The sequence below is a fragment of the Thalia democratica genome, chromosome 9 (genome assembly GCF_965202585.1).
Source record: "Thalia democratica chromosome 9, ktThaDemo2.hap1.1, whole genome shotgun sequence".
NCBI classification, from domain to species: domain Eukaryota; kingdom Metazoa; phylum Chordata; class Thaliacea; order Salpida; family Salpidae; genus Thalia; species Thalia democratica.
The window spans coordinates 10,710,332-10,813,645 of NC_139173.1; the positions used below are offsets into that span (position 1 = coordinate 10,710,332).

The window sequence follows — 103,314 nt, forward strand, 5'->3', positions numbered from 1 at the left end:
AAAAATTTTAACCACATACTTATACTTATTGACACTTTGATGTAAAAACAATCAACATGAAATGATTAAATGCATTGACTAACAACAAAAATAAAACCTAAAGCCCTAAACACATTAACAATAGACTGGCCAGATAAATAACCATTTAACATATTGAAAAAGTACTCATCATTAATAGAGGAAAGGCGCTCCTTTAAAAAAATTAAGTATGGACTAAGCTAATTTTTAAAATTAAATCAACAGTTGATATTATTATTATTGTAAGTTTATTGTCATGCGATGGACCCAGGCGTCAAAACCTAGGCCACTTATACAGAAAGACATACAACAAAAAGACAAAAATAAACCAAAATTGTACATTAAAAATGAAAAAAAAAAAAACTGAGTTTAACTGATTAAAGTTTAAAAATTAACATAAAAACACCAAAAATTATAACACAAAATTTATAATTCCGGTGCTTCCGAAAAAAGAACAACAATATCCTACTTCAACTTCACCCGAACAGATGGTTTCACTCCAAAACTGGTTTCACTTTCATTCGAACGACTGGCTTCACATTATTTGAACAACTGGTTCAGCTTTCATTTGAGTAACCGGCTTAACTTTTATCCATACAACTTGTTTCACTTTTATTCGTATAACTAGAACCGCTTTTATATGAACAACGTTTTTCTTTTTTCTTAGGAGAGCCTGCTTCATATTTACTTTCAAATCTTTAATACTCAGATAACTCAGCGTTTGTTGGACTTTCGTAGTAGCTGATGAATATTGAGAACACTGACTATAAACAAAACTTAAGAACCCAAGGCCTCTAGCACTTTAATAGCCCAATAAACTATGTATTAAGGAACAGGTTTTGTTATACACAGAGGAAAGGCGCCGCCAATAAAATAAAATAAAGCTATAGGTTAAACCAAATTAGACAAATACAATCAGTGGTAAAATTAATATTGATATAATTTGCTTATTTATTTTACTAACAAACATTTTATTTAAATACTTTTTCTTAAACTTCATTCGAAATTCTTTAATTTTTTTGCAAGAAAACAATTCATTTGGAACTTTTTCCATGTATCATCTGACCAATAAAAAAAGAATTATGCCAAGCTTCATTACTGAAGTGATGTTTGCATGTAAATTTTTTGCTACTTCCTCTCAGTAAGTAATTAGTTTTGTAAGATTCAAAAATTGATTGCAGATTAATTGTAGTTTCACCGTTTTAGCTTTTACATTATTTAACTTTTAATATTAAATTATAACTGTGTGGTTCTTCCAACACCGGTAAACAACATATATATAGCTTGTGTTTATCAGTTAAGATGTTCTATACTAACAAATAATTACAAAAATAATTAAAATAATGGACTTTAAAAAGAGTATCTAAAAATTTAGTGAGAAATAATCAACGAAAAATAAATACAAATGAGTTATGCTTACCTGTTAAAAAAAAAACTTATTAACACTGTTTTTACAATGTTTTAATTATCAGTTTAAGTAAATAAACTGTAATTCTTATTAAGTAAGAAAACTAGCTTTATATGATTGAAATTTATAAACTTACTGATACCAAAACTTTTAAACAGCTTAAGTGGTCAGAGCTTTAGGGCGTTGGAAACAAAAACATTTCGAATTCATCAACATTTTAACAGTATTTTTTCATTATACCTTTATAAGTTTTCTTAGTAAGGTTAATTGTATAGAAATTAAAAACAAAACTGACGTTTAAATAATTTATTAGACAAATCTATATCTTAAATCAAATACAACTCCAAAGAACTCTTTTTTATTAATTATTTAAAATTAATTTTACTTTATATCGGAGTATAAAATGTTAAACACACCTGACTGTCATAGTAGACTAGCATGTTAACTTTTTATATATGTCATGTTGTTTAAAATAAATATTCATAAATGCGTACTAATTTAACAAAAACACAACTTGTTATAAAATATATGTTATATTGTACATACTAAAAAACGTTAAACCAATGAAATTTTTATTGTAGTATACTTTTTAATATTAAAATATCTCTACCTTTCACATCAATGCTAGTAAAATAAAAATTATTTGATGTATCTTATTCCTGAAACTCAATAAAAACAAAAATTATTAAAAAAAAAGGAACTTAACAATTTCTCAGAGTAAAATTGCAACTATCCAAATCAACTATTATTACTTTTCCAACATAGTTTAAAGTAATTCTCACTATAATAACTTAGCTAAGCAAAAAAGTTAATTAGTTATCGGATAATGAAAAGTTTGAAAAGAATGACTCTAAAATATGTTATAAAAAACCGGATTCGCCCGGATCCGGTCTTTTTTTAAATTAGGATCCGGCTGCTCCGGATCCTAAAAGTTGAAATTCTTATTTAGTGTTAATAACGAAGAACTTTAAAAAAGTAAATTATTATTACTTCTACGATTGAACTTGGATTTTGTACCTTGTATGATATAAAAGAAAAATATGTTTAAACGCTTATAAACTTACAACTATTAGTTATTTTTTATAAAACTTAAATTAACATTTTATATAGAATAATTCAATAAAAATATCAAGATTAAATTCTTTAGCAACTATTTAGATATATGAAAGTAAGCAATTTAGTAAAAACTTTTTACCAGATCAACGCTACTAGGCATTCAAACAAACCTATTCTAGCTTTTAAAAGATGTGATGAAAAAATAACAGTTTTTTGACGATCATTGTAAGAAAACATTTTGATTTTGCTCGTACAAGTTATAAATTTCAGAAAATAACCTTTCAGAATAAACAGAAGATGGAGGTGCAGAAAGATACTTCCTTGCAAACCTTGATGTTTGTATCTTTTCTTGTTTGGCTTCCATCAAGATAAAACTTCATCTTCTTTAAAATATTAAAGTAAATTCTTTTCAGCAAAAAAAAAACGTAATTTCCTTCTCAATCTCTTCTTAAACCTAATCTTGTTGCTCGCTTTCGTTAGTGGTTGTACTTGTTTCGGTTTCAAATGTGGAGTAGAACGACAAAACGTAATTGAAAAAATCTTTTATAGATAGTTGAGCTTTAAGATTATTAGGCGGTACTAGAGGAAAGTTCAAACTTTAAACAGTCTCACGGAAAGATATGATTTTTTGCTACGAACTTCAACATATTATAATAGTTTAGAACTGTTTTATTTTCTTATCTAATTCTAAACATGTAGCTTTTTTGTTTTGATTAAACTGATTATTAAGTACATTAAATGCTTATCTTTGGTCCGCTACTAATTTATTGTATATATTCAAAAACTAATCGTGCAAAAAATATTGTATAAAATTTTACAAGTGTGCTATTAATTTGAAATTTTTTACTTTTTAAAAACTAATTTATTACAAAATCAGGCGGTTACTCAGTTTTTAAGTAATAAAAAATATTGACAAACTATGTAAAAATGCAGTTGAAATTCAGAAAAACATATTGTATAGATTTTCAAAACTATATAATGGTTAATTAAGTTATAAAATTTGTTTTCTAAAATTGAAATTTTTGCATAGTTTGTCATTTTATTTTTTCTTATTGCAGAATCACAGTTTAAAAGTCCGTTTAGCGGTGAAACTTATTAATTGTTTGAATTAGTAAATAACGCATTTTTCAGTTTATCAATCTTCAACTTGAATTGATTCCTGTGTTAAACCTTTTTTAACCAATGTAACTCTTTTAAACAACTTTTTCATGAAAATTAGCTTATATATAACTTTGATACAATTTTTCTAATCTACTGCAGCCTGCACAGGACTTTTCCTTGTAAGTTTAAACTGAAGTAAAACTGATGTAAGTAAATGAATATATATCTCTGCTCGTGACATTTTTTTACGACACTAACTATCAAAGTTTCCGCTTTAATTTAGATTGTACTTACATAGTATGTACCAAGCAGTTAAACTTTTGTGACATAGTTTTAGTCTTCCATGTAATTGATGATAAAAGATCTTCATTTTTGTAATACCTTTTACAGCGGGGTTGCCACAGATCAAGTCGAGAAAAATTTATAACTTTTTACTAAATTTTTTTTTGACTCTTATAAATCAAACTCAAATTTAAACTTATTCTATAATGCATAATCAAATACTTGAAACTATCTAAAGCATTCAATCTTGTTTATACAGGTTATAACAACAGTTTATTTTTGCTGAATTTAATCATCTAACTTTCATTACATAACTTGAACCATCTGTTTTATTGATAAACAGCTCTATCAGAAAAATATAGTCAGACTTGTATAAAAGTTGTAAAACAACCTATAAGTTAATGAATTATAATAAATTACCTAAACCATTTAATATAAAATCTTTAAATTAAAAATAAATTAGAATATACTTAAGTAACTGTAAAAAATACATAAAAAAGTCAACTATATATCTGTTATATAAAATATTTCTTCTTATCATTTAGTAAAAATTTGTAACAAATAAATCTACTCTTATATACTTAAAAAACTTAAGTTGTTTTACAAAAAAATACAAATAAGTAAACTTAACCATGGCATATACTTCTCTTATAACTTATTTTTAAAATTTAAACAACTTATAAAAATTATAAAGAGGTAAAGTATAAACTTGTTACATAAATACTAAATTTAGTTCTTATTTATAAAGAACTTAATTTTATACTTAAACAAAAAACACTTTGATTCTAAAATTCTGCAAGATAAAATTTTGTGTATATATCAGTTTCACTATGGAAATGTCCTTGCCACAGATCAACAATACTTAAAGGCATACAAAAACTGCTTGTTCAAGTAGAGTAGTTGTTCAATAGGTTAATAGAAAAAATTTGCAGTTTTATAAAAGATATTTTGTATCAATTTATACCAGATAAAGGCATGGAAATTAAGTAATTTTTACATATATATAATAATTTTGCAACTTTGGTCTGACAAAGGTTTTTTATATTTTTTTCCATTTAAAGGCTTTTGAAAATAAGGAATTTTATAAATTTGAACTGACAATGTCTAAAGTTTTTTTTACAAATTTCCTGACTTTTGTCATTTTTGAGTTTTTCCTGAACTTGCAGCCCTGCACACAACAGATATGACTTTTGCAATGTAACCACTGGTTTTTTAATAAATTTTTTAAAGTACGACTTTGCTTGTCCATTTTTGAAAAAAATTCAAATCAAGGAAAAAAAAAAACTGCAAAATTATTACCAAAAATATATTTTCATGCTACTTTCAATGTGTTTGTAATAAATAAAATTTGAAAAAATACAAAGTTTTCTATCTTTGTAACAACTATTGCTAATCAAACCTAAATTTTGTTTATAAAAGTTTTAGTATTATTTCCGTGAATTTAATACATTCTAGATAAAATAACTAACCTGCTTTGAGAGATTAATCTTAAATAAACTCATAATTAAAAAAAAAAATGCAACTACATGTAAAATGTGAGAGAACAAAACTTATAGGAAAAAAACCTAAAAAAAATTATAGTTTGTATTTTAAAAGCATGTTCAAATAATGAATTTTATTCAATAGTAATTGTTTTAAATTACAGACTGGAAGGCAGCCAAGCATACATGAATACTATGAGCTTATTGTTTAAGTAACAAATCTCATTTAGATGCTGATTTAACTTTCATACTGGAATTATCATCTCAAGTTGTATTTGTCTATATTTTACAATTTCCTGTATCGTTTTTTATATACAAGATTCTCTTACCGTAGGAATTTAATTAACCTTTAATAAACATAACTTTAATGAGACAATGTTAGTCCAACTCATAAACAAGTATAACAGGATAATAAAAAAATGCATTAAGATTATATTTAGCTTTGACAATTTTTTGTATTAAAAATAAGCTTGCAAATGAGCATTTTATACATTAAGAATATTTTTTTATGACTATAAATAAATATTTATTTAAACGAAATTTTTATATTTGAACAATATACCAAACATGACTAGTTTTCTCTTCATTTATTATGATGCAGATTTTGATAGTAGACACTCTAAAACAAACGGCTTCCGCTTAAAAGTGGCAAAAAGGAATTCATTAAATATAAAAATGTGTATATAACCAATAATAACCGAAGGTGTTTAAAACTAAATGATTCAAAAAAGATAGAAGCTCTGAAATATTAAAATAAATGAGATAATAAAATAAATATACTAAGTCATGTCGCGATCTCGACATTAATAATAAAAGCTACAATCTAAAAATCGGACATCATTCGCGCTTCTGACATTGATGACGTCACACGCAGTTATGACGTAACTGATCACGTGAAAGTGAAGCCAGCTTCGGAGTACACCTGGAAGACCTTCTCGATGGCAGTGACATAAGCTGCCGTTCTGATGTCCAAACCCAAGTTGTACGCGTCAGCAGTATTCATTATTCTCTGTAATGATATGTACATTGGTAGGGTTATAATCAAATTGTTATAAAAATCTCTTGGGGCCACATCTCAAAAAGTTACTTGACTTTCAAATGAACTCAAGTTAACCTGAACTGTTAGAAGATTATGATGATAAAAAAAAATTTAAATATTTATCGAAGAAAATAATTAATTTTACTAAAAATAGCTATACTTTAGTTATAACACTTTTTTAGCCATATCTCAAATAACAACACAAAAACAAAAATATTGATATTAAAATTACATCAAATATACTTAATAACTAGTATTGTATAATAGTTTAAAAGAAAAAATAAGTTTTTTTTTTAACTTACTTTAGCAGATCTCTCCATGGTGTAAGCGAGTCCAGAGTGAACGATATCTCTCTCTGAGGCACCCTGTTAAATTATAAATTACAATAACTTTTCACAATAAAACTTTGAAACATCAGTTACATATTCAGTAAAACAAAAATGCAATGTCAGAGCCTAAATGAACTAAAAAATAATTGTCTAAAATATTTTAGTTTACAAATTTTTTTGAATAAATAAAACATTACTACTCGATACTTGAAACATTTTTTTGAAAATTTAAACTTGTATTGTTATAGTTTATAGCAGTTGTGAATTAATTTGAACTTTTATGAATATCTTGTCACAACAAAATTACATACTTGATATTGACTGTATGCCAGGGTTTCCCAAACTCATTTACTAAATCGCCCCCTTTTCAGAAGTTTAAAAAAAATCGCCCCCCATGATTTTATAAAGTTTTTTTTTCTTCTTGAGTACGCACTTTTGAGCCAAAAAAGTTGTATTCGAAATGTCATTTAGTCTTAAATTTATTGTTCACGCTCTTTTAGGCAATGTTTAAAGTAATTTAAAGGGCTTGAAAAAATAATTTACCGTTATTTTCTTATAAGCCCAGGAAAGTGTATAAAAGTACTAAAATTTTAAAAAGCCTTTTGTAATCTGTAATCAATTCTGTTTAAATATGAATTGTTTTAAAACTAATGAAACCTTTAGGTTAGTTGTGGACAACTTTTGTAGTCAACAAGTCATTTTTACTAAAAAAATCCTTTCTAGTGTCGACTTGTTAAAAAAATGTACTTGCGGGTTACATAATTTAAAAAACTAAGATATAAGAAAATTAAAAATCTCGAGCAAAATCTAACAAATTGATTTACTATTATTGCGATCTAGGAAGTACTATTGTGAACTGAAAACCAAACTGAAAGCGTATTTCAAAGTAATAAGTATCAAGAAGCTAAAGTTTATTGTTTTGCACAAAAGTAGTTTTTAAGTTTCTTAGCGGGCTGAAATTTGACTGGATCTAGGCCGTATGTTACCCATCTAAAATCTTAACTGAAACCTGTTCTAAAACTATTTTACCAAAGATTAAAAAACTAAAAAAGAATGAACAGCTTATTTTACACAGAATGAAATAAATATTAAAACATCATTGCTGATCTAGTTTTAGGAAGTTTGACCAACTGGTTGATTATCTCACATGAAAATTGGTTCAATCAATAGCTTCTGTTAATGCAGAAAAATTATTAATTTCAATGCTCAAAGGTATTATAAGCAAGTTAGTTGAAAAGATAAAAACTTAACTTTTTAAACTATATGTTTTGTAGTAGAATACCATGATTCAGTATTTGACTTGGAATAACCTTTAAAAAACTAAACCTTAATCCTAACAATTCTTTTTTAAGTATAAATAAATATAAAATTAAAGGTTTTACAATTAATTTTGTGAACAGAAAGTAATCTATTAAAAATATTTTTATTGGATTAAAATTTTGGTTTGTAACTGTAGCAGTCTTTTCGGTGGCTTATTTAATTCTGTTCAAAAATTAATTTGTTTTCTAACTATCAACCTATAATGATTTATCAGAGGAAAATAGTGAAAAATTAAAAGCTAGGGTTAAAATATTAAAGTTAACAACACATTTTAATTGCCAATATATTTTGAATTAAGATAAAACAAAAAAAAATTGTACTAATAGTTTAAAATCCTTAATATACAGTTTTTAACAATAATATATCAAGTTAGAAAATATAACTGACTTTAAGAATGTTTTTAGTGAAATAGTTAAAGCCATTTAAAATAGAGACCTCAAATCTATACTCTTTTAAAGTCCAAAAATCTTTATTGAAATAAAAACTGTATTGGTTTACAAGAATTTTTTACTTATACAGACTAAACAAGTAATAATAAAAATATGTCAAATAAATATCTTTTAAACAAATTTTATATTCACTATGCTATAAAAACTTTTAGTGTAATGTAAAACAACAAATATAAACTACCAAATTAACCAAATTAAAACAAAACCACTTAATAAATACAGTAGACTTGAATTTGCACTTTGAACAAAATTAAAAAGTGCTAACTCAAAAATGCATTATCATTTTTTTACAAAAGGCAAATTTCAACGTAACATAATGCAATACTGTTATGAATAAACGTGAAATCCACTGAAACATAAAAAAATATTTATTAAAAAAGATTGATCTATATAAGCTATTAAGTATAATAAAGTTTTTTGTTTTATTAATACTTAGTTAGTTATATTCTTTATTTAAGTTAAGTTAAGAAATTTTAAATTTGCACTTTTTTTTTGAGTAAAAGTGCGAACGCAAGAGGAAGTCTACAGTAATTAAAATTCATTAGGAATTAAGCAACCTGTTGTAGAATAAATAAGTTAATAAAATTGTTATCATAAAAAGACTACTTAAGTACAATACAAACGAGCTCAATTAAGAAATCTTTTATAAAATCAACTAAAATTGAAGACCTAACAGAAAGTAATGTCTGCAACTGAAGTCTAATCTAATGTGAAGGATGAGCTTCATGACTGATTGCAAGTTTTTCTATATCTGGCTCTAAATCAGTCAAACAAAGCCTCAAGTCACCTCCTTAACAAATATCTAGATTATATATTTTGCTCAAGGTGTTGATAACTGAACTAAAAGCTTTCTCAACAACATAGCTAGAACGAAAAACTATATACAACAATCTAACTTCCTTCTAAATGATAAGATACTAATGCCTTAGTTTTTGTTGAGTACAAAAGCTTTTATATCGTTCTTTGAAAAGTTTTACTTTAAGTTCAAGGTCAGTTTGTAAGTCTGAGAAAGTTTCCTGTCAGTCAACTTTTACTTCAAAAAGATCTGCTTTGAAAGGATCCAAAATCCACTACGGGACGTTTTATTGACCTCGGGGTCAAATACTTACTGGCAAGCTAAAATTAGTATAATAAAAAGATAAAAAGTAAAAATTTTATGAATAACCAAAATTATAAAATCGCCCCCCATTCGCCCCCTTACTAGTTATCGCCCCTTTACTAAAATTCGCCCCCCGACTTACTAAAATCGCCCCCAGGGGGGCGATATCGCCCACTTTGGGAAACCCTGCTGTATGCTGTTATATATTGCGTTATGACGAAATAATGACTTATCAATTATTAAGTGGTGGTTATATATATAAATACGCTGTACTTAAATAACTTATAAATGTATTAATATGCGTTAGTCAATAATGCGCAGGATGAATAACTTAAACTTGCAATGAGTCACTCACTTATACAACGTTAAAATATTATGCAATAAAAATATCTAAAAATATTGCTAAAAATGTAATATGTTTTGTAGATAAAACAAAACAAACTTCAATAAAACTATTAGACTGAAGACATTCTTGGTAGAATTAACATATTTTTTTTAAGCTAAAATATAATTATAACTTAGTAAAAGTAAACTCACAGAAATTTGTTTGGCAAAGACTTCTGATGGTTCGATGGGAATTTTATCAGCAAATTTCTTTTCTAAACTGGATTGTACGCTGCCTGCAAATTAACATTGTCTTAAAAAATATATCCTAGCTTTTTACTTTCACGTAAACGTAAAATTTAGTTAACTTCATATTCAGCATAAACAATGATAATTTATAAGTTTATTATCAATTTATAAGCAATTTTTTAAGGTTTTTATATCAAGTTAATAAATACCGAGAAGTTCCATGTTGGCATCGTGTTCATATTTGAACGTGAGTCTTCCGTAGCTGACGTGGTTGAGATTCTTCAGCCATTCGAAGTAGGAGACTGTCACACCTCCAGCGTTCAAATACAAGTCCTGTGTTAATTTAAGTTATATATATATATATTCAGACTGTTTGAACAAAGTTGTAGAGAAATGCTGACTTTTACAACCTTTACAGTACAATTAAAAAATTGAAATAAAAACAAACTTTACAACAAGTGCACTTTAATTTTCTTAATAAAGATAAATAATAATTGGCTATTTAAAAAATATAAAGTAATTTCATAAATTAACAACAACTGAATAAAACTGACGGGAACAACAAGAACTCCGTTTTCCTGAAGAATTTTGTCAGCAGCGGGAGTTGTGGGTCCGTTTGCACCTTCTCCAATTATCTATTTATATATATAGTTTGTAAAAAAAATATATGACTTTAATAAATTTAATAAATACCGTTATTGTAAAAATGTATGCAGTTCTCTAACATCTTTGGATTCAAAAACTTAAATTTTTGCAAGCAATTTGTCACAACTAAACGTATAACAATCAAAGTAAAAATTAATATCACTTGTAACCGCTAGATTTACAATAAAAATATTTATAGCAAAAAACCTTGGCCTTAATGTCTCCCGCATTCGCCATGGTGATGGACTTTTCCTTGGCGCATGGCAACAAAATGTCGCACTGTTGGGTCAGAAGGTCCCCGTCGAAAGCTTCGGCGCCAGGGAATCCCACAATCGACCCGCCGTTGTCCTGGATACAAAAAAATATCAAAAGTTAAGTTTTAATGTTTATTTATTTTAAAATTTTATGATTTTTTGTATGCTAAGTTTTCGCTTATTTTTTAAAAGCAATACAAAGGCACTTTGAATGAAATTTTATCTTTTGAATTTAAATATTTTAAAAATCTATATTTACGAACTCTAAAAATAGGTGCTACTGATAGTAAACATTTGTCTTAATTTTAGTTGTGTCTTCTGTTTAAGTGGTTTAGATTTTGATGCCCTAGTACAACATTAAAAAATATATAATAATAACTACAGTGTTTATAGAAACGATTTAACATAATTACTAACAATTTTGTAATCTTCAAGATCGGCAGGGTCGATTCCGTCTTCGTTGTAAATGCTTCCATTGTATTCAATCACTCCAATGCATTTCGCTCCGTGACTAGAAATATATAGATGAATTTATGATAATGTGAAAATTATAATAAAAACTTCTGATGTTAAATTCATCCTATTGTGATAAGAAGGTAAATCAACCAAAAATTTAAAATTATATAGTTGAGTTTCTAATAATGCTAGAAACATAATAAAGGACGATTAGGTTAAATAATTCTATTGTTCAGTACTAAGAAGTATACTCAACTGAAACTGCTTTAATTCTAAAATAAAAAACTTTGCTTTTTTATAAAGAAAACATTTTGGAAGTTTATTTACTAATATGAACAAAATAAACATTACAACAATACATACACAATCAACTCTTTACAATATCACATATGCCGTTAAAAATAGGTTAAGTAAAAGAAGAATTTCGGTAAGCATGTATTAATTACGTTTTATTTCACAAATATAGGACTGGCAATATGTGCTCAAACATTATAAATGTTTCCTCACACTACATTTAAAAAATTTAGTTTTATGTAGAGACAAAAAAAACTATAATCCGAGATTTTAAATACTTTCAGGTGGCCAAAGTACGAACGTTTATCAGAATTTTTTAGAACTGCAATCTGTTTGATCATAAAACTTTTTTAACTTAATTCTTTTTTGTCTTTCATCATTTTGGTGAAACCATATAACTTATTTAAAATTAAAAATAGATTTAAAAAACTAATTTCTCAATAAGTAATGCTAGCTGCAAGGGAAGTAATTTAAGAAAAAATAAGCTATATTAATAAAAATTAAGTGGTAATTTTTAAAACGAAAACTAAAACCAAGTCAAATAAATAAAAAACAGCCAGGTTTTCCAAGTCTAGTCATATGGAGTAACCACGGTAAAATAGTTTTTAAGTTTTATAAGTTATAAACCGATACGACTAAATCTATACTAAATCATTTAATTAAAAAAAACTTATCTCACATCAAAAACAAACAAATTATTAAAATTCTTACCGATGGAAGTAACGCATGGAATGGAGACCGACGTTACCGAAACCTTGAAGGATGAAAGTTTTTCCTTTCATTCCAGTGGTCAGTCCGATCTTGTCCATCCATTCCTCTGTTATATTATTGCTACGTTTAAACGTATTTATACTTCTAAAACGAAGAGTGAAAATTTATTTTATGAAGAATTATTAACTTATTCCAAGCTTCAGATTTTTTATAAATAAAATGGTTATTAGTCACGTACTTATTTTTTATTAAAAAATACTTACTTTCGTTGATGAAGTTGTCAATTCCGTGGAAGACTCCCTGAAATTTTATTTTCAACTTTATCTATTACCAATCCTTAGTTCTAAAGTTCGTTATGATACCCTACATAAAGTTAAATTCTTTTTTAATTAACATTTTTTTCCATTATTTAAAAAATAGGTAAACAAAACAACAAATATAAAAATTTCACCCTGCCGGTAGCCGAAACTCTTCCGTGGATGCCACCCTGGGTGATGGGTTTGCCGGTGACGCAGGCGTGGGCGTTGATGTCCCCGTGGCCGGTTGTCATGGCGTAAGTGTCGGCCATCCACGACATTTCCCGCGGTCCGGTGTTCATGTCGGGTGCCGGCACGTCGATACCGGGTCCTGTTGGAAGCAAATAAAAAAAGTTAAATTGTTAGTAGTGGGTGGTGTTAGAAAGTGTTGAGAGATTAAGATAAGCGGTCGTGGTGTTTTTTTAGATCTGTGAATAAATAATATAAATTTTATTAAAATGTGATAATCACTGAAAGTCTGTTGATTTAAATACATTCAAAATAAAATTAATTCCAGAGTTATTGTTTAAAAAAAAAAACTTTTTTAATAAATTCTGTGTTTTTATATTTAAGTTGTATAAATGAGCGTTTAAAAAGTTAAATTTTTTTAAACAGGGCTGCCACTCTTTGAGCCAAAAAATCTTCCCTGAGTGACAAGAAACTTCCCTGAGTAACCTTAAACTTCCCTGAGTTTTTTCAAATCCTTAAAATTTTTATTATTTATTGAAAACTACAATATTAATTCTAAGAATATTGAAGAACTAGCCGCAAAGCAAAAAAATTTCTAAACAACCATCTAAAAATAAATAAATTAACTTTTTTGAACACAATATTGAAACTAGATTAACTAAATCTCATTTTAGATCTAAAAAAAATTCCCTGAGATTTTTCAAAAAATCATAAAATTTCCCTGAAATTATTAGAAAAAACCAAAACTGCCCTGAGTTAAAAAAAAAATCAAAATTCCCTGAGTTTTCCTGAATTCCCTGAGTGAATGGCAACCCTGTTTAAATATAAACTCTTTTTTTATTTTTTTTCACAAATTTTTCACTTTTTGTTAAAAATAATGGCTTACTTTTAACTTCTTACTATCATTTTGCATTATAAGTATTTCGGTATCATAAAATCTTTTTATAGTTTGTAAAAATATTTAGTAGCATACGAAGAATGTATTATAAAGATAGAAAAAAATTTAAACGCAAACTCTGAGCTGTAGTAAAACTATTAAATTTTTTTTTTTTAACATTCAGCGTTTTATTTTTACAAGCGTGGCAGTGGAAAACCGAATGTAGCGTACTTTAAACGTAATTATATCTAGTCATATTTGAAATTTAGTAACTTAATACTTTATGTAGACTTTTAGTATCTAAAATAATTAAGTACATATATTCTAAATAAATCAAAAAAAAAAATTTAACGTTGCTGAAACTTTTTCGTGAATTTTTAAACAATTTAATATCAAGATGTAAGTTATTCGTTCAACTCATAACCATAATGCACGATGTTAAAATGCTTCGGAATATTTATAAAACAAATTTCTAATACAAATTACACTTGTCTTCACTAGCACCTTCTTTTGTCTATCGTTACGAAATGTACAAAAATATGAATTATATCATTTGCTTTAGAAAGTATTAAATATTTAAAATAAAACAGCTTAACTTAAGTGACTGACCCGAAAAAACTAATTTGAAAACTTATAATAAACTTGCTATAAAACGAACCAATAAATCCCTTCTTAGCGAGCTCAACAGTGAAACGCCTGGTGATTTTCTCTAATTCGCGTTCTGAGTAGTTCTTCGGGTCGATACAGATTCCGGCCTTCGCACCTCCGAATGGAACGTCTAAAAGAAAAATATTAATTAAAACAAATACGAACTTTAGTTTATCGGTGTGTAAACAAACAAAAAAAATTACAAAACCTAGTCGTCATAACCTTCAACAGCTAAAACGTTTGAAATTGTTAACACTAAATAACAAAAAACATACCAACAACGGCGCACTTCCAGGTCATCAGAGAAGCAAGAGCTTTGACTTCGTCGATGTTAACATCTGGTGCGTATCTCATACCTGTGCATTGTATTATAATATAGCATAAAAAAATATTTAAATTTATTATGTTATAAAATTTCTATAAATTTAAATATAAATTTATAAAAATTTTATAACATGTTTGGTGTAGAAAAATTAAAAAATGCCATAAACTAAACCTTGACCTTTATAATTAAGTATACTACCAATTAATTAATTGAATTTATTTAGAACGCATTGTATAAAAATATACTACAGAAATTAAAATATTTAAACTTATTACTTAAAATTAGCTTTTTTATAAAATTTATTACATTTATAAAGTCAAAAATTTTAATGTTAATAATGACCTATATAATTAAATATTATAACTTTTTGGCAAACAAAATGTTTTTTTTTTATAAAATATATGTTAAAAAATTATTTATTTAGAATTAAAAAGTTAAAAAAAACCTTTTAATCATACACGTATCAAACATATTGAAATTTACAATAAAAATTAACAACTATTTGCGCGAGCAAATTTTTAAGGCTCTGCAAACAATAATAAAACAGCAAGCGAAACCGGTTGAGCCAGATTGCGTAAGTTTGCTGTGGGCGGGTGAGAGAAAAGAAAAATATCAGCCCACGCAAAGAGCCAATCAGCATTGAGCTTGAACGTTTAAACCAATGACAAACCTCCTTTGGACGGGGTACGGTGCTGGCTGTGTTGGGCGCGATAACCGGTGATGATCTCGTATTCGCCGTTGTCTCGCTTCAGAGGGAAAGTCACCTGTTTGTTTGAACTTGAAATAACTGCATTGGAATGTTTATGATTATTTATGACAAAATTGTACAATAACAACTTTTTTATCAGAAAAAGTGAGAAAACTCTTAAAAAAGTTTTACTTAAAGGTAAACGTGGGCTAAATAAGGAAATTTTTATTTTGTAATTTTTTACATTTGTTGCGTTTAAACTTTACACTGAAAATATTTCAAAGTGGCTTTATAAGTTTTATTGTGGTTTTAGCACAACTTTTGGTTTGCAGTAAACTTAAAAGTGCAACAAACTTGCAGAACGTGGTTGCAAGGCCTCATTATTTTAAATATTCCCTGCACCTTCATGCGCTGCTGCTCGATGTTCTTCTTCAAGGCCTTTCGGCTTTTTGTGTCGATGCTGCAATGACAATACTACTTGAAAAATCATGCTGAGTATGAAAGCGATTAACACATGCAATGAGGTTTATATGTTTACAAATACTACGAAGTTACCAAGTTTTGTGTAGACACATTAATCTTTTAAATATATACAATATTTACAGGAACAAATTATTAAAAAAAATATTTAAGTTTGTAGTTTTCCTTGAACAGAAACAAAACTGTAAGACTTGTAACTAAGGTAAAGTTTAGATTTAAATAAACCGCATGCTAAAAAATCAAACAAGTTTTTAATTGTAGCTTTAAAAGATTATAATTTCATGTAAGAGTTTATAAATTGATCATATTAAAAGTATAAAAAAACCATGTGTTAAGTAAAATTAAAATAAAAACTAAATAGAACACTGTATTAATCAGAAAATTTAAATATAGTTGATAACTTTCGCAAAAAATTGTTATCAGTATAATAAAAAAAAACGTAAGATATCACATATGAAATTTAAAGTAAAATTCTAAAACAAATCTGCATTAAAAATTGTATTCGTCTCCACTTACTGCTTCTCTAATCTGTGATACCAATAGTACAAAAAATACAGGTTAATAGAATTGTCAATAATTAATTTTTTTATAATCTTAATTTCTAATTATAGTTTTAAATAGACTATGTTTTTACATTTAGGCAAACAAACATGTATGTAGTCAATAGTTTAAAAAAATGAAAAAACTTGTTTCTATATTTTTTTTTCTTAGGTTTGTATATGAAAACTTAAGACTAACTATATCTCAACAGTTAATCAAATTGCTATAACCAGGGTTGCCACTGGTTTTTTCAAATTATTTTCCAGGTTTTCCAAATTTCTTCCAGGTTTTTAAAAGTACACATATTTAAGTCTATTTTTAGTTTAAATTAAGTTTAAGGTAAGAAACTGTGTTAAATAGTATAAAAACATTGAAAAGATACTGTAAAGCTACTTTAAATATGTTTTTTAATAAAACAACTTTTTGATGATGACAAACACATTATTTTTATGATAGATTTTTTGAATCAAATTAAAAATTTTACTACTGAACATGTGAAAACTGTTAAAATTTCAGGTTTTTCCAGGTTGTTTTTTGTCTAAATTGTCAAATCCAGGTAAATTGAACCCTGTATAACATATAAAACACTTTAAAGTTAATATTAGAAGCATTCAAATAACAGTCAATGTTATATTTTGTAAAAAAAACTTTGGACTGATTCATGCCCTTAAGATGTTTTAAAATTTAAGCTTTTATAATTTTTTCACTTAGAAAAATATAAGACTTTCAAATTATTTTATATTTTGTGTAGTTCATGAAAAATACTAAGAGTTAACTTTAAAATAAATTAATCAGAACAATAATTATAATTTTAAAAATCATATAATTTAAGTCTGCTTTTATAACTGTCTATATATATTTTAAATATGATTTAGTCGTTACTTTTAACACATAATTTATGTTTAAAAATTAACAAAATGTACAAGAATTAATATTTACAATTATCATATTTACAAATTGTAAACTGAATGACTTGTTTTTAAAGCAAAAATATTTTTTTTAATAAAAAAAAAAAAAAAAACTAACGGTTTGTTTACACTCTGAACCAATTTATCTTCTACTAATTTTGCTCCTTTGTCAAAAAACATTCCTACCATTTCAAAATAGTTGGGATTGTCTTTAGTGGCCTCAGTAGAAGCAAAACATGCTGTCAACCTATAAATAATATATTAATAGAAAAAAAAAAAAGTATTATATAGTAAAAACATTTTCACATAAAAATAAAAAAATTATGATTTTTACAAAACTAAGTTGCTTTATAAACATGTTGTTGGTGATTATGTTGATGAGAATAAATTATGACCAAGTACTTTTAAACTTATGTCTTAACAAAAAAAAAACAACTGTTTAAACAATTATCTAATACTTAAAAAGGTTATTACAAAGAAAATTTAATATTTATTCAACTACTTGCAAAGCTCACCTATTAACATTACGAGCACCAAGCGTTTTTGAGCCCAAAGAAGAGATGGTAGATCTTATGATTCCACTCATTGTGTTTAAGACTAGTTGAGTTTTATAAAGTCTAAATGAAAGCAAAGGTTTTAAAATTACATGTTTGTACACAAAATAAGCTTAAAACTAAACAAGCTTGTTTGGATTACTTAATAAAAATTTAATTTTTTGATGTTGATGTGTGACAATTAATTGCTAATTTACGCATCATATTTAAATTAAAAAATTAAAAAATTTAAATACTTATTAGAGTTTTCAATAATACTTTGTGAAACTGTCAAACTAATTAAAAAAAACATCTTTTTAACTTTAATAATCAACTGTGTTTTCCTAGTAATTAGATTTTAACATTTTAAAAGTCTGTCTATGACATACCTTGGTTAGATGAACAAGTGTAAATAATATTTGTATTGTGCCTTAGTTTTTTTTTGCTATTAGGATTGCAGCTCTTTGAAACAAAAAATCAGCTCAAGCTTCTAAGAAAAAACTGAGCGCCATAAAAACTAGCCAACGATTTATTCAACATATCAGAAATAGCCGGATTTTTGCAAGATACTTCAAATAAGCCTAAGTCAGATAGAGTTTTTTAAATAACCTTTAAAACTAGAATAATATTCTAAATTTTTAAACTAGGTTAAGGTGGCAACCCTGAATTATAACATCAACCATACTAAGCCTTTATTCAATGATGTACCACAGATACTTAAAAGATTTGCTTGACCTGTAAATGCACATAATAAAACTAAGCCTTAGTTTGTTTAATTTATATTTATTTGTATAATTTATATTAATTAATTTGAGAGAGGGATAACTTAAAGTCACTAACAAAACTAGTATGAGTTATTTTAGTCAAAACTGGCTAGAATTATTGGTAACGTTTTATAGAATAGATTATTATATGAATGTATAAGTATTTACCTAGTTTAATTATGATTTGTGGTTAAGTTTATTCACAAACTAACTACAAGAATGATAAAGTCTGTAAAACAAATCATAATTAAAATATCTATTTAATAACATAATTTACAAAACACACACAATTAACTTACATTCCACTAACAAACTAAAAAAAGTTTATTTTTTAAAGTCTTAAAATTACCAAGACAAAAAATTTAACAAACAACTATAAAAAACATAACTTATGGTGTCAATGAACTTTTTGAATCCTTACCTCTGACTTGTTTTTATTTATTTTGAAACAGGTTGGGAAGGGTATAAAAAGTTATCTAGGAAGCAAATCAATATCGTTAAAGTAAAATATTGATAATAATATCAACCAAAAATACTATTAAAGTTCATTAAACTCATCTTGAGGGTATAGGGGGGGTTTAAATCACTTTTTTTTACAATTTGATCTTATTTTGTTGATTTTTTACTCAGCTACAAGTTCTTGCTAAAATCTTTAAATTCAAAACAATTTTTGAGATAGAGTTGGACTACAACACATTCCTTATAGAAGGCGCAACTAAAAAGGCAAAAAAAGACTATTTCTCTAAAAAAACCTCAAACCATCAGGAAGTGTTCCTTGCAATATTTAGAAAATTCTGTAGAAACAAAATTAAAAAATAAAAATGTAACAATATTTTTTTTTGTCATAACATTTTTATTTTATAAAAATTTGTTACGACAGAATTTTCTTAATTTTGCAAGGAACACTTCCTGAAGGTTCAAGGAAAATATTATAAAATGAAAGCAATTAAATATTAAAGTTTTATTAGTTTATGATAATTAAGTTTAATTCAATTTTAGGCTAAACAATTATATTTTATAAATGCATAAGTATTTGTTTATTTAATTTGCAACTTAAGTGCCGTTCTAAGATAACTTATAAGAACATAATTGCAAAGAATTAAAACAAAATAACATAAAATAAAGGTTTGGCGTCGAAGATAAAGAAGACAGATATACATCGTATATATAACAATATGTATTTATAATATAAAAAAACAACTAGTTTTCAAATTGTTTACTTAGTTTTGATGCTTTATGCATCTCCTCAGGATGATAATAAAAGAACAAAGTAAAAATTTTTAAAGAATAAAACAAAAAAACACATTGTGACGTTTCAACTAAAATTGAATAATTTTAGTTAGCCTATTTTAAAAACAACTTATGTACAAGTTAACTTATCTTTGCTTTGTTTGTTCTTGTTTTTAGATTTATTTTGTGGACATTGTTCTTTTGAAATACATATTTTGATTATGTAGGCAAAACACTTTTTATGTAGGTAACAATATGTATATATATAAACAAGTACAACAAAACAAAACCAAAAACAAGAACAAACAAAGCAAAAATAAGTTGACTTGTACATAATTTGTTTTTAAAATAGCCTAACTAAAATTATTCAATTTTATTTAAAACGTCACAATGTGTTTTTTTGTGTGATTCTTAAAAAATTTTGCTTTATTCTTTATTTTTTCTGAGGATATGCACAAAGCATTGAAACTAAGTGAACGATTTGAAAATTAGTTGTTTTTTATATTATAAATAAATATATATATATACCACAGATGTTCTTGGGTTAAAACTTTAATTCAACTAACAGCGTTTCACTGCTCTTAAATAAATTTAAGAACAGATCTACGGAGTCTAGACTTTTAGTCCGTTAGTTGAAATAAAGTTTTAACACAAGAACATCTGTGGTATATATTTGGATAAGCTTAGGTTATCAGGATCTCCAGGATTTAACGTTACATCTTATATATATATACATATTTTGTTCAAACTTCAGCTTAGTCTAAAATTATAGTTAAAATAGACAACAAACATAATTTCAGCTTGATATTGGTGCAAAATCATCCTAGGTAGTTACCTAATTTTATTTATAACAATAAATTTACTTGATACAATGTTTATTTCAAGTACCTTTGCTCTAAAACACTTTTATATTGTTAGTATAATGAAGGGCCAACTTTAATACCAAGGAAGCATTGATTTTCCAATTTCAACACTTATGGTTTAATATTTTATATTATATGTTATTAGTTTAATATGTGTGGCCTGATTGTAGAAGGTACTTATGATTTCTTGCAAAACTCTTTGAGTTGATCATTGTCCCACACATTAAAAAACGTTCATGCTAAATATAAATAACTAAAAGTACTTTGAGTATAAAACATAAATCAAAAGTACTATTCTAAGGAAATTAAAGGGCTGCAGTTTTGTATTAAAATACACACCTTGTATAGTGTATAAATTTGTATAAGTTTTTTTTGACTTATAAGCTCTTTGCTTCCTAAACCTTAAATGCTAATACTAATGTAAAAATTAACTCTCTACTTCTCTTTGAACATTGCAAGATCAAAACCTATGGCCTACACATATACAAAAATAAACCTTAAACTACAAAGGCACACAAAAATTTCTCTTGATCCTTAATTTCAAGTAAACAAGACTTTAACTAAAAGTTTGTGTTAGTTTTCAGTCTTAGGTATATAAGATTGACTTAGCATAGATTAACCTTCAAATAAGGAGAAATTTGTTGTGCTGCTTTGCATATAACTTTAATCTCATTGGATACAGCATATGGCATGTCTTTGCAACACTTGTAAACACTGTTTGAAATTTCTAATATGGCTTAAAAAACCTAGTCATAGCAGTATAACACTTTATTCAAAGAAATATAACACTTCCTTCAAACAAATATAATATGAAAGCATTCACTTATTTCTTTTCTTAATTTACTACAAGTAAAACCGCTATCAAGTCATAATTTTATGCTTTTGGATATAAATCAAACAAATTTCAATTAAAGGAGAGTTCGTAATTTTTTAATTCATGATCCCTGCTCGAGTTGCTTCTGCTTGTCTTATTGTTCTCGCGTTGTAGTGAATTTTAAACAACGCATGATCAATGTTTTACTTCACATTCTTTAACATTTAACAAATCTTTAGCTTTTAAAAAGATCTTTTTACAATCCATTGCTTTATGATAAAGAGAATCTAAGCTAAGCTAAATAAATATAGTTAAATGTATTTAAATTGCTTAAATTTTTAGACACGACAAGTGCTAAAGAGTGTTTATATTTTAAAACTATTTTTCAGGAGGACAAAACTAAATATAAAAGTAAAATTAAAAGCTAAAAAAGTAAGGTCTTTATAAGTTAAAGAATTGAAACAAAAGCGCCTTTTTTTTTCCAAAAGTGTATACCTTTTTGCAGATTTAACTTTTAGAAATGTACCAAGCTACGTGCTTGCTCAATTTATAGTTTCAATATTTCATATTTTTTACCTTAGTTTGCGTTATCAAAGTTTTTGGGAAACTTTTCCTTCTTTCACTCTTTTATGCAATTGTAGCTCAATGACCGTGTCATATTCTTTGTTAATACCAAGTCCATCGAAAATGATTGTGAGCTTTCAAAACTTGTTTTTCTTTAATTAAACCATTACTAAAAATAATTTTTAATAGTTAGATAATTTTAAATTGTGATTATTTTGGTGCTTTGACTCTAGTATAAAGATTTTATTCGGTTGATCAATACCAGCTTTGTGGCAAAACATCATAAACCGTTTGTTGATTGTCAAATGCAGGTTTTTTGGTTGCTGCAAACTGACGAGTTTCAAAAACGAACCCCGGTCTCATTCTACTGAAAATTTGTTGTCTGATGATCGAAGTGGTATGATCAAACCTTATGGTGGCTTTGAAATTGTTTCACGGCATAAAAAAGTTCAGGTTTGAGCTCTGTGAACTTTTGCCAATATCTTATTTACAAAAAATAGTAATTCTCTATCATAGTTTCATTTAGTAATCATTCTTTAGCTTATTTATAATTATTGAAATTTTACCTTAAGAATTTTTATAAATAATTGAAAAAATATTATTGCGGAATATAAAAATATAAAGTTTTATTTATTTAGTTCATCTTTAGTTAGTTACTTCATATGAACTAACTAATTAAAATGAATTAAAAATTTTCGTGGCAAAATAAGTTAAAATACATTTACACAAATAGAAAACTCTAATTATCAGTTTTATGAACAATTTCAAATTTTTTCTCATAAGATAGTGTGTTTATCAAATATCCAAAGAACAAATTTATATATTTTATGACAACTTTCAGTCAAGAAAAGCGAAAATTTAAATTTTATATATCAGGTTTATATGGTTTCATTCATAAGTACTTAGTTCTACAATTTAACTTTGCTAAAAAAAAAAGCTAAAAATTCAAACGTTCAATATTCAAACGTTTCTATCGTTCAATTCAAACGGATAAATTTAAAGCTCATCTACTTTATAACAAGAAAATAAACACTTTTTTTCCTAAAATGTTACGTAGACATTTACTAGTTAAAGTTTTAACCATTATTTATTTAGGCCATCATCAACAAAATTGAGATGCTTATAAACAACAACAGCATCCGAGACAACTTCCGACCGGTTTCGTTCTAATTAGGACCCATTAGGCAGGCATAGATTATAATTAGGACTCATTAGACAGCATCTCAACTTTGTTGATGATGGCCGTAATAAATGCTGTTTAAAACTGTTCAAACGAGCTCCGACTATAATCTGACAATAAGCTGACAATGTCTGAGACGTTGGGCTATGAATGATTTAACTGTCTCAATTTTTTCAATTTTACCCACAAAATGTCGATTTAGTACTTAATCCCGCTTGGTTAGATCTCAGCATGCCTGCCTGATGAGTCCTAATTAGGACGAAACCGGTCGTCGGTTGTCTCAGATGCTGTTGTTGTTGATCGTGCGGTAAAGTTCATTATTTATTACTAGTTAAAGTTTATAAGTTGATCTAATGATTTAGTTTTGTAGTTTAACAATATTATAAAAATAATTTTCTTTACCGTCTTTTATGTAATGTCATTATCTTATTTTATGTTCTTCAGTTAATATTTTTATGTATTTTAACTTAACATTCAGCTCATTACTGCTTCAACTATATTTATCTAAAAATAAGTTTAAAAAACATAAAAGACTAAATAGATACCGTAAAATAATCAAAATCATATAGACATTGTAGAGACAGAAAAATTATGAAACATAACGGTAGTAAAACACAAGATGATTTTTTTTGAAAATATAAATATAGTTATTTTTATAAGATATAAAACATAAAAATATTTTTTAAGTACATTTTTATACAAAAAAATTCAGTTAATTTTCGTCTACTTTTAATTTTCATTTTGTTTAACTGATTGTTTTAATACTAAGGATTTTAATGATAAAAATTTAAATCTAATAGCTCGTAAGAAACTTTATAAGCTTGTGGTGTACGACTCGATAACCGAAAGGTTCCTTTGTACACCAAGTCCTTAGACCAAATTTTTTGAGCGCTTTTTTATCGTTTAGTAAACAATAATATATATTTGTCCTAACTCAAAAAAGATTGCTCAGTTACTGAAATTTGAAGAGCTTATTTAAATAGAGATGCGCAAATTAAATATTTTATTAACAACTAGGTTTCGGTGACAAAATGGTTGCGACCTCTTCAAGTAAAATAAAATAGTAAACTGCACATAACAATGTTGCTTATCTATAACATTATAACAGTCTTATTATAAATAGACAAACCTACCGAACCTAATTTTGAATGCTAAAAATTTATGTTTAACATTTTACTGAAAACTGTATTTTTTTTTTACGTATATTAGGGTAGTTTTGAAAATTACAGGAAATTGATACTACAGGAAAATCTTTAAAAGTTATATTAGATACTAAAGAAATTTTTTAGAAAGTTACACTAAAAATTACGGGAAAATCTTAAACTTACATTAGATATTCTGGAGCTAATGATAAAGAGCAAAAAAAGTTTTAGGGGTTTATTAGAGTAATTTGGAAACTTACACTAGATATTATGGAAAATTTGAGATATTTATAGGATGTAGTATTTTTAAGTTACTTTGCAACATTAAATTTTTATTTTTTTTATTAAATACCAACTAAAATGTCTCTTATCGAAAGTAATAGACTTCTTTAAATGGTAATGATATTTATGTTAATGTGGTTTGTTAATCCATACGAAACACACTGATTAACAATTTAGGTGGTAAAGAGAAAATATGTATAAATTTTTTTATACATATTTTTAAATAAAGATCTAACAGTGATTTTGAAGACTTTTTCAAATAAAAAGTTTGGTTTTATATTAGAAAATTGTTAGCAAGTAGTTTTTTTATCAAATATAAGTTTTTACGTAAAAAGTTAGGTGCTAGTGTTTAAAATTAATTTTTTAAGTTTTATATAATAACGATAAACTATAAGATATTTACATTAAGGTATACATAAAACTCCAATGTTGCAAATAGTTAAAAAAAAGCTCATATTTTGTTGCTCAAATATACTTAACTGAACATGTTTTTTAAACATTTAACTTGAGCATGAATTTTAAGTTAAAGGAAACGTATCTTCAAAACTTAGATCTCTTTACTTCTGGTAGGCTTTTGAGTTGGTCAGCAGGAAAGGTCCAGATTTAATAAAAAAAATTGCCAAACTAAAAGATCTTTCACGAATAGGACTATTTTTGAAAAATTTTGTTAAAACTTATTTTTTGTTACTACAGTTGTCTTAAAATGCAATAGTAACTAATTTAATTCTAAAAAAAAATCGTATAAAATGCTTAAAAAATTATTTTTAGAGTTATTTTTTCACCAAACTATACCATCTTGTTTTAGTTTTTCAAGCACTAAGTTAACAGACTAAATAAATGTGCTTCTAAAAGTTGTTTATTCAACATTATCTAATAAATTTTCAATTATTTCTTACAAATTTTAAAATCGTGTGTTAGATGTTTTTTAAGTTCTAAACCGTTTATAAGTTAAAGAAATCTATTTGCTTATGATATTTTTAAATTAATATATTTTACAACTATAAATAAAATCAGATCTATAGTATATAAGAAAACTCTTTCCTCTATCGTAAATAAAAAATGTTAAAGTTTTTACATTAAAAATTATAGATATTTTCTATAATGAAAAACCTTCAGCAAAATTAAGTAAATTAGCTTGTCTGCTATCTATTTTACTTTTTAAATGTATTAAACAATACAAAAACACAAAAATAAATAACTTTTATTATCACCAGCGTAAAATTAAAATTCACCAATTAATGAAACTAAAATCTAGACACGACTAGTGTCTGGCTTGATTATCATAAAATAAAAAAAAAACAAAGTAAAAAAGTACTATATGCGTTGCGAATCGACGACGATGATTAAACTAAGCGGAAATTGTACTATGTGTATATTGCATCGTTAAAAATGTACAGTGCATCTGAGCGCCAGTATGTGGATGAATAGCATGTATGCCACCGCAAGGTTCTTGAGCGATAACAAATTTCCTCTCCTGATCATCAGTGAGCTGCCCAGCCTCTTCATGCGCGACTTCATTGATGGTAGCGGAATGTTGTGGTAAGTGTTCTGTTTGAAAGAACAATTTTAATAGTTGCTTACAAGAGCTGGATATGGAAGATTTATGTAAATTCATGTTTTAAAATTTTAAATTTTTACGTTTGTACAAAACACTTTAAAAATGTTTATAGCTAAGCAAATAAAGCTTTTTAAGTAAAAGTGAGCTTAGTGTAATATTAGAAATTGATGAAAAAAATTTGAACAGCTTGATATTTGTGTTAAATAAATATAAGTTAATAACTCACCGTTTTATTTGATTTATTTAATAATTCACTTTCTTCAGGAATTTCGATTGTCCAATCTTCTAAGCTTTCTTTTTCTTTCTATTAATAGTTTTGAGAAATTTTTATTTATTCATAAAACTAGTTTTTGTATAGAAAGCCATTAAACTGTGAAATTCAAGAGTTTTTATAATAAGTTATAGTTTCAAAGTTCTTGAAAATATGTTTGTTTTATACAGTTTTAAGAATTTGAAAATAATTTGTATAAATGTGTGATATTTTAAACCTAATTTATAATTTGTTTACCTTTGATTAAATTTAAATCGAGATTTATCAATTAAATACTTCTTAAAAAAACATAGATAGTCTGCTGTTGATTCTCTGTTTTCTTCTTTGCTTGCTTGTCTATTCTGTATATTGTTAGGTTCTGCTTTGAATGTTTCCTGATTTGTAGTTGCAGTTTGAGCAGTATTAGATATTGATGTTGGAACGTGAGAATCTGCTAACAGCTCGGAGTTACTTTGTTGGTCTCGCCTCTTGAAGCTTGACGCTTTATCGGCCGAGTGTGCACGCTTTGTGTGCTTCTTGACCATGTCAGTGATGTGGGTTGTTGACATGGCCTTAGGATTCTTATTTTTGGAACTCATTCTTCCAGGAAATAACTAACCGGATAGTTTCCGTGAAGAAATCAATTGCAATTAGCCGAGATAGAACTCAGAAATGCAAACAGATAAGAATTCTCCGCAATTAACCGAGTCAACGCTCAGTGATGCGAATTGGTACGAATTCTTACGCAATTAACCAAGTTGGGTCTCAGTAATGCGATCTGTTGATTTTTCACCGCACTTAACCGAGAATGAGCTCAGTAATGCGAACTGGAAACGAGGTATAGTTAGTCGAGGCTCGACTTAGTATAATAATGACCACTTACCGTAGTCAATTAAAAATTAGAAAATACTTAACAAATGCTACTTTCGTAATCAACCGTTAACTTACTATATTCTAACTTAGATAATTATAAACTTAGTTAGTTAAATTAAACTGTTAGATAGAGAATTGTTAACACAAAGTTTATTTTACACCTAAAAACTATTATTACGATACAAAAAAGAGACACTCACACTCGTGCAGGGCAAAAGCTCAGGAACTAAGTTACCACAACAAATCACTGGGCTGACTACTACAAGACGTCTCGAGCTGGTTTCTAACACCGGTATTCGTTTCGGGTTGAAACTCAATCTCTCGATCAAACGTTTTTGCGGACTGGCTACGAAAAATAAGCCTCTACGCTGAATGTGTAATCAAAAAGCCTTCTCTAAGTGATAACAAATGCCTAATACGAAAAACCTTCGTTGGCTGTAAACGTAAAATGCCTACGCTTATTTGTGTAAGTAAAATGTCTCTTCGCTGAGTGTATTATCAAAAGCCTACGCCCTTCTTGCGACGTCTATTTTTATGCAGTCTGCTTTTCGAAGAAAAAAGATTTCTCTTCTCTTCACAAAAGCAGTGCGAAACAGGCGCAATGCTTACAATAGTAGTATTGTTTAAGTTATGTAATCATTAAAGGTTTTGTAAATAAACATCGGTCATATACGAGAAAAATTTAATTTAAAAATAATTAATAAAAAATACCTTTTTAGTTTTTAATATAATTTCATCGCGCTCTTCAACACTTCTTTTAAGAATTTCATTTTCAACTTCTAATCTCTTCAACTCGAAAATTTCCTGCCTCAACCCGCTGACTACTTCACTCTGATCATTTTCTATTTGCAGGAAATTTCCCTTCAAAACCTCGTGCTCCCTTGCAAGCCGCTCGTGTTTCCCTATAAGCTCAGAAGAATTCAGTTTTTCGCATTTCAACCGCAAGGCGTCGCACTCGGTCACGTGACTCGCGATTTGGCGGTCCTTCTCGCTCAGCTGCGACTTTAAGTGGTTCTCGTTCGACTCGTACTGGATCCTAACCGCCACCAGCGAGTTGATCTGCGCGAACTGATCCTCAATTCTCCTCACCATCTTCTCCTCTCGCGACCTGCAGTCGTCCAGCTGCCGCTTCAATTCGTTGCAGTCCGTGATCAGCCGCGATATTAGCGCCTCCCTGTTGGTCAGCTCGTTTTTCAGCACCCAATCGGAACCTTCGTCCGCCGGCTTTCTCGCATCCGATTGGTTTGGATCTAGTTCCACTTCGTTGCTTCCATGCAGCTTTTCGAGGTCGATTTTCAGCTGCTCGTCACGCTCCATTAGTTTCACTTCTTCCTGCTTCGATTGGAGCTGCTGCTTGAGAACTTCCGCGTCTCGCCGCTGCTGCTCGAATTTCATCGAGTTTTCTGCTTCTTTCTTTTCAATTTGTCGCTCGAGGTGGTCAATTCGATCGCTTTTGGTGGAAATTTCGAGCTGTGATTGTTAAAAAAAGTTTGAAAAACTTGTAAAGGTTTTACTATTTATGTTAAAAAAAAAAATTCAATTTATGTTTTTTATTATCAAGTATAGAACTAACCTTAAGAGTTTCAATGTTTTCTACAAGTTTTGACCAATCTTCTGTTTTCTTCAGTAATCCTGCTTCTATGAGCTGAAGTTTTTCCTTTAAACTTTTATTGTCGCTGAACAATTTCGAGTTGTTGCTCTCATAAATTTTTCTTTCAGACAATACTTCAGTGTTGAGATTTTCTAGGGACGCTTTTAGTTGTGCACTTTCTTTTTCTGATAGTTCTAACTTTTGTGTGACTAAATCACAGCTTTTTGTAGAGCTCTCTACTTTTGTTTGAAGTGATTTAATTTCTATTAGAAATTTTTCACAATTTTCTTCCTTTGATTTAGCTTCTGCTTTTAACACATCATTTTCTTTTTTCAAGCCATCAGTTTGTTTCTTTTCAAAATTTACTTCTGTTTCAAGTTTTGTGCAATTTTGTCTTAAATTCTCAACATCTTTGTTTAATTTTTCATTTAGAACTCTCAAGTTATTGACATCTTCAGTAAGATTAAATTTAATTTTATCTGAACTTTTAAGATTTTGAACGATTTCTTTTTCAGAAGATGTCAATAAGTCAATTTGCTCCTTAAAATTAGAATTCATTGACTTGACTGATTGGTAATCTTTTTCAAGAATGTTATACTTTTCAACGGTTTCCTTTATATCATTATTTTCTTTTTCTAAAATTTTAATTTTTTCTATCTGTACCCTCTTTTCGTCTTCTAAACTATTTAGCGAAACTGACAACTTCTTTAAGGAGTTTTCTAGTTCTTTATTTTGGGAGCATTTTAGATCCATTTCTTCTTGATGACTTTGCTTTTGCTCTAAACTAGCCGTTTTAGCAGCATTCAGCTCCTCTTTTAAAGAACTAGTTTCTGACAAAGAGGTGCTGTGAGAAGCTTGGAGCTTTTCAAATTTTTCTTCCAAATCAATTTTTTCTTTTGTAATTTCTTCTATTTGATCGGATTCTTTATTTCCTGCTGACAGTTGGACTTTTTCCAGTTTTTTGACAACTTTTTTCTCGTTTCTCAAAGCCTCTGTTTTCTCAGCAAGGACTTTCTGCATTTTTGAGCTGCTCAACTCCAATGCGGAGGCTGTCTCACTCAGGTCGTTGTTGCAAGTTTCCAGCGTCGACACTTCTTCCTTCAAGCTTCGGTTTGATATTTCAAGAGAGTTCATTTTTTCTTTAAGATCTTTTATCGTTTTATTTTGACTTGAAAATTTGTCATTCATACTTTGTTTAAACCGTTCAAGTGCTTCAATTTTATTGATGAGTTCGCTTTTAATTTCATTCGCGTCATTTTCTACCCCAGTTTTTTCAACTTCAACTTTCAAAGACTTTTTAACAACTTCATCGAGTTCAAGTTTAGCTTTTTCAAAGTTCTTTTGAGCCGAGTTTTTTTCCACCTCTGCCGTTTTAAGCTTATTAGTTAACACATCCGAATTTTTAACGGCTTCATCCCGTTCTTTTTTGACTTTCTCGATTGAAACTTCGAACCCCTTCTGCCTGATCTCGGACGAGGACAGGTCTTTTTGAGCGATGGAGAGCTGCGACTTGACCTGATCTATTTCCTGGCTGAGCTGCTCCTTCGCTTTCAAAAGATCTTTTCTCGATACGAGCGCCGCTTTCAGCTTCCTCTGCAGCAAAGCGACGGTCTGATCGCGCTTCGCTGCGTTCTGCAGTGAGCTTTCCGTTTCTTTCGAGCTGAGCGACGCAATTTGGCTTTCGAGCTGCTCAATTTTTTTCTCCATTGCAACATTGTTTTCTTTATTATCACTATTTTCCTTTTCTAGTTCTTTAACAGTTTTTTCAAGCTGATTGTTTTTTTCTAATTCAACTTCAACATTTTCGTTAGATTTGACCACTTGACTGCTTAACCTTTTTATTTCTTCATGTTTCTGTTCAATTTTTTGTATATGCTCATTCTTTTGAGACTCAATTTTTTCATTTATAGTTTCAAGTTGTTGTTCCAAACCAGTTATTTTGTTTTGTAATATTTGACTTTCGTTTTTACTTTCGTCAAAACTACTTTGCAACAAAATGTTTGATTCTTCAGAAATTTTAAAACTATTGTTGATTTCGTTGTATCTTGCTTCAAGATCTTTGTAGGTTTTTTCAACTTCATTCTTTTTGTTTAGTTCAGCTTTCAAATCTTCATGAGCTTTTACCAGTTGTTTTTCAAAACTTTTTGACTGTTCCTCCAACTGAGATATTCTTTCTAAATAACTTGCGTCATGATCTTGTTTTAATGTTTTACTCTGTTCATTCAAATTATCTATCTCTAAACTAAGAGCTTGAATTTCACTGTTTTTGGCATCTAAACTTTCTTTTTTGAATTCGTTTTCTGCGACTAATTTTTGTGACTCATTTTGTAAAGACAAGATCTGTTCATTAAGTGCTTCTATTTTCGCCTTGTGTGTCGCAACTAGATCTTGAAAATTTCTAAACTTCTTTTCAAATTCTTCAATATTTTCATCTTTTTCAGACAAAACAGAGTTTAAAGCTGAAACTTCTTCGACATGCGTTTGTTTTAGTGACTCTAACTGATCACTTAATGCTTTTTCGTCTCGTGACTTACACTCTTTCAAGTCAAATATTTCCTTCTTATAGTCCTCTACCACACTGGAATTGTTTGAACTTTCAAACTTTAATTTTTCTTCCAGCTTCTTCAAGGAAGAATTGAGCGACTCTTTGCTTTCAAGCTCTTGTTCGTACATTGAACTTACTACCTTCAACTTCACTTGCAATTCTTCCGATTCAGAAGCCGATTTTTTATTACTAGTTTCAAGCTCTTTATTCTTCGCTAGCAGAGTCTTTCTCGAAACCAAAGCTGCCTTGAGCTTGCGCTGAATCTCGACCAATGACTTTTTATTCGAAGCTTCGTTTTCGTCTACCGCCTTTTGCAGCGTCGCTTCTTCGACTTTGCGTTTTTCCAGATCAACTCGCAACTCGGCAACTTCGGATTGCTTTCGAGCGAGCAAGTTTTCAACTTCAGTGAATTCTCGCTTCCTTTTCTCCAACTCCATCTCGCAACGCTCGAGTGATTTTCTCAAATCGTCGTTTTGCGACTTGTTCTCTTGTTCGTTGTTTTTCAACAACTGTTTTCGGTCTTCGTCCAAACATTTAAGGGAGATCACCTCGTTTTCGAGATTGTTAATACTGACATCCCTCTTTTTAACTTGATCTTCAAGAGATTCGATGAGCACAAGTCGATCTTTGCTCAAGTTTAAACTTTCCATAGAAACTTTCTCAGCTTCGCAAAGACTTTCTTCCAGCACCTTGTTTTGCACCGTTGCTTTTTGCAGCTCGGCTTTGAAGCTATCCAAAGAACTCGTGAGCTCTGAACATTCAGAATTTCTCGCGTTGAGATCCGAGTCGAGCAACCTGATCCGGTCGTCTCGCTGAAGAACTTTATTGTTCAAATCGTCAATGTTAATTCGACATTTGCTCAGACTGCTTTCATTTTCCTTATTTTTCAAATCAGCAGCAGAAATTTTCTTTACTAGCTGGTCGACTTTTTGATCACGTTCAATTATGTCTTGACTCAGTTGATCGCACTCTGATTTATTTTTGCTCAGTGTATCTAAATTTTGTGCGTCCAAATTAACTTTATTTGTCAACTCACCAACTTTCAAATCACGCGATAACACTTCCTCGTTTAAACTGTTTATTTTCAAATCGCGCAGGGAGATTTCATCGCTAAGTTGTAGTATTTCTGTTTTTGACGTTTCAATCTGAGAAGAAAGATCCGCTAACTTTTTGTTGTGATCTTCAGTTTCTTGTGAATGTGACGTGATAATGGAATCTAATTGTTCTTTTAATGATGTGACGATGACTTCTGATTCTTTGTTTTTTGTTTTCTCGGCAGATAACTCCGCCTCCTGTTTTTAAAAAGATATTATAATTATATATATATTTTTAAATTGTTAATTTTTATGAATACTTATTTTTTTCTTGTATTTAACTTCTATGTTCATGGTTGCCACTCGTTTTTTTCAAGTTTCTTCCGGGTTTTCCAAATTTCTTCCAGGTTTTAAAAAGTACACACTTTTGAGTCTATTTTTAGTTTAAATTAAGTTTAAGGTAAGAAACTGTGTTAAATAGTATAAAAAAATTGTAAAGATACCGTGAAGCTACCTTAAATATGTTTTTTATTAAAACAAATTTTTGATGATGACAATTTTTTTTTAATATGATATATTTTTTAAATCGAATCGAAATTTTACTACTGAACATGTGAAAATTGTTAAAATTCCATGTTTTTTCAGGTAAAGTGACAACCCTGTATGTATAATACTTACACGAAATAGGTTATCTTAAAACTTATTTTCAGAAAAAAACATTTAAAATATTGATTGTAATAGCATTTACTTATTATATGCTAATTTAAATTTTGTTTAAAAACAAAATCAAACTTAAGTTAACAATAAACAATGCGTGACTAATTTGTACTCCAAAAACGTATCAGTTACAATTTTGGCAACTTACAATGTTGATGTGATTGTTTTTTTCTTCCTCCAAACTTCTCACTCTCATCAGTGCACCTTCTTTTTCTTGTTTTAATTTTTTCACTTGAAGCTGCAGCGCTTTGACCACCTTCTTCACCTTGTCTTTTTGCGCTGCGTGGTTTTCTGCCTGCGAGTCATACATATAGAAGTTAGTTCATATTGTAAAAACTGAAGATAAAAAAATATCAGTATTTTACTAAGTACATGTATGGATGAACTTCAATCATTTCAATATTCAAGATTTATCTGTCATGTTTTAACCACTTAAGGATTAAAGCTAATCTAGTTTCTAGCTTTATAGATTTAAGTAAAATAACTTATTTAGATAAGTTTTAAAACAAGCACACATAAACAGAAGTTTTTATTCAAGCACTCGAAGATTTAAATCAAAATAAAATCTTCAAAACTAATATATAATTTTCAAATTGAGATTATTATAAAAAAGTTTTTAAGTGGTAACACAAGAATCTAAAAGAAGAATTTCTCTTATTGATCTTTTTTTAAGTTAGTTACATGGAGTACTAGCATTCATGTCATTACTTATTTTTTGTTCGAACAAGCTGAGTAGTATGAAAATGAGTTTTATATGAAAAATAGAAATGATAAGTCAGTAAATTTAGTTTAGCATCTTTAATAAACTTAAATATTTTACCTAACATTTTGTTTAAGAAAGAATTTTAACATTGACATAGCTTTTTTGAAATAAATATGGAAAAAAAGAAGTTGTTTTATGTTTTCATAAGTAATAATAAAATGATTAATACAGGATTGCCAATAGTTTTTTGAAAATTTTTACAAGTTTTCTAATTTCTTCCAAGTTTTTGGAAGTACAAGTATTTTAGTCTAAACATAAACAAGGTAAAAAATGTCTTAAAGTATAAAAATATTATAAAATATGGTAATGCTACTATAACGTGTTTTTAAATATAAATAAATCTAAGTGATACCAATTTTTTTTTGTACTTGTTAGATTTTTTGTATCTAATCTAAACTTCATAACTTGATGTGTAAAAATTATTTAAAATTCCAGAATTTTTTTTCCTTAAACTCCTGGTATTTCTAGGTTTAAAAGTTTTTTGGCAACCCTGTCAATAAATATTCAATTACCTTTTTGCTAAGTTTCAATACAAACATCTAATGTCAATGCTAAATTAAACTAATATTATGCAATTTAACATTATAATTTAAAACAGTTATGTGATTATTTATAAACAATCATGCAACGCGATGAAACCTGACTTTTCAGGAGATTCTCACCATGTTCTAATTGGTTGGAAACCTTCTTCAAATCTTCCTCAAGCTTCGAGTTGTTTATTGAACTCTCACTTGCTCTCTTCTCCAATTCATTTATCTTTAAAAAATATTTTAATTCAAAAGGTTGATTTTAAAAGTATTTTGTACAAAAAATGTAGTTAATTGATAACATTTGGTAAAAAAAAGCAGGCAGAGCAACTTCATGAATATGCACGAAAGACTTGCATAGTCGCCTGAAAATAAAACCTTATGCAAAATAATCATAACAAACAACAACAACAATTTACCATTGCCAAATGCTTGGTGATTTCATCTTTCATGTTTTGCTCATTCGATTTACTTTCACTCTTCAAAATATCAAACTCGTTATGCAAGTGCTCATTGGCTGCTTTAAAGCTTTCCAATTCTCTCGACTTCGCTTCAAACTCTTCTAATAATTAATATTTTTCAATAATTTATAAAAATATTATTTAATTATCAAAAAAAAAGAGTTGAATTACAGTTACAAATATAATTTTAACTAACTATTTAGAGCATTCAGTCGTACTACATAAAAAAGTACTCTTTCTGATTTTAAAAAGAAACAAATGTTATTAGTTTTTTCAAATAACTAATAAAGTAAATAGTTTATATTAACAAAAAATAAACATTTATGTCTTTAAAATCAAACCACTGCAATGAATTAGCTGTATACGTAAATATGAACAATTAATATATATGTATATTTACAACACAAGTCTTTACAAAAAATTAAATTAAAAAAAAATTCTCTTAAATAATAGAAAAAATGTGTAAAAAAGTACCTTGTAACTCGTTGCATGTATTTTTTTCTGCCACCTTCAACTTGGAGATTTCAATATCTTTTTTATTTATAACTTCGCAAAGCTGCTTGACCTTTTCTGCAGTAGAAGAAATTTGCTGGTCTCTTTCGGCCAGTCTTTCTTCGACCATGCTATTTAGCTCATTCAACTGCGTAAATTTATTGAATAAAAAAAAAAAAAACTTAAATTTGATTATAAAAAAATCAGCAAATGAAAAATTGTTAAGATACCAATTAAAAAATTAAAAAACATAATTTTGTCTTCATTAGACAATGTAATTTCAAAACAATAAATTGACTTTTTAAAATAAAAATCTCAATCTCTATCTTAAAAAAAAACATCTCATCACCTGTCGTTCGCTCTCCTCTCGAAGGGCCTCCTTCAATTTCCGCACTTCAGTTTGGTTTGATCTCAAATCTTCGCCCAGCTTCGACAATCTGGTCTGCTTGTCATCCAGCTTGCATTTCGTCTCTTCGTATCGTGACGTCATACTTGCCAGTTGTTGCTCCAAACTGCGGGTGCTTTTTAAGCTGGATTCCAGTCTCTCCTCTAGCAGGCTATAAAATATCAAGTAAATATTACAAACTACCAAGTATAATTTTTACCATAAATAGTGTTTTATCAACTAAAACAAAATAATATACAATATTCTGGACATACTTTTTATGTTTTAAATTAATAGAGTTATTAAAAATTAAAAACTAAGAAAAAATTTTGAAAATATAATTGCAATTTTTTACGTAATATTTTATACAAGTAAATTTCATTTGTTTCTTACTTGCAAGATGACTGTAAGTCACTGCACAACTTTTCTTTTTCAAGACATTCAGTGTCCCACTTTTCTAGTTGTTCAACCTAAAGTTAAAAAGTATTCTAAATATATAAAACTTAATTTTAGTTTCATTTGTATACACAACATTCGAAAGTTATTAAAAAAAATAATATATTATAGTAACATTAAAAATCTTTTGGTCAAATATATTATACGCTTACAGTTATTTAAAACAAAAAAAGTTTAAGTTTAATGGCAATGACTAAATAGTTAAGCTCAAGCGTATTTTATGTATTACAACACGCCTGTATTTACATAATTATTCTATCTAGTAGTTTCACGACTGTTAGTTGGTCACTAATCGTTTGTAAACAGACAATTTTTTTTAAAAATTTTGACAAAAAAAAAACACACTTGCAAACGTGTATTTGTTCATACATATTTATAATGTTTTCAAACAATTTTGATTACAAACTTTAAACGTAAAGCTGAACGTGGCATCTTACATACCGATTTTTATATTTTTTTACAGACTAACAAAGTAATTGCAAATATTAACGATTTATCATTTTTTCTATGTATGTTAGCTGTAAAGCGATGCATTTTTTATAAAATTCTTAATTTTCATGAACTAAAATCTAATTATAAATTACTTGAAACAAATTTTACAGCTTTTATTAAAAAAAAAGCAAATATACTAAAAAACCTTGCAAATAAAAAAAAAAGAAAAATTAAAAACTAAATGCAATAAGAGTTTATAACATAAAACAGCAAACTACTAACCAAGTTCTTACAATCTAAAGCAAAAAACTAATTTTTCATTAAATTGTTAAAATTATATTCCATTAATACTGCTTTATGGTTAAAATTCTATAGCTTATAAAATTTAAACTGAGAGAACCGACAAAAAAAGAAGTTTTAATCTTATAAAAGAAAATACTAAGCATTTTTTAATCTGTTTATAAACTTATACAAATATGTTGTGTTCACTTTAAGTAAGTTGGCATTTTTAATAGTTTTAAAGTTCCGTCTTAAATTACGTTCGAGTAAAATATCAGTTTTCATGAATTATTTTATGAGTACATGTTTATATATTTACTCTACACATAATCTATTTTGTAAAATAAAATAAGCTTTTATCTAAAAAGTTATACAAGTTTTAACTATTTTACACAACTTTACAAAAATACATTATTCATTTAAAGATCGTAAACAAACTGTGTTAAACTGATTAAAGCGTTAGTGTAACTCCAGCTGGTAGCGAAATAAAACCGCATTAGCCTGTTAACTATAATTCATAAAAAATCTTAGCAACTGTAGCACTAGATTTATTTTTTAATTAAAATAAAGAATATCCAGCAAACATATAAAATAAAAGTTTAAAATTAAGTGTGTTTTGAATCAACAAACCTTAGTTGTTAGCTGCTCGTTTTTGTGCGTAACGTTTTCTAGTTTTTCGCTGGTCGACTGATATTTTTGCTGCAACGCGCTGTTTTCATCTTTGTAGCTGGTTATTTGCGTCTTGTAATCTTTCAGTTGATCTTCAAGACACGATCTTTCATTTCTGTGATGCTTGTTGCTCTCGTATATCTGATCTTCCAGGTGACTTGTCAGCTTGCTAACTTCTACAGCCTTCAAAGTTTTAGTTTAATTAGTAGTTTGAATAACATTTATTAAAAGATTTTTTTATCAATAATATATCTAGACAAGCCATACTATAATTATTAAGTTATACCAACATGCTAACTAAAAAGATAATATTTCAATTAAAATTTTCTTGAGATATACGTAAATGTGTGTAAATGAAAAAAAAAATTGAACTTGTATATTAATTTCATATCTTCAAAACGTTAGTTAGAAATTAACCACATCTAAAAAAAAAAATCCCAATATAATTATAAAGATAATTTTTATCCAAAAAAATTACCACTTAAAATTAAATAATTGGTATATAACAAATATATAATTTTAAAACTTAAAATACCTGGCAGTCGAGTTTTAATTGAAGTTCTTGAATTGTTACTTTTTCCTTTTCAATATTTTCAAAGTTTTTATTCTTTAAAATTTTAATTTCTTCCTGCAAAATAATTATAATCAAAACAATATAAATTTGTTAGTTACTTTATGTTTTTTAGATTAGTAATTAAACAACATTCTTTGTTGATTCACTTTTAGAATTATTATTTTTGAAAACTTAAAAATACCATTTTATTTTCGACAAGGCATTCTTTATTGAAAATTTCCTTCCGCAATTCAGACTCTTTTTCTTCAAAATTTTTGCGCAAGTCAGAAAAATTTTGATCATTAGTTGCAAGCTTCTCACACAAACTTTCTACCTGTTGGAAAACAACAGCTCTATAGTACAGTTGAAAAGTTGTTCTTTTTTATTAAAAAAATCATATTAAAGCATCATAATAAAATGGACATCAATACTATTTTAGAGAAATCGATTAAATTTAACACAAGTCTAAACTTTTTTGTTGGCCGAAGTACAAGAAACTATAAAAATAATAAGTTAAATAAAATTTTAAAACAGTAAAAATCAAACTTGTTTTTCAATTTCAATATTCTTCGTTTGCGCTGTTGAAGCCTGTTCCTCTAACTTCTTCACATACATCGCAAGATCGTGTGCTCTGAAGCTCTGGCCTTCTTGTTGTTGTGATACGAGTTGCAGCAACTCGCTGTCGTACTCTCGCAGTTTAGATTCCAGTTCGAGCACCTGAATAAATATATATTCAAATTGTATTGCTGTGTTTTATTTTAGTATTTAAAGATTTTATCGAACGTTATTTGTCCTTATAGCTGGGTAGGCGTTGGATTTTTATTGATGGTATAGCCCTTAATTTAATTCCCTAATCCTAAATAATGATTCTAACCTAAATCTTACCAGTAATCAATAAGATATAATCATTAAAAACCATTTAAACATAAGAAGAATTTTATTTCGTTTAAAATCTATCGTGCTATTTTACAAGTACAAAAATACATATTACGTACTTTCAAAAAATTAAAAACTACTCAACTTAGTTTTACAACGAATGTTCATACAAACTAATTTAAATTAAAAAGTTTAAAAGTAGCATTACTATTTCAACAGTAACTTTATTCGTGTCTATGAAAACGGTTAGTATACTAGTAAATATTAAAATTTTGATTGTATTTACCGCTGGAGAAAATAGCTTTTGCAAACTACTAGACTCAAACAATTACATACTACTATAAGAATAAACTTTTTTGCTATCATTTCAAAAATAAATCTACTTTTTGTACTTATTTCCTAAAAAAAATCTGTGCTAAGTATGAACAATATGGAAACTTTACGAGCTACCAAACAAGTAAATCAAAAAAATTAGTTCTTAAAAAATAGAAAATTAGGTTGGAAAATGTACGAACTGTGTTCAGTATTTCTATAATTTAAAAAGCATATGGTTTAAATTAAATTTACAAAAAAATATAATCAGCATTTTTAGAAGCATTTTACAATATTATGAAATAACTCAGTTAAGTGATTTATAGCTTTAAAAACTTTCAAACAATATATCTCATTTCTGTATTAAAAAATCTATTATATATTCAATTTGTAATACTGCAACTAAGATCAGTAATTTGATGACTAAAAAATGATGAAAAGTCTTAGGGTAGGTGTAAAGATAACTTTATACACCATATTGAAAAACTAACGAAGTACAATAACTTAGTAATTTAAAGCTCAATATAGTTACTAAAATATTTTTTTTGTTTTCTGTAGATAACTTTATACACCATATATCATTGAAGTTGTCAGAAATTTGAAAAATTAAACTAATCAAAACATTTTGAAACTTGATCAAAAAAACTGTACTTTCTGTTACAGTTAAATATTTCTCAGCAATAACTTATAGTTTTTAAAAAAAGTTGTAGACACCACTAAAAAAAGTTAAGTAATTTTCTAAGTTCAAACTGTATGTCAGTGTTTAACAAATTGTTGATACATGCTTCGATAGAAGAGGTTAACAATAACAAAAATAATGTAGTTTTAATGTAGTATATATTTAACCTTTAATTCGTTACAAACTATTTCAAACAAACTAATAACTTTCTATTTGTAAATCTCAAAGTATTCAAAACTAAAACTGTAACTGTTCTAAACATTCAATCAAAACTTATAAAAACTATGAAGATTTTATATGTAAAAATGTAAGTAATATATATATACATAAAGAATATTAATATTTCTTGTCAATATTTAAACTCTAATGTACTAAAGTATAATTAGGCATTGCTATAAAGATCAAAGAAAGTATCAGATAGTTACTAGTAACTTAAGTATTAGTTTTAAAATTCTAAAAATGCTATGCACAACGTTTTGTACATACTTAAAAAAAATAAATAGCTAAACAAACTTAATTCTGTGTAAATGTAGTTTATTGTTAAAACACAATGTAAGTTATATTTTCAACTACCGTTTTATACAATGACCTAACAAGATAGTTTTAAATTTTTGAAATGTTGAAATTTAATAGATTTTTGATTCTTAAAAATATGATTTAGACTTCAAATCTTTTATAAAACAAATTTATGCAAAAACACAAAAATATACTTAAACTTATAAAGCTGTTTCTGATTCTCATTTTTAATTCCACATTGAGTTAAAAACATTATGAACTAAATTATTTTGTCAGTAACATCTTTTAGTTGCTTTAACATGCACTACTTTACAATAACATGCATTTAATATATTGCACTAAACTTAATACAAACGTTTTTAAACGAATACAAAAAACTTTCAAAATAGTTGTTCATATTTGATGCAAATAATATCTTATTTTTTGTTCTGAGTACTTATTTTTCTTCTATCTTTTTGCTGTCTACACTTCTCTAATTTTTCCATTTGCTCAACTACTTTAGACTTTATTCTAAACTGCCTCACTCTAAACGTTTCTTGGCCGTTGTTCTAAATTTAAAAAAAAATTCTTAAAGAAAAAAAAAAATGAACGTTGAAATCATGTATCAGTTTATTGGTTTATTTTATCAAAAGAAAAACGATTAAAAAAGCATGTGTAAAAAATTGGAATATTTGTACTGCATAAATTTTTATAATTAAAAAATAAATGCTTGCGTAAATAATAGAAGACAGGGAAATTGAACATATTATAAAGAGAAATTTTACCTAACATCAGAAAAAAATAAATTACAGAAATTTATGTAATTTTTAATAAAAAAATTTACTAATTTGTTAGTACAAAAATATTTTAAATTACATCGCTAATTAATAAACCTAAAAATGCTTATAATTTAATATATTTATATTATAAGTTTGATCTAACTACAACTATCAGATCTAATCATCTGGTGATTAATACTTAAAACTAATTTAGCCATATTTGAATAAAAATTACGAGGTACTGTTTTTTATACATGCAAAAAATTCTGATTACACAAAAATAGCTTTCAAAATTTATTAAAAAAGTATATTATTATTCAAAAATGAGGTATGTAAGTAGCTATAAATGAAACTTGTTAGAAAGTTATTTTCACATTTTTATCAATAAAAGCAAAAAAGTGCATGCACACTTTAGTTATTACAAGTGTACTTACTCTATAAAGAAGCTTGTTAGAATAACAACTACATTAGACATACAAGATTGATAAAAACCTATTAGTTGCATTAAAAATCAACATTTACTACATGCAATGAATTTGATACATGTTAGTAGTCATTTAAACGAACTGAAAACAAAAGCTGGGGTTAAATATTTCAAGCAATAAAAAAAGAACGGATTCTAAAGTGAATTGTGACGTCATACCTTGTTATTTCTTTCATTCAAAGTTGATTGGTAGTTTTGCAGGGCTTGTTCCCTTTCTTCATAGTTGCTCGACAGTGAGTTCAATACGGTCTCCTTGTCTCTCAAATCGTCGCGAAGTGTCGTTATATCCTGTTTAAGTTTAGTTTTTTTATGCATTTGAATTTCATACATAAAATTCGAACAATGAAGCTTTACTACAACGAATAAACCTAATTAAAAATCTATTTATTTTATTAAGTTTTTATTGAAAACTTTTAGCTTTTAAAAATTTCTAGCAAGTTTAATAGCCATTTATAAACATAACTGGCTTTGAACAACTTTGTTTATGAAGCGCTTTTGAAAAGTATTTATATCTTTATTTGAAAAATATTTCACAAAAAAAAAGATATTAAAGAAACAAACATTATCTCTTTCTCTCAGTATCTTTTTCAGTTGTTTGGTTTCTTGCAAATGTTGCCTGCTTAACATTTCGTTGTTTTGTTCCACTGCATCCAATTCACTCTGAAGTTTCAATACCAATTCTCTACATCTATTCAGCTGTTTGTTTTTTAATTTATTATTGAGAATGCTAAGTACAAAAAATTATTTGAATAACAAACTATATCAGGGTTGCCACTCGTTTTTTCCAAATTTTTTCCAGTTTTTCAAAAGTAAACATTTTTGGGTCTATTTTTAGTTTTAAGTTAATTTTTATAAAAGAAACTGTGTCAAATAGTACAAAAATATTTAAAAGATGCTATAAAGTTACTTTAAATGTGTTTTTTAATAAAAAAAATTTTGATGATGACAAAAAATCTTATTTATATGATAGAATTTTTGTGTCTAATTGAAATTTTAGTACTAAAAATGTTAAAATTCTTAAAAATTCCAGATTTTTTGATCATAATTCCAGGTTTTTACAGGTTATTTTTGCCTAAATTGTCGAATTCCAGGTTTTTCAAGGTTTGCGGGTAAAGTGGCAACCCTTGAAGTTTGATATGTAAAAAAAAAGCACATAAGTTGTTTAAAATAGGTGAAAGCATATTAAGATAATTATTTTATTTGCTTATTAGTATTTCTTAAAATGCTAAAATTTCTACTTTACATCTGGTGTAGTTGATATATTTCAACTTAAAGATATTAATAAAAAACATTACTTATTTGTATCATACTCAAAAAAAAAGTTTTTAATACTAATTTATTTCGCAGTACTACTTAAAAATGCAACAAATATTTTAAAAGTTATAAAAAGTTGTCTGTAAAGGATAAAAGTTTACTTAAGGTCTATATATAACTCTATACTGTTCATGGTTGCCACTGATCAAGCTGAGAAAAATTTCCTGACTTTTCCTGACTTTATCCTGACTTTTTACCAAAATTTTCCTGACTTTTTAAAATCAAACTCTAAATTAAATTTATTCTAAAACACATAATCTAACTTTTGAAACTATACAAAGCTTTCAATCTAATTTTAATACAGGTTAAAAACAACAGTTTTTTGCTGAATTGTATCATCAAACTTCCAGTACATCACTTAAACCATCTTTGTATGGTTGATGTTTGTAATAAACAGCTCTATTAGCAAAACACTTGTATTATTACCTTATAAACACAGCTTGTCTAAAAAAAGACACAATTTTTTAGCATTTCCTAGCATAAATGTATCTAGATTAACAAACGACATATAAGGAACTTTTACAATCAAAACCTTGAATTAATAACGAACTTTCACAACTAAAATCTTAAAACAATAACAAATTTTTACAGTTGAAATCTTAAAACAATAAAGAACACATTTTTTTAGAATTTCCTAGCATAAATGTATCTAAATAAACGAAACGACATATAAGGAACTTTTACAATTAAAACCTTTAATCAATAAGGAACTTTCAAAACTCAAACCTTAAAACAATAATGAACTTTTACAGTTAAAACATTAAAATAAAAAAGAATTTAATCAAATACTGTTTTTTTAAATGTATGTACTAAAATTTATTTTCTCCGTTTATTTATTAACTCTTCAACTAATGAAGATATGGTTTCCTTCATCTGAACTGCATTCTGCTTCATTTTCTTGGCAGTTAAAATCATTTGCCTCATTTTATTTAAATCGCTCTCATCTGCTTCCCCTACACTTGTTGAAGAGAATCTTTTCTTTAAATCAAGCCACAACTTGTGGGCTTCATTTCTTTTCTTTTGGCACTCATTTATTTTTACTTTCATTTATAAAATATTTCCTCTTATCATTTAGTATAAAATTTGTAACAAATAAATATACTCTTATTTACTTTAAAAACTTAAGTTACTCTACAAAAAATACAAATAATAAGTAAACTTAATCTTGGCATATAGCTCTCTTATAAATTATTTTATAAATTTAAACAACTTTGAAAAAATTATAAAGAAGTAAAGTATACACATTAACTTGTTACATAAAATACTAAACTAACAACTTAGTTATAAAAACTCAATTATTTACTTAAACAAAAAACACTTTGATTCTAAAATAATGCTAGATAAATTTTTGTGTATATATCACAGTTTCACTATGGAAGTAACAATCAGATTTCCTTGCTACAGATCATTAATACTAAAAAGCTTACAAAATATGCTTGTTCAAGTAGGGTACTTGTTCAAATGTTAATAGAAATTTTTGCAGTTTAGTAAAGTATATTTTACTAATTTATACCAGGTGAAGGCATTGGAAATAAAATTAAATATATTTGTAAATTTATAGGAAAATTTTGAAATTTTTTTCTGACTTTAAAGGACTTTTAATTAATTTTTACCATTTGAAAGCTTTGGAAAACAAGGAGTTTTGTAAATTTTAACTGACAAAATCTGACCTTTTTTTTTAATTTTATCAAATTTCCTGACTTTTCCTGACTTTTTTTCAAAACCCCCCGTTTTTTCCTGACTTTTCCTGACTTTTGTCATTTTTTTTTAATTTTTCCTGACTTTTCCTGATTTCCTGACTTTTCCTGACCGAGTGCTACCCTGACTGTTATAAGTTTGTCTAACTAATTCTATCAAAAAAGTAGACTGAATTAATCTAAATTTTATAAGATTTAACTAAGTCTTCTTCAAGAATTATCAATAAATAAGAAGTTTTAAATATTTCTAAATTTTCTAACCTCATCAGACAAATGACTGTTTTCATTTTTTGCTTTTTCAATTTTTTTGTTAAGATGAGGTATCTTCTGCTGATACTTAACTTTTTCGTCGTTTGCAAAAGCCAACTCATCCATGCTTTCCTGTAATTTTATAATTCAAAAAAAATTATAAAAACAATTAGCTAAAAAAAGTACATTACCAGAAAATTTGTTATTAAAAATTTAAAATAAGTTTTATAACTTTTTAAATAAAACCACACTTCAACAAAACTTTAATAGAACTTCATTTAAACAATAAAATACTTCATCAAACCTGTAATTTCGTTTCGAACGAGATAATTTTCTCTTCTGCGGAGCGCAGTCTGTTGGTAAATTCTTCCGATATCTGGTGATCGTGTTTGTGGGATTCGCGAGCCTGCGACAATCTCCGCTGAAGTTCAGATACTTGGTGGCTCAAGCGAGCACAGTCCTCCTGCTTCTCTTCCAACCTGAAAAATAAATATTGATACAAAGGGACAAGTGTTTAGAAAGAAGTCTACTTTTTTTATAGGAATAGCAATTTTATTTAACTTGCGTGATTTTGCTTAATTGAGTAAACTAAATACATAGCCAAGTACTTAAATTTTACAAAGATTTAAATAGAGATAATATACTATAAAAAAAGATGACTTAAGAATTTTTTTTTAGAAAAATATGTATGTAATACATATGTAAAATATTACATTGCTGCAAGCAAAACCTTAAATTAGATTTGATTTTACCAAAAATAACTTATTATCTACAAAAAAAAGTAATTATAATAAACTTATATCAAATTATTTTAAATTAATATGTATTAACAACCCAAAAAAAAAAATTGATAACATATGTAAAAAAATTAAGAAGAATTTATTTAAAATAATAAAGGTTTTATTTTTAATTTAATTACTTTAAACTTTTTAAATAGTTTTTGCTTCTTTATATTGATCAAAAAAATATTCCTATGCTGCTCTTTGTTTGTATTATTAGAATTTAAAGTTAAGAAAATGACTTTTAGTTTTATTTAGTAAATTTATACTCCAGCTTTGAAAATCTCTAGTTTAAAAAACAATTTTAAAATAAAGTTTATTAACATTAAAAGCAATAATACTTTTTTAGTGAAATCTTTTAGTCCCAAGAACTATACAAAACAATAATTTTTGTAAAAAAAGTTAGTATAAGTTGTTTCTATACTGAAACTGTTTACAGAATATTTAAAATTAGCCAACCATGAGGACTAATGAATAGCGATTACTTTGTATGTTAAGACAAAATATTTTGAATAAAGCAAAGGACACATAAATTTTTGGATAATGAAAAGTTAAGATTGCAAACAGTTTCTTAATATAACATATTTTTTAGCTTTTTTGTTACTTAAAGTTGCTAAGCAGTTTTTGTCAAAAGACTTAAACAACAAATCGTCAAATATTTAAAGACTTTAAAAAATTAAAATCTTAGTGCTTTATGGACTAACTAACATTTAATTCAAATAAAATATAACGTGTTAAATTATTCTAAAATGTACTAAGTCTGATATTGTTTGCAATCATAAACAAGCTAAATACTAAAAAAAAATATTAGCTACTACACGCAAGAAACTGTATACCTTTTAGAAACGCTGTTTAGACTAGAAGATTGTTTTTCAAACGACTCACATAAATCAGACTTCTCTTCATTTAATCTAAAAAAATTAAAATATTTCAAAAAATGTACTTAAATTTTTATCTAATAATATAATTATATTATTCCGACTTAAAAAAACAATACTTATTCAAACAAGTAATTTTGTACCAGTAGTAACGAATATTATAACATGGTTGCTAAGGTTTTTTTGTAAATTTCTTCCAGGTTTATAAAAAACATGTTTTTTAATTCATACGAACATTTTTTTCTTTATGATAAATTTTTCGTATCTAATCGAATTTTTGTAACTTTACATAAATATTAGAGAATAAATTAAAGTTCCAGGTTTTTTAGTGATTATCGTTTGAAATTCCAGTTTTTTTTTTAATTTCCTAAATTACAAGTTTATCCAGGTTTTATTTTCCTAAACTATCAAATTGCTTATTTCCAGGACTCCAGGTTTTTTTGGCAAACCTGTAATAAAAAAAGCATTGAAGTTAGTTTAGTAAAAAAGTACTTATTACTTAAAAATCTTGGTAAAACAAATAACTAAGAAATTAATTACAGTATAGTAACTTTAATTAAATTATAATAGTATTTTAAATAAACAATTAAACTTTTTTTTTTTTCTTAAAAAAAATTAAAAGCATTCAAAGATTTAATAAGATAACAAAATTTAAAACACTCTAACTACCTTATGTATTAGTTAAAAAATCAAACCTTTGTATATCAGTGTTAAGCCTTCCTACCAGCATCATGTTTTCAGCCAACTGATTTTCTTGTTCGTGGGCCAACTCTTCAAGTTGAGTTTGCAAATACTCTATTGTTTGCTGCAAAAATACTTTAAAGTTAAATAAATTTAAATTTAAAAATAAGTAGGTACTTTGATTATTTGTGATAAGTAAGCTACTGGGAAGCATTGAATCTACTAGTAAAAAAAAGAAGATAAAATAAAGTTTTAGCTGTGCATAAAAATGTTAACTTAATAAAGGTTGTTCTAATTAGATAAAACCATACCTGTTTTGCATCACCGTCTAGGAAAGAACTTTCAGAAAACATTTCCAACTCGCTATCTAAAATAAAAAATATATACAAAAAAAAAAGCAAAAACATTTGAATTCAACAAACCAAAAGTACTAAAAAGCCCTTTAAATATTTAATTTTTTTTACTAAAAGTATAAAATATAAAAAACAAACTGCTATTATTAGCGTTGATGTTGTCTTGAATTTTTTCCATCGACTTTTTCAACTTGTTTTCGGTTTCTACTAGCTTGCTTTCAACTTCGACGTTATGCTACAAAATTGTTTAATGATTACTAAAAAGCATATAAACAAACATTGCCGCTGATTTAATAAAATTCTAATGCTTAAACAAAGTTTATTTTATGTAATGTTGTTAGTTGGTTGTAAGTAAAGGCATTGTAGAATTAATTTACTTTAGGTAAAAATAAATAAATACGCATATCTTCATGCTAAAAAATACAAGTCTGCGGGCTTCTTTAAAAACAAACTAAAAGTTAATTAAAATAACTAGGTATTACTAGTATTTTTCATGCAAAATATTTTACTTGGAAAACAAATATTTTGTTTACTTAAAAATAAAGAGCAAAATCTCGACGATAACTTAGATGCATACAATAGAACACATTTCCAATAAATTAAAAGAAAACATATATACAAAAACACATCTTATTTTTATCACCTGTCAATTGTACATTTATAACAAACTGTAACTAAAACGAACTTTAAAACTAAAAAAGTTTTTATTAAAGAAATTTTGCAGCAGATATCGCTTAATTAACTAAATAGCTTAAATTTTGTTAAGCGTATCTACAATTTCAATTAAAGTATAAACTTTTAAATAAAGATAAGTTACACCAGTTTAATTAAGCAGAATAGACGAAGAGTAAACATATTTTTTATTTAATACTATGAATTATCACATGAAGCATCTTTAATTAAGTTTTTTTTCAGGTCATAACTTTTGTTATATAACCTTAAACTAACATCATTATAAATTTATATTTTGTGGAAACTTTTTTTTTGTATATCTAGTGTTTTTACAATAAGTTTTTTTGGTACTGAGTACTATAAAGCTTCTTGAATAAAATCTGGAACTGTGTCACTTTTTTAACATATAGTAACGTCAGTTTCAATAAAGTAAGTATTTTGAAAAATTGTAGCTTTAACAACAAAATGTAGAAATAGCTATAGTAAGTTCGAAAAAAAATATTTATGAAAATTTATAATTAAATTGCTTCTTATAAGATGTCTGACAGAAAAATTTTACAATCTATAAGTCAATAATCTGTAATATATAGTTCTATGTAAAACTATTTAATAAATACCTTTAAAACTTTTTTATAAAAAAAAAACGGTTTTGAAATAATTTTAACGAAACGTGTTCTACGTTTTATATATCTTCAAAAAAAATTTCATTAAAATATTTTTTTTTAATTAATTCATATACAATAAAAAAAAAAAGAAAAAAAAAGAGTATTTTAAAAGTTCAAAAACAGCCAAAAAGTTGAAACTGCATATATTTTCGGCTTTTTTATTATTTTTGTTTGAAGTACTTTCGATGTTTCTTCAGCAAACATAAATTAACTGCTTGGACAAAATATTTTCATGGAAAAAAAGTTTTAAATACAAAATATGGTAGCAATAAAAATAAATTTTAAGCAGGTTAAAAGTTTAAATTCTAATAAAAATCTTAATTATACTTTAGAATGAAAAAAAAAACAACTATTGTTGGTGTGTGTTTTAATAACTACTTTTTAAGTATAAAACAAAACAAATTACCTTTAGTTGTAGAATTTTTGCTTTAACGTAAAAAATATTTTGCAGTGTATAGCTAAAAAGTTTTGGAAATTATTGAAGATCTTTTACAAAACTTCATTAAAAAATTACATGTTAATTAGTAATATCATTTTGTTTATATTTATTGTTGACTGCAATTTATTTGTCAATTTATAAACAAAAACAACATCTCTATGACTTTTAGTGATGTTTATAGATGTTATAAAAACTATCAAAATAATTAATTTAAAAGTTTTTAATAAAGTTTTTACTAGGAAAATTTTCACAAACTAGCTAAATATTGAGGATGAGCAAAGACGAAAATTTGTAAATTTTTTGACATGTATTTAGTTATCTACAAATGCAAAATCAGGACAAAAAACAGTTGACATTCTACGGTGATTTGAGGAACTAAAATATTATAGTATTATTACTGTAAACTGCATATAAAAACACTAAGGGAGTAATTTCATTCAATTGTTCTACAAAAACTTTGCTCAACTTGATCATAAAAAAAAACTTTAAAACAAATAAGTTAAAAACATAATGGTGTGAACTAAAAAACTATCATCAAAATTAATAGAAATAAAGTAGAACATTAAACAGAAATTTTTGCTTAAAAATATTTCTAAACTTATAAAAAAACTTTCTATGTTATTTAGCTTCAAAGCAATTATTTTTTAAAGCAAGCTAACAAAAAAAAATAAACACAAATTTCAATTATTAAAATAGACTACTAGTTATATACTCTTACAATAAAACCAAGTTTAATTTAAAAATTTGCTTTTTTAATAGTCATACTTTAATTGTTAGAACAAACCTAAAATTTAGAGGCTAAAAAAGTAATTGAAAATATAGATAATACAGTAAAACTTCTACGAAATTTTAGAAAAATAAATTAGTTGCACATAATATCTTAAACTTAAGTTTGAGAAGTTTATTTTAAAACAATCAAACTATTGTGATTTAAATGTTCAACTTCTTTTTTGGTATAAAAGTTATTTTTATAGGAAAAGTTAAACAAAAGCTTATGATTGATATACATACAAATTGTTCTGTATAAATGATATGATAAACGTTGACGTTTAATTAAAAATAAGCATTTTAGTAAACAATAGTATTATAAACGATGAATAACCAGTGTTTTGAAAAGCGTGCAAGAGCAAGCTACTATAAACGAGAAATTAAGTGAGTGGTGAGTAAACAAGACAAAAAAGCATACATTTAGTTTAACTTTACTAATATAGTATAATTTTCGGTTTTTTAAAATAATAATTGAATTTAAATTGACTTAAATATAAGGTGTTAGAAGCTTATATAGTAGTGTGAGATGTCTAGCCTGATCATTTTTTGTTAGCAGGTCACCGTATTTGGTTGAATTGTTTTACGTGTTTTTTGTTTCAAAACTTTTCGGCTTATTCTTATTATACTTTTAAACTTTTAACTTAGTTAGATACAAGCTTAAAATAATTGAACTAAGCTAAATGTTAAATCAATTTGTTTATCATAGACTCCTGTAATAATAATAACACCTTTAACCCTGATCCTAGACAAGGCGTTAAAAGGTATCCGTGGTGTGCGACTCGATAACCGAAAGGTTTTTCGTGCACCAGGTCTTAGTACCAAATACTTTAAGCGCTTTTTTTGTCGTTCAATAAACTATATGTTTAAAAACTCAATTTTACCTTAAACTGATATATACACGAAAAATGGCTTTCAACAGATTTGCAATACATACTTACATTAGTCGTAAATAAAAGACATTAATCATGCATACACAAGTTAAACAGTTTTCATCAAGACCAGTTTATAAACATGCCGTCTGAGAAACAAAAATATTATTACAGTTCATCAGTCTTGTTAATTTTACATTCAGGTAGCATTCCTACACACCTTTATCAACTCCATAATGGTTTGAACAAAATTTCCGTTCTGATTATTAAGAAAGACATCACCACTATTGAATAAAAACAACCCGTTTTCATTTATTACATCTTCCAACTAAATATGAAAAATGTGTGACTATAAAAAAAGTTTCCACACAAACTAATTTTGTAATAAGAATTTAAAACTCTTGGAGTCCTTTTAGACTAGTTTCAAGTTTTTCATCTAGATGAATACTGAAACTTAAGCTTGAAAACTTACAAATTAAAAAACAAACAATGTTGATTTCACCTTACCGTAAGTTTAAATTATGATATATGTTTATTTGTTATATAGCTTATAACTTATTCGAGTAAATTTTTAATTAAAAAAAGTAAAAACTAACATAAAAAATCAGACTTCGAAAACAACGTGAATGGCTTCAAAAAAAAAAAAACTAACTAGCGGACCCTCAACATATTTAAAACTAATACTTTTTAAGCAAGTTTTATCTATATTTGTTTTGTTTACAGTCTTTTAAAAAGCTAATAAATTAAAAATTTATTTTTAAAAAGGTACCTATCGAATAAGTTTTATAACAAACGCAGTATTTTAGTTAGTTTCCTAATGTTGTTTCTTTTACTCTTTTTTATTTTAAATATAATCTATAGTGCAATAAAAACTTTATACAAGCTTGCTGACAATAAAGTCGTATATTATATCAGTTTAAATATAAAAAAAATATTATGATGGTTAATCAAAGTGTTCTGTTGAAGTATTAAACAATTACTGACAAATTTTTATTAAACCTAATAAGTTACCATTTACTTTTAAGTTGATGATTTTTGATAGCGTTGAAGTTTACACAATATTTAAGATATTTTTAATGAAAATAGGAAGTTTTTCTAAAAACTTTAATCTTATATCTAAACATAAATCAATTTTATCACTTTTTGTTACTTTTAATTTTCGTCAGTACTAATTGGTCTTGCCTTAGAACATTTACTAATTGAACAAAATTAACTATTTCGAGATTTTTGATTACAAAAAATTTCAACTAATCTAGTAAGACTATTTTACAGGGTACCAGAAAAAAGAAAAAACCATCTTTTCACGACAAAAAGTTCTTACCTAAAACTTTATGAGTTAGGTATATAAAAAAAAAACTACATAAAATTATTTTATTAAGTAATATAGGCAACTTTATGTAGTTCTGCAAAAACTAAACGGTGAAATGAATTACTTTTAACACTGCATTGAAACTTAAGTATCATTTTATTAATTATAAATATACTTTGAAACTAACTACAAGCTCTAAACTGATATCAATTAATATTTATATATCAGAGATATTTTTAATCTAACAAAATAAGTTGTTATTTAATTAAAAAAAAAAAGCTTTTTAAGTTTGTTAAAATTAAAGAACTTGCATTAACCTGTTCAAACTGGTTCTGAATCTCATCAGCTCTTTTTAATTTTTCCTTCACATTTTCCTGACAATCGCTGAAGAAACCGCCTTCTTTCGAAAAACTCGCTAGCTTATCCCGCAATCTTACGTTTTCATTCTCAATCTTTGCAAACAAAAATCAGCTTTTATTCTCAGTTAGTATATAAAAAAGTTAAATAAAATATGTACTTGTAAACTAAAATTTTTACAAGACAAAGTCTTCATAAAATTTTCAATCAAACGGACACCATTACACACTGACGAGTCAACTTTTGTGATAAACTTATGACAAACAAGAACCTACATTTTTTAACAAAATAAATAGAGTATTGTGTGTAAATAAATATATCGAGTAGAAAAACAAAATACCATTGAGTGAGCTTGCACTTTTTGCTGGACTTTGCTCTGGAGGCTGGCAATCTCAGCAGTGCTCACCGCCAGATGAGACTTTAGCTCGTTGACGATCTTATCGCTTTTCCCGCGCTTTTTACGAGCTTCTCGCAATTTTTCATCGGCTGCCCGCAAATTTTCAGCGAGCTTTTCAATTTCCAATTTGTCCTTCTTGTTCAAATCTTGCAGTTTTTTGTTTTCTTCAGACGCTTCTTTCAGTTCGCTTTCCGCTTTCATACTAAGTTCTTTGTATTTTTCCATCTGATGCTTGATATCTTCCTTTTCGCTTTGTATCTTGGCACGGACGCATTCGAGCTCATCGCACGCTCCGTTGATTTTCACCTCGGCCTCCTTCCTGCAAATTTCCAGCTCTTCCTCGTGCTTGGCCACCGCTTCGTTCAACTTCCACGCTGATTCGTCGCAGCTGGCTTCGGAAGCCGCCAACTTCGCCTTTGCGTCGTCGCAATCCCGCACCGCTTTCTCCACCTTTTCTTTAAGCTCCTCGTGCTTCGCCGTTCGCTCTCTGACCTCCGCGCTTTTCTCTTCCATCTTTCGATTGAGTGACGTCACTAAATCTTGTTTTTGCTCGACGAATGACGTCATCAGTTCCGAGCTGACGTCGAGCTGGTGACGCAAAGTTTCGACGAGCTCGAGCGCGCTCTCGTCGCGGTCGGGAGAAAATATAGGGAACTTGTGATGCGGCGCTTTCGATTGGTTGTCGCCCACTTCGTTTCCCTCTTCTGGTTGGCTGAAGTTCTTGTTGAAGACCTGCTGGGAGGCGAGTAGGGCGCGAACGACGTTTTTTACTTGCGCCGTTTCCCGCCGGCTGCCATCCAAATCAATCTGCGTTGCTTTGTAGGAAGTTTGCAGTTTTTCGTTGGCTTCCTCGCTTTTCCTCAGCTCTTCGGTCTGGCATTCGAGCACCTAATCATTTAAACTCTATTTTAATCAAAGTTATTTTTTAAAAATCAAAACTTATTTACTTTCTTTTGGTATTAAAGTAAGAAAAATATCCATTTGAGTAAACTGATATTGAATATAAAATTAATACTTTACAGCAGGGTTTCCCAAAGTCACTTTCATAATCACCTCTTTAGGTAAAAAAGTCGCTCCTTAACTAGTTAATTACATTTTTACTTTTCAGTACTACTCGTAGTACCCTGATAGCCAAAATATCCCCCAGGGATTGATATTAAATAAATACGTCTTTGAGAAACCCTGCTATCCAGCTTTAAACTATTTTTTTGTGAAAATTACAAACTTTGGTTTGATGATTTAGTTGATCGAGGATGGTTTGTAGCCTCACTTTAAATTTTTGTTCATCCGACACGAATAAGGAGGTTGTTTGTGAAGACACATCTGAAACCGGTGGACTGTTTGGGACTTCAATCGAATCTTTTATAAATTATAAACTTATAAAGCTGTTATCAGGATTATTTAAAGTTAACATTAGTCTATTTATTTTAAGTTGAACAGTATGATAAAACCTTACAACTAAGATAGACTTATAAACAGTGTTTAAGTTTCTTATAAAATATAGTATGCTAAATTATCAATGTGATTTGATACTAAGCTTAATTTAAGCTGTACAAAACATATATTATCTGTATTTTTTACTTTCAAACATAAATAAGACTAAGTTTATTCAATACTATACTGTTCAAGTTAAAAATATAAAAAGATAAATATATGTTTATCAAATAACAAAAAAAATAAAATTTATATTTTATTTAAATCTGTTATAGTTTTTTTTCTATTACAGTTCTTTAGTTTTAATTAAACTCTTATTGAGTATCATTATACAAATTGTTTAAGAGTTTATTTACAACTGAAGAACTCTAATAGAGCGAAACATTGCTTTGAAAGAGATTCTTTGAAACAAATTGTTTGTATTTATTTCCTTGAATCCAAGTTGAAATCTCTAACTGTTACACTTAAATACAAAAGTACACAGTGCATATTTTAATAAGAAATTGAAATTACTATTATGTTTATTTTCATCAAGTTTCAGCCGAGCACTCTCAACTTCCAGCTTCAAACTTTCTACTTGACTCCATGCATATTGGTTCTTGGTTGATAGAATTTCTATTTCTTCCTTTAAATTGTATTACTTATTTTTAAAACTTTAATCGAACTATATTTGTGTAAATAAACTTGTATATATTTGTACTTCTATTTCGATGGGCTTGAAGTAGAAAAACAAGACTTAAGCTTATGTCAAATATTAGCTAGAAGCCAATTTATAAATGTTTCACAAATAAGTTTAATAAAATATATTAAAATAATATTTAACTAACACATAATTTTAAGACAATATAAAATATACTTAATAAGAGTCTCAAAATATAAAAAATACATTAAACTATGAATTACACAACCTTTTCACCACTTCTAAAAATATTCTGAGACAAAAAACTTAATAATTAAACTAACCGTAAGCGCTGCATTTTCTGCAACTTGAAGATCTTTCTCAACTTGAAGCTGGTCGATCTCTCTCTTCGATCTCACTAAATAGCTCGTATCTTCACTGTTGTCCTGATTAAACATTTTTTATAAACATTTTCTTTTTATAACAAAAAAAGCACTAGACTGCACCGTACGTCCACCAAAAAAATTCTGCGATCTGGCCCTTATTAAGACCTGTCAGACAGACAAAGTCCCGAACTTTGCGTGATTTGTTTTTGATGGTCGTACAGTAAAGTCCAGTGCTCATTGTATGAAGGACAAAACATTTTAGCTTTGCTAAACATAGCTGGAGATTGCTACCAATCCAACAAAAAAAAATTATTTCAGTTTCTACACATAAGAAAACAAGCCTAACTAACTTATTCTATTGTCAGAAGGGTTTTTGCTGAATTCAAATACCATTTGCTGCATAAAATAACTATGTTTTTGTGTTTTAAACAATTTCTATAATTTAAGCTTTTCGAACTGTATCTTTAATGAATAACAACTTGGTAATCAACTATTCTTCAAAAGTGTTATATACAATATAACTTTTGATAAAAACTTGAAGATAGATTTCTAGAAACTTTAAGTATATAAATTTAACAAAGTGAAAAATATAGTTATTTTAAGTTGCAAATGGTCTTTGATTAACTTATAGTTTATTAAAAAGTTTATTGAAAAAGTCAAAAAATTATTAAAAAGACTTCTTATTTGTAAAAAAAATTATTGTATATGTCAAGCGTAATATAATTATGTTTAATAAAACTCGCGCTTGTTATAATATCTAATAGGTTATATTGTGAAAACTTTTACATATAACACAAACATGCATACTTCAGGGTTGTCAAAAGTTATTATTCTTAATTTCTCAAAATTTTATAAATTTCTTTTAGGTTTTTTAAATTCAACTTTTTTTAGTTATTTTTAGTATGAAATAAAGTTAAAGGTTTCAATCTATCCTAAATAGTATAACAATATTGAAAAGATACTGTAATGCTACATTAAATGTGTTTTATAAAAAATAAAATTCTAAATGATACAAAAAAACTTGTTACAATAGATTTTTTGTACCTACTCGAAATTTCATCATTTTACATACAAAAATTGTGTCCAGGTTTTTTGGCAAATCTAAAGCTAAAGAGTAGTTCTATTTAAGTTTTTCTTGACTTCTTATTTTAAAGTTCATCAAATTATAAATAAATTATAGTCGCAATAAAATTTAGATGCTGATCAAATTAATTTTTGTTTTCCTAACATAAGTTTTTAAACAAGCTACTATGAAAAAGCAAACAAACTAGCTTAAACTACTTGGAAACAAACAAAAATTAACAATTATAGTTGAAACAAACAAAATTATGAATGATAAGGAGTTTTTTAAAATTTATAGAAATTAAATATTTTTTAATTCATTTTTAAAGTATTTATTTATTTATGTTTTAAACTAAAAAAAATTATATATACTTATATTTAGGTTTCTAAAGTGTTAATTTTTAGTTTCAGTGCTTAAAATATTTACACACTAAATTTTAAAATAGTTAAACTGTTTGTAAACTTTCTTCTCAATATTTCAGTTTTTCTGGTATAATTTGCAGCTTTAAATTTTCAATTAACAAACAATTTTTATATTTGAGATATTTTCAAAGTATTGTCGTGAAGTATTGGTATATAAAAATGAATAACTTTTAATTCAAACTAATGCAAAAAAAAATTATGATAAAAATAGCCTATTATACTGTTGGGCTCAACAAGGAACGTGTTGTTCTATAGAAAAAGTAAAAAGGAGAATGCAAAGAAAACTTGATCGAAGAAAACCAGTTTATCAAGAAAAAATATTTTAAACATTATTCTATTTAAGCTTTGTAACCTTTAGCTGCATAAAACCGAAGTATATAAGGTTATTGTTGTTTATTTAAATTTATCAGTATTTTAAAACAAATTATAATTTATTTCCATTTCATATGGAAAGTTAAAGTTTATCGTTCTGAAATTAAAAGAATCGTATAATTTTTTACAAAACTTTTGGTAATGCAATGCATGCAATTTTTACAAAGATTTTATTTTTTTTAGAAGTACAAGTTTGTGTAGCTGTTTAATACTATAATAATTATGATAATAAATAGTAGTAAAAATTCCGTTCAAAAATCTTTAAAAAAATAATATTTAGTTATTGAAACTAAATTGCAAACTGTTGTTTAAAAAGAAATGTTATTATTTTTTACTAAACATAAATTACCATTTTTTAAGAGAAACGTCATTTGATAATTTGCGTTTAAATTTATGTACTCATAAACTAATTTGTAAAACTATAAGATAAAATATTAAAAAATAGTTTGAAAAATTGTTAGTTTCAACCATATTTAAATAAAAGAGAGTTAGTAAAATACAAAAAGATAGATAGAAACTAAAATGATTGAATTAAATAACTTTTTATAAAAACATATTGAATTAATTAAAATATTTTAACAATTAATACTTCATAACAAGTAAATTAAAAAATATATTGTTTGTATAAAAAAGCTAAAGCTGTGAAAGTACAATGAGTATGTTTCTTTATCTGTTAAACTTCGGTGGTTCCTAACTATTTATTATTATTTATTAATCTTAAAACTTAAGGAATTATAAGCAAAAGTAAAAAAAAAAGTTTTTGCTGTTAAAGAGATTACGACAATTAAAAAGAAAAAAAATTAAACATTTAAAAAAGGAGAACAATAATATTACAACAGTTAAAAATTTAGTTTTGAAGTAACCATCAAAACTAATTTTTTGAAATAGATAAATTCAATTTAATAACGATTGACTTGTGCACAGCAATCGATAGACGACAAGCATCAATTATTCAAACGGAAAACTTTATACCTTTCCGTTTGAGCTGACGTTGGAAAGCAAAATAAACAATTAAACTCGTATCTTTCGACCATAAGATAAATTTGTGAACTTTTATTTGTGATTGTCGGAAAATTGGTATGTTTCGATAAATTTTGAGTTATCAATAAAAATGAATTATTTAAGCTTTTGCAAAATATATAACGTAACAGTTTTATGATAACTACATAATATGAAAATGAGTTCACTAACATTGTCATCTTTCTTCAGAGTCTCACTGTGAGTGGGAAGAGTTAAATTTTCCCTCAAACTTTCCTGAAGTATTCTTATGGTGCTTTGCATTCCCTGCAAATTGTTATATAAGTTGTAGAAGTGTAAAATTATTTGTTTCTAACTTCAAAGTATTTATTAGTAACAAGACGTAAATATGCATATGTGCATTTTGCGTTGTAACTAAGTAAAAAATGCTTAATTACAATTTAAGAGAAACATTTATTCTAACTAAGAATTATCAAGTACATGAGATCAACAAGAGTAAATTACTTTAAAAATAGAATAATTTTTTCCAACTAAGTGTAAATTTACATATGACCTTAAAAACATAACTTTTTAAAGTTTTTAGATTTTCTTAAAAATCTTTAAGCTTAATAAAATAAATTATAAAAGCTAACAAATTGGTAAGTATGTAATCTTAATCTTATGTTTTAAAAGACCAATATTACATGTTCAACTATTTTATATGTTTATATACACAAATTCTTGTTGTGAAACACTAAATTAATAATATTTTCAAGTGTTACAAAAGTGTAGGAATTTTTTTATTAAGTAGTTCGTAAATGGACACTTAAATATCTTTAGAAAAATAGTTTAGACTAATTTCTAAGTACCTAAAAATAATGCATTTTTGCCAAAAATTTCCATAAAAAACTAAATAAAAAACTGATAAAATGGTCAGAAAATAAAGAATTTTTCCTAGATCCTTTGGAATACTTAAAGAGTTCAAAAATGATTTATTTTGGTTCTAGCAATATATTTATCGTTTCTAGCTAAATTTATTAAATTAGGGTTGCCACAGATCGAGCTGAAAAAAATTTCCTCAACCAAATTCTTAATAAAAACCAATTAAAAAATACATGACCAAAGACTTGAAAGATTTCAATTTATTCCAAAAATTCAACTAGACCCTTAAAAATTATTAATTGCAAAAGAAAATTTTTTAAGAAAATAACTTTAGTAAATACAGTTTTTAGTGATGATAAACTTTATTATTACGATATGTTCATATCAAATTTTCTGATTATTCCTGCCTTTTTTTCCAAAACCCCTTATTTTTTACTGACTTTTGTCTTTTTTTGTTTTTCCTGACTTTTACTGATTTTCCTGGCTGGCAAACACAATTAAAATTTACTTAACTAGTTGAGAAACAACAATGCATTATAACCTTAAACTGATTAATTTCATATATTTCTAAAAACAATTTTGTTTAAAAAGTTGAAAATAACACATGGAAAAAACACTAAGATACAACTAAGTATGGCAACACAAAGACTACAAGTCATATAAACTTTGTGTAAATAGATTTTATAGACGATTTTAAACACTATATTTCAATACTAAAGTTAGAAAACAAAGATTTTTCCCAAGAAGTAAGAGTAGTTTTTATCAAACAATTTTTTAATTAAAAATATTTTAAATAAAGGCAATCTAACCCGTTTAAAAGAATAACAGTTAATTAATAAAACCACAAGTGCAACTCAAACCTGAACTTCGTCATTTCTATCTGTTAGTTCTGATTGCAAGAGCAAAACAACTTTCTCCTTTCCGCTCAAAACTTCGTCCTGTTCATGCAGTTTTCTCTTCAGCGACTTTATCAGCTGTTGAATATTAAAAAATGAATCTTATGGGTCTAATTTAACTTTCAAGAAAGCAATTTTTCACAAATTAAAAAGTAAATAAATTTTGCTACCCTTAAAACAAGAAAGTACATACAAGTTGACTTTTCAAAAAATGTCAAGGTCATAAGAAGGTCCAAATTTATTTTTAAAATTATCACTGACTAATATTTGGTATAAACTAAATATATACTATTAAAAATTTTCAAAACTATTATTAGTTTTTGATACATAGTCAGTTTTGTAAAAAAAAAAACTGGAACAGTAATATGAATAAAAAATTTCATAAAGTGGTTCATTAGGCTTCTGAGGGCCATTTTAGCAAGTCAGGGAGCAATAAGGTGCAAATGGGGCTGTGATAAGTAAAAGGCCATAAGGCGGTAGTTAGGTACAATTCACGATAAATACAAAACTCACACTAGATTTTCCAGGGTTTGTTATCAGTGAGGGTGTCAACTTACTATTCTAAATATTCTAAAAAAAGGGAGTTTATCAAAATAAGTTTAAGAAACTCTGTAATAGACTAAAACTAAACCTAAGTGAATCTTTAAGAAATATTCGCATGGTTACAAAAATCTCAATGCATTAGTTTTTAAATAAAAACATTTATGTCAAAATTTTAAAAAACAATATCTATTTTTCTTTAAAAAGGGAAAACTTTACTTAGAATTAACTATTTTTTAACATATAAATAACTTATGTTATTTTATAAAGGGTGGACCGGAAAGTTTTAAAAATTAGGTTTAAAGGCGAAAAAAAAAGACATACAAAACGTATGTCTGCAAAATAATACATGTTTTAAAACACGGCCTTTAAAAAAAATTAACAACTAAATAAACTTTGCTGAAAAAAAATATTGTAAAACACAAAATTCTTCAATTATCAAACAAACAAAAACCTGTTCATTTAGAACTGCACTGTCTTGCAAGTCTTCCCAATTCGTATCTTTCTCTCTTTTGATTTGTAAAATTTGCTCTTCCTTCAAAGCAACAGTTTCTTCTTTGTCTCGTAATTTGCTTTCAAGTCTTTCAACCTAAAAATAATTATTTTTAATTTATATAAAATTCAGGCAAAGCGTTTCAGAATTCAGCTAAAAACTTGAGTAAAAGCAAAGTATATTGTGAAATTAATTTATATTTTTCCTAAAACAAATATAATATTTAAAAAATCTACAGAATCAGCTACAACTATAAATTAAACTTATAAGACAAAAAATATAATATTAAAAAAAATACAACATTTAATTATAACATTTTTATTGTACTTTTTTAACTAGAAACTTTATCATTCAAATTCATTGTTCAGAAAAACTATCAAATTTGTTTTAGTTTCATTTGATCGTCATAAAAATTTTAAGAAAAAACACGTGCCTCCAGAGTTAAGAAGTTAGTTTTTGCGAAACTTGTAAAAGCCGTAAAACCAATAAAAACCGAACTCACTTGCTTGTTGAGGTCTTCTACCAGCGAGCTGGTTGCCGACTCTCCTTCGAAATCCTCCATCATGCACCTGATCCTTTCCTCCTGATCAGTCAGCCTCTTTTCCAGGTGCCCAATCAGGTTCTGCTGGTTCTGTTCAGCCTCGATCAGGTGCTCCCGTTCTTCCTTGTATTTCTGAAAAATTGTTTTTTTAAAATTACAGTATAATTCAATAAAATAAATATTACTTTAAGATGTTTAGCTCACAAAAAATATTTGCTGAAGAAATTTTCTAACAATGATAAAAAGCAGCAAGTTACTTGTAACTCTTTAGAGACATTTTGAAAGCTGCTGTTTGAGTCGTCAACGGCCGACATCAAGTCTGCAATTTGCTGATCTTTTGACATGATTGCCGAGTACAAGTCTTTTACCACAGAGGAGTTTTCCTGAAAAAATTTTAATAGTTCTTATTTTAGCACGCACTGTTTGAACAGCATTATAATTTCAACTATTTTTTGTTTTGAACAATAAGGCCAAAAACATTTTCTTAAATAACTCAGTTTCAAAAAAAAAAAACTACATGCAGAATAAGTTCCACAGTTATAAAAATTAGAGTCATATGTGATTTTATTTAATTTTTGCTAGTTATATAATGGCTTTCTTTAAAGCAATTATCTAAAGAAAGTTCTTTTATAATTGGTAGATGTTAAGTTTAACAATAGGTTTAGAAAGATTACAAACTTACTCAGAAAATGTTTTCCTGTCTATAATAATTTAGAAAAACAAAAAATTAGTAAGTAACATGCTAAGTTTGGAAAATAAAATATATTTAGAATTCATAAAGTAAAAATAAGTTTACATCTAACTTTATACCAATTTGCACAAATAGGTTAATCTAAATGGTTTACTTACAGTAAAGAACTTAAAATTTACATATTTCAAAAGTAGGATAGTACTAAAAAACTATATCGAAAAAAAAATTGTCACCAAAGGTAAATTAACAACAAACTAACTGCCAGAGATGCAATGTCAATTCCTTGATTATTAGATACTTGATGGACATGCTGGTTTAAATCATTATAGCGCTGACTAAATTCTTCTTTGAGAAGCTCAAACTTTCTTTCCTGTATGTAGAATATTTTTTTTTAGTTAAATTTTTTTAAATAATGAAATCAAAGTGTTTAAAAACACATATAATTTTTTTCCCACAATATATTATATGATTACCCATAGAGTTTTATTTTACTTTTTGATATCTAGTATAAAAATAATGATTTTTTTTTGCTTTGCTTACATTTTAAGACCAATTTAATGGTCTTAAAACTTTTGTTGCTTTCACCTGTTTTACATCTTCACAAATCTCACTTTACTAATCTTAATGATCTTTTAGTGTCCTTTGTTATTTAGAGTAACAAGTTAAACTAAACAAAATAATGAAAAGAATAATGCTACACTTTCATAAATAATAAAATTATATACAACTTTGAAAAATTCATCATATTGCTTGTAACACTAGCTTTTAATCAAATTAGCTTTAATAAAACATAAAAAACTAGTGATCCACAAATCGAAAAACTAGGATCCATATTTATTTTTTCAAATAAAATCAAAAAAAAGTTTGTGGATCTAGTCAGGGTTGCCAAAAACTTTTGAATTTTTTTTCAGGTATTCTGAACACCTTTAAAGTTTTTCAAAAATCATGTTTTTTGGTTAACTTTTAGTAAAAAATAACATTTAAGGCAAAAAAAAAACGGTCTCAATTAGTATAAAAACATTTAAAAGATAATGTAAAGCTATTTCAAATATTTTCTAAAAAAAAGAACAACAAATTTTTTTGTTATCTTTTGATAGATTTTGCGTATCTTATAGAAATTTCATTACTTAACATGAAAAAATAGTTTAAAATTCCAGGTTTTTAGTGATTTTTGTTTGAATTTTATCAAATTCCAGGTTTTTCCAGTTTTTTTGCTTAAATTGACAAGTTCTACAATTTTCCCTCCAAACTCCAGGTTTTATGGCAACCCTTGTCTAGTGAATTTTTATTATATAAAAAAATTACTAAACTTAATTCTATCAATTAAGCTTTTTTATTTACAAAAACAAACCTTTTAGGAGTTTAAAATACTATTGTTTTAAAATGACACACAGTGCTTATTCACTTATCCGGACACGTTGGGCAAGATTTTCTGTAAACGTGTCCGGATAACTAAAAATCCGGATAACAACAAAAATCAATATTTTTATATAATAATATAACTGCTGCATATAATGCAATGCATAATAAAAGTGTTATGGTAAAAACAAATACACAGTAACTGTGAATAATATATAATAAAATGATAAATAATAAAAGAAATTTTTTAGGTTAATTTGTTTATTTTTTTAAGGTAGAAAAACATCAGACTTTCTAACCCTCTGCAACGATATACGTTTTTTGAGAGTCAAGCAAGTAAAATTCATCATTTGTAATATAATAGCTTTTGTAGTATAATAGAGTTAATAACTTTAGTAATACTGCTTGAATTTAAATCAAAAATAAAATAACTGTTATACATTCATTTTCTAAAAAAACACAGAATTTAATTACCTATAAAAAGAACTTTGAAAGTTTAAATAAAACACTAAAATTTATGTTTTAAATAACATTGTTTTTAAAATTTCTTAACTAAATTACTTTACATGCAAAGGTTTTGAATACTAAACTAGTTTTGAACAAAAATAGAATGTAATCTTTACAGTATTATTACGTCATAATGTTGAACAAAATTGTAGAATTTATAAAATCACTTAAATTTATTTTATAGCATTAAAGCTTAACTATTTGAATCATACAAAAATGTAAGTGTTTGATATTGAAATTTTTTTGAACTTTCTTGCGACCGAAACTGTCCAAATAAGTGAGCGTCCGAATAAGTGAATAAGCACTGTACTTGAAAGTAAATAATCGAAAAAAAAAAAAAAAAATTCATGCTTAGACTTCAGAAACCTAAAATTTGCTGAAAAGACCAGATCTGGTACATCACTTCAAACACTGAACTTTTAATGTCTTTCACTTAAAATAATTTCATAGTTGAAAAAAAGAATAATATTAAACCTATTACATACACTTTTAGTACTATCAATAACATCTTTAAAACTATGCTTAAACCCTAAAGCAAACTAAAAAGTGGCTTAATTTGATGCATTAAACTAAGTAAATATTATGGGAAATAAATTTGTGATAAATATAGCTATTATAAACACACATAAAAAAAAAATTAACGGTGAACAAAAGTATCATTGAAAAAATTTACAGCTTTAGGAATTGAAAGCTTTTTCATACAGTTTTAAATGTTTTTTGAAAAGTTGATTACTTCAAAACAAATATTTTAAGTTAAAAATTTTTACAAAACATAAAAATAAAAGAAAATGATGATTTTACTGACCTGTTGGCATGGCACTATTAAGCTAATAATACAATTTCAAACTTAAATAACCTTTATTTTTCGTACAGTTTTTAAACTTTAGAAACATGTTTTAAAGCTAGGACTAATTGAAGTAAAATTTATTGACACCAAGTCACTGCTACAATAAATTTATACCATTAAAAGTAAACTAACTTGATCTTTTAATGCCAGTCTTTTCTTTTCAAGAGTTTTCTCCTTTTCTTCAATATTCTTTTGTTGAAATAACAGTTTATTTTTAGAATTTTGTAAATCAGCAGTTTTTCTTGACACCTAAAAACATTCAAAACTTAAGTTAAAATCATTTATAACTGATGGTTAATAATTTAAAATTAATTTTGTCTTAAAACTAGCAAGATATTGTTTTTCTTAAACAAAAATTAACCTAAAACAACTCTAGCTGCATATTGAAAGTATTGACAAAAGTATTGCATTCTTGTTACAATATAGTAATATACAATTAAGCTGTTTACATTACAATTAATTGTTCACAAGATTGGTATACTTTTATGTCATTACATTTTTATTTATATTTCATATTAAATTTATTTAACTTTGCTTACAGCAACTTAAACTACTAAACCTCAAAAATGTACAAAGTTGTTTGAATATTTTTATGAAGTTCAAAAATACTTTACTTTTATTAAAAAAAACATTATTTACTTAAAATGATTAAGGAAGGAGAACTAAATTTAAAATCAAAAATACTTTATTATAGAGATGTTCAATTTATTATAGAAATGAGCTTGCATACTTTACTTTTAATAAAAACTTAATTTATTATCTCACTTGTAAGGTTGTATTCTGTTGAGATGTAGATTCACCTTTTTTGCTTTCATATGTGCGCTTCATTTTTGAAATTTTTGCATCTTTAGCTTTCAATTGCAACTTAGATTTTGAAAGTTTTGCTTCTGATTCCTACAAAAACATATTCTAAATAATATTAAGTAATTAATTATAAGTAACTAATAAGTTATATTAAATAAAATATAATAAATAATAAAAAATCTAAATTGATTTCAATAATAACTACAAAAGAGTCCTTACAATTTTAAACATTAAGCTTTTAAAAAAAAATAATAAACCAAACTTAAATTTTATTTTAGATAGTTAAAACTTCATTTTTAAGTATAAAAAAATATACAGTTCAATTTTATAAAAACAAAAATTTTTTGAAAATATAAAGTATACAAAAATAATATAAGTTTTTATTTAGGAAACTTATTCATTGATGTCACGCTAACTATTTTTAATTTAAAAATCATTGATCTCATTTTGATATCAAATTTATATTTTTAAAACTTTAATATTATACAAAAGTAGTTTTATTATTGGAGGACAGTTCTGATTTTTTGTTAAGTAAAGTAACTGTTTTGGATTGACTAAAATTAAAACATACCATTATTTAGGTCATATTAGTGCAAAATTTAACTGCTAAATATACAACGACTTTGACAAAAAACTTTCAAAACTTAATTTTGCTTGTGTTAGATTAGATTTCGAAAAATTTAAGTACTTCAAAAATTAAAGCAATACAAGTTTTAATTTGAAATAAGACTTAAAAACTAAATTAAGGTTTTATAGCTGCTTAAAATGTAGTTGCATACCAGATCTAAGTTATATATAAAGTTGAGTTTGAACTTTGTTTGCCTTTATCTGAGTCTGATTAGATTTTGGTTTTAAAAAATGTTGAATTAAAGATACTTGGTTCACATCAGAGGGTAGCTGTCAAATTTGCACAAGTGTACAAAATTTCACAAAGATACTTTTGCACAAAGGGTCATTTTTGCACGAAGACTCTTTTACAAGGAGACATTTTTGCACTGCTTACACGTTTATCTATTTATTTACTAATTTTTTTATTTACTTTAATTTATTTTCTTTTATTTTTATTTTTTATTTTTTTACTATCACTGTAACCCCTAACTCGTACCTTTGGTTGGTAAGTTTTTTTTGTTTTTTTTTAATTTTTTTATATCTTAAATTTTTTCACTTTTTTAAATGTTTATTTTTTTTTATATTTTATATATTTTAATTTTAAATTTGTTTATATTTTTGTACAATCACTGTTACCACTAACCCTTACCGGCGGTCGGTAACTTACTTTTATTTTTTTAAAACTTTACAATTTATCTTTTAATTTTGTTTTCTGTTTTATTTTTTTCTGTATTTTTTTACTCTCGTGCAAAACTGACCCTTGGTACAAAATTGTCTTGTGCAGTTTTTTGACCTTGTGCAAATTTGGCTTTGTGCTGAGGTGCAATTTTGTTCTAGTACAATTTATTAACTTTATGCAATTTTGTCTTTGTGCAATTTAGACCTGCACCCATCAGAGACAACAAAAAAAAAAACTTTTAACTGCTTACAGCTAGGTCTTAATTTCTAAATGAAGTTCAGATCTTGCTAAGCTGAATTTAAAAATAAGTTAAACATTTTTCAGGTATAAACTTGATGAAGCAGGATCCTAGTAAGCTATTGTCAGATCAAATGTTTGAATTTTAGCTTTTTTAGCTTACACTATGTAGTTTAGAATTTTACAGGTGAGCCATAGCAAGTTTTTGAAAATTGTTTCAAATTGTGTTAATATCAATTATCAAAACTGAAACAGCATACTGATAAGTGTCATGGAAGGTGTTTACAACAACCTTGGATTTATTATTTATAATGAATAATATCACAAATACTTAAATATATGGTATTATAAATTGTTGATAGCACTTTTATTTTAGGATACTTTTTTATATATATTAGATTTAATTAATTTGAATGAAAAATATAGTACATTACAAAAAACTAACTTTAAGGCAGTTATTTTTCAGCTCTACTTCAAGATCTTTTTGTCTTATCAAGTCTTTAAGTTGCTGTATCATGAGGGCTTGTGACTGATATTCATTTATATCAACCATTTTTGATGAGTATGTAATGTAAAAATAAAATAATCAGTGAGTTTCTTTGTGTTTCATAAAAGTTTTCAAGTTAAAAAAAAGTACATCAGGCTTCATTGTTGTAATATGCTTACAAGTTTGTTTTTGCAGTAGCTTACAAAGTTTCTTTGTAGGGAATTTTTTATTGTAATTGTTTATCTTAAAAATGGTTTTAAAATTTTCAACCTACTATAAAGGCAAAAGATTCATTCGGGTAACGAACTGGAGCCAGTGCCATTTCTTTCTCATCTTTCACAATCAAAGATCAGAATCCGGAAAATTAAATTCAGTTAAAAGCAAGTTTTAAATGTTATGTAATACTAAATGAAAGCGACAATAAAATAAAACAGCTTGTCTAATTTTAAATTTAATAAGGTATGAATATATATATATTATTTAATAAATGACATATAACTTAAAATATATTATATAAACTTATAATTTTGACTTAAACCTGTTTTTATTTGTGACATTTCTTATACATAAATATTTTTTTAAGTTTATTTAATAGATGACGTATTTAATTAAGAAAATCAATTATTATTTAAGTTTATTTCAGCATAGCTAACAATAAGTTTACTACTTTACAAGTAATAGTAGTCTGTTTTAAAACTAGTATTTTTCACCCTGTTAGGAATTTTTCTATTATTTCTTAAAAATAGGGTATTTTAGTTGGCTAAAACTAAAAAACACTGTTCTTAGTATTTCCATGCCACTTATAAGTTGTTTAAAATCACTAAATAATATGGAACTTATTTGCATATATCAAACTTATATTTGTTTTATAAATGATTTTTATAATTATAATTGTAACTTTTTTATCTAAACCCTTATCTCAAACTTTTTTACCCAAACATATAAGAAATAAATAAAAACTAAAATTTGAAAAAAATTAAAGTTAAAAACAACTTGATAAATATCTTGTTATTCTTTGTCTTGTTTTAACTATGCAAAATAGTTGTATGATTTACAATGCAACATAATAAGTTTATTGTATTTAAAATATTTTGGGAACAAATTTTATGCACCCTTTCAAAATAGATCTCAGCTATGTTTGATTATTTATAACTTAAAAAAAAATTATTTTTATTGATAGCAAATGTTTGTCCATGCATATTAAATAGTTAAAAATGAATTTGCAACCAATGTTAAAACATTTTAGAATTCAACAACAAACTTTTTGAAGTTTTATGGTATAAAGATTTAAAACAATTAAAAAAAAACATAAAGTTTAGGTAAGAAAAATTTTAAAAAGTATCTAGTTTTTAACTATGTTTCAATTTTTTATTAGAAGAAAAAGGTTAATTCTTTTTTAGGTAGAGTAAGGAATAAATGTTTTCTTTAAGGTTACTAACAGAAAAAACAGCTTTTGTTCTCTAACTGTTCTTTTAAATTATGTTTCTAGATTCTAGAATAAAATATTGATTAAACCAAATCAGAATACATGATGTTGTATGCATTGACTTATTTCTTAAAAAAATAAAAGGGTAGTTATAAATCCATTATTTACTGTTTAAAAATATAAGAAAAAAAGAATTTTCTTAAAAATAGAAAACTATATAACAAGTTTTAGTTTTCATTTTTGGTTTGCAGTTTACAATACATTATTAGTAGGATAAGTTTTTATGTGTTTTATGTAAGAAAAAACTTAAATAGTTTGCTATATTATCTAATAGTCTCTATAGGTGCATAAAACAGTATAATATAGAAGAAATAGCTAGACTTTTTTGAAGTTTCAAGACAATATTTTTTTTTGAATAGAGTTTTGTTAAATGTTGAATGAGTTTACTGGAAAAGAAAAGATAGACTGGACTGGAAATCAAATTATTATGTATAAAAGTTTATTTTGTATTAAATTGGGTGTTTATAAAGGTAATAGTACTAATTTTAAATAAAGTATTTAAAAAAATGCTTTTTTTATCGCCCATAATTAGTTTAAACGTCAAGTTTAAACATTATTTTGTTTATTTTGTAACATTAATCAGTAAAATTCAAATACCTGATTTGGTTTTTTTTAATAACAACTTTGATAAAATACAATTAAAGATACATAAAATATGTATAATTAACTGCTTTTAATTGTTTATTAACTGATACTAACTGGCAACTTTCACCAATACCATTCTAGGAATCAAAATTTAGTTTAGCTGGAGGTATTCAATAAAATCAGATGTAGCTAAGAGAGCTAGAAGTAATAGATTAGTATGTGAATTTTGTTTTATATAAAACACCTTTTATACATATAAGTATAGTTTAGGTTTCTAAACAATTTGTTTTGTTGAACTTGGGTATTAAATTACGTGTAATTGGATAGTTAATCTTAACACATACATAATTTGTTTTAATTACAATCAAACTAAAGTAAAAAAAAACATAAGTAAAAATTTAAAAAATAATTTAAGAAAAGAAAGAAACAGTACAATATAATAAACTATAAATAAGTTTGGCTGTTTCATGTTTAGGTAAATTGTTTTGTAAACTTTTTCGTATGTTTTTATTTATTTTTAGTTCGATTGTAATTAAAACTACTTTGTATTGTTAATTACTTTTTGGTCTTTTATTTTACTTTTACATTAATTACCTTATTTTTATATAAGTTGTATTTAAAACTTTATTTACTTTTAACTTTATTTAATTAAACAACTGACAAGCTAGCACGAAATATAATTTGTTATAAAAATTGAGTTGTGTTTTTTTCTTTGAAATAATTGATGTATAACAGTTTATCACAATTTCAAAGTTTGTAATAATTATACAATCGTTACGCACAACTTTCAAATTTATAAAATTTCAAAAAAAAAAAAACAGCTTAAACAAACAAGAAAATGACAAACAACAAAAATTTGGAAACACATGAACCGCAACCAGCCAGCGAGAAAATGGACTTGAAAGGCCTCACGTTAACCCAGGTGCAGCAGCTCGTTACTAGGGCGACCGAGGCCAAGCAGCACTCCTACTCGCCGTACAGCAAGTTCCGCGTGGGGGCGGTCGTCATGACAACAGACGGAAAATTTTTCACTGGGTGCAACGTGGAGTGCGCGGCGTACGGAGGGACGATATGCGCGGAGAGAGTGGCAATCCCCAAGGCAATTTCGGAGGGGAGGAGGGACTTGGTGGCGGTTGGAGTGAACACGGACAGCGAGGTGTGCACGTCACCGTGCGGAAGCTGCAGGCAGTTCATCAGGGAGTTCGGACACCACCTGGTGGTGGTGTGTTCGAATGTAAGAGGGCTTTACAAGGTTTACACGGTGGACGAATTGTTACCAGACTCGTTCGGACCCGAGCAGCTTTGAGTATTTTTATAGTTTTAAAATAGGCAATTGTTATTTAATTAATATTTTATAGTTTTTTAATAATATTTAAGCTGTTATTGTTTTAAATTCTAAGCAGTTGTAACATTTAAAAGTTCATATTATTACCAAAAAAGCTGACAAAAATGTTAGTTAACTTTAGTGCTTGGTGTTTTTTATTAAATAAACTTTTTTATGATAAAATAATGGTTTTACTTCATATATTAGCTCAAATTTTATACAAAGTAACAAATTAAAATAGTTCAACTTCTTAGAAGTTCATCTGCAACGTACTATAGCATATAATATAAACATTATCTTTTTATTACAATAAATAAATCAAAATTGGTTTAAAATTTATTTTGCATTACTTTATACTTGTCTAAAATTAAATTTTGTATACTGAACTGATCAATTAGTGACTTTTGCTTGATCATTTAAAAGAGTTGTAGACTTTCGATCGATTTATAAATGTGGTTTTAAAACTCTAAAACAGTGGTTTTTAACCTTTTTTTTGTGTGTTAACCCTTTTTGGAAGATTATTATTAAATTTACCTCTTTTTTGAAGGTAATTACGTAATTTACCCGAATATACAAAGTAAAGTTTAATTTTGAGGGATAAAAACTATATTTTTTGAACTCTAAGCTTGTTAAATATAAAAAACCGTAAAATTTAAAAGTTTTCTATAACATAAAAATTATAGCTAAGTTTTAACTAATAAACTAAAAAGACAATTAACAAACATTAATATACTTAACTTTAAAAAAAAGTCTCTAAAAAGAAGAGAATTTACACCCAGGGGTAAGTTTACCCTAAGTTAAGAATCGCTGCTCTATAGGAACTAACACTTAGTAATAGAACAGTATATTGAATATAATCTATTTAACTTATGAAACAAATTTAAGCCAGCATATTTTTAAAAACTGTACTAAACAAAGTTTATATATAACTCAAAGATTTTCATTTTTTTAGGTCTGTATAGTTTTAGTTTAGTATTTTATTTTTAGATGCTAGTTTTTGCTTATAGTAAATCAAAATCAATTGTTTTGTGTTCTAAATATTTTATATCTATTGTTCCTAGTTGTGTTTAATTTCTTTGTTTTGCTAAAGGCAACAAAAATTAATTTTAATGAATATCCGAGAAACTTAATTATACTTTGATCAGTATGATCAAGGTGGTAGTTCTATAAACAAAATCATAATAAAAATAAATCGTTTCAAAATTATTTATTATAATGGTTTTTTTAACAATAAAAACTATTCGAACCATAAAAAAAAAATATAACACTTAGTCAAATTTGTTTAAATAAACCAGTTTTAAAATCCAAATCAAAATTTTTCTTAAAAACTTTATTAAGTATTCATCATTTTAAGAAAAAAAGCAAAAAACTAAGCGTATACTTATTAAAGTAAAACGTTTAGTACCAAAAAATCAGTTAATTTGCTTATAGCATTACTTTTTAAAATTTGTAGGAATACTATAAAAGCAGAACTCAATTAAAACTGTTCTTTAAATGCAAATAAGCTTATTTCACTTAAGATTATTTTATTGCTTATGTTTGAAAAAAAAAACTGCACAAGTTAACTTCAACAGTGAAAAAAAAGAAGATTCAAGAAATTTAATTTACGCTTTGGATTGCATGAGACTTATGTACAGTCAATAAATGTAGAATAAGAATACGAAGTTTTGTTGCAAAGAAATAATTAATAAAAACTGTTCATATTGTTATTTGTCATAACTAAACAAATCTATACTTCTAAATAAATCTTTACCTACAACTTTGACAGAAGAGCCTATTTGTTTTACTCTAATTTTCACATGTTTAACTGACTTAGATTTTATTTTATTTTAAAAAGAATACCAACAAATGTTATTTTTTCTTAACGCCGATGTAAAATTGGAGTTGTCTATATTTATCATAATTTTTATATTTAGAAAACAAGTTTTAACTGAAGTTTTTTCTTGAATTTAAAATTTGTCTATGCATGTTATGTTTCATTATAATTAGAATCAACATAATATTGTAACTTGGAGTCGTTTTTTATTTATGATACTTTATTTATGTAATTTATTTTTTTGTTTCGCAAGAACTAGACTATGCCGCACGACCATCAATAACAGTTTTCGAAATTGTCTACGACTAATTTCAGGCATACATATTCAGTATTGCAGTAGTAAAGCATCCCTTTGTGTAAAAATGACTCATCTAAATTGTTAACAACTCAACATCCAAGGCATGTTTCAATGTGAGATGACAGTTTACGCTCGTTTAATAAGTTAGTGTTTGTAAATTTATTTTTTGAATAGTTATTGACTTAATTGTTTGAAGAACATGAATTGAAAGTTTTCGATAAAATTTATGTATACAAAAGACTTACAGCCATAAATAAAAGCAAATAGTTTTTTGCGGTTGTTTTGTATTGGGCTATTCAATACTAAATTCAAAACGATCATAAAACAGTGCTTTTCGCTATAATAGCCTTTGATTTAGAAAGCATAGAGAACTTTAAACTAAATTTTAACATTGAATCAAAAGCACTAAAATGAAAAAAATGCTTGCTTAAACCTTTTTGAAAAACTTTAGTGTTCTTTATAATAAATTAAACCTATAAAGGTTTACATGCATTGAAATGTTTTATAATTTAATTAGCGTGATAAAAAACTATTTGGAAAATAATAATGTACATACATAAGTTATTAGGAAAAAAAGGTGTATGGTAATTAGATTTTGATTTAAACTGTTCAATTTAGCATGAGCTATTATGTTTGTAGTAACTTAAGAAAAGCTTATCGTTTGGTAAATTTTATGAGACAGCAAAATGTTTAGAGAGAGAAAAAGAAAAAAATGTAAATATGGCGTTTTTTCAAATACTTTAGTAGTAACATACTGCAGGTATTTGCAGATGTTATGTTTTAAATGTAACTAAACATCACTATGATTAAGTTTGATATAATTTTGGACCACATCGGTTACTTTGGATTGGCTCAGATAATAATATTTTTATCACTGTCTTGGTACAGAGTTTATGCTTCTTTTCATGCGTTAGCAACCGTTTTCATTGCATATCAACAGGATTTCAGGTCAGGTTTGTTGCAGTTTAATATAACAAAAGGACAATTCACATTTAATGTTTATAATGAACAGTTGCTTTAGTATTAATACAATAGTATAAAGTTATTTCGTAAACATCAAAAAATTGTGGAAATTTATTGCTTTACAAATTAATAAAAAGTTAATTTTAGTTTGTCTTAGGTAAAATTAAGAGAACTTACAAACAAAATATGATATACAGAAAATTCACAAAACAAAAGTTTATACCAAAATAAATTAAAGTTTGCATAAAAGTTTAAAAATATTTTAATATTTTTTCCAAGAGTTCTAATGCAGATTATGAACAAAATAGCGTTTAATAACTTAAATGTTGAAAATTTTAATAAAATTATCAGGATAAACAAATTCATTGGAGCATTATAGTAACAATTTTTCAAGTACTCTACTAATTTAAATAGTCTGTGTACTTAAAAAGACTACAGTTACAAATACATTTTCTTTAAATGACTTTACATTTTGAAAAAGTTAAGTATTTAAATAAAAGATAATTTTTATTTTTCCAATGTTATTCTAAACATATAAACTCTTTGTTATTTTGTCTAATTTAGATTAATACATTACATAAAAAACAATTAAAAGACAAATTTAAAATTAAAAAAAGGTAATTGTTTTCAAAAAATCATAAATAAAAAATTTAATGACAAAGATTTGTTTTAACACCCAATAAAAACTTCTTAAGACGCAAAAACAAAAAAATTAAACATATATCGATTTGAATGTACTGTAACTTTAAATCTTTTTTTCTTTTAATTTGCAGATTAGATATCAAAATTTAATTGAATTATTTAACTCTACTACATAAAAAGAAAATAAAACTTCTAAAACTATCTTTTTAAGCATTTCTATAGTATTTCAAAGATATTACTTACTAATTAATTTCTTAAATGGATAATTTTGATAACTTTAGATGCAAGTTAGATGAAGTGATTGAAGATAAATTTTCAAATTATTCAGAGGAAGAAGTTATTAAATTTTCTACTCCGTACAATGAACTAACAAAAAAATACGACGGATGTTACCAGTAAATTTGTTTTTGGTTTTTTTGAACTGTGTTTGTATGCCTAAGTTTACAAAAAGTAAAAAAGTAAAAGTAAACACGTCTTGTTTAGATGCAATGTGTTAGAAATAAGCAAGTAATCAAACTTATCTAAACTTTGTAACAACATCATTTTGCCTCAAAATTTATAACACAAAAAAGTTTTTGAAATAATTTTGCAATTAAGTTTTAAGGCGATTAAAGATACAGTGAATCATATTTTTATCACAAGTTTTATGAATACTTATAAGTTCTTGTTATACTTTAAGCTTGTATCTTTATCCAGCTTAAACTTCCAAAACATTCTAAATGGCTAAAAAAAGTACTTAATATATATTGTTATTTATACATTGAAATCCTTTATAGAAAAAAAATTTAGTCTCTGTTTCATTTTTTATATAAAAATGTTTAAACTAAAAACAAGTTATAAATCTGCTGATAAAATATATTAGTACTATAGATATCAAATAAAGAATTCTAACACTTTAAAAAAACTCCTTTGTACCTTTAGTTTGAGATGAATTTTATCAAAGCTTTTCAATTTGTAAACTTTTAGCAACAATATTTCAAATTATAAAAATACAGCTACCAATACATCAACAATACGAGCAATTGTACTAATGAAAATTGCTTCGATTTATCAAAAGACCCGGTAGAATGTAGTCAGGGTTACATATTTGATCAATCTATGTTTACTGAAACCGTTATTTCTGAGGTATATTGTTTACTTTGATATTGTTTAAAGAGTTTCTTTAAAGCAGCATCAGTAGCTAGCTTAAAAATGTATCTCTAATTTTTTTAATACTTAATTTAAAACAAAAAAAAAATATCTAAGGCTTTATTGTTGTATCTGTCAGTTTTAGTGTAAACTATAATATAAAATTAAATTACTTTTTTTTTGATAATTGCTAACAAAATTATTAAAGTTGTTTAAAAAAATGTTTTGAAAATTTAACTGATTTATAAAGTATTTGCATTATTAGAATAATTAAATAAGCTGTGTATCAAACATAAGTTTTCAAAAATTAGCAAAAAAAAAGTTTTAAACTAATTGTCAAGTCAAAAAATAATAGACTTAACTTATCCTTCAATAAAATCATACATATTGATTATTTTCGTTTATTGATTATTTCAAAGGAAAACAGTCTAAAAATCGTTTACAAAGTGCTTTAGTAATTTTATTTTGTTATAATTAATCCATTACTATTTTTCAGTACAACTTGGTATGCGATATGTCTTATGTAAATGTTTTGGGAACTAGTATGTATTTTATTGGTAATTTCTTCGGGTCTCTTGCATTTGGAAACTTTGCCGACAAGTAATTTATTTCCTTATATAAACTATAGAGTAGAAAAACTCTTAATTAAAAGAACTAAATTGAGAATTAAAAAAAGTTTTAAGATAAGTTTAAACGATTTAAAAAAAACATTTAAAGTTTTTAAAAGTTTAAAACTCATTTAAAAGTTTTGGAGTCAACGAAAAAAAAAAAATTACACAAAAAAGCTTACACCTAAGATTGATACTTTTTCAAAAATACTAAAATAGTCATTTTGATAATGTTTGAAAAATATCTAAATGAAATAAGCTGTTTAGAAACAGTATTTTTTAGGAACTTCATTTATTAAAACTAACAAAGTTTCTTTATTTCAATCTAATTTCAAAGCTCTACAAACTTTTGACAAGTTTGTTAATTTAGTAAGAGTTTAAAGTATTAAAAATTACGTTTAAAATCTGTAGAACTTTGTTATTAAGTTAACAGAGAAAAACCTTGTTTTAATAAGTTTAATATAATAAGTTAAGAAAATAAGTTATAGTAAAAGAAATAAGTACTTTGAATTTAGTTTATGCATAAGTTTTTCACGCTGACCAACTGACATATAACAGATATGGACGTAAATTTACAGCGCTGACAACTTTCGCGCTTTCTCTAGCATGCAGTTTCGCCATGTCATACAGCACCTCCGTAACAATGTACATCGTCATGAGAGGTCTTTCTTCCATGTTCGCTTACGGAACTGCAGCGGGTGTCTATGTATACAGTTGGTTAAAATTAAGTTTTTCTTTTGTTTAAAAATATCTAAAGTTTCGAAAACTAAGAGGATCTAGAGTATATATTTTCTAAAGTTTGATGTTCATATTTTTTAAACTGATGAAGTTCTAAAAACATTTCTATTAAGTTGCTTTTTAATTGTTAAAAAAATAATAATTTTCCGAAGATAGGAAGTATTAATTACAGTATTATTGAAGTTGACTCTTATGTGTTGTATAAAATAAAACTTTATTTCAATATTTTTTGTGTTTATTGTGATAAAATATTAAGATGTTTTATAATATCTATTTAATTTTTGAAAGGAGTTACTTACGAACACAAAAAAACTTATTATTACATAATCTAACTAAAACCATCTTTCATGAGACAGTAGTTAGTAAACCATTTAAAAATAAAAAAATTGAGACACAAAGTTTAAAGTACAGTTTTTTTATATTAGCTACAAAACAATAAAATCAATCAAATGTTTAAGGTTAGGGAAGGCATAACGAGTATTACCTCATACAGTGACGGAAGTGGTGGGGGGTAAATACAGGGCATACGTTGCTGTCGGGCACCACATATTCCTGCCTGTCGGAACTATAACGCAATCCCTGATCGCTTACTACTGGAGAGACTGGCACCAAATCATGGTTAGATTGTGCTACAAGTTATTAATTTGACGTTCAATTTTATTTTTAGTGAATATTATTCCTAAATGTACACTAATAGACTTTTGCGATTTTGTTTTTGCTAGTAAGAATATGGGTAATAATGTAAAGCCTTAATTTTGTTAAAAAAATATTTCTTAAAAATTGTACTATGACTACTTTGTTGTTTTTGTTTTGAGAGCGTTAGTTTAGATTTGATGGTCAAAAAACTTAAGTAAATTTTAGCTTAAGTAACTTTTTAAAATTCTTATTACAGACTTTCTATCATAAGTTAAAAAGAAAAATCGCTAACTCCTTAAAAAAGTTAAACATAGTTTATAGTTTAAAATAGTTAGCTTTATCATGTTTTAACAGGTATGTACTAACGCTTAGATTTTTTTGCTTGCATTTTTTTGACGTAAAAAAGATTCTTGTTCAAATAAAGCTTAGCAGTTTTTTCACAAACAAGCTTAGATTATATTAAAAGCACTTTCAGAACAAAATGTATTTTAAAATATAAAAATGATGAAAACTCATTTTATAAAATAAAAAGAAGCAATATGTCTAAAAGGTTGATTAAGTTCTGTTTAAATACTTTAGTTTAAAATATAGTTAACAATTTTATCTCTTTTACTATCATTAGTCTATAAATATATATTTTTTAAAAATTTTGTTTCTATGTAATAATAGTACAAAACATATTAATGTTTTTGGTTGATGCTGCTTAAACAGACAATACAGTTCGTACTCAAACTTTGATTAAATCTAACCTGAAGATGATATTATTTTAATATTTTTTTATTTATTTTGTTAATCTTTTGTAACCTTATCATACTTGTCAACAAGTAAAAATTTAAACACATTTAGTATAAAACTTTTAAAATTTCCTAACTTTTTTAACTTTAATTTCGATTATAAAACATTTTTGTATTGTTTTAAAGTAATTGAAAACAATTAATTTTAAAACAGTTAATAAGTACTTGGTTGAGCACACCCCTGCTAGTTGCCTGTCTTCTCATCCCAGAGTCGCCAAGATGGTTGTTTTCCATGGGAAAAAATGATAAAGGAAAAGCAGTCAGTATATGTTATTTTAAGTTTTTATTGTAAAAAGATGTAGTTACATGAGCTTTTTTATAGAACTTTATGTTCCACATAAGTGGAAAAAATAATGTTTGAGTTTTCGCTTTTGATTATTCTATTTGATAATTCCAACGTTTAAAGACAATTTACTTAAATAACAAAAAAAATTGCTAACTTATAAACAATGCACTACAACTTTTCGTCTAAACAACTAGTTTTTATTTATTGCGCTTACTTAAACTGATTTTGTCTCAAGGTTGTTGAAAAGTTTGCAAGACTTAACAACAAGAAACTTAATGAAGACGTTTATGTGAAGGCTACTGTTTATGATGAGCAAGAAAAAAATGCTTATTCTAAAGAGGTAATAATTAGAAATAGGGTTAAAGGAAGTCAATACAGTCTAAGAAAATTATTTTGATAAAATGTAGGAAGAAGATGATGGTGATAAAGTTTCTTCGAATAAAAAACAAAATTACTCAACATTTGATTTATTTAAAACCAAAAGCATCAGAAACATGACTTTAAATATTCTTTTACAATGGTTAGTTGGTAGTCAACGACCTAAATATTTTAAACAGATTTAAGTTAATATGTAAAAGTATGCTATATTTTTTTCATAGGCTTAAGTAAAATGATCATTATACAAAAAAACATATAAAAAATTAAACTACATAAACTACTGAATTAAGCTACAAGCAATTGTTGCTATTTTTTATACAAGTTCTAGGTATTGCTTGTTTTCTTTCATTTAAAAAATAATTGATAATGTGGCTTTATTGTTTACACTTCTTAAAAAATAAAACTATATTTTTTAAAACTTTTTTATATTATATAAACTTTACTATAAGCTATGTTTTTCTACTAATTAAACTTATTTTTAAATTAGGTTCAGCTTAACTATGATATACTTTGGAATAGCTTTAAACGCAGCACAGTTATCTGGAAGTATATTCGTAAATCACGCATTAAGTTAGTTGGAAATTAATAATAAAACATTTATAGTCTGTGTTTTAGAAAGACAAAGTTATAACACTTTTACGACTCTAAAATTGCTTACGTTTAATAATATCACAAATAAAAAGAATTAGTAATAAAACAAATAAAACTAAAACTTCCAAAAAAAGTTTAAAATTTTATAAATTTAGTTTTTCAAAAATTAGATTTTAATAATTTTTATTTTTTCAAGGTTTATGAAATTAACGGTTGCTTTATTTTATAAACCGAGTTAAAACTTAACAGTTTGACAATTTTTTTAAAAAATACATGATACAGACGGAGCTACCGATATATTTGCTAACATCTGCATAATGCTGCTGATCAACAAAATTGGGAGAAAGACTTCATTGTACGGAGGAGCGTTCATCGCAAGTTTCGGTCTTCTCGGTCTCACTCTTATTGTTGAGTTCAACTCATCAAATTCTAAAAGTAGGTATTGAAATTTGTAGCTACAGTTGTTCTTTTGTCAATCAATTCAAAATAGTCTTGAAGCTATTTTTTAAGGATCAACTTGTGTTTTGTTATATTTTCAATAAAGTTTGTAGTGGTTGTATTTTTCTTATTAAACAGTTTTTAAGAACATATAAGTTTTGCACGGGATGATAAACTTTAAAACGGAGTTTTTGTCTTCTAACTCTTTATTTTATTTTACCTATAATTCCTGACACAATATAGAACTTATACTATCTAACGTTTAACTTATAATCATAAAAAGCTTACCTGCACAAAAATATGATCCCATGAAGTTCTGACTCTTTTTCTCTATTGTAAGCAAATAACACCAAAATTTATTTTCAATATACTTGATTTAGCTTAACCTAGGTCTATATATATTAATAATTTTTCATCTTAACTTGAATTAAATGAAACAAATTATTACGGTATTCTTAAGTTTGTTGTCAATAATTTAAATAAAAACCAGAGTATAAAAATAAAGAAACAATTACAAAGTTTGTTATACTGATTACTTAAGACTTATAAAAACTTTAAAAAAAATCAGACATAACGGTAATAAACTTACAAAAATAAAAGCATTTAAGTACAGCATTAAGCGCCAAGTCAACTTGGCGTTGCAGAATAACTATTGAGTTAATTAAGTACAAGTGTTTGCCGACTAGTTGCACATAAAACTTGCTGATTGTGTTTGCACACCGGCAGTTTTTGTGTAAACGTTTATTACAAAATAAAGCGGCATTTAAACAAATTGGTTTTATTCAGATTATGTATATTGTATGTTCGAGATATAAAAAGTAGATTCTAAGATTCTTAAAGTTAAACAACGTTGCTTCATATTCAAGCTACATTTTATATAAAAGTAAAAACTGGTTAAATCAAGCACAAAATATCAAATTTATTGTAGTTCTTAAATTCATAAACCAAGCTTTAGCTAAATAATTTCTGAATACTTTAAAGCTTTTTTACTTTAAGCTTTAATTAAAAAAAACTATCAAAATTGTATCTAATATAAATTTGAATCTTTTTATAGTTAACAACGTAAAATACAATTTTTAAAAATAACTTAACTCCTCAAAACTAATGTATTTTTTAATAAAAAAATAGTTTATTTAATTTTGTTGTTTTCAGATTCTACTTTACAACAACCAATTTGTTCACCGTTGTTTATATAATTAGTTGAATAATCGGTTACAAAAATCATAAATTTGAGCAAAACCAAAACTTTTTGTAAAGACAATTTTTATTTTTTTTTAACTACATAAGCATCAATATGTTTGAAAATGTAAGCACAAAAGATAACTAAGTTATTAATTGCAAAAACATAATTTTTTGTTTTAAACAGCTTTGAAAATACTAAGCATGGTGTTTGCAATGTTTGGAAAGTTTGGTTCAGAGGTTGCCACTTCAAGTCTCTTCACAATTACCGTTGAATTATACCCAACTGTTTTAAGGTTTGTTTCTTTTATTTAAAAAGTTAAAATAATAGAGATAAAATAATAAAGATAAAACTATAATTAACAAAAGTTGAGGATACAAATTCAGAAGCTATAACAGTTAAAGTACTACTGTGTTACTGAAACATTTGTAGTAGTACTTAAAAACTTTAAATTTATGGGATACATAAACATTTAGTGTTCATAATATTTTAATATAACCTACAAATGTTTTAAGTATTTATATTTACTAAATATCAATCATTACGAATGATAAAAAGTATTTACAACTGTTTTGATTTAACATTTTATTGAAACTTGAAAACAAGTTAAAGATTAAACGTTTGTTCCTTTTTATTAAATAAAATTTTTCAGTTTTGTTAAATAAATAGTATATTATAAAAAAAAATTTAAAACTGTTAATTTTTAGTTTATGATAAAGCAGAAAGTTATTAAGTGCTTTATAAGGTTTATGTAAGTATTTACTATTTTTATAAAAACAATGCAATGTTTATATAAGGTTTTATACAACAAAACCTTTTATTAGATAATAAAGCAAAACAGTTAAATAAGCCTTTAACAACTTTGTATACGCATGCAAAACTTCTGACAGCTGCTAAGAACAAACTTTATAATTTTATAAAAATTTCAATTTAACTTGAATGTCAACATTAGAGTTGTTTTCAGCTGAGTTCATATTTTTTGAAAATTTGTTAATTTTGAACTGAAGTGTCGTACTTGTTAATTTTTTTTACTTTTCAAATCAAAATATACCATCTGTATACCATGAAACAAACTGTAATTGTCTTTTATTAAAATAAAAACAATAGTAAGCTGCTCTGTGAAAAGCTTCTGAATACTAAACAAAATCTAAGTCTAAAGCAAAGTTTAAAAAAATAGATGAAACCAGTCTAAGCTTTTCGTACGAAAATTAAAAAAAAAGTTTTCTTCATTTTTATATTAATAAAGTACTTAGAATCTTTGGATGAATACGTTGTAAATACATACTAAAAATTCTGAAGTTTATTTTATGAAGTGTACAAACAAATACAGAAGCAGCGGTTTAGGACTGGGATCAGCATCTTCAAGAGTGGGATGCACGATCGCTCCATTCATTCTGTCGCTCAAGCAGTACGTAAGGTGGCTTCCTAATGTCATTTTCATTATCATTGGTTTGTTTAATATGAAAGATTAGTTTCTAAACTAAAAATCATCATACTTTCAAAATTTGCTTAATATGACTTCTTAACGTAATTTTTATCGTTATAAGTTAGTTCATATGCAAGATTGATTTCTAACTTAAAGTTATCATATTTATAAAGTATGTTTAGTTTTGCTTCCGAACTAGCTTATTGGTTAATTTATATACATAATGGCTTTTAAATCAGAAACATTCGTAAATGTTGAATTTATACAAAATCGACTTGATATTGGTAAAATTTTGTGTTTTAATTGATTAAAAAACAGGCTTTAAAAAGTTTTTACGAATTGACCAGAGAGCTAAAGATTTTCAATCACTTCTAGCATATACAAGTGATAAAAAAGTGCAGTATTGAAAAAGTGTTCAATTAGAAAAATCCTTTTTACAAATAAAACTTAATAACTTAAGTCTTCAGTATTTAATATAAATGCAAAAAAAAAAATTAGTACACTTTTTCTTTTAGGATTTCTCACAGCGTTTTCTGCGCTTTATCTTCCAGAAACAAAAGGAGAAGATATGCAAGATAATATTGAAGAAACTAAAAAGTTCTTAAGTAAAGACAACTCAGAAAATAATCAAAAGAATACATCAAGCTTGTAAACTCTTTTACAGCTCATATTAAATGTTTGTAGTATTAAATTACGATTTTTCAATTTAATATAAGTTTCAAGAAATACCTAAATTTTATAAAAAGTTAAGTCGAAAAAGTGTTAAAACTTTTAGCTCAAATTTTCAAGATACGCAGAATGTCAAAAAACTAGGTAATTCTAAATTGTATGTAAAATTGTTTTTAAATAAAAGTAAAATTGTTTCTGAACTTAAACTATCAGCATCTTTTTATTTTCCATATATTTCCATAGTTTTTAGTTTGTGTGTGATTATTAGTTTATTTTAGTTAGTTGTGTTTGACTTTATGTTTTGTGTAAACAAGTGTTATCGTTAGGTGCATCTATGAAAAAAAAGCGTCCTGTTATCTTATCATTCATTTGTACTTCGTTACAAATAAACACTTTAATTTTTGGTATAGATGTATTAATATACATAAATAGGCTAAGTATTGTTTTGTTTTATTGTCAGTTGTCACAGTTCTCTATGCAACTTTTTTCACAGAAATAATTTTTTTTTAATATAAAACTACTTTTTTGATATATAACTCTTTAACAATTTTTATTTGCTTTGACAACTGACGCTATATTTCGTTGAAAATGCTGTCAGTAATATATAAAAAAAAGCAGTTTTTTACATCAAGTAAATATACATAAATATAAAACTATATTTAAAACACAACACAACTTTTTATATGACCCAAAGCAAATTGATGTTAAGTCTGTACTGTTTCAAATTTACTTATTCATTTATCTGAGGCTCAAAACACAAAAATATCTCACAATAAAAAAAAAAAAGTGTTTTATATAATACATATACTGGTACAACAGTTAGTTTGGAGGACTTCTCTGTTTTCAAGTTTACCTAACAAAAAGATAATATATGTAACTTTATATATTTGCATTTCAATTAGGCAGTGTAAAAGAATTTAAAACTTTTTATAACTATTTTTGATAAATATTTTAAAAATATACGTTTCTAGTATCAAAATATCTCTGATTGTTAGATATTATGTCAGTTAGCTAATTGACATAATATTATTGTTTACTAAAGTAAGTTATTAGTTTAACTAAACTAATTCTAAAGAATGCCCGGTTCAATTATTTTAAAAATAGTTTAAAAAATTGCTTAAAACTCTTTTTTATTGTTAGTTTAATCAAAAAAACATCTATACTTTATTACTCGTTCAAAAAGATATAACATTAGATACGGCTATTACGAAATTTAAAATGTACGAAACTGTATATAAAGTTTGTGTCTAATTAATTAGCATAAAACTACTTAATATAAAGTTAAGTTTTAAAACGTAGTAAAACGCCCTTTAAGTATAAACTAATTTTATCTAAGCATTTGTATTTTACTTAATTGGTATTTAACTTTTAAACAAACTAAATATTTTAAGATTTTGTAGTACTAACAAGTTTCATCTAAGCAATAAAAAAACTAGTCAAGTTTTTGAGTTTATGGCATTTACAATGTTCAAAACTAATTAATTAAGATATGTAACAGCTACTGTTACTACTGTTTCTAAAACTTTGTTTGAAAATTCAAAATCGTTAAACAATTAAATTCAAAAACCTTACTAATATAGCTAAAAAATATGAAAGACTGCTTGAAACTACATTTTTTTAATCTAAAATTAGTTCATAGAGAAGTTCATCTTTTCAGAACTTGTCATTATTATAAAATAAAATATAATACAATTTTAAAACAGTAGTTATTTTATCAAGTTTATACTTTTTTTCAGGACATTTACTTTATTAGAAATACTAGTATTGTGTATTAACGACAAAAAATACGCTCAAAAAAAATGGTCCAAGGACCAGGTGTACAAAAAAACTTTTTAATTATCGGGTCGTACATCAGAACAGTTTAATGTCATGTCCAGGACAGCTACTAGGTGCAAATGGATCAATTAAAAAAAACTGTGTAAAACCAATCTAAAACTCGAACAAAAACAGTTTCCAGTAATGACAAAAACTTAATCGCAATTAAAAACAATTAAGTATGCAGGAACCATATTTTCGGCATCAAAGCAAGTAGCAATATTTTTTTCCCTGGGTATTGTAAATGAATCGTCTCGAACGTAACACCCTCTGCTATCTTTTAAAAACGAGTTTCTAAGATGTTGAGGTGCATCTTTATCGACTGCAACAAACACAAATGACAGCTTCTTCAAATCTTCGCCGATCTTGCAGTAGCTCATACCTTTTTGTAACTCTTGTTCGAAAATAACAGAACAACAACAAGAGCAGTTGCGGGAGCGTAAAATATCTTCACCGAAACATTCTTTTTTGCATTGTTCCTCCGACGATTCAAGATCAGTAGGATAACCGGACGTAAGAACATCTAAAACTTTGTTGGCTTTTACTCCTTGCAGATAAAAAGAAACATTATTAATCAAATCAGATTCTTTTTGATCTACAGGATTAATTTTAAACAAGTAAAGAACTGATGGACTTTCATAAGAACATTTATCGTCTATTGAGCGTAAAACAAACTGGTAGTCTTTGTCTGTAGGTGGCAATAATTCTGTTTTGTATTTAATGCAATCATTAACATTCGTTTCAAAAACACAATCAAGTTTGAATGACAATTGCTGCAGTAATGACTTTATGTTAAAATCAAATTTATTTTCTATAAAACTTATTTGTCCCTGTAGATTTGCACCTAGTTCTCTTTCTAATTCAGTAAAAAAGTCTTCTTCCAGGACTTTTCTAGATAGATCTAAACTCAAAGAAGATTTTTCCTTATTAAACATAGGAACGTCGAACTTGTTGTAAAGGATATCTTTAACGAAATCGCGCACGGTTTGTTTTCTTTCAACTTGAATGAGGTATTCAGGAGTGACTAACTCGTGATGGGCTAAAGCAATTCTTTCTTCTCCGTATTCAATCTGAAATGTGCCATTCAAAATTCGGTTGTTGTCACTATCAAACAAATCGTTCGAAGAACAATTTAATTTAGTTTGTACTCCAGAGGCAAACACTTTCAGCTTTTGCTCTTCTTTGTTATAATCCTGCTATGAAGCTGCTTCCCTTTGTACGTGGTGGATTGTTTTGTTCTTTATTCCATTTTGAAAAGATGAACAGAGAATGTTTGATCTAGCAAAGGACAACTGACAATTATTTAATTTATTTTGTGTGCATTTGCTTATTTTTTTAGTGGTTTCATTTAAATTAGTCTGAACTACTTTATTAACAAACACATATGCCATATGTTTAGGCACTCCTTCATCTTTTACAAAACACTCACCATAATCAAAAGCTTTTTCGAAACTATCAGTTAGATAAATACCAGGACCATAATGACCAGATCCTGAAGGTTTGAACCCTTCTCTCAGAATCCATTCAATACGCGTTCCTTTGGTTCCGTGAAGTAAAAGCAAACTTGAATCTTTTGGAAGTTCAGACTCTTTTAAAACATTGTTATTGAGTTTAACTCGGAATATTTTAAATACAACACTTTTATCTTTAGGTTGTTCGTACTTGTTTCCAAGATAGTCTGCAAAAAAATCTGGCAAAGAATCTAAACCAACCGAATCTTTTATAAGGTTATAGTCAGGATCGTCATTTTCTAATAATTCAAGTTTGTATTTGAAGTTTGAGATAGATCCTTCAAATTTTAAAGTACTGTGTTCAAATAATTCGTTTGCTTCTTTAACAAATTTTTCTTTCGTTTTTTCAAACTCTTTAATTATAAGCTCAATTTCTTTGTTTGTTCTCTCTTTTTCGTTATTGCACAGATTGCGCAACATATTTTTAGGACCAGAGTATTTTTTTATAAACTCGTCTAATTTTGTTTTACTTGAATACATGTTTGACTTATTTTATGAATTTACCTGTAAAAACACAACATTAAATAGAAAATGTTTTTAGTTGCACAGTTCTATATCTTTAAATATTGCTAACTAAGTATATATTATGCTTTTTAGTTTACTAGTTTATTGAACGACAAAAAAAGCGCTCAAATTGTTTGGTTCTAGGACCTGGTGCACGAAAAACCATTCGGTTATCGAGTCACACACCACTCGGATACCTTTTAATGTCTTGTCCAGGACCGTTAATTATGTTAATTAAATGTTTATATATTAATGCCATTTAAGTAGTAAAGCTAACTATATAAAAACAGTCTTCAAACTCAAAAATGGTTTTTTGAGTTATGTTTGAAAATTTATAAATTTTATATTTATTATAACCTCAAAAAAACTTTATCTTAGTAAATAAAACTGAATTAAAATTTAACTGTGCTAAAACTTAACTGAAAAAAAAGATTTAAAGTCATAAAAAAGCTCGATTTTTTGGAAAAAAATTAACATAAACAGAGCTTCGTAAAAAAAAAACTGCAAACAATTCTGAGTTTTATAAAAACTTTTAAGTTTTTGTGTATTCTAGATAAGGGGCGTGTCTACACTTATTTCACTGGGGATGCACACATTTTTGTTATTGTAACCTGTCACCTAGGTACGCATTTATTAGGTACGCACTTTTTAGCCGAAAAACGCTGTGTTCAATTTGTTTTTTTTTTTACTTAGAAATCAAACCTAAATGATAGTAAACAAAAATTAATTTAAAGTATAAAATCATAAAAGAATTTATGAAGCTACAGATTGTATATCAAATCAAAATATTTGATAGTGTAATAAACTTTTACAAAAAAAATGATTTAATAAAAGTTCTATATATACTTGGATTATGTTATTTTAAACTTTAAATTCCTTTTGATTTAAATATCTTTTGTTATAAAATTATTTGATTTTAGTAATCCAATTTCAAAAAATTGAAATGTATTTAGAAAAAAATATTAGTTAAACTTATACAAAACCATAAAAGTATATTTAAATAATATTAAATGTGTAGCCTTAAAGGTTTAACAGTTCTAATGATGATTTTCAAAACTTTTCTGATAAAATATTTGGAAATCTAAATCCAATGGTTAACACATATACAAAAGAAAACCTATTTAATAATATTTAAATGTCATTAAATTTTAATTATATGCTTTGCCTTATGGTATGTTGCGCCTAATGTTGGTTTTGTAAACTTTCTAAGTTGAACATTACAAGATCTAAACCCAGTGGTTGACACATATATACATGAACAGACACTAAGTTAAATAAAATTTTTAATAAAATATTGAATTTTCACTAAACTTATGTCGTGGTCAAGTTGTTTAAATGACATAGTCAGTTTTTAGTGAGCATAAGAATCAAAGTTTTTTAAATAATTGTTTACGTGTTGACCTTGCAATACTCAACTACATTTTCAATTGCTATGTAGTTTAAAACTAAATGGTTTGCTTAAAAACTATCATTTATCCACAAAAAACTATTTTATACAATAACATAAGTGTAATTAAACTTTAGTAATTACATTGAGCATTTTAGAATTGAAAACGTACTTACTTTTTCATAAACAATGCATAACAATCATTTATTTACAATAAACAACATTTTATAATAAAAGGTTAAAGCAACTTAGTAAATAGTTTCCCAGATCAAAAGTGAAACTTAAGAACTTATTTTATGTGGAACCACAATAAAATATTATTTAAAATTAATTTCAGCTAGCTTAAACAGATGCTCAGCCAAATGTGAAACTTTCTAATTATAATCTTTCTTTGTAATAAGTTCAACATTCACTTTTGAAAAAATAAGAAACCAATCAAAACCAAATATGTAAACAACGTTTTTAATAAATAATCTAAGCTTTTTTTCTTTCCTTTTTCTTCTTTTTCAGGGGGTGCACAGGAAACAGGACCAAATGATGCTACTGCTCTACATGATACAAACATTTAATTTATATACCACGCATTAAGTGTAGTTTTTGTAACGTTATTAAAGATATTAACTATAAACTAACTATGTGCAGTTTTTATGCTTATACATTTTAGTTTTCTGTAAAGTTAACTTTTATATATTTGATAATGTCTAATGAAAATCCGAGCAAGTTAACCAAACAAAATATTATCATGGTTGTATCTGGTTTTTGGCAAATTTTCTCCAGGTTGTCAAAATTTCCTCTAGGTTTAAAAAAATACACACAAAGTAGTATAACAACATTGAAAAAATGCTGCAAAGCTAATTATATTGTGTTTTTAATAAAAAAAAGTTTCGATGATGACAATAAAGTTTTATCCATATGATAGATTTTTTGTGTCAAATCAAACTTTTGCTACTTAACATTTAAAAGTTGTTTAAAACTCCAGGTTTTTTCAGATTTTATAGTGATATTGGTTTAAAATTTCAGATTTTTCCATATTTCTTTTTAACTTATCAACTTCAAGGATTTTTCAGGTTTTTTAGCCCTAAATTGTCAAATTCCAGGTTTTGTGGCAACCCTGTCTTATGCTCTCTTTTTATGTAAAATTCTTGGTATTTTTTAAAATATATAAGAATAATTAAATTTCAAATGCTACTATAATATTAATTTTAACTAATTCAACTATTGGGTAAAAATAAATCTGACAGAATAATCTATTCAAGACGGAGATCGAAAATAAAAAAATTATTATTTAAAAAAACACAATCACACTGTTTCACCGCAAAGTGGATTTTCAAATTGTAAATCTGTAATACAATAATATTAGTAAATAAAACAAATAATGTAAGATTTATATGAATTAAGTTATATGCTCAGAAAATTAAGATTAAAAAAAATATTAGGAAAAATATAAATGCTCTTAAACCTTAAACTTTAAAAAAAATATTATAAGCTATAATCAGGTTAAGACTAGTGATGTACCGGACCCTCAATTTCGGGTCAGGCCGGACCCGGATCCGGACTTTTTTTTCAAACTAGAATCCGGCCGGAACCGGATTCGGACTTTTTTTTCAAATTAGAATCCGGCCGGATCCGGATATCAGACAAAATTGGCAATATCCGGCCGGACCTGGACTCGGATAGTGAGTCCGGTACATCACTAGAATAAACTAGCCTGAGTCAGAATGAGGTTTTTAAAAACTAAAAAAAAGAACTTTAATCTAATAATAAGTAGAACAGCTAGCCACAAGGTTAACAAATTTAGGTGTTATTTACAATTAAAAATCTGAAATCAAGTTCTTGAACAAAATACACTAGAAAATTACAAAATATTGAATACCGGATCAGCTCAAACTCATTCAAAATCTAAAAGAAAACTAGCCTGAGTTTTTATAAAAAACTAAACTAGCCTGAGGCAGTCTAATATTTTCTAAAATTCCCAAAAATTTTCAAACTAGCAGGGTTGCCACTGTTTAAGTCAATAAAACTAGCTAGAGTGAGTATAAACAAGCCTGAGTCAGAATGTGGTTTTTAAAAACTGAAAATTACTTTAATCTAATAATCAGTAGAACAGCTAGCAAAGGTTGACAATTTAGTAGTAAAGTTGTGGACTGATTGTGGTACACTTAACTTATTAGTACTACCCATCATAATTAAATCCTACCTTATTTAATTAATATCTAACAAATACTAAATTCTAACTGAGACTACTTTCTATAATCAGACACGACAGTTTTGAGTGATGAATCTTTTATATAAAACACAACAAGAAATACTAGCATATACAAAACTATTAATTACTTTGGTAACACTTTAAAAACTGGAAGCTATTTAAATCTGTATCAAAAGACTTAAAACAAAAAACTAAAAGTTAAATAAAACTTTTAGTAAACAAGAAACTGTAGAACTTTTAATAAACTATTAAATTATAAACCTGGCTTAAATATTTAAACAATTAAACACCTGTTGAAATATTCACTTTTAACACAAAACACTACTTACAATAAGCATTCCTAAAAACGTTCAAGATATTTTGTTGCTTCAAGCTACACTGCAAACTAACTAACTGCTTACATATAAACTGCCTGTCATGTTCTGATGTTTTGTTGCATCAGTATTTAGTTTGAAACATTTCGTCATATGATTCTCATTGGCTCGTACATTCAACCGTATTAACTCTAAATATTCTCTGAGCTCAACTTTAAACAATAAATAATGCAAGTATTCATTCCAAAGTTTTCAATTTTACAACATATGTAAAGAGTTGCATTTCATGAAATGTTTATTTATAGTTTAAATGTAAACAAATGTAAATTAGTCACGTGTACAAAATGAGCCAATCAAGGTAGGTGTTTAATTTTAACTGACGAAAATGACTCTTATTAATTTTCACAGGGTTTGTTTTTGAAAAAATATTTTTCAGTATGCTCTTTTTTACTAACTAGATCCGGGTCCGGCCGGATCTCTGTTAGGATCCGGCCGGACCCGGATCCGGACTTTTTTTTTAAATTAGAATCCGGCCGGAACCGGATCCGGACTTTTTTTTCAAATTAGAGTCCGGCCGGAACCGGATCCGGACTTTTTTTTCAAATTAGAATCCGGCCGGATCCGGATATCAGACAAAATAGGCAATATCCGGCCGGACCCGGACCCGGATAGTGAGTCCGGTACATCACTAGTTAAGACAAACAATTGAACTAGAGTATATAGTAAGGCAGCTAAATTGAGTGGATTTACAAAAACAAAACAGTAAGGAGTTAAAAATTAAAGAAGTGGAAATTAATTTTACGTCAAACACGTTGCTCTTATGTTTAAATTATAATATATTATTGTTTAAAAGAATAGAAAAAAAAATAATAGGGGTAAACATTAAAAATATATTTTGATTTGTAAACATTTTTATATGGTCAAGCAAGATAGTACAAAACAAAATGGTTTTTTATGAAAAGTGCTTATTGAAATGTATACTAGAAGAGTTCTATTTAGAATTTAAATAAAAAAAATAAAAATCACAAAATTTAATTTAGTTACAACCATAAAAAATAAAACCTTTAATAACCTAACTTTATAAAAAAAAATGTTAGTAATTTAAAAGTGAGAATTTGTATATAATTATGCATATGTAGGGTTCTAATGTAGTGTACAACCACAGCAAAAACCATAATTAAATCTATAGTTAACTTACTTTAATTGCTGATATTAAATAATACTTAGTGCTACTCTACATAAAACTAGACATGAAATTGAATGAACATGTTGTATTAAAGAACAATTGCAAACATTAACATATGTGTAAAGAACATCAAATTTACTTTAATTGTGGTCAACACTTTTACACAAGAATTAAATGTAACAGTAATTTAAATTTAAGTGAGAATTAAGTGCTTGAAACTGAAACTATAAAAATAATCATGAGAAGAAAACATTGTTAAATTAAAACTTTACATAAAACAATCAAACAATACAAATGTTTATTCTTGAACAACATGTTTACTGCAGCAGGCTGTGGCTAGAATGCCCTCACCACTCTCTGTGGCTGGTTTATATAGCAATGTTCTTAACTTTATTCAAATTACATCATGAATTTCATATCTGCTCTTTATTTTCTCCTTATCTTAACTTGCATCAGTATAACACTTGATCTTGCGAGCTTTCTCCTTAACGCTTAGATAAACAAGAATTTTATCTCAAAACTTTTCATAAAATTTTAACAGTTATCAAGTGCAATTTGATATTCTGTTACACATGCACAAATTATCTAATATAAATATTCATTAATGTAATAGGGGAATTTGGTTATCAGTTCGTTTCTTATCTTAAAGTTTTTTCGTTTGTCTCCTAGGAAGTTTGTTCTCGTTTTTAATAATAAACAAATGATGTAAAACTAAGCAAAATATTTAGTTTTGCAATTAATACTACTAGTATTTTTCTCTAACTTAACTTATCTTAACTCGCTGGTTATATAAGTATCTAAAAATCTGATTTCGAAATTTGAACCATACTTTATTTGTAAAAAAAAACATTTTGTAGTTCTACATTCGAAGAAGTTACTTTTAGCTGTTAAGCAACAATTGATTTAACAAAGTGCCTTGCTCTAAAAAATATTTTCATTGCTAAACTATTAAGGACTAAAGTTTGTTGTTGATCTAGTTAATGGTTAATTAAAAACACCTAATAATAATTTGCAACTTGTAATTTTTTTATCATGTCTCAGAGAATACGATCTTTAAAATCTTTTATTTAAAAAGTAATTTATTTAAAAAAGTAATTTGTGTTTTAATTTTTCATGGTGGAGCAAGTTCAAAACTCAAAGACATAAAGAAGAAATTGAACTTTGGTTTTAAATATGAATAAAATAAAGTTTTATGATACTTATTTTTACTATATGATGCACCTTAAATTTTTTCTGTGAGTACTTATATAATTTATCAAAGGTGTATAGGTTTAGATTCTTCTGTCAAACCTGTGATTTAAATTGAAGAAGACATATTAATAAGTCGGCTAAAATGGCCTCAGATAGTTAATGATTAGTTAAGAGCTGTCAATTAATGGGTAATAACCAGCTAATTCATACAACAAAGTAAAAGTAGTATAAGTGCACAAGGAAATTATAATTTCTAAACGTTTGTTATAGTTATTGAAAATTATTTTGTGCACGAACATAAAGAAAAAATGTATTGTATTTTGATTTAAGAAAACAATAAACTTTTTAAATACATCAAAGTAGATATATTACCAACAAAATTTGTGGGTTACTTAAATAGTGAAATTAAATGGTTATTGTGCAGTGTCCAATCACACTAACCATAATTAAATTTAAACTTAAGTTAGAACTAAATGATACTTTAAGGTATTCTATACTACTTATAAGCTTATCAAAGCTAGGCTATGTCAAGTGAATGAGCATATTGTATTAAAGAAAAATTGCATACACTAAAAAATGTATAAAGAACATCAACTTTAGAAATTACTTTAGTTGTGGCCAAAACTTTTACACCAGAATTAAATTTAACAGGAATATATTTTAAGAATAATAATAATGTTACAGTTAGTACTTAAAAAAAAACTGCTTATAAGAAATAGAATTGTTTAAAAACAAGAACTTTAAAACAAACAAAAATAACACAAATGTCTAGTTGAACTACATGTTAGCAGGAGCAAGGTGGTCTAGAATGATTGAGACTGCCCAAACTCAGTATACATATAGCTGAACATAGCCTTAGAAATATATCATCCGGCTAATTTTCTTCTAACCGTACTTTTCTTCTACATAATTCAACATTCAACTAAGTGGAACAGCCAGTGAAACTTTTATTCCTGGTATATATGAAAATAAAACAATTTAAATAAACTTTACTTTATATTCAAATTAAAAGATAGTTAAAAATATTTTACTGACTTGTTCTATTGACTTTCTATGTACTAATAAAAAATTAACCATAAGCACTGTTACTATAATAAATTCTCACTAGTAAAAAAAATAAATTAATGACACTCAATTGTATAACTATTTAACCAGGGGACGGGTCAAAATATGCACGAAGGGGCAGTTTTGCACGAAAGGAAATTTTTGCACAAAGACACTTTAGCACGAAGACATTTTTGCACGAGAGTAAAAAAAAAATTAAAAAACAAGCAAAAAAAAAAAAAAAAAACAACAAAAAAAAAAAGAAGAAAAAAAGTAACCGACTGAGGGAAAGAGTTAAGGGTAACAGTGATAGTAAAACTAAAATAAAAAAAAAAAAGAAATTAATAATAACAAATAAAAAAACGCACGAAAAACAAAAGAAAACAAAAAAAATTAAATAAAAAAAGAAAAGTACCGACCGAGGGTAAGGGTTAGGACCTTAGGGGTAAAAACGATAACAAAAAAAAAAAATCAACCCGTGCAAAAGTGACCCCTCGTGCAAAGTTGACGCCGTGCAAAAATGTTCCATCGTGCAAAAGTGTTCCTTCGTGCATATTTGATACCCACCTGGTCGTAAAACTTCAAAAATTGTTTTTATTATTAGTTTTTGTGATATGGCATACGAAAAAGAAACTTTTTTTAAAGCTTATAGACTAAAATATAAAATTCTTATGAAAAAAACGTATATAAACACTACCTGGTTTTTTCTTTAATGCAGGTTTTCATTTTTACTTTTATATTCTCTAAAAAAAACTATTTAAAAAAAATAGTTTAAAGTTTTAATGACCATTATTTACATCTGAAGTAATAATCAGTTCTAAAAACAAACATTAAAGAAATTATAAACACATATAAGAGATCGAAGCTCAAATTCTGACACTAATAAGTCGAATTTGAAAGTTAAATAAAATTAATTATTAGTATGAAAAATTTTGACTTAAATATTTCAATAAGACTTATCAAAGTATAACGTTTTAGATTGTAAGCAGTATCTACTATTAAACAAGAACTTTGAAAATTACGAATTATGAATCTTAGTTAGATTTTTTAGATCATGAAAGTTGTGATTAGGTAACCTTGCTTAATAATTCACTTAAAACGATTCGCGAAAAACTGAAAAGGTTATTATTTTCAATTTCCTCAAATTTAAAAGCAAAAGTGTTCTAGTCTTTCATCATTTACTTTTTCACCTGATCTCTGTTAAAAATATAATGTAATTTATGATTTAAAAATTTTATAGTAAACCAGCAGAATATGACAAATAAAATGTTAGTATCTCAATGATAGTATTCTTTTAATTATTCTTATTTCCTCAGTTTTTAAAGTAAACCAATTAGGCAAAGACTTTTATTTAATATTAGTATACTTTTAGCAATTAATTTTCAAATTTTAATTTTCTAAAAAAAAAGCTTTAAGTTTTTAATTACACGAGTTAATTAGGTTGTATACTTTAGTAAACTAACAAAACTTAGTTATGAAATATTTTACTTATTAAAATCAAAATAAAATATATGCTAGTTATATGTTTTATTGTTAAAGGTCCCTTAACTTTATATTTATCCTATCATGACAACTTCTAATAAGTATAATTAAAAAAATAATATTAAAATTTTCTTATACATTAAGTATTTTATAGGTTTTATTACAAAACAAAATGAGACCTGCTAAATACGCAGATTTTGACTGGCGGAAAGATGTTATGTTGGCAGTAGGCAAAGATCGCGAAGATAAACTGAACGCTCTGCTGACAGAATCAGACGGCACAAGTCCCTCTTTTAAAATAAATGAAGAAGACGATCTTGATGAAGAAGATGAACAATGTTCCATTCAAGTGTCAGTTCCAAAGAAGTCTTTTAATGCTGTGATGAAAACGTTATCTCTCCAACTTTGCGACAGAATCTATAAAGAGTTAAGAAAGTTTAAGAGTGCGGATGAATTAGATTCGCAAAGGAAAATGATTGAAGCAGGTGCTTGGAAATGTCACAAGAAAACGGGATACCCACACTTGTTTGATGATGCAGATCTCATACTGCCAACTGGTGCTGAAGAAAAAGCTAATTTCCTGCACCACTGCGCTGTCATTTACTTTGCAGTTTACCAAAAGTATATTTCAATTAGAAGAACAGAGGTTCAAAAATTGTGAATAGAGTGAGTTATCGGTATAGTTGAAGTTGTTATTTTTATAAGGTTCAACATAAAAGTGATATAGATTTTTCTCTTACAAAAGGATCAGTGTCTATTTTATAAATTAAAACTACGTTTATAAAGTTTTTTTTTACTTTAATGGATCCCATATCAGTTTTTCTTCTGCTAATCTATTTAATTTTATTTCTTTGAACAAATTACATATCAATTAAAATGATTTTCTTTTTACACTAAAGTTTCCTTTCTTGTTATATACAACTTAATAAAATATGTTGCTCAAACAAATACTTTATGAATGTTTTAAAGTTCGTAGTCTAACTGAAACTAACCGAATAGTTAAAAGTTTAAAGTAAACTTACAGTAAGGTTTATTGATTGGTAATATTAAAAATATTAAGATTCACTAATTTGTTTGATACAAATTTATACAAAACTGTTAGACTTTCAAAACCATTGTCTTTAAACTGCTAGGTTCTTTTTTTAGTTTTAAATAATAGTCACAAATTTCTATATCAAACAAATGCATTCAAAATAAAAGAAGTATAAAAATATAATCAACATAAGTTACTGCTAGTAGGCTAATATTATCAGTTCAAATAAAGTACTTATTTTAATTTGAATTTATAAATATAAACATGAATAGGTTTTCTTTTTTTTGTGGTTGCTATCTGTTTTTGATGTCAATACATAAACCGTCACATTTTCAAATGATTTGAATAAACTTTTAGCAAGTTTATAACATTTACTCAAAACTTGTTTAAAAATGTCCAAGACAACGACTTTTATTCAATTTACAAAATATATCTGATAAAACGTTTATTGAAATCTTATTAAGCTATTACTAATTTACCAACACAGTTTGTATTAACCACATTAAACAAAAATAGATTACTGTAATATAATTTAAATTTAGTTACTAACTATTACCTATGTTAAAATACAGTGTTCAGTTTTTTCTTTTTCAAAAATCTAACAAACCTAAAACGAAATACTTTTTGTGATATATTTAATATAGAATTAAGCAACAAGTACTGTTTTAAATAAAATATGTAGAAATATATTTATAAATTTTATTGTAATAATGAAAATAGAAGAAAGTTTTTGTAAGAACATAACTAAAAACCAAAAAAAAAAAACTATAACGCATTTGCGTTTAGACTTATAAGTTAAACTAGTCTAAAATAAATGTTTCAAATCTTGTAGAAAAAATCAAGTTAAACTTGTCACCTAAAAAGACTGTTAGGAAATAAAAAAATTTCAAATCAATAATACTTTAAAGTTGTCAAAATTTTCTTTTTATAATTAATACGTTTGTTTTCTAAATCATTTCGTCAATTAATTGTCTTTTGTGAAAAGATTTTAACTAAACAACTTAATTACAGTAGTTCAATCATATTAACTGCAATAAATTTATTTTATGAAGTAATTTAATACTAAATTATAGTAACTAATTATTTTTTTTAGACTTTAAATTAAAGTTATCCTTAATGAATTTTTCATGTCTACTTGAATATTGATTATTCCTTATAGAACGTCGATAACTACAAAAAGTATTATTTGATTTTTTGTAATCTCGCATGAATAAATTACTTGAATTTAACTTTTATTAAGATTAATTATTACATGTGAAGGTTTCTTACTTACTTATTTTGTATTCCATAAACAAAATTAAAAACTGAATAAATATTTTTATTTCAAACATCACTTGGAATTAAAAAGTTATAATAAACAGAAGTCTATAAAAATGCAGAATGACTTGAATTACTTTTCCGTTAAAAAACTTACTTATAAATTTTGTAACCTTCGAATTTATAACGTCCGGGACATGACATTAACTATTTTAGTTTATGACTCGACAATCGAGAGTTTTTTCATATAGCAGGTCCCTGGACCAAATTTTTGAGCGCTTTTTTTTTTCGTTCAATAAAAAATATTTGTAACGTTAAATCTTAAAAATTATAAAATGAAATTATGTAATAAATCAGGTTTTATTACCTAGTTTTAATGACTATATTATTACCTTAAAAATTATTTGCACAGTGTTTTTCTTTATCAAACTAGCATTTGTTTCTCTGTGATAAAAATTTTAACACAGTGTTTAGGACAAAGAAACATATGTTAGTTTTATAAAGAAAAGTAGTACCGTTTAAATTGTTTTTGTTGTATACTCCAGCAAACTTGCTTCGCTAGTATCTATATAATAAACCATTAGCTTACCTTTATTTTAAAACAAGTCACTCGAAAGTTTTACTAAAGTATTCTTATTCACCGCTGACGTTTAGAACCTTAAAAATTTAAGTTTAGTAACAAAAAGACATGACCAAAAAATTCAAACTTATAACTTAAGGTAAACAACTAACATTTTAAACTATTAAAGTTTTAAAGTCTTACTTTCTAAAAAATAACGTGCAAGTATTTTAACTTTGTTTTTATTCTAAATAATGCATTGTACAAATTTAAATTGTTTTTCACATTAAGAATACAGTAGTAAATTCTACCTAGTTAGTTTTATTCTTGAGTTTAACTTAAGTTTTGAAATATTTACCATAAATTAATTTTTTTTAAGAAAGTCAGAAAGTCACAGTATAGAAAGCAACAGATACAACAATAAGTCTGTAGGTTACATTAGTTTAAGTATTTCTTAAATCCTAATAACTTTGAAGTACAACTTCTTTCAAAAGTATTGTAAAATAAATAAAGAAAACTCTGCTTTTTTTAAATAGGCTTCATTGCAAAAACAAACATTTTAATTAAGTTTTAGTTATTTGCCGAGTAACCCCTGTTAAATCCCAATAAAAGCTAGTTTTTATACAACAGTTCAATGCAAATGAATATGTTTTATGCAGCTTAGTTTCAACTTCTGGCCCACTTTTGTCTAAAATCAAATAAATTTCAAAGCAGAGCCGTTTTAAACGAGGCTTATCAAAGTCTACAGCTACAATTTTTTTACAAATATCAGCACTAGACGCATACGATTAAAGTATAAGAAACTGTACTGTTTGAAACTTTTGTCTTTTTGAATAAATATCATTTTGTTTATTTTATATTATAATGTAAACACAAGGTTTAAACCATCTTTTAAGTTATTTTTATTTTTTTTTAAAGAAATAATTTATAAGTTTATAAAGTGTAAACTAAACTGTATAAAGTATAAAATGAGTATTTTAAGAGATACACTTTCATGAAAATTGAAATTGATTAAAGTATAGTTTGTATAAAAATTAAAACACATATTTTAAATAAATTAGATCATAAGGGTTTTTTTTTAATTAACGTTTACTCTTATTTTAAACCTTTGAATAACAAAAATTCTATAAAATTTTTGCTAAAAGTTGGTAATGCTTAAGAATTATTGGACTAAAAACGTTTGAAAACGAATGCTCAAATACTAAAGGTAATAGATTTTTTATAACTTCTTTTTTCACCTCTTTAGTTGATTCCTTTTACAATAAACCTATTAAATTATACAACTTTGGTTTTAAAATTCTTCTGAAAAAAAGACATTGAGAAAAACTATATAAACCCCTATTACTGAGGTGTAGAACACTTTAGAAGGCGGGCGTGATATGATAAACTTTAGTCATTTGCGAGCCGGAGCAAAATTTACTTGAGCACATGGCTTAAGTAAACGTAGTTAAAGTATTAACAACTGTTTAAATGTGGTAGCCTTCAGCTAGCACTAGAGCTTGATTTTTAAAATATTTTGTTTGAGAAGTAGAATAAATATACTGAAAAAGTCACTTTTCAAAATAATATTTCTTTTTATCATTTTCATATTTATGCACATATTAAAGAACAAAAACTAGTGTTAAAACATTTACCAAGAAAAGCGCAAAAAACACAAAAAGTTTGTTGTAAGTTGTAAATGATACACTTTTGGTTGTGTAGCAATGTTAAATTGTATAAAATCTGGCTTCCTTTTTGATAGGGGTAATATCAGTAAAGACTGCAGGTGGGCTAATACATCGGTTGTATTTAAAATTGCTCATTATTGTTAATATTTTTGGTCAAAAATTTTTATTCACAAATGTAAGTAGACCTAAACATACTAGTAGTTATATCACCATTACTTTCAAGTGGTAAAACTTTAGTTTGTTAAGTAATGCATAAAATTTACCTGAAAAATATTCTAAGACTAACAGAAATTGTAAACATGTATATAAATATTTTTTTAAACTTTAATGTCAAATTATAAAAAAAATATAAACTTAAATAAAACATTTACTTATGGTTAAACTTTAAATACTTTATTTAATAAAATATAAAATGGTCTTGTTACAACTTATAAAATTTATTACCAAACGTGTACTATAAAACAAGGTTAACAAATTATTTATTTAAACTACTTTTATAAAAGCACTAACATTTAATAACAAAAGATTAAGATAAATAAATTAGCTAAATGACTAAAAATTTAAGTTGTTTTTTAACTAAGATACTTTTTCCTATATATACACAAAAAAAGTCAAAACTATATAATAACAAAACTTATTGAAACTTAAAAGAAACAAAACTAATCTGTATATTGAATTTTGCTGAGTATTTTTATTATTAACTGAAAGTACACAGAGTATAGAAAATTTCTTTAAGACTACTAAAAAACTAAAAAAGTTAACTTTTATTGTGAATCTTTAAATATATTTCAACAACTTAATGGATAACAATATTGATACCAACATAAAACTTTAAATAAGAGAAAATATTTATGGTACTATATCTCTTATTACTTTCGCAAACTTAAATAGCTAATAAACTAAGTTTACTTTAAAAATTTTCACTAATGGTGGACTACTTTAAATCACTTACTTTTTGTTATTTTTGTAGTTAAAAAAAAACTCAACCTAATTTTTCCCTTTCTTAGAGCCGACTAATTCTTGAAGTATTTCCAACATTACAAACTTTTTAATTTAGGTTAAATTGTGTGACTCAAAGTATAGCATAAGGAAGTAAACCTACATGAATATGTTTTCGTGAAACTTTAACTCAGCTAATGTTTAAAACCTTATTAATTCTAGTACAACTCCTAAAAGTTTTTTGTGCTTTAGAAATTCTGGAAAGTAGTTTTTTTAAGTTTACAACAGGGTTTCCCAAAGTGAGTTTTCTAGTTTCTTAAGAAGTTTTATACTGTTTATTGAACGACAAAAAACGACACTCAAAATATTTGATCCTAAGACCTGGTGAACGAAAAAACATTTCGGTTATAGTTTCTCACATTACGGATACCTTTTAACGTCTTGTCCACTGTAGCAGAAATAATTTATAAAAATAAAACTTATTTTAATACACTTAATTATGGCTATTTTAAATGGTCCACGCATTTTTTAAATCTAAAGTGTTATTATGTAATACATGACCCATGTACGTTTTACTAAAATTATCATTAATTGGTATGAAATCCCTCATAAAAGAAATATGTAGCAGAACTTTTTTTTTCTGCTACAGTGACCGTTAGAAAATTGAAGGTTTTTGAAATTTAAATTCGGGCATATTTGTATATATTATAAAGATATTAGAAATTAGAAAATAAAAACAACGACCCTTGAGAACACAGCAAAGTAAAAATATTAAAATATAAGAAATACAAAAAAATAAATTTTTATTGCTAAAACATCCGTTAGAGTAAAACTTCCAAAAAATACATTTTTTCTAAAGGGCCCCACTCAAAAGTTCAAACCCCAATCTAATGGATCTTTTTTAAATCAAAGACAAAGGAGCGTTCTCTATAA

General features: G+C 26.3%; 3 protein-coding genes and 1 pseudogene across 4 annotated transcripts; 2 read left to right on the forward strand and 2 right to left on the reverse strand.

Annotated features, from left to right (window-relative positions):
* Positions 1 to 5,916: 5,916 nt before the first annotated feature.
* LOC145843834 (glutamate dehydrogenase, mitochondrial-like) lies at positions 5,917 to 18,081 on the reverse strand. Its single transcript, XM_082951074.1, has 16 exons — positions 17,982 to 18,081; positions 17,585 to 17,713; positions 15,893 to 15,998; positions 15,521 to 15,614; positions 14,801 to 14,881; positions 14,536 to 14,655; positions 12,967 to 13,142; positions 12,779 to 12,815; positions 12,516 to 12,621; positions 11,472 to 11,565; positions 11,008 to 11,148; positions 10,710 to 10,790; positions 10,365 to 10,488; positions 10,120 to 10,202; positions 6,688 to 6,750; positions 5,917 to 6,355 (listed from the first exon to the last, which is right to left on the reverse strand). Exons 1-16 carry the CDS (start codon positions 18,050 to 18,052, stop codon positions 6,236 to 6,238), a joined length of 1,626 nt encoding a protein of 541 aa, XP_082807200.1. The 5' UTR covers positions 18,053 to 18,081; the 3' UTR covers positions 5,917 to 6,235.
* Positions 18,082 to 26,109: 8,028 nt separating this feature from the next.
* Positions 26,110 to 68,444, reverse strand: LOC145844725 (uncharacterized). Of its 2 annotated transcripts, XM_082952144.1 has the most exons (37): positions 68,259 to 68,444; positions 66,250 to 66,378; positions 65,617 to 65,733; positions 63,031 to 63,141; positions 62,338 to 62,463; positions 62,042 to 62,212; positions 61,501 to 61,635; positions 60,471 to 60,584; positions 58,963 to 59,055; positions 55,873 to 55,974; positions 55,423 to 55,534; positions 54,701 to 54,834; positions 53,419 to 54,363; positions 53,039 to 53,173; positions 51,633 to 51,740; positions 48,138 to 48,234; positions 47,958 to 48,013; positions 47,661 to 47,770; positions 46,924 to 46,998; positions 45,613 to 45,787; positions 45,321 to 45,440; positions 42,610 to 42,744; positions 42,208 to 42,336; positions 38,970 to 39,140; positions 38,626 to 38,757; positions 38,406 to 38,498; positions 37,832 to 38,053; positions 36,428 to 36,504; positions 35,999 to 36,206; positions 35,632 to 35,797; positions 35,116 to 35,258; positions 34,809 to 34,925; positions 33,555 to 33,701; positions 29,093 to 32,947; positions 28,231 to 28,989; positions 26,623 to 26,700; positions 26,110 to 26,386 (listed from the first exon to the last, which is right to left on the reverse strand). In XM_082952144.1, the coding sequence occupies exons 1-37, from the start codon at positions 68,364 to 68,366 to the stop codon at positions 26,222 to 26,224; spliced, it is 9,870 nt and encodes a 3,289-aa protein (XP_082808270.1). In that variant the 5' UTR covers positions 68,367 to 68,444; the 3' UTR covers positions 26,110 to 26,221. The 2 variants fall into 2 exon arrangements, with proteins under 2 accessions (XP_082808270.1, XP_082808271.1); XM_082952145.1 differs by lacking the exon at positions 51,633 to 51,740.
* Positions 68,445 to 71,209: 2,765 nt separating this feature from the next.
* LOC145844805 (cytidine deaminase pseudogene) lies at positions 71,210 to 71,677 on the forward strand (annotated as a pseudogene).
* Positions 71,678 to 74,611: 2,934 nt separating this feature from the next.
* Positions 74,612 to 84,269, forward strand: LOC145844806 (solute carrier family 22 member 21-like). The gene is made up of 14 exons (XM_082952227.1): positions 74,612 to 74,762; positions 75,743 to 75,809; positions 76,410 to 76,539; positions 77,039 to 77,142; positions 77,709 to 77,863; positions 78,382 to 78,506; positions 79,473 to 79,577; positions 79,840 to 79,944; positions 80,012 to 80,124; positions 80,470 to 80,552; positions 80,856 to 81,008; positions 82,378 to 82,486; positions 83,522 to 83,640; positions 84,133 to 84,269. The coding sequence occupies exons 1-14, from the start codon at positions 74,612 to 74,614 to the stop codon at positions 84,267 to 84,269; spliced, it is 1,656 nt and encodes a 551-aa protein (XP_082808353.1).
* The last annotated feature ends 19,045 nt before the right edge of the window (positions 84,270 to 103,314 follow it).

Bases quoted from the DNA above. Each gene is read 5' to 3' on its own strand.
- LOC145843834 (XM_082951074.1), bottom strand. From the start codon at position 18,052: ATGAGTGGAATCATAAGATCTACCATCTCTTCTTTGGGCTCAAAAACG. The intron at 15,615-15,892 runs GTTTGTTGCACT...TCAAACAAACAG, and splicing joins CTTGCAACCACGTTCTGCAA to GTGACTTTCCCTCTGAAGCG. The intron at 6,751-10,119 runs GTGAGTTTACTT...ATAATTTAACAG, and splicing joins TCTTTGCCAAACAAATTTCT to GGTGCCTCAGAGAGAGATAT.
- LOC145844725 (XM_082952144.1), bottom strand. From the start codon at position 68,366: ATGGTTGATATAAATGAATATCAGTCACAAGCCCTCATGATACAGCAA. The intron at 48,014-48,137 runs GTTTGTTTTTTA...TTTTTATTTTAG, and splicing joins CATCAACGCTAATAATAGCA to ATAGCGAGTTGGAAATGTTT. The intron at 36,505-37,831 runs GTTTGTTGATTC...TTTTAACTTTAG, and splicing joins ACGAGCAGCTAACAACTAAG to GTTGAACAACTAGAAAAGTG.
- LOC145844806 (XM_082952227.1), top strand. From the start codon at position 74,612: ATGATTAAGTTTGATATAATTTTGGACCACATCGGTTACTTTGGATTG. The intron at 77,143-77,708 runs GTAATTTATTTC...GACATATAACAG, and splicing joins TTTGGAAACTTTGCCGACAA to ATATGGACGTAAATTTACAG. The intron at 80,553-80,855 runs GTTAGTTGGAAA...TACATGATACAG, and splicing joins ATTCGTAAATCACGCATTAA to ACGGAGCTACCGATATATTT.